General features: G+C 42.2%; 3 protein-coding genes and 1 pseudogene across 4 annotated transcripts in view; 1 reads left to right on the top strand and 3 right to left on the bottom strand.

Moving 5' to 3' along the window:
- LOC117526882 (high affinity choline transporter 1-like) overlaps positions 1–45,372 on the bottom strand; it is a 54,445-nt gene extending 9,073 nt beyond the window's left edge. The window contains exons 1-4 of one of the 2 annotated variants that reach the window (XM_034188956.1): positions 45,213–45,372; positions 32,553–32,761; positions 32,275–32,388; positions 13,036–13,191 (exon numbers count right to left, since the gene is read on the bottom strand). In XM_034188956.1, coding sequence (XP_034044847.1) covers positions 13,036–13,191; positions 32,275–32,388; positions 32,553–32,736 — 454 coding nt within the window. In that variant the 5' untranslated portion in view covers positions 32,737–32,761; positions 45,213–45,372. The remainder of the gene's footprint in view (positions 1–13,035; positions 13,192–32,274; positions 32,389–32,552; positions 32,762–45,212) is intronic. The other variant, XM_034188955.1, reaches the window with a different exon arrangement.
- Positions 45,373–52,770: 7,398 nt separating this feature from the next.
- Positions 52,771–69,439, bottom strand: LOC117526288 (annotated as a pseudogene).
- Positions 69,440–81,240: 11,801 nt separating this feature from the next.
- Positions 81,241–130,482, bottom strand: LOC117526663 (multidrug and toxin extrusion protein 1-like). Its single transcript, XM_034188716.1, has 14 exons — positions 130,408–130,482; positions 130,134–130,282; positions 122,962–123,004; positions 118,696–118,740; positions 118,523–118,620; positions 117,285–117,382; positions 104,983–105,164; positions 98,485–98,593; positions 93,496–93,568; positions 91,078–91,147; positions 90,843–90,975; positions 90,657–90,751; positions 81,577–81,640; positions 81,241–81,464 (listed from the first exon to the last, which is right to left on the bottom strand). The coding sequence occupies exons 1-14, from the start codon at positions 130,480–130,482 to the stop codon at positions 81,241–81,243; spliced, it is 1,458 nt and encodes a 485-aa protein (XP_034044607.1).
- Positions 130,483–136,833: 6,351 nt separating this feature from the next.
- Positions 136,834–138,354, top strand: LOC117526662 (glycine-rich cell wall structural protein 1.8-like). Its single transcript, XM_034188715.1, has 2 exons — positions 136,834–136,911; positions 137,071–138,354. Exons 1-2 carry the CDS (start codon positions 136,834–136,836, stop codon positions 138,352–138,354), a joined length of 1,362 nt encoding a protein of 453 aa, XP_034044606.1.
- The last annotated feature ends 5,825 nt before the right edge of the window (positions 138,355–144,179 follow it).

Here is a 144,179-nt window from a genome sequence, read left to right as displayed (position 1 = left end):
TTTGAAGAGTTTCAGTCAGGTTTTAGAATTCATCATAGTACAGAAACAGCATTAGTGAAGGTTACAAATGATCTTCTTATGGCCTCAGACAGTGGACTCATCTCTGTGCTTGTTCTGTTAGACCTCAGTGCTGCTTTTGATACTGTTGACCATAAAATTTTATTACAGAGATTAGAGCATGCCATAGGTATTAAAGGCACTGCGCTGCGGTGGTTTGAATCATATTTATCTAATAGATTACAATTTGTTCATGTAAATGGGGAATCTTCTTCACAGACTAAGGTTAATTATGGAGTTCCACAAGGTTCTGTGCTAGGACCAATTTTATTCACTTTATACATGCTTCCCTTAGGCAGTATTATTATACGGCATTGCTTAAATTTTCATTGTTACGCAGATGATACCCAGCTTTATCTATCCATGAAGTCAGAGGACACACACCAATTAGCTAAACTGCAGGATTGTCTTACAGACATAAAGACATGGATGACCTCTAATTTCCTGCTTTTAAACTCAGATAAAACTGAAGTTATTGTACTTGGCCGCACAAATCTTAGAAACATGGTGTCTAACCAGATCCTTACTCTGGATGGCATTACCCTGACCTCTAGTAATACTGTGAGAAATCTTGGAGTCATTTTTGATCAGGATATGTCATTCAATTTCAAATCACAACAAACAGTTGCCCCAAGGCGTAGTTAGAAAGGTCTTGTCTCAGAGTGATGCTGAAAAACTAATTCATGCATTTATTTCCTCTAGTCTGGACTGTTGTAATTCATTATTATCAGGTTGTCCTAAAAGTTCCCTGAAAAGCCTTCAGTTAATTCAAAATGCTGCAACTAGAGTACTAACGGGGACTAGAAGGAGAGAGCATATCTCACCCATATTGGCCTCTCTTTATTGGCTTCCTGTTAATTCTAGAATAGAATTTAAAATTCTTCTTCTTACTTATAAGGTTTTGAATAATCAGGTCCCATCTTATCTTAGGGACCTCATAGTACCATATCACCCCAATAGAGCACTTTGCTCTCAGACTGCAGGCTTACTTGTAGTTCCTAGGGTTTGTAAGAGTAGAATGGGAGGCAGAGCCTTCAGCTTTCAGGCTCCTCTCCTGTGGAACCAGCTCCCAATTCAGATCAGGGAGACAGACACCCTCTCTACTTTAAGATTAGGCTTAAAACTTTCCTTTTTGCTAAAGCTTATAGTTAGGGCTGGATCAGGTGACCCTGAACCATCCCTTAGTTATGTTGCTATAGACTTAGACTGCTGGGGGGGTTCCCATGATGAGTGTTTCTTTCTCTTTTTGTTCTGTATGCACCACTCTGCATTTAATCATTAGTGATTGATCTCTGCTCCCCTCCACAGCATGTCTTTTTCCTGGTTCTCTCCCTCAGCCCCAACCAGTCCCAGCAGAAGACTGCCCCTCCCTGAGCCTGGTTCTGCTGGAGGTTTCTTCCTGTTAAAAGGGAGTTTTTCCTTCCCACTGTTGCCAAGTGCTTGCTCACAGGGGGTCGTTTTGACCGTTGGGGTTTTTACGTAATTATTGTATGGCCTTGCCTTACAATATAAGGCGCCTTGGGGCAACTGTTTGTTGTGATTTGGTGCTATATAAATAAAATTGATTGAAAATTGATTGATTGATGTAATCGCACGTGATTCAAATCCATATAGTTTAAAAAAATAAATAAAAAGGTACGATACTTTTCTCACAGAGCTCGTATTCCTGATTGTGGGACAAATAAAAAGAGGCTATCTTAAAATATAAAGAAACACTAAACATTTAAAAATAATAAATAAAAAACAACAAAAAAAGAAAAGTTATTTAAAGTTGAGTTTTTATGTTCTCAGAATGAACAAAAATGCTGCAACTTTATTTGGTTAAAAAAAAAGGAATATTATTTACAAGTTAAAACTTTCACTCAGCTGACTGCGATTCTGCAGCTAAAAGGGGCAGCAGCTCAAGCAAAGCCGCCCAGATCTCCCAATCCACACACACCTCCCCCAGCTCCTCCGGGGGAACCCCAAGGCGTTCCCAAGCCAGCAGAGAGATGTAGTCCATTCAGCGTGTCCTGGGTCTTCCCCGGGGCCTCCTCCCGATGGGACATGCCCGGAACACCTCTCCAGCGAGGCATCCAGGGGGCATCTGGAAAAGACGCCTGAGCCACCTCACCTGGCTCCTTTCGACGTGGAGGAGCAGCGGCTCGACTCCAAGCTCCTCCCGAGTGACCAAGCTCCTCACCCTATCTCTAAGGGAGCGCCCAGCCACCCTGCAGAGGAAACTCATCTCGGCCGCTTGTACTCATGATCTCGTTCTTTCAGTCATGAGCCAAATCTCATGACCATAGGTGAGGATCTGAACGTAGATCGATCGGTAAATTTAGAGCTTTGCCCCCCTACTCAGCTCTCTCTTCACCACGACGGTCCAATACAGCGACTTCATTACTGCAGATGGTGCACTGATCCGTCTGTCGATCTCACGCTCCATCCATCCCTCACTCGTGAACAAGACCCTGAGATACTTAAACTCCTCCACTTGAGGCAAGAACACTCCACCGACCTGAAGAGGGCAAAGCACCTTTTTCCGGTCGAGAACCATGGCCTCGGATTTGGAGGTGCTGATTTTCATCCTGGATGCTTCACACTCGGCTGCAAACCACCCCAGTGCACGCTGAAGGTCCTGATTTGATGAAGCTAACAGAACCACATCATCCGCAAACAGCAGAGACGGGATTCTGTGGTTCCCAAACCAGACCCCCTCTACACCCTGGCTGCTCCTAGAAATTCTGTCCATCAAGGTAATGAACAGAACCGGTGACAAAGGGCAGCCCTGGTGGAGGCCAAAGTGCACTGGAAACAGGTTTGACTTACTACCGGCAATGCGAACCAAGCTCCTGCTGCGGTCGTACAGGGACCGGATAGCCCTTAGCAAAGGACCCTGGACCCCGTACTCCCGGAGCACCCCCCTCCCCACAGGGTGCCCCGAGGGACATGGTCGAACGCCTTCTCCAGATCCACAAAGCACATGTGGACTGGTTGGGCGAACTCCCATGAACCCTCAAGCACCCGATGGAGCGTGTAGAGCTGGTCCAGTGTGCTGTGACCAGGACGAAAACCACACTGCTCCTCCTGAATCCAAGGTTCGACTATCGGTCGAATTCTCCTCTCCAGTACTCTAGAATAGACCTTACCAGGGAGGCTGAGGAGTGTGATCTCCCTGTAGTTGGAACACACCCTCCGGTCCCCCTTCTTAAACAGAGGGACCACCACCCCAGTCTGCCAATCCAGAGGCACTGTCCCCGACCGCCACGCGATGTTGCAGAGGCGTGTCTGCCAAGACAGTCCCACAATATCCAGAGACTTAAGGTACTCAGGACAGATTTCATCCACCCCAGGAGCCTTGCCACCAAGGAGCTTTCTAACCACCTCGGTGACTTCGGCCTGGGTAATGGATGAGTCTGCCTCTGAGTCCCCAGTCTCTGCAGGTGTCGGACAGTTTGCCAGAATTTCTTCGAGGCCAACTGATAGTCCTCCTCCATGGACTCCATGAACTCCTCCCAGACCCAGGTTTTTGCCTCTGCGACCGCACGGGCTGCGGCATGCTTGGCCTGCCGGTATCTGTCAGCTGCCTCCGGGGTCCCACCTGCCAACAAAGACAAGTAGGACTCCTTCTTCAGCTTGACGGCATCCCTTACTTCCAGCGTCGACCACCGGGTTCGGGGATTGCCGCTGCGACAGGCCCCAGAGACCTTGTGACCACAGCTACGAGCGGCCGCATCGACAATGGAGGTGGAGAACATGGTCCACTCGGACTCCATGTCTCCAACCTCCCCCAGGATCTGGGAGAAGCTCTCCTGGAGATGGGATTTGAAGACTTCGCTGACAGAGGGTTCCGCCAGTTGTTCCCAGCAGTTCCTCACAATACATTTGGGCCTGCCAGGTCTGACTGGCTTCCTCCCCTCCCAGCGGATCTAACTCACCACCAGGTGGTGATTGGTCGACAGCTCAGCCCCTCTATTCACTCGAGTGTCCGAGACATGTGGCCGAGGTCAGATGATATGACTACAAAGTCAATCATCGACCTCCGACTCAGGGTGTCCTGGTGCCACGTGCACTTAATGGACACCCTTGTGCTCGAACATGGTGTTCATGATGGACAAACTGTGACTAGCACAGAAGTCCAACAACTGAACACCACTCAGGTTCAGATTGGGGAGGCCGTGCTTCCCGATCACCCCCCTCCAGGTCTCACTGTCGCCGCCCATGTGGGCATTGAAATCCCCCAGGAGAACAATGAAGTCCCCAGTCGGAGCGCTATCTAGTACCCCTCCCAGGGAGTCCAAGAAGGTTGGGTACTCTGTACTGCCACTCGGCCCATAGGTCGAGACAACAGAGAGAGACCTGTCCCCAACCCAAAGGCGTAGGGATGCGACCCTCTCATTCACCGGAGTGAACTCCAACACATGGCGACTGAGCTGGGGAGCAATAAGCAATGCGACCCCAGCTCTCCGCCTCTCCCCGTGGGCAACGCCAGAAAAGTGGAGTGTCCAGCCCCTCTCCAGGAGTTGGGTACCAGAGCCCAAGCTGTGAGTGGAGGTGAGCCCGACTATCTCTAGTCGGTATCTCTCAACCTTCCGCACAAGCTCAGGCTCCTTCCCCCCCAGCGAGATGACATTCCATGTCCCAACAGCCAGGGGCTGTGAATACGGACGGGCCGCCGGGCCACCCGCCCTCGACCGCCACCCAATCCTCTCTGCACCCGACCCCCATGGCCCCCTCTGCAGGTGGTGAACCCACAGGAAGGTTATATATGCATATATATATATATATATATATATATATATATATATATATATATATATATATATATATATATATATATATATATATATATATATATATATATATATATATATATATATATATATATAATTACTACCTCATTTTCTTATTTTATTGTATTGTTACAAGTATTATTGTTATTGCTTATCTCTGCACATGCTGTTTGATGCACATTTTCTTCTACTTGCACTCATCTTGTGTGTTTATTAAGATGCTGATGTAACGTGAATTTCTCCACTGTGAGATCAATAAAGTCTTATCTTTTTATATATCTTAAAGTAAGGAATTTTGGAATGAGTGGGTATGTTCCATCACCCTGGCTGCCTGCCTCAGTCTGCCCAGGGATGAGACCTGTGGGTTGGCCTGTTGCCGTGGTTTGATGGATATCCTACCAATTCGTCAATCCTCTCTCGGCTTGGCATCACTCTGCAAAGTAGCTGAAAAAAAGCTTCCCCCAGCAGAGTGATGGGAGAATCATTCAACTGCTGTTTTTTTAAAGCTTTTTCCTGGTTTTGCTGACACACATCCAACCTGGCAATCGCTCAGCTTTCTCAGCAAAAAATCAGAATGAAAATCTCGCCCCTTTGATGCATCTGACATGACGTCATGACGCATTGGGAGGTGTTGCCTGAAGCGTATAAAGCGTGTGGTGTGAAAGGCCCATAAGAAGCATTGCTTGCAGCACTGTTAAAGATAAGGTAAAAACTGTTCATGTCTGATTCTTCAGAACTGCGATATTCCACTCATTCATGGGATGACAGTTCAATACTGTCACTGATATTTAAAAAAAAATATTCCAGCAGCAGGCAAATCTTTCCCTCATTGATTTTGGCGTCCTGTCCAGAGTATACCCTGTCTTATGCCCTAAGACTGCTGGGATAGGCTCCAGCCACCCCTGCTCCCCCACCCCCGGTGACCCTTATTTGGAGTAGCTAGGCATAGAAAATAAATGAATGAATATTCATTTTTATTGTAAACCACATCTTTCATACTCACTTGGGAATTTTTGACAGATTGGTCAGGAATGTCTAAAAACAGTTTAATCTATAATAGTATCATGCAGAACATGGAGGTTTATTCTAATTGTGGCAAACACTCAGTTATCAAACTTAAAAAACTCTTGTTTCCTTTCCCTTCTTCACATCTTTTTTGGCTGGTGCTAGAGGGGGATGCACCCCCCTTTCCCCCTTGAATCCATCGCTGCCCAGACATACATGAAGAACGGGGCACAGGTGGTCTTGAACTGTGGGTCTTTTTTAGGGGAGGAGGCGGGGAAGCCTTCTCTGCTTGCACCACACACACTCACTGCGGTCTACTTCACTCTGCAAAATTTACTGTGTGGGTGTTCTGTTCTCCACACTCAGAACTTGAAATCGTATCTGTTCCTTGTTGAGCGTTGTTGTCAACCACCAAGTTAAATTTAGGAAGAGTACCATGCTTTAAGAATCAGGAGACTGTCAGCCTTTAATGAGCAAGACAGAGCTGCCTAAACCCCCCCAACCCCCCATATTGTTTTTAGAATCCCATGCAACTTTATAAGTCGTGCACACACAGGACTTCACAGATTTTCACTCCTCATAGAAACTTAAACATTAGTGCATAGTGTTAATTCTACAACTGACAGCAAGTGGGAAGTGCTTTTTAGGAGTTAGAACCTTTCCGGCCGTGAGCTCAGCAGATGCATTGAAGCAGACCAGGAACTCGATTTGAGATGCTCAATCACACACGGAAACAGTCTCCCAGCAACGGGCGTTTCTGCACATATGCGTGTGTGGCACCAAGTGCACACAGGGAATGTGCGTATGACTGAACTATAAGTGATATTAGATTTTACAGAGCGAGTATGACGTGTCCTGTTTCTGTACTGGTTTTACAGGTTTGGACACAAAGTCGGGTGTCAGCACATCTTACACTGGTGCATTGGTGACTGTCGTGAATTCCTTTGAAGTGTATTTTATTCACATATAGCATATAAAATAACAGATTACAAACCAACTCTGGACATTTTTTTTTAGACTGGATATAATTAATCACCTTTCACAATCAACAGGCTGCTCGATGTCTAACCCGCTTTTTTAAATAAAACACTGAAAAAGAGAAAAGCGTTAAAAACACAAGAAAACAACACACACACACACACACACACACACACACACACACACACACACACACACACACACACACACACACACACACACACACACACACACACACACACACACACACACACACACACACACACAACACAGGTATCACTTATAGAAATAACTACATATATGCAAAAAGTGTTTTCATTCCAAAGAATGTTTTTTTCAGCCAACTCCAAGACTCCTGGCAAACTTCATCTCTTCTCAATGATTTTGATGTGCTGCTTACATCTAAACTATTGCTGACAAGTGGATGTAAGCTCGCGGAAGCTTGTTTCTGCTTCAGCATTGTCATGGGGCTTTTGTGGCTTTCCTCACTCATCTCCTTTGTGCACATTAAATGGACTGCATTTATACAGCGCTTTTCCATCTGCATCAGATGCTCAAAGTGCTTTACAAGTAATGCCTCACAGGGTGCTGTCATATAATCTACTCACTACACCCCGGGAGCAACTAGGGGATTAAGGACCTTGCTCAAGGGCCTTTAGTGATTTTTCGGTCAGGCTGGGATTTGAACCTCAAGCCCAACGCTTAACCACTAGACCATCACCTCCATGTCATGGCCAGGTGTGTGTTATTTCAACGAAAAGTCAGCATATGATACAGGAAGTCCTGACATGATTCAGTTCTTTCAAGTAGTTGATGCAACTTTATGGCCTGGAGGACCCCCAGCCACAGCCTGCAGTAGAGGTGGGCGATACCGGGAATTTTGGTATTGATCCGATACCAAGTAAATACAGGCCCAGTGTCGCTGATATTGATACCCATACTTTTTCATATTTAAGCTTCATAGATCCAAAGGATCCAAAAGACCTAGGATAGAATTTCGCCAAACATTGTATGTGACAACATAATACATCATCACAATCAACATTTTTGTTTAAAAAATATCACTCAGCATAACTTAAAACAAAATCTCCTGAGGTACAGGGCTGACTCGAGGAGAGCGCTGAGTGGGCGGGCCAGGCTGAGCCTACCTGCATGGCTGTTGGCTGGTGCCGCTGAGCCACGTGACAGCGCAACAAAAGTCAGGGGGGGAGGGGGGGATGCGCTGCTCCTTGTTGTGTGACACAGCGCAGCGCTGCTCTTACAGACAGAGAGTAGACTTTGATGAATCTGCGTGTGCAGCAGTCGGTGCGTGCGAGAAAGTAAAAAGCTTGAGTATCGATCTTTTTACATGAGGATCATTCAATATCAATACCAGCGTTGGTATCGATATTATCGATATTAGGATCAATCTTGTTGAGGAAGTGTAATGACACAGACCCACAACAGGGGGTGCAAATGAACGGTCAAATAAATACAATTTATTGTGGCAAATGTGCACAACAGGTCGAATACTATTTTTAGACAGTCAGTTACAAATGTCAACAGGTGACGTGTGGGCAGGTCCGAGGGTAGGAGAAGATGAAGATGAGGATATCGTCTAGGTATACGAAGACAAACCGATGCAGGAAGTCCCGCAAGACATCATTTACTAATGCTTGGAACGTCGCGGGGGCATTAGTGAGGCCGAATGGCATGACCAGGTACTCAAAGTGACCTAAGGGGGTGTTAAATGCCGTCTTCCATTCGTTTCCCTTCCGGATCCGAACCAGGTGATACACATTCCTAAGATCCAATTTAGTGAATATTTTGGCTCCATGCAGGGGCGTGAACACTGAATCCAACAGGAGCAACGGGTATCGGTTGCGAACCGTGATCTCGTTCAGCCCTCTGTAATCAATGCACAGACGGAGTCCGCCGTCCTTCTTGCCCACAAAAAGGAAACCTGCACCCATCGGGGAGGTGGAGTTCCGGATCAACCCGGCAGCTAATGAGTCCCGGATGTAGGTCTCCATTGATTCTCACTCGGGGCGTGAGAGGTTGTACAGTTTACTGGACGGATGCTCAGCACCCGGGATTAAATCAATGGCACAATCGTACGGTCGATGCAGGGGTAGAGTGAGTGCCAGATCTTTGCTGAAAATGTCAGCAAGATCATGGTACTCAACAGGCACCGTCGTGAGATTGGGGGGGACTCGACCCTCCTCTTTAGCAGTCACACCGGGTGGAACCGAGGATCGTAAACACTCCTGGTGGCAGGTTTCGCTCCATTGAGCCACAACCCCAGATGGCCAATCGATCCAGGGATTGTGCTTACTAATCCATGGATAGCCCAAAATTACTCTGGAGGTAGAAGGTGTCATAAAAAACACAATCTCCTCCCTGTGATTGCCAGACACAATCAGTGTTAAGGGCTGTGTCTAGTGTGTGATTAATGGAAGAAGGGTGCCATCTAGTGCCCGTACCCTCACTGGTGAAGGAAGAGCCACTAGAGGGAGCCCTACTTCTGTAGCCCATCTGCTATCAAGCAGATTCCCTTCCGACCCCGTGTCAATCAGTGCTGGGGCTTGAAGGGTTAAATCCCCACAGAGGATCACAACTGGGATTCGTGCGGATTTTCGTGCAGTACCCGCGTGTGTGTTATGGCCCACCCTTAGCCCAGTTTCTAAGGGTGAGTGTTGGTGTTTGACCGCTTGGGGCATTGTTTCTGCTGATGCTTGTTAGAGCCGCAGAAAAAGCACTCTCCACGGGCCAGCCTCCTCTGTCTGTTTTCTAATTTTATCTTGGCCCTGCTCGTGTCCATAGCTTCGTCAGCAGGGGGAGCTGTTGTCACACAGAGCACTTGGGCTCTGGAGCGTGGGGAAGGTGGGGCTGCTTCAGAACGGGAAGGGAGAGGGGCGGCGCATGCCCGGCCACATCTTTCGTCTCGCTCCCGTCGATGTTCTTCCAATCGGTTGTCTAACCGTATAACCAGATCTATAAGCCCATCTAAATCCCGCGGCTCATCCTTAGCCACCAGATGCTCCTTCAGGACTGACGACAGTCCGTTTACGAAGGTGGCGCGGAGTGCAGTGGTATTCCAGCCGGACCTCGCATCCGCTATGCGGAAGTCGACCGCATACTCAGCTGCACTCTGACGCCCCTGTCTCATTGACAGCAGCGTCGTAGAAGCAGTCTTGCCTGTGTTTGGGTGATCAAAGACTGTTCTGAACTCCCTCACAAACCCAGTATAAGAGGTAAGGAGCCGTGAATTCTGCTCCCAGAACGCCGTAGCCCAGGCGCGTGCCTCGCCTCGAAGCAAATTAATTACATAAGCCACCCTGCTGGCATCCGACTCGTACATCACGGGACGCCGTGAAAAGACGAGCGAACACTGCATTAAAAAGTCTGCGCACGTCTCCACACAACCCCCGTACGGCTCTGGGGGACTTATGTATGCTTCAGGGGATGGTGGATGGGGTCGTTGAATGACCAGTGGAATGTCTATATTCGACACCGGGTCAGCAGGAGGAGGAGCTGCAGCAGCGCCCTGAGCGCGCGCTTCCACCTGCGCGGTGAGAGCCTCCATTCTACGATTGAGGATGACGTTCTGCTCAGTCATTAGATCCAACCGAGCAGTAAAGGCGGTGAGGATTTGCTGCAACTCACCAATCACGCCTCCTGCAGACGCCTGTGCACCCTGCTCTTCCATTGGCTGTTCAACTGGTGGTTGACGCCCCTCGGGATCCATGACGTTGGCCGAGATATCCTGTTGGGGAAGTGTAATGACACGGACCCACAATAGGGGGTGCAAATGAACGGTCAATGGGTAGTCAAATAAATACAATTTATTGTGGCAAATGTGCACAACAGGTCGAATACTATTTTTAGACAGTCAATTACAAATATCAACAGGTGACGTGTGGGCAGGTCCGAGGGTAGGAGACGCCTATCCAGAGAAGAGCCGGGGCCCACAAGATTCCGCCGCCAACGAAGACCTGCAGCAAACCGAAGCTGCCAAGTCCCGAGTCCCCAGGTGGCCTCTACTTCAGCTGTCAGATCCGGTACTGCTGGCAGGAACAGAAGACAGGTTAATGGCGGGTGTGTGCACACCCAGCAGAACAATCAGCAATTCAGTTCAGTTCCTTCTGTGGGAGAATATCCACCTCCGACACAAAAACACAGTAGTGCAGAGCCTGAGAGCTACTTATCCGTTTTGGCGTGAGGGGTGAAGAACGTCACTCCTACACGGACCACAAAACTCAGCACCAGCTGAAAGCAGTCACCAGGATCTCCTGCAAACACTCAGAAAAAGATCACGTGCGTACAGCACAGTCAAACGGCTGAGAGTTTACCTGAGTGGTAAACTGATATCTCGGCAGAGATGTGGTGTCTCCTCCAGTCTTATATGGGATGGGATGATGATGAGAGATTTCTGACAGCTGGTAGTCCTGGCTCCTGGGTGGTGATTGCGCCCTCTGGTGCCTGAAACCCGACTACAGGCAGGGCGCCCTCTGGCGTTGGCCAGCAGTACCTCCTCTTCGGGCGGCCCACATAACAGATCCGCCCACCTCTAGCCTGCAGCCAAACCACAACAACAACGATGAGGCCCGCCAGACTCCACAGGAGCTAAAACCGCTGTCACACCTTGACAATTTAGCCAGTGTATGCCGACCGTATTAAAAATGTTTGCATACACTGGCGTACGTCTAATAAGTTACGGGTAAGTTTTGTGTAAGTTAAGAGCACGTTGAAGCACGTCAATATACGCTGTAATATGGCGAGTACGTTGAAACACTTTGGGCATGCGCAATCATTGACGATCATCTCCGCCAAGTAATTCTACTGGTCCATGTACAGAGTAAATTTTGCAGAGTAAAACATACTCTACCAGGACTACATTTGGTCCAGTCCAAATAGAGTTAAATATACTCTATCACAGTGCTAAAATCAACTCTATCAGGCTGTGAATGACTCTTATTGGAGTTGAAAAACTTGATTTGACACGACAGTAGAGCTGATTTCACTCTATAATAGAGTGTATTAAACCCTATTTGAACTGAAACTACGTTGAGCTATTTTTCCTCCAGAAAACGTATGGTTTGCACAAATATGTTGCAATTTTGTTAAGAAATAGTGACTATAACATTTCAAATGCTACTTTGAAGGAACTGGTTCTGCACAACTGGTTTTAATTAGTTCAATAGCAACATCAACCAGCCCAAATTAAACATAAGTAGTGTAAATGCCAGCCCAGTCTCACGTTTTTTTTTTTCATGCTCCCGTCACGAAAAGAGACAAATTTTTGTGACAGGTTTTTTTTTTAAACTCACTATTACTAACCCTACTCCCACCCCAACCCTAACCATAACCAACTCTGCAAAATTTACTGTGTAGTATCCGACCAATGCACCTGTCCTCCAATGGTGAAAGTTGAACTATGTTCTATAGTGAGTCAGTAGACCATCGCCCTCCGCTGAGCTACATTGACCTGAATTGAAGACAGGAAATTTGGACTCATGGAGTGAGCCTTCTCCGGTGTTTCAGACATTTTTGAGTTGGGTGGTGTCAGCCACTTCACATCATCATGTGAATGGGGCCTAAAGGAGATTAAGATAAAAAGCATCACATTATTTTCTGTCTGCCCAGAGCAGACCGTCCTCAAAAGCAGAATAACCAGCATGGAATAAGACTTGTTAGAGAAGCCACTCGGAAACACCGATGGAAACTGAAGGAGTTACAAGCTTCAGTAGCTGTGAATAGAGAGACTGGGCATCCAATAAGCCATTTTTTTTGTTGTTGTTGGTTTAGCAGTCAACTGAGTGGAGTGAAACAGATAAAAAGTGTTAAAAAGAAGAAATATGAAATTTGTAAGTACTAACAACAAGGCACTCAGAGAGAGCGTCCCTCTGCCAAGGAAAATATGTTCCAGAACAAAGTCAAAATCCTTCATTTTCTCAGACATTATCAATCTGCTCACCAAATTTCATCAACACTCTCACAAGTTTTGATTTAACTGTCATTATCTGCCAAGCATTCTTCTGGATCTCAGTTCCAGAATATATTCCAGATCTCTTCCAAAACTCAATTACTCATTTCCAAACAAACAAACACAGATGTCATTGCCTCCTTGACAGAGGTAATAAACATCAACATGTTCTCTCAGAAGGTTTGCTAATCCTGGTTTGGTACACGTGTAGTGTATTCTGTAGTGCCTAATGCTTGCGTGTGTGAGCTGACCTACCCAGGCTGACGAGTGTACGTGCCACCCACAGGACATCAGCCACCAGCGCGGGAAGTATCAGTGCACTGCTCAGGACGTTCCCATACCTCTTCTGTAAGGGGTCCATCATGGTGACATACTTGTTTTCCCTCATGGGCCTGACAAAAAAACAAGCACCTGAAGAGGGAGGAAAAGGATTCATATCAGGTGATGAAGCAACCGGGTAAAAGAGGTCAGTTTTATTACTTGACAAAGCAAATGAGAGAGAAGGGGAGGAAAGAGTGGACGTTCTTACACTGCACTGACATGTTCCCTCCACATTTCTTGATATTTAAGTTTCCTTACACCACAGAAATGGAGAAGCCTTAATATTAATTTCTGGCAATGGAGAGTATAACCGGACACCTGTGTTTGAACAAATAATACACACTAATATAATATCTGCAGGCTGAGCCTGTTCATGACAGCAGCTCAGTGATTTGCTGTATGACTGAAGAGATGAACTGTATTTATATGTACCCATATGTAGACCTGGGTTCGATTCCAGCTCAGCTGTAAATGGGTAAAGACCTCGACTGGGGAAGTAACCTGCGTCTTGTCCAGGGGGAGTTGTAGACTCTTATTTGCTTCAAGCTAAGGCAGCAGCACCAGCAGGCCTCAGAGCCCACATCGGAACTACTTCCTACGACGGTATGTGTGTGTTCATGGTATAGAACAGGGGTGGCCAAGTTCGGTCCTGACACTCTTAGTTGTCTCCCTGCTCCAACACACCTGAATGCAATGAAAGGCTCATTAAAAGTCTGCTAACGAGTCTTTCATTGGATTCAGGTGTGTTGGAGCAGGGAGACAACTAAGAGTGTCAGGACCGAACTTGGCCACCCCTGGCATAGAATATGTACCATGGGTGCTTCCTCGCCTTACGTAATGAACACCTCCCATGGTATTTTCTCTTACATAACCCTACGTTCCAAGCTTGCCATTCTGATCAGATTTACTGAGTGCAGAACTATTTGTGTTTATAGACTGAAGCCTGACGTTGTCAGTGCAGTGATTTTAGAAGCAGGAAATGTGCCGCGGATAAAGACCTCGCTTTGCACCTGTTGCCTGGTGTTAAATCCGTGACCTGATTACCCACAACTCTATTTTTGTATACTTTTACTGGAGTCTGAGGGGAACAGGGAATACATGAGATGTGCCACAGATCTGCAACATGTCAAGTCAAAACATGAATCACTAAAGCTCATTTTGATTTCAGATTTAATATCTATAAAATTCTATGTGGATAAGTGAAAATTATCATTTGATAATTGTTAAACTTGATTTTAAAAAACCATACCAATAAAAGAGCGAGTGAAAGTGAGATATATCAGCTCAGTCTCACGTTTTTTTTTTCATGCTCCCGTCATGAAATGAGTCAAATTTTCGTGACAGGTTTTTTTTTTTAATTCACTAATTCTAACCCTACTCCTACCCCCAACCCTAACCACAACCCCCCCCCCCCCCCCCCACTTCACTTTTAATTTTGTGAAGCCATCACGGAATGAATGAGAATGAATTTGTGCTGCCATGATGAAACTGAGGCTCTTTTCGTCACAATATCACAAACCAATAGATTCATGTATATTTCATGCTGCTGAATCACGACTTGCCGTGAGACCAGGTTGGATATATCATTGATTGCTTCAGCCAAAGCGGTTGTGTTTTTGACTCTATAAACCAGTAGCCGTGATCTTACTGGCCGCTAGGCTGAGACTTTGGAAATGATAATCTAACAAAGAAGCTCATTTCAAGCTACAAGTTACTTCTAAACCACCCGTATGTTGAGACAGACTGATCCTTTCCACAGGGTTGTGTGGAGTGGTGACATATGTGAATTCTAGATCATAACTGTTGTGAAACAATCACAGACATTTATTTGGTAAACATTTATTTTATGTACGAGGGCTGTCAATAAAGTATAGGTCCTTTTTATTTTTTTCAAAAACTATATGGATTTCATTCATATGTTTTTACGTCAGACATGCATGAACCCTCGTGCGCATGCGTGAGTTTTTCCACGCCTGTCGGTGATGTCATTCACCTGTGAGCACTCCTTGTGGGAGGAGTCGTCCAGCCCCTCGTAGGAATTCCTTTGTCTGAGAAGTTGCTGAGAGACTGGCGCGTTGTTTGATCAAAATTTTTTCTAAACCTGTGAGACACATCGAAGTGGTGTAGAAGAATTTTTAGGTCCTTATTTGAACTATGATGAACTATCAAGTGTCCTGATCCGAACTGTATGTCCTCTGGTTGAACTAGCAGGTGTTCAACCCAAAAAAAAAGGGCTCTATTAGTCATTCAGTCTGTCAGGGGCTTTCCAAGGCCTTTTAGGTGCTTTCCCGCAGGCCACGTGCGAGGGGCCTCGGGCCAGCTGCACCTGTGGCTGAGGCCACGTGCGGGGGGCCTCAGGCCAGCTGCACCTGTGGCTGAAGGTCTTTTAAAAAAATCAGTTGTAAATCCTTCACGTTTTAATGGGAGCGTTTGTCACATTGAAATAATGGCCTAACACCTGCTTAGGGTTCACTAGAGGACGCTTCCAATAGAAAACCATGTCTTGGGAATGAAATAAATAAAAAAGTCGAAGGAGGAGCGATGCCCGCGGGTCTCCAATAAATAGATGAGCGCGGTTGTCATATAGTCAGTCTCTCTAGAGGACTCAGTTTGTCTAAGCTCTGTGTCGAAGGCTTAAATAAACTTAAAAACTCTGTGCATTTTATCTTGCTTAAGGCTGAATTATTCTAAAGTGTTGTGTCCTTTTCTAGCATATCACTTGCAATTAGTTTGTGTTATCTAAAAGACGACATCCCGAGAAGACTAAAGATGAACCACGACAGAACTTGGCGAGCCAGCCAGGAGGGTCCAGGGGCATTCCGGCAGCCTGGGGCAGTCCAGCTCATCCCTCCAGACCGTAAATAACAGTGATCATGACTAAAAGGTAAGCAGAAACCTTTTATAACTTCTGCACGATCTGGAGGAGTGAGTCGGGATTTCCGCCCAAGTTGACAGGTGATATTTTTAATTGCCTCTTACCCAAAAGAACCTGGACTAAGAAAATTGATAAGAAACTAAAAAAAGATATGATTGAAAATTATCAGGCCTTGTAGATAAAATGCTCAGAAGGTGTGTGTGTTCCCGGGAAAAAGAATGTCTGTGTGAGTGAAAGGTCAGGAATGTTCATGAACTCTGGGTGTGGAAAAGAGTGCATAGAGAACTAACCTGGATGCTTGGGGAATAATTGGTGTTGAAATTCGTTACTAACGTGCCGGCTGATAGCATGCGCTGTAGGGGTTAATTTAGGGGAGTATACTGACAAATAGATACAAGGTAATACAAGGTTATTTAAAGAGTTTAACAGAGACTGAAGTGAAATAAGTGAGAAAAAAGAGTTTAACAAGAGAATACGTGCAGAGAAAGCACAAGATAAGCGCCTGAGGGGGCGCAGTAGAAATACCGTACGTGATAAAGAGATTTAAAGAGAAAAGTGCAAAGTAGCACAGCTGACAGTAAGTAAAAGAGCTCAATAAAGGACGTCATTTTTTAAGAAAAGAGAAAAACTATTAAAAAAAATAAAATAAATAGAGAGTTAGTGCAGAATACATGAGAGTTAATGAAGCAGAAAATAGTGCAGTAAGGCACCAAATACACGCTTGTGGGGCGTGGGAGAAGAATAAGTAATTAAGTACACAGTAATATGAGTTTTTTATAAGAAAAGAAAAAGAGAATATTTTCAGTGCAAAGGCACATTAAGCTCACGAGGAGCTCAGTAAGTGAAAAAAAAAGTAGAAGAAAGTGCAGAAAGGCACAGGATACGCACGCGAGGCGCAGTAAGGCGTAGAAATAAATGAAATATTGTATGCTCAGAGAGGAGCTGGTGAAAAATAATATATTAAGCACAGGATACGCATGCGAGGCGCGGTAAGGCGTAGAAGTAAATGAAATATTGTACGCTCAAAGAGTAGCTTGTTAAGAAAAAAAAAAAATAATATATGAGTTGCTGGCAGCGCCGGAGAAGCTGTCTAACGTGAAGAAGAGATACATACTTAAACAGAACACATTGGTGTTAAGTGAATAAAAAGGTTGTTTAAAGCCGCGGAGTAAAGGGTGGCAGAAGTCTAGATAGAGATATATAGAAAGTTGTTTTTAATAATTTTTGTGTATAAAGCTTTTGAAAATTGGTGTGTGGGAGAGCAAAAGTAAGCGGGGAGTTGCAGGCAAAGCTGTGAGGGCTTGCAGGCTGGTTGACATACAAGATTAATGTAAAGAGTACGAGAAGGAGGAGGCGTTTAGACCCAATAGGAGGACTTGGGAGGTGCATGACAGGCAAAGAGAAAAAGTGAGAAACAGAGACAGTGGGGAAAAAAAAGACAGGAGAAGAGACTGCTATGTAAATACAGAGAAGGTAGATATTATTTCAAAGAAAGAAAACTAATAAACAAACATAGCAGAAAAAGACGAGAAGCAGAAAGTTAAAAAATTAGAAGGAAAATAGAAAGTCGGGAGCAAAGACATTAGGAAGTGTTAGGGTTGTAAGAGGAGTAAAGAAATAAAATTGGTTATAAATCAAAAGAGTTAAAGCTTAGATTATAGTGAAAAAGCTGACAGACTGATCAATGCTTGGGACAGTCATTGATGGGAGACTTAAGTGATAATGAAATAATACTCCCAGAACATTACTTGACTGACGGAGACATCGAAACCCAGGGAATCAGGACACATTTTTGGCTGGAAAGGACCTATTTTGACAGTGTAGGAGCAGAACATTGGCAGGACGAACAAGAGATCAATCAGAAATTATGGCAGATTACTAAGGTAATCAATCTGAAGCAAAAGAAAGAACAATTCCCTCTAATTAATTGGGAGCTGCTGATAAGACGTCTGTGGCATCAGGGTTTAACCCCGTGGCTGGAGCTGCTTTGTGCTGATCCTAATAAAGAAATTAGCATACCATCAAATCATTTAATAACACTACCAACCGATCCAGGTGAAGAACTGTTTCCTAGGTTGACTCTGACTGTGGTCCCAAGGAAGGTTCGGTGGGAAACAGGTAAATTTTCATATTTAGTTAAAGAAAAAGAAGACGGGCATAACAGTTGGAAATTTAATCCTTTTAAGGGTTTAAAATACAAAACAGGTGTTACAGCCGGCAAGTTATTGGTCTGGATCAGGACAGCCCCTGAGGGACTACCAGAACACCATAGAAACACCTCACATAGCGTTTGTCAGGGTTACATGGGTAACTCTCAAGGTCAAGGTCGGGAAAGTACCCCGCTAGACTTAGTACTAAGAAAATATCCAGGAAAACGCACTAAGGCCAACCAATGTATGAGAAAGTGGCACAAAAGGTCACATGGGGGAAGGCAATGGCCTTTGGAGGGATCATTTGATCCGGTGATGTGTGAAGCAGTTGCGGTAGAAATACAGAAAAAAGAAATTAAAGATCAGCAGAAGAACGTAAATAACAACAAAAAACGCACTGAAGAAAAATAAGTTTTGGCCTTGTTCAAGCAGGAAGCACAGAGGCTACAGCAGAAAAGAGAAAAAATGACAGAGGAAAGATCCAAAGAGACTAAAGCCAGTGCACCGAGCTGGGAAGCAGAGCCACCCCCATATAAACGTCATGATATGGGAAAGACAGCTGGACAATTTGTATTAGGAACTCGTGAAGAGGACCAAGGCATGGATGTGGAGGGCAAATTCACACTGACACTAAAAGCTCGAGAGCCACAAGGAGACAGGTCCTCAGTCTGTCAAATGGATCATACAAGGTCTCCAAGTCCGAAAGTAGGTGGTCGCTCACCACGACCAGCAGGGGGGGGCCACAAATAACAGTGACACGGAGGCAGACGAGGATAAAGAGAGAGACCTGAAGGCTCCGCCTGCACATCGAGGTCCACTGAAAACCGTTCCCTCCCACCATAAGTCAGCCGACTGGACCTTTGCAGGCTATAGAGGCTCCGAAGAGTGGCACAAGAGCTTCTGTGACACACTGGATCTGGCCAGAAGAGATAATGAAGAACTAGCTGAGCAGCTTCGGCTAGTGAAGGAAAGAATACAAAGACATAGGGACGCCGAGGAAAGAAGAATATTACAACAATCGACGCCCAATCAAGGGAATCACATTATAGAGCCACCCACCCGAAAGATTTCTGGTGAGATCATCATTGAGAGTGCAAAAGAGGCCCGACTCAGGCAAAGACAACAATGTGTAGCCAAAGACATAGCGGCTTTAGAACAGAATATAACCAACTGGATGGACTGCCTGGAACCAGTCAGTCGCACTCGATCTGGAAGACAGTATGGAGCCCCCACAGAAGAAGAGGAGGACGAAGACCTCATATGCCCATTGGTGGTTAGAAATGGTCATCATGTGTATACCCCATGGAGCTGGACAGACATGGTGGGGCTGGCCAACAGGCTGCCAGACATCACCCAAGGAGCTGGGAGATGGATAACTGCCTTAGAAGAAGGCACTGCAGGGGTAACCTTGTCTTTAGGTGACATAAAAGCCTTGCTAATGCATGTAATGGGAAAACATGACACTGAAGAATTAGCAGGAAAGGTTGGACTAACACAGATGATGGGCACTAATCAACATGATGAAGTCCCCTTTAATCGCTATAGAAACTCCATGTGGGAAGGACTGAGAAGAAAGTACCCTGAGGTCTTGGATCCCTCTAAATTGGATGATGAGGAGTGGACACCTGAAGAGTGCCCAAAGAAGTTCCTGCACCGATTCCAGAAGAGATGGGCGGAGGAAACAGGAAATGCATGGAACCATTCTCCAGCAACTGAAATCCTGTTTAAAATAACTGTAAAAAAGGCTCTACCAGATGAGGTTCAGAAAGCCCTAGATGGAGTCGTGGGACTATCGAAAATGAATTGGGCTTTATACTCTGAGCATATTTGTCACCATTTTGAAATCTACAAGAAAGAAAAACAAAAAGAAGAAGATGCAGCAAAATCCCTGACGAAAAAATTGGTGCAGATGCAGTTGGGAGAGCTAACCAAAGTCAAGAAAGAAAAAACAAAGACCCAGGCACCAATGATGACCCCTGTTCCTTCTGAGCCGGCAAGCACAGGCCCTACGGCAAACACTGCTGCCACCATACAGGCACCTGTGGTAACAGCCACACAGAGCCCCCAAGGAGCAGCAGGAAGCACTCCTACAGGAGAAGTCTCAGCACCAGTGGAGCATCACTATCACTACCATAGCACTGGCACACCTGGAAATGGACCCACCTACAGTCATGGGTGGAGAGGAGAGTCACGGAACTTTCCAGGTCAAAGAGGAGGGTGGCGAAGAGGATCTCGCCAACCTTCATTTGGAAGCAGATTCCAGAACTCAGCTCCCAGGAACAGTCAAGCGGGACCGCCTATGGGATCAACACCCCCAATAGGGGATCAACCCTCTAATGAGTGTTGGAGCTGTGGACAACCTGGATATCGAATGAGAAATTGTCCGGCCCGACCTTGGGTTGGACCCTCTGCCTATTGGCAATAGGGAGGCCTAGAGAAGACAGAGGGGGAAACGGTGGCATTGGCTATTTCGATGATACCTAAGGAAGAGCCAACCGTCACCGTTAATATACAAAACAGAGATTTCCCTTTCATGGTGGATACAGGGGCAACATACTCTTGCATAGGGAAAATGGGCGCTCATCTCCCCCTCTCTGGGTCTGTAATTAAGACCATCGGCTTCTCTGGGAAAACTCAAATAATACCTTTTACACGCCCACTTCCTGTAACGATTGCAGGAAAAACAATTGAAGCACCCCTGTTATACTCACAAAATACACCTGTGAATTTGCTGGGAAGAGACATTTTATGTAAGCTACAAACCCAGATAGTGTGTACCCATCAAGGACTGCAAATACACTTTCCTGACGAAGCACTCGCCAACATTATGGTGCTTATGGACATGGAAAACAAGGTCCGACCTGTGCAACCCATGGTATACTGGCTGAAGTTACAACCAGAAAATTCAAATCTTCAACTGGAATGGGAAAAATGGAAGCTCTGGGCAGAACAACACTATGAAGCAGTATATACACCTAGTTTACCTTTACATGTCACCCTGATGTTCGATGCCAAACAAGAACAAACTGACTATGCATGCTGCTGGGATGTATTGATGAATCAACGGCTGTTTCACATAACCACCACAGAAATTTATTTAGGCCCCCAAGGGGCCGCAGCTTCTGTCAAGCTAACTTCAGCTGAACAACAATGGTATCAAGTGCCGAATGCCACGCCTCATGTGACCCTTTTAGTCTCAGAAAAGTACGAATCCCATGACCTAGGTCCAATGGTAAAGACAGCCTCAGAAGTTGAAGAATGGCAAAACATGGAAAGTCCACAAGTACATCTGTCAAAAGACCAGCAGTTTATACGAATTAATTTAAAAGTAAATGATGAGGCTATAGCTCAAAAAGTGGAGCTCAATCCTAGACCAGAGGGACAGATGGTGTTATCGGCCCAACAAGAGAAATTGTTAGAGCAAATACCACCAGTGGTGTGGTCCAAAAGCAAAACAGATGTAGGACTAGTAAAAACAGCCTTACCAGTAAAAATAAAAGTAAAACCGGGAGCAAAACTGCCTCACCAAAGGCAGTATCCATTAAAACCTCAGGCTATTGAAGGCATAAAACCAGTAATTAAGGGACTAATGGCAGCTGGAGTTTTAATAAAAACTACAAGCCCATGCAATACTCCTATCTACCCTATCCCTAAAAACAATACCAAAGAGTATCGGCTGGTACATGATCTGCGTCCTATCAATGCAATAATAGAAATGGATGCACCTATAGTACCTGATCCGCATACTATACTATCAAGCATCCCTGCTGGAGCAAAATGGTACACAGTAATTGATCTGTGTTCAGCCTATTTCAGTGTGCCTGTGCACCCAGACTCACAACATTTGTTTGCATTCACATTTCTGGGACAACAGCTAACGTATACACGGCTACCTCAGGGACTGAACCTGTCCCCAGCCATCTTTAACAAAGTCCTGGCTGAAGATTTACAACACCTTGACATACCCAGTACATTGGTGCAATATATGGATGATCTCCTTATTGCATCAGAGACTCAAGAACAGTGTGAAAAAGATTCATTAATTGTATTGCATGCATTGGCAGAGGGAGGTCATAAAGTAAGTAAGGACAAATTGCAGTTCTGCAAACAACAAGTAGAATACTTGGGAAGACAGTTGTGTGGGACCACGCGATGTATAGCCCCAAGCCAAGTGGAGGCTATAATCAAGGCTCCCAAACCCCAAACAGTGGGACAGATGCTTTCATTCCTTGGGATGGCAGGGTACAGTCGGCCGTGGATTTGTGATTATGCTATAAAAACTGCACCTTTGCGTGCCATGATTAGAGCAGTGGGGCAAACAAGCAAGGCAGCTCTCCTCGTCTGGACAGATCAGGCAACGGGAGCTTTTGAGGCCCTAAAAACAGACATGCAATCTGCTCCCGCGTTAGGTAACCCAGATTATGGGAAACCTTTCCATTTGTATGTTACTGAAAAAGCTGGTTATGCTTGTGCTGTACTAATGCAGGAAACAAATGAAGGAAAACAACCATTGGCCTATTATAGTACAAAGCTTGACAACATTGAAACAGGATTGCCACCATGCTATCAGGGTCTAGCAGCAGCTGCCTTTGCATTTCAAAAAGCATCATCCATAATCATGGGACATGCAGTAACGTTGTACACGTCGCATCAGTTACATGCCCTGCTAACCAGTCAACGTTTTGTCTTAACACAAGCTAGACGCACTGGATATGAAGTTGTGTTGTCCGCTCCAGAAATAACAATACAACGTTGTCACACGGTGAATCCCGCCACCAAATTGACCACACCGTTAGATGGTACTCCACATAACTGTGTGGCAGAGACAGAGAAATTTTTGAGAGCCAGAGAACATTTGTATAATCACGCCATAGATGCAGATCTAACCCTGTTCGTGGACGGCTCATGCTTTCGGGATGCCGCGGGATTGCATGCGGGTATGGGGATTGTTAAACTAAACACGGATGGCGAGACCTTTGAATTACTGGAGTCCCAAGGAATTGATCAGCCTTGTTCAGCCCAACTGGCAGAAATCAAAGCCTTAACTATGACTTGCCAGATAGCTAAAGATCAACGTGTTAATATCTACACAGACTCAGCCTACGCTTATGGCGTATGTCATGTACATGCAAACATTTGGAAACAAAGGGGATTCCTGAGAGCAGATGGCACCCCTGTCACTCATGGAAAAGCGACTTCCCAACTGTTACAAGCTCTCCAATTACCGTCTGAGATAGCCATCATTAAATGTGCAGGTCATCAAAAGAATAATAACATCATAGCTCAAGGTAACAACCTAGCAGATGACGCAGCTCGCAAAGGAGCACAAGGGGAAAATATGTTTCCCCTGCTAACCATCCAAGATTGTGCCCCACTGGTTTCACTTGACGCACTGATAGTGGCTCAAAGTAGGGCCAGTGGAGAAGAAAAACGAATGTGGGTTAAACGAGGCGCTATTGAGACACGCAGTCAGGGGCCAGCGGACAAGCTGTGGCGCAGTAGTCATGGACATTTTGTGTTACCCACCAATTTATTACGACATGCAATCATTTGGGCCCACGGACCCGATCATTGTTCGCGAGTCCAAATTATGAACAAACTAAAAGCTGTCTGGTGGTCACCATATATGGCAGCTACAGTGGACCGTTTGTTGAATGAGTGTGAGGTATGTGCACAGTACAATGTCCGGAAATCATTCACAGCCCCTTTAGCCCACATTCCGGTCCCTGATGGGCCATTCAGACATCTTATGATGGATTTCATAGACATGGGAGCTGAAAATCGAGTTAAACGAATGAGATATGTTTTGGTAGTGATATGCAGATTCAGCCGATGGATTGAGGCAGTAGCCTCTGCAAATCAAGACCATAAAACGGTAGCCAAATTCTTGTGCCGAGATGTCTTTCCAAGATTTGGCGTTCCAGATACTATCTCATCTGACAACGGTAGGGCTTTTGTAGCCAAGGTTACACAAGAAACATTCAAACAATTGGGTATCAAACAGAAATTTGGGTGTGTTTATCACCCTCAATCAAATGGGGCGGTGGAACGGGCTAATGGCATTTTAAAGAACAAACTAGCAAAAATCATAGCAGACAGCAATGGCAAACTAACCTGGCTGGATGCGTTGCCGCTTGCTTTATTGTCAATGCGCTCACAAACTAACCGACTAACCCATTTGACACCATTTGAAGCTCTTACAGGTCGGCCGATGCCTATTCCATACCTGAGAGGACCCTACGAAGGACCATCGCTGGAGCAGCTACAAGACGAATGGCATAATTATCTGAGACAGTTAACCCAAATACACAAAACTATCTTTTTGCAGGTCAAAGGTGCTACAGAAGACAGAGAAGCAGAGATTCCACTCGAAAATCAGAGCATCCAGCCTGGTGATCTGGTTTACGTCAAAGTGTTCAAAAAGAAGTGGGACAGGCCCCCGCCGAGAAGGTCCTTTTAAAGTTATTCTTGCCTCACGTACAGCAGTCAAAGTAGACGGTAAGGACACTTGGTTTCATTTAAACCACTGCTGTAGGGTTGGTGGCCCAGGCCCCTGCGGCCTCGGCAAGCTCGTCTTGGCAGAGCCGCCGGGCCAAGGGGGGAAGCAAGAGAAGCCAGAGACCCTACAGCAGCACCGAGGGATGGCCACGCCTCCCTGCAGCCAGAAGAAGCACCGAGGGAAGGCCACGCCTCCCTGCAGCCAGGCGAACACCGGCCAAGGCGCTCACAGAGACTGATTGAACAAAGACGATGCACAGCTTCAGAGATTAGTGGATCCCTGCCAGATAGAGCAGTGACAGACTCAGATGCAGACTCAGAAACAACTGGAGACGCAGGCCAACAGACAGACAGAAATACAGACCGACAGATAGACAGGCCACAGGAGACATCAGACTCGGACAGCAACTTAGTAGATTCACCGACAGAAGAACCACAGGAAGTACAACCCAGACAAAGCACAGATACACCACACATCCCTAGTGACAGCTCATCTAGTGACGGCTCACTCAGTAGCACATCTAGTAGCACATCTCAACAGTCATCAGAGCAATGATTAAGGAATTATTCAAGGGATTGACAATACTACTGGTGGTCAGTATGGGAGAAAATAGACATCCAAAACATACAACAGACTGTGCCGTGGCCATGGCCGTAATAGCAGCTAAACAAGGCATTCTAAACACAGGAAAAACATATAATTTGGTATACATTAAATCAAAAGCCTACAAGAACATAGGAATACAGGGAAAACTGGGGGATTACATATTAGGCGAAGCCATTAGCATCAAATGTGAAGAGGAGGGAACACTCAACATAGAGGTAATTTGTGATAAAGGAGGATGCAGGGAAACCAAGCAAGACATAACTGTTACAGTACATGAAGCCACAAAATGGGTAAAAATCAAACCAAGGAAAAAGAGGACAATTAGAAGCCTAGAAACAAGCAGTCACTTAGGGAGATGGGATCCCAGTACAGACCTAGCCCGCACACAAGGGTTGAAGACCAATTTATTTTACCAATGGTTGAAATTTTCGGCTAGGCAGATCAGTGAAAAGCCTTGCATAGCCTGTCACCGGAAAGGTGTGATACCTCAGGCTAAACCCCTACCTGATGTCAACAACTGTTATAGGAGCCCCCAATATAACTCAGACCAAGCAGAGTGCTATACACAATGTGTTATGAAAATGGCAGTAGGTGATGAAAAATATGCTGCCGACAGTAAACTTTGTCCAGTGCCCCTAAGTACAGAAGGAACCGTTCCACCTATGATTAAAATAGAGAAAGGGATGATACACCCATTCTGTATAGCTAAAGGCTTAGTAGCACAATACATAAGCGATTGGCAGGTAGGGACGACCCAGTCAAAACACCACATACAGTGTATGCAAAAGCAGCAAGAATACAAACCGGCCAAAACAGCATGGAACATTACCGTCTGTCACACCCTGCCAGCAGCAGGCATACAGTGTGAACAAATAGTACCGGCCACAGGGGGGTCTGTAATTGGACTGAATCTCACCCATGCTTCATGGGTATCTACTCCAAATTTAGCTAAGGGAACGGTACCCTTAGCTGACATCTTTTGGATATGCGGACAAAGAAGGAAACTCCTGTCATCGCTGTCCCCTAATTGGAAAGGCCTTTGTGCTCCTGTGATGCTCACAGGAGCTATAACAGTAATTGAAATGCCAAATTCAATACAACCCATGCCACAGAAACTTCGTAAGAAAAGAGGAATAATGACACTTAAAACAGACTACAACGTCACAGTAAGAAACGGGATACCAGAAGGGATACCCCGACAGTTAGAAGCCATAGACAGTAGCAGAGTTAAAGCAGATGAAGACGCGGATAAATGGGGATGGGCATTGGCTCTGTTCGGGGTTACTCCAAAAATCCGTTCTAGGTTCCAGGAGGTGCAGTGGATTAATTACTTGTGGTATAATCAGCAAAGATACCTGAACTGGACATTGGCAGCAGTAGGAGCCTTAACCGAACAGCTGCACGCCACCTCGCTAATGACAATGCAAAATAGATTAGCTATCGAGATGATGATGGCTGATGAACAAGGAGTTTGTATTATGATCAAAGCCACCGAATGTTGCACAGCTATTCCCATGCGTACAGGGGAAGACGGAAATTTGACAGAGCTCTTAATCACACTTGAAGAGATGCAACAGGAACTGTTAAGTAACTCCATAGGAGGGAGAAATGAAACTGACGATTCTGGATACATTGTAGGGAATGGAATGAATATTGGCCCACTATTTTCACTGTTTGGGACTCTACGGAGAGGGTGGATATCATGGAAAGACTGGTTATACCAGATAGGTGTAGTCTTGGCACTAACAGGGGTGGCGGTCTTGCTGGTAATATGTTGTGGTATTCCCTTGATAAAATTTCTGGTCAATAAATTGATTTCATCCACAGTAGGACAGCTCCCACTGTTAGCCATCCGAGCCCTGGAAGAAAGCACAAACGAAACAGACAGAAAACCAGAATATATGGAAATGGATGAAATACCAATTATCCTCCCCGACAGCCCCCAGCTCCCTAATATTGTGGCGTATACCCCAGATAGGGAGGACTGGGATGGACCGTGCTTGGTGATATTGTAGACGAGGAAGAAGACATGCACGCACATTTACATTCCCACACATGCACCCACAAAAATGAGGGATAGGATAGACAATATCTGAAAGAATGACATGGAGCTGTAATAATGAACGTATATGTATATTACTAGGACACAGGAGTATGGCTGAGAGACCAGACTCCCCTGATCAGGGATCTATGCCTGATCTGCCTCTATCAAGTCTGATTGGACTCTCAGAACTGTTTGGAGAAGAGGATATACAGGAGGGATGGTCGAGCCATGATTGGTCGCCACAGCCGCCATCCATCCAGCAGCTAAACCAGTTGGCAACAGAAGGATCTTCATCGTTCCAGCACCTGGTGATGACGGCTTCACAGAATCTGCCTGCAGCAAGAGTCGGCCCAAGGACTCCACCATCACCTGAAGGACCCTTTGGACTCAGGAACACACCCCTTCCGCAGATGCCATGGAGACAGTCACATGTGCCAGTGGCAACGATACCCTCCAGGGGAGGCAGCCAAGGTCGGCCATATGCAGCAACTGCCCGAGTGCATCCTAGACCCAATTCACTGCTAGGACCTGTCCCCAGCTTTCCACCCCCAAGGCAGGAGAGATATTCCGATCAGCCCAGTACCTCTGGAGGAGGATCAGCAGGGGTGGACCTTAGTCGAACTCACCCACCAGGACAGAGGGGAGCTTTGTACAGGCTGCTAAATGCCCAGAGTGTCCCAACCACTTGCCTGTGCAACATCAACAATACTTCCCCCACACACGAAATGCCTTCCCCCTTGTACTTCCTGTCCCCTGGACTGCACAACCTTAATCTGGTCATGGTCACCCCACTGGACATGGCAATCTTGGTTCGAGAGCTTCGTCTTCCACAAGAGTCTGTTCCAAAAACCTTGGAGCAGCTCCTGCCCCTCACAAATCACATTCCCCATGGGCTATTTGAGGAAATCATGCCACAACTGAGTCAGACAGCTGCATACCTGCTAAGGATACACCGTGACAATGCCAACATCTCTTGTGCTCAAGAGGGCCTCCATACTCAACTGTGTGGTCTTCAGTCTAGTATGGACATGCTAGCCAGCATGATGGAGCATATGGAAAGGGAACAGCTAGGGCTGGCCACCACCACCCTGAATGTGGGCAAGAATTCTCTGGGGGCCCTGTACAACCTGGCCAAGCAGCACAAGGAGCTGGAAAGATCCATCAGAGAACTGCACGACTGTCTGAAAGCCAGAATTCCTGATCCTTCCCCCACTACCCCTGAAAGGCCAACCTCCCCATATTCCCCAACTTCTCCCAAAACTTCAGACGCTGAGTAAATGCTGAGGAGCGCGGAATGACGTAATGGCACTGAAAACGGACTATGATCTTGGTTCTTGAGTTTGAATTGCGGACTGGTTCCAGAAATCCGAGTGTAAATAAAAACAAAGAAGGATATATGTTAGTAACGAAGGTCGGGTAAATGTCTGTCCTTACCATCATCTGCGTAACACAGATAAAGCTAAATGCATACACATAGATATGACATTGCAAAGTTATAAAAAGGGGACCCTTACACGGCGTGTTTGTAGATTTAGTAGTAAAGATGCACCATAGGGACCCCTTTTTCTTAAATTATAGCATGCCTCAAGAGACATGCATCGCCTAAATTTGGCGTCTGGCCAAAAAGGGCATTAGAAAACAAGCTGAAAAAGAAGAAAAACAAAGTGGAGAATGTTGAGAAATGGCCTATAATGAAAACCATTATATGATTGACTAAGGCAAATGACTTAAGGACGGACATGAAGGGAAACCATTTATGGTGTTTATCATTTAACTAGACATAGCTGCGCTAACCTTAGAATAGTTTCTTGATTGGTTGACTAAATAGTGGTAACGTAGGGGTTATTTGATGCATTTAAATAATAAATGTGTGACGCTTTAACAAAATAATATGTAGAACCAAGTATAATGAGTTGAAGCCTCTGGTTGAGTGAGACAATAGATGACAGAAGATGATTGGTTGCACTGATGTCAATGTAAAGCCTTTACTTTGCCATGATTAAGAGGTTGCTGTAACTTGTTTTATGTGGCCATTTTAAGTGCCTTGAATTACACCAAAACTCAATGTTTGAATGTCACCTTGCGTTGATATAATCCAGCTAATTGATCACCTTGTGCCTTAGTATGTAGGTTCACCTACACTTCAATATATTTACCGTGTGAAGTATCACTTATATTCATATCCGCACCAGAGTTATCAGTAATTCGAGTGATGTGTTTTTCTTTTTTATTGCAATGCACAAATGAGGATGTCTTGTCAGTAAACAACCCAAGAGTATAGTTGATGTAATGGGACTCTTTCGAGTCCCAGAGGAGGGACTGTAGAAGAATTTTTAGGTCCTTATTTGAACTATAATGAACTATCAAGTGTCCTGATCCGAACTGTATGTCCTCTGGCTGAACTAGCAGGTGTTCAACCCAAAAAAAGGGCTCTATTAGTCATTCAGTCTGTCAGGGGCTTTCCAAGGCCTTTTAGGTGCTTTCCCGCAGGCCACGTGCGAGGGGCCTCGGGCCAGCTGCACCTGTGGCTGAGGCCATGTGCGGGGGGCCTCAGGCCAGCTGCACCTGTGGCTGAAGGTCTTTTAAAAAAATCAGTTGTAAATCCTTCACGTTTTAATGGGAGTGTTTGTCACATTGAAAAAATGGCCTAACACCTGCTTAGGGTTCACTAGAGGACGCTTCCAATAGAAAACCATGTCTTGGGAATTAAATAAATAAAAAAGTCGAAGGAGGAGCGATGCCCGCGGGTCTCCAATAAATAGATGAGCGCGGTTGTCATATAGTCAGTCTCTCTAGAGGACTCAGTTTGTCTAAGCTCTGTGTCGAAGGCTTAAATAAACTTAAAAACTCTGTGCATTTTATCTTGCTTAAGGCTGAATTATTCTAAAGTGTTGTGTCCTTTTCTAGCATATCACATGCAATTAGTTTGTGTTATCTAAAAGACGACATCCCGAGAAGACTAAAGACGAACCACGACAGTGGACACGGTTCAAAAAATTAAGCTGGTTTTCAGTGAAAATTTTAACGGCTGATGAGAGATTTTGAGGTGATTCTGTTGCTTTAAGGACTTTTCACAGTGCGAGACGTCGCGCAGCGCTCTCAGCCGCCGTCGTCAGACTGTTTCAAGCTTAAAACCTCCACATTTCAGGCTCTATTTTATCCGGATATTCCACTGTTAAAGGAGATTTTTTTACTGAAAGACGTGCGGACGGATCCGCGCGTCGGGACGCAGCCGACGCAGTGCGGCGGCACAGGAAAAACACCTCCGTGTTGATAACCATTTGTAAAATCCAGGCGGCTTTTGATGGCTTTCAGTGGAGTGAGTATATGAGAAATTGTTTAACAGGCAGGACATGTTCCAACTTGTCCTTAAGGCTTTCAACAGAGGTGTTTTTCCTGTGGCGGAGCGTCGCGGCGGCTGCGTCCCGACGCGCGGACCCGTCCGCACGTCTTTCATTAAAAAAATCTCCTTTAACAGTGGACTATCCGGATAAAATGCTGAAACCGACTTCTTCTGAAACTTCTCTGTTCTCTCACGACGTCCTGGATCAATAGAGCCTGAAATGTGGAGGTTTTCAGCTTGAACAGGCTGACGACGGCGCCTGAGAGCGCTGAGCGACGTCTCGCACTGTGGGAAGTCCTTAAAGTGACAGAATCACCTCAAAATCTCTCATCAGCCGTTAAAATTTTCACTGAAAACCAGCTTAATTTTTCGAACCGTGTCCACTTCAATGTGTCTCAGAGGTTTAGAAAAAATTTTGATCAAACAAAGCACCAGTCTCTCAGCAACTTCTCAGACAAAGGAATTCCGACGAGGGGCTGGATGACTCCTCCCACAAGGAGTGCTCACAGGCGAATGACGTCACCGACAGGCGTGGAAAAACTCATGCATGCGCACGAGGGTGCAAGCATGTCTGACGTAAAAACATATGAATGAAATCCATATAGTTTTTGAAAAAAATAAAAAGGACCGTTACTTTATTGACAGCCCTCGTATAACAAAAGATTAAAAAGTCAAGGCTTATCTCTGCTGGTGTGGTGGTGCCAAATTGATGACTTTCTTGCTAAATCTGGCGACTTTCCAAACTCTCTTGATGACTTATTTTCTCAAACGCGACAAGAAACAAATCTAGCTACTTTTCCTGGTGTCACTGGAGACTTTTCTGGTGTTTGGTGACTCAAACGTGAAAGACATATTGATCTAGTTTCTGTTCTCACAGAGCAGCAGCGGGTCCCCCAACTCTGCTCCAGCTGCAAAGCACTGAGCGGAGGGATATCTACAATCCTCTGCTTTTAAAGTGCAAATGAAACACTCATGCACGATGTCGCCGTGGCTGTTCCTACACTGAATGGCAAACCTCACTCAGCCTACTTAGCCCTGGCCTTGAGAAGTTATTTTATTTTGAGAGTTAACAATCCAAGAATCAAGTTTATTTGTAGTTCTAAATATTATTAAGGTGTTTTTACTCACTTTTTTGTCTCTCCCACAACTTTTTGTTTCCAAAACTTTATACCAACAAATAAATTAACAGCAAATGAACAAAAGACAAGGCCAAATAAATAAGTAAATAAGTATTATTATTATTATAAATAGAAAGCGACAGAAAAAAATAAATTGTACAATAACAAATTGTACAATAAAAAGAGTAAAGTGTTCTTTAATGTGAATTCTCTCAAAAAAAATTTCACATAGAGTGTGACAGTTTGACATTTGAGAGAGTCTAAAGCTTAATACTGCTTATATATTGTTCAAATTCAGCCAGAAGTCTGTAAATTCCTTTTCAATACTCTGCATTTATGAATATGGAATTTAACAATATTAAAAGGTTGATAATGTATTCAAGGGTCTCTCCCACGTTTTTTTTCCTATAGCATCTATTACGACATCATACTATGCAAATTAGATGATGATGTCATTTAGTGACTTCTAGTGACTTTTAGGACAGCCAATAGCTAATTTCTTACTGAGGAGTTGCTGGTATCAGTTGGGTCCACTCACCTACAAAGAAGGTCAGGACATATGGCACGGGCATTAGAGCCCAAACGGCGCCTAGTGTTGGGTTGTATGTTGCCTCAGCTATTCCCAGGATGAAGCCTCCACCCACCCATGTAGCTGCAGAGGTACAAATAGAGAGAGAAACATGCACATAAATTGTTTCTGCGGGTCACTTACATGGTATTTGGCGTACTTACTGGACAGTCATTGTTTTTGGCGTACATACACACAGCTGAAATAATTCTTAAGTGCATATATTTCAAACCCAAATGCTTCCTTACCTGTTAGAGTGAAGACGCCAACGAGCAGGTTGATCTTGCGTCCGGCCAGCAGTGTTATCTCCATGCCACCCCCTGTGCAATTTTTCTCTTCCTTCTTGGAACGCATTGAAGCCCAGATCCCTGTTCCCAAGATGACCAGGTAGAACACTGCCATAACCACTAGACCTGGCACGTTAAGAGCCATTCTGAACCTCTAATGTTTCAGGCTCCTGTTGGGATGAAAAAGAGTTTACGAAGTCATGACTAGTGCTGGAGTTGCAGAAGCCTTCGTGTTTTTTTTTTTACACAGGTTTCATCTCGAGATTACACCATCATAAAATGTCATGCTTGAGCTATTTTTCCTCCAGAAAACGTATGGTTTGCACAAATATGTTGCAATTTTGTTAAGAAATAGCGACTATAACATTTCAAATGCTACTTTGAAGGAACTGGTTCTGCACAACTGGTTTTAATTAGTTCAATAGCAACATCAACCAGCCCAAATTAAACGTAAGTACAACCCCTGGCAAAAATTATGGAATCACCGGCCTCAGAGGATGTTCATTCAGTTGTTTAATTTTGTAGAAAAAAAGCAGATCACAGACATGACACAAAACTAAAGTCATTTCAAATGGCAACTTTCTGGCTTTAAGAAACAAATTAGTAAATTTTCATCCTCAAAACTAACACCTGCATCATATCAGATCTGCTTGTTAGTCTGCCTATAAAAAGGAGTGATCACACCTTGGAGAGCTGTTGCACCAAGTGGACTGACATGAATCATGGCTCCAACACGAGAGATGTCAATTGAAACAAAGGAGAGGATTATCAAACTCTTAAAAGAGAGTAAATCATTACGCAATGTTGCAAAAGATGTTGGTTGTTCACAGTCAGCTGTGTCTAAACTCTGGACCAAATACAAACAACATGGGAAGGTTGTTAAAGGCAAACATACTGGTAGACCAAGGAAGACATCAAAGCATCAAGACAGAAAACTTAAAGCAATATGTCTCAAAAATCGAAAAATGTACAACAAAACAAATGAGGAACGAATGGGAGGAAACTGGAGTCAATGTCTGTGACCGAACTCTAAGAAACTGCCTAAAGGAAATGGGATTTACATACAGAAAAGCTAAACGAAAGGCATCATTAACACCTAAACAGAAAAAACAAGGTTACAATGGGCTAAGGAAAAGCAATTGTGGACTGTGGATGACTGGATGAAAGTCATATTCAGTGATGAATCTCGAATCTGCATTGGGCAAGGTGATGATGCTGGAACTTTTGTTTGGTGCCTTTCCAATGAGATTTATAAAGATGACTGCCTGAAGAGAACATGTAAATTTCCACAGTCATTGATGATATGGGGCTGCATGTCAGGTAAAGGCACTGGGGAGATGGCTGTCATTACATCATCAATAAATGCACAAGTTTATGTTGATATTTTGGACAATTGAAAGGATGTTTGGGGATGATGAAATCATTTTTCAAGATGATAATGCATCTTGCCATAGAGCAAAAACTGTGAAAACATTCCTTGCAAAAAGACACATAGGGTCAATGTCAATGAGCAGATCTGATTTGATGCAGGTGTTAATTTGGGGGATGAAAATTTACAGGGTGATTCCATAATTTTTTCCTCAGAATTGAGTGATTCCATAGTTTTTTCCTCTGCTTGGTCTAAAAAAGTAACCGTTACTGACTGCCACAATCTTTTTTTCTTGATTTCTTATAGTATTTCTTAAAGCCAGAAAGTTGCCATTTGAAATGACTTTAGTTTTGTGTCATGTCTGTGATCTGCTTTTTTTCTACAAAATTAAACAACTGAATGAACATCCTCAGAGGCCGGTGATTCCATAATTTTTGCCAGGGGTTGTAGTGTAAATGCCAGCCCAGTCTCATGTTTTTTTTTCATGCTCCCGTCACAAAATGAGACAAATTTTCGTGATGGGTTTTTTTTAAACTCACTATTACTAACCCTACTCCCACCCCAACCCTAACCATAACCAACCCAACCCCCTGCTTCACGTTTTATTTCGTGCAGCCATCACAGAATGAATTAGTGAGGAAAATGAGGTGCTTTTCATCAGAATATCACAAATCAATAAATTAATGTACACTCAACAAAAATATAAAAGCAACACTTGTGGTTTTGCTCCCATTTTGTATGAGACGAACTCAAAGATCTAAAACTTTTTCCACATACACAATATCACCATTTCCCTCAAATATTGTTCACAAACCAGTCTAAATCTGTGATACTGAGCACTTCTCCTTTGCTGAGATAATCCATCCCACCTCACAGGTGTGCCATATCAAGATGCTGATTAGACACCATGATTAGTGCACAGGTGTGCCTTAGACTGTCCACAATAAAAGGCCACTCTGAAAGGTGCAGTTTTGTCACACAGCACAATGCCACAGATGTCGTAAGATTTGAGGGAGCGTGCAATTGGCATGCTGACAGCAGGAATGTCAACCAGAGCTGTTGCTCGTGTATTGAATGTTCATTTCTCTACCATAAGCCATCTACAAAGGCGTTTCAGAGAATTTGGCAGTACATCCAACCAGCCTCACAACTGCAGACCACGTGTAACCACACCACCCCAGGACCTCCACATCTAGCATGTTCACCTCCAAGATCGTCTGAGACCAGCCACTCGGACAGCTGCTGGAACAATCGGTTTGCATAACCAAAGAATTTCTGCACAAACTGTCAGAAACCGTCTCAGGGAAGCTCATCTGCATGCTCGTCGTCCTCATCGGGGTCTCGACCTGACTCCAGTTCGTCGTCGTAACCGACTTGAGTGGGCAAATGCTCACATTCACTGGCGTTTGGCACGTTGGAGAGGTGTTCTCTTCACAGATGAATCCCGGTTCACACTGTTCAGGGCAGATGGCAGACAACGTGTGTGGCGTCGTGTGGGTGAGCGGTTTTCTGATGTCAATGTTGTGGATCGAGTAGAACATATTCCTGAACTGTCATTGCTGTTACTCTGTCAGTGATGTTACCACGTGCAACTTAACAGCACTGACAAAAAAAAATTACAAAATACACTTTCATTCATGAACCACAAGCTTACTGTGCTGATACTTTCGCCCTAGTTGCATTTCTCATCATGAAAGGCTCATTAAATGTCTGCTAACGAGTCTTTCATTGGATTCAGGTGTGTTGGAGCTGGGAAACAACTAAGAGTGTCAGGAATGTGGCTCTCGAGGACCAAACTTGGCCACCCCTGACTTACAGTGAGGAAAATAAGTATTTGAACACCCTGCGGTTTTGCAAGTTCTCCCACTTAGAAATCATGGAGGGGTCTGAAATTTTCATCTTAGGTGCATGTCCACTGTGAGAGACATAATCTAAAAAAAAAAATAAATAAATAAAAAATCTGGAAATCACATTGTATGATTTTTTTTATAATTTATTTGTATGTTACGGCTGCAAATAAGTATTTGAACACCTACCAACCAGCAAGAATTCTGGCTCTCACAGACCTGTTCATTTTTCTTTAAGAAACCCTCTTATTCTGCACTCTTTACCTGTATTAGTTGCACCAGTTTGAACTTGTTACCTGTATAAAAGACACCTGTTCACACACTCAATCAATCACACTCCAACCTGTCCACCATAGCCAAGACCAAAGAGCTGTCTAAGGACACCAGGGACAAAACTGTAGCACTGCACAAGGCTGGGATGGACTACAGGACAACAGGCAAGCAGCTTGGTAGAAGACAACAACTGTTATAATTATTTATTAGAAAGTGGAAGAAACACAAGATGACTGTCAATCTCCCTCGGTCTGGGATTCCATGCAAGATCTCACTTTATGGGGTAAGGATGATTCTGAGAAAGCTCAGAACTACACAGGAGGACCTGGTCAATGACCTGAAGAGAGCTGGGACCACAGTCACAAAGATTACATTAGTAACACATGATGCTGTCACGGTTTAAAATCCTGCAGGGCAGCAAGGTCCCCCTGCTCAAGCCAGCACATGTCCAGGCCCGTTTGAAGTTCTCCAGTGACCATCTGGATGATCCAGAGGAGGCATGGGAGAAGGTCATGTGGTCAGATGAGACCAGAATAGAGCTTTTTGGAATCAACTCCATTTACCATGTTTAGAGGGTGAGAACAACCCCAAGAAAACCATCCCAACCGTGAAGCATGGGGGTGGAAACATCATACTCTGTGGGTGCTCTTCTGCAAAGGGGACAGTACGACTGCACCGTATTGAAGGGAGGATGGATGGGGTCATGTATTGCGAGATTTTGGCAAACAACCTCCTTCCCTCAGTAAGAGCATTGAAGATGGGTCATGGCTGGGTCTTCCAGCATGACAATGATCCCAAACACACAACCAGGGCAACTAAGGAAGGGCTCCGTAAGAAGCATTTCAAGGTCCTGGAGTGGCCTGGCCAGTCTCCAGACCTGAACGCAATAGAAAATCTTTGGCGGGAGCTGAAACTCCAAACCTGAAAGATCTAGAGAAGAGCTGTACGGAGGAGTGGACCAAAATCCCTGCTGCAGTGTGTGAAAACCTGGTGAAAAACTACAGGAAGCATTTGACCTCTGTAATTGCAAACAAAGGCTACTGTACCAAATATTAACATTGATTTTCACAGGTGTTGAAGTACTTATGGACTCTGGTGTCCTAGATTAGGGTATGTACGCTCACTAACTAGACAACAGACTGTTACTGTCACTGCTTGTTCATGTGTGGTTGTTTGTCCTGGTATCTTATATTGTTGGGGTTCCATCTCCTTGGTGTCCCATTTTTAATCACTTCACAGTTATTACTGTTGCCACTTGTCTTTCGTTCTTGTCTGTCTTCATGTTTTGGTGGTCGGCCCTTCCTGATAGATGTTGTCTGTTGGCTTTGAGTAGGATGTTGTGTAGGCTGATCGGGAAGTGCGGATGGAGGGTCACACACGCACACCACGTTCACACATGCATTACATACTATCTGTCTTGCAAGAACAAACTGCATATATGTGTATTTCTGTATATAAATGGTTCTTCCAGTCTAGCATTTACCATTACTATATATGAAGATGGGGAGAAAAAAGAAAAAAAAAAATACAGTAAACACCTTGATCAGACTATGACCTCCTATTACCAGCACTTTTCTACACACAAGGCACTGGGGATGTAAAGCACCTGTGGGTCATTCATCAGACTCTGCTTTGTAATGTTCTTTCAACAACTAATGTAAACACCATAATCTAAGTATGGTCCTATTCAGAATATGTCAGTATTGGATTATTATGGTCCATGTGAACATAGTCACTAACAACTGTTATGACAGCCAACACACATACCGAAAACCACCTTAAGGAGATCTTATGCCTGCCTTTAGATCATTACCTTTAAGATTCTTTAGAGAAGGAGGAGCCTGATTAAGATTTAGTGTAATGAGTAAAAAAAGGTCTGTTTTTATTTGTGAAACATTATACACTTGTATCAACCATCTCAACTGCATTTGTAGGTCCCAACTACTTAAGAGTCTGCAGTTTCCTCATGTTCTTTGGCATCTATCATTCACTGCAAAACAAGCACATGTAAAAGAACAGCAGGCTGGTATTGTCCGAGAATCTGATGTACCCTGATGGGACTCATTTCGCAAAACTCGTCCTGTAGACACTTGTCCTGTTTCACCAAGATCACTCTCATTTTATGCATATTTCATGCACAGTAAACCCTGCCTCTTGTCACAGCTAAACAAAACCTGATATTTTCCACAGCCGTCAGTCAAATCCTCTGCTATGCTACAATCAAATTCCTTGAATTTATCTCAGGATTGCATTGTCATCATATGTCATGCTTGGGCTCACTGTACAACACAGGATGCAAACTTTCTACAAATATTCATACATTGCCCTTATTTTAATTTCTGAGAAATAGCAATGATAAAACATTGTGATTGCTACCTCCAGGGTTTTGGACCTGTCCCCTAGCTGCTCCTGTTGTACGTGGGTGACAATAAGAAGTCATTTTAATCATGCTTATCCGCCTCACTGTCCCACAGCGAGGTGACCTTTGTGTAGCTGTCATTCTCTGCGCGCCAATCGTGCTGAAACCGCACAACGATGGAGAGATGAGTGGTGGCAGTCGCTCAGCCAGAGTTACGTAAAGGATGTAACTAAGACAAGCAGCTGCTGGTTCAGTGACCTTTCACCCCACGACAAATGAAACTGACAGCAGTGATACAATGCCAGCAATATTTAAGGTGCAACTATAGACCTCGTGTCTGGGGCCCACTGCATTCTATTACAACCCCTGGCAAAAATTATGGAATCACCAGCCTCGGAGGATGTTCATTCAGTTGTTTAATTTTGTAGAAAAAAAGCAGATCACAGACATGACACAAAACTAAAGTCATTTCAAATGGCAACTTTCTGGCTTTAAGAAACACTATAAGAAATCAAGAAAAAAAGATTGTGGCAGTCAGTAACGGTTACTTTTTTAGACCAAGCAGAGGAAAAAAATATGGAATCACTCAATTCTGAGGAAAAAATTATGGAATCACCCTGTAAATTTCCATCCCCCAAATTAACACCTGCATCAAATCAGATCTGCTCATTGACATTAACCCTATGCCATGACATTGACCCTATGTGTCTTTTTGCAAGGAATGTTTTTGCAGTTTTTGCTCTATGGCAAGATGCATTATCATCTTGAAAAATGATTTCATCATCCCCAAACATCCTTTCAATTGTCCAAAATATCAACATAAACTTGTGCATTTATTGATGATGTAATGACAGCCATCTCCCCAGTGCCTTTACCTGACATGCAGCCCCATATCATCAATGACTGTGGAAATTTACATGTTCTCTTCAGGCAGTCATCTTTATAAATCTCAGTGGAAAGGCACCAAACAAAAGTTCCAGCATCATCACCTTGCCCAATGCAGATTCGAGATTCATCACTGAATATGACTTTCATCCAGTCATCCACAGTCCACAATTGCTTTTCCTTAGCCCATTGTAACCTTGTTTTTTTTTCTGTTTAGGTGTTAATGATGCCTTTCGTTTAGCTTTTCTGTATGTAAATCCCATTTCCTTTAGGCGGTTTCTTACAGTTCAGTCACAGACGTTGACTCCAGTTTCCTCCCATTCGTTCCTCATTTGTTTTGTTGTACATTTTTTGATTTTTGAGACATATTGCTTTAAGTTTTCTGTCTTGAAGCTTTGATGTCTTCCTTGGTCTACCAGTATGTTTGCCTTTAACAACCTTCCCATGTTGTTTGTATTTGGTCCAGAGTTTAGACACAGCTGACTGTGAACAACCAACATCTTTTGCAACATTGCGTGATGATTTACTCTCTTTTAAGAGTTTGATAATCCTCTCCTTTGTTTCAATTGACATCTCTCGTGTTGGAGCCATGATTCATGTTAGTCCACTTGGTGCAACAGCTCTCCAAGGTGTGTTTACTCCTTTTTAGATGCAGACTAACAAGCAGATCTGATATGATGCAGGTGTTAGTTTTGGGGATGAAAATTTACAGGGTGATTCCATAATTGTTTCCTCAGAATTGAGTGATTCCATATTTTTTTCCTCTGCTTGGTCTAAAAAAGTAACCGTTACTGACTGCCACAATCTTTTTTTCTTGATTTCTTATAGTGTTTCTTAAAGCCAGAAAGTTGCCATTTGAAATGACTTTAGTTTTGTGTCATGTCTGTGATCTGCTTTTTTTTCTACAAAATTAAACAACTGAATGAACATCCTCCGAGGCTGGTGATTCCATAATTTTTGCCAGGGGTTGTAGAAAGAAACTCAAGAGAAATGAAATAAAAGACGGCAGACAGATCTGCCTAAATATCTGCAAAAAGATCTTTTATGGATCAAAAGCATCACAAACCATGAGTGCTTTTTTTTTCTTTTCAAAACTTTCCACAGGTGCCGAGTTTAGCTTGGCAGAAGTGCAACTACAGTAACTTCCTCCTCCCTCCCTCGTGCTCAGTACTTTTCCACTCACACTAACTGTTTTGGCCAACTGTTCATTTGGATCCTCTCCCACTCCTCCTCCTCCCTCCCCATATCACTTTGTAATGTGGAATTTGTTTACCAATTACCATCTGTCTTTCAAAGTGGGAGCACTGAACTCACTAAGTCGCGTGTTCCAGATCAGCGATGCACTTTGCATGCTCCTGCACTTACTCTTCCAAACATGCGCTTTAAAACAGAAAGGTGAAATGTGACCTACCTCACCCTCAGACAAAACCATAACGTTACTCCAGAACATAGAGCGAAAACGAAACAAGATCACCTTCCTTATGCGCCGATCTGCCTCGTCTAAATATGAACTTCTACAAATTGTTTGGGCTCGTGCTACATTTCAGGTGCTGTTTCTCAGAAATAAACCCGGCCTTGATTTAGAACAACCCTGAGAAGTCACACAAACAGCAGAACAAGCTAACCAACAACCAGGACTGCAGTCAACTTAAACAGTGAATTCATTCCTGCAGGTCTTTGGGTTTACAGTTTCCTCAACTTAAAAGAACACACGGTCACTTTTTGGGAGCTTTAATGTCTCCATCAAAAATAACCTTCACACACACACACACACACACACACACACACACACACACACACACACACACACACACACACACACACACACACACACACACACACACACACACACACACACACACACAAAATAAATAAATAAATAAAAAAATTGCCAGCACTATGTATGCACTTACAAACATCTATATTATAATAACCAAGTGTGTATGGCTTCAATCACTGAGAAACTGGGGAGAGCTGACATAGAATAGAATAGAACCTTTATTGTCATTGTACATATACATACATAAAACAAAATTCATCCTCTGCATTTAACCCATCCAAATTACAGTTAGACACAATCCAACCACTAGGAGCAGTGGGCAGCCACAGTTTGGCACCCGGGGACCAGCACCAGATGTATCGACTCTGCCTTGGTCAGGGGCAGAGAAAGGAGAAGACCCTAAATTACCATGTTTTTGACATTTACCATTTGATATGCTTATGTATTTTGGGTCAAGGATGAATGCTGCAAAAACACAAAGTTGATAGGACTAATATTTTTTAAGAGGAATTAGCGATATTAGCTAACAACACTGAACAATAGACATTGTGCTGCAATACACCATGGGAGTTTGGGGTTTTGGGGTTTTAAATGCTGTTATTATGGTTCATGTTAGTTTTACAGTGTTATTGGTGGTGTTAATTTATTGTGTTTTTGTAGTTCAGTTGGTTTAGTTAGTTTATTTAAATGTCATGTTGCCATTAGAATGAGTGAGAAGGGTAGTGCATTTGATGTCTTCCGCCATCATCTTTGTTTATGGGTGTGTAAAAATAAAAGCACCTGCTTACGGCAGAATACAGAAAAGACAAAAAGCTCTGTGTGCCTGCATGCATGTGTATAACTTCAATCATGGACAAACTGGGGAGTTAAAACACTTATTTCCATTGTGGTCCATTTAAAAATCAAACAACAAAACAGAATTAATATTAAAATAAAATAATAATAATAATAATAATAATAATAATAATAATAATAATAATAGTGTGTATATGATAACAAGAACCTAAACAGTTTATAAATACATTTAGACAGTAAATTAACATTTAAAAAATATTTAATTAACAGGAAATAAAAGAGCTGAGTTCTTTTTCTAAAAACTGTTGAGGTCTAAGGTTCTAAAAACATTCTGGACTCACACACCATTCTAACTTATTACGGATACTTTGCCTAATTTATTACCACCCTTGAAAAATGTCAAGTTACCTATTTTATAAACACTACCCAATCTAGAGCCTGTGGATCTCCATGGGGAATGTGCTAGTGTATGTATAATTCTGTTTATTACAGTGCCATAACATGTTTTATGACCCAGAACAGCACCACAAGACAAAAATAAACTCTCAGTGGCTTAAATGCATCTCAATGATTTGCTTATTTACACAGAGGGATGTTCAGCAAATGCAGAACTGTCAACAGGCACATGAGATAACATTAGACACACCAGAACCCAAAGTCGTGTTAGAGATAAATCAGAGATAATGTCAGATTACTGCCATTATTTATTTTTATTTCTTCATGTATTTATTTATTTTTTGCTGCTGTTTGTTTGATGGTCAGCAAGTTATCTCAAAAGGACATGCATCCTTTGGTGATTGATGTTTGAGTGTCAGCTTTCAACTTTGACTTACATTCCTTGAACCTGATCTAGTCTTCTTTGGTCCTAATTAAGGTGTAGATTGTGCTATTGAATCTTGAAACCAATTTGTTTGATTCCAGCTACAGCAAAGTCAGCAAGGGACAGATCCTGATGAGTTTGTTCCTTTTCATTTCCTCATGACACTTTTATGAGGAGGTGTCAGGATGTGAAGGATGATCAGTGCAACACCATTTGTAATCAGAGTACCAAGAAATCTTTAAGGATATTGAAATAACCATCCACACAAACATCCACACACACAAGTTTGCATCCACACTGACAGGCATATAAAATCCTTTTGAGGAATTATTTTTTAAAAATAATGACATTGTCTAGTAGCAACATGAACAGTTCTTATAAATTATGCATGGGAACCAACAATTGGAACTTTAAATATTGACAAAGCTGTAAGACTGTACATTAGAGTGCAAATGGTGTGTGTTTATTTCATTAAATGTCTCAATTTATTTAAAAAAAAATAAAGAAAAGGATGCTACGTCTCTATGTCATAAATAAGTGAAATGTTGACCACTTTTCATATTTAAAAATAAACGATTTCTTTCAGATGGTGAAATTAACATGTTTTATGCAGTTTCATGAATTGTTTATTTCAGTTGTTCGCAATTATTTTTTATTACTGGGGTTTCCCTTAAAAATTATGGTTATAGCATGATAATTGGCTACTTTCTTTCAGGAAATAGGAAGAAAAATATCACATTTGATTTTTGTTGGAATACCTATGACTACGAGGGCTGTCCATAAAGTATAGGTCCTTTTTATTTTTTCAAAAACTATATAGATTTCATTCATATGTTTTTACGTCAGACATGCATGAACCCTCGTGCGCATGCGTGAGTTTTTCCACGCCTGTCGGTGACGTCATTCGCCTGTGAGCACTCCTTGTGGGAGGAGTCGTCCAGCCCCTCGTCGGAATTCCTTTGTCTGAGAAGTTGCTGAGAGACTGGCGCTTTGTTTGATCAAAATTTTTTCTAAACCTGTGAGACACATCGAAGTGGACATGGTTCAAAAAATTAAGCTGGTTTTCAGTGAAAATTTTAACGGCTGATGAGAGATTTTGAGGTGATACTGTCGCTTTAAGGACTTCCCACGCAGTGGGACGTCGCGCAGCGCTCTCAGGCGGCGTCATCAGCCTGTTTCAAGCTGAAAACCTTCACATTTCAGGTTCTATTGATCCAGGACGTCGTGAGAGAACAGAGAAGTTTCAGAAGAAGTCGGTTTCAGCATTTTATCCGGATATTCCACTGTTAAAGGAGATTTTTTTAATGAAAGACATGCGGACGGGTCCGCGCGTCGGGACGCAGCCGGCGCGGTGCGGCAGCACAGGAAAAACACCTCCGTGTTGATAACCATTTGTAAAATCCAGGCGGCTTTTGATGGCTTTCAGTGGAGTGAGTATATGAGAAATTGTTTAACAGCTGGGCATGTTCCAACTTGTCCATAAGGCTACCAACAGAGGTGTTTTTCCTGTGGCGGAGCGTCGCGGCGGCTGCGAGCCGACGCGCGGACCCGTCCGCACGTCTTTCATTAAAAAAATCTCCTTTAACAGTGGAATATCCGGATAAAATGCTGAAACCGACTTCTTCTGAAACTTCTCTGTTCTCTCACGACGTCCTGGATCAATAGAGCCTGAAATGTGGAGGTTTTCAGCTTGAAACAGGCTGATGACGCCGCCTGAGAGCGCTGCACGACATCTTGCACCGTGGGAAGTCCTTAAAGCGACAGTATCACCTCAAAATCTCTCATCAGCCGTTAAAATTTTCACTGAAAACCAGCTTAATTTTTCGAACCATGTCCACTTCGATGTGTCTCACAGGTTTAGAAAAAATTTTGATCAAACAAAGCGCCAGTCTCTCAGCAACTTCTCAGACAAAGGAATTCTGACGAGGGGCTGGACGACTCCTCCCACAAGGAGTGCTCACAGGCGAATGACGTCACCGACAGGCGTGGAAAAACTCACGCATGCGCACGAGGGTTCAAGCATGTCTGACGTAAAAACATATGAATGAAATCCATATAGTTTTTGAAAAAAATAAAAAGGACCTATACTTTATGGACAGACCTCGTATATGGGCATTTTTTATTTATTTAGATTCATAGATAAAGGAAAAAGCTGCAATTTTTAAAATTCTGGCGATATATGGCAATATATCCCAGCTACGTATTTTTTAAGTAAAGTGATGATTAATATATCAAACTGAAATGAGTAATAACAAGAGCCAATTTGGCTTTGTGGCATGAGCTGTCTATTTAGAGAACAGGCATGCAACTCTTAGTGAGTCCCAAAATGAGCAGGACCAATGGCCAACATGCACGAACATACAAGGAACCACTGATGCTTGTAGCCTTTGTGAGGAAAAAAAAAAACATCATTCAGGTGACATAAATGAACAATAATAATAATAATAATAATAATAATAATAATAATAATAATAATAAAAAATCAACACCTACCTACAGTTAACAGTATTTGTGAATTCTTACTGATGTGAACCTGATGATAGAGTCAGTCCAGCAGAACAATTTGAACAACACATATCCACAGAGGTACAAGCAGTAAAAAAATAATAAAGTAGCAATCTTCACCGTTTTGATGGGTACAAAAACAAAAAACAAAAAACCAATAAAAATAATTTCCCAAAACTAAACAAAACTAGTGCAAAAGTAATTTTAAAAGTTTGGAACTTTGAACTGGGCCACCAGATCTAGTGTTGAAATTGCCTGTTACTTGAGAAAAGCTGGAACAGTCTGGAATCAGCACTCCGTTTTACTCATCATATAACCTTCCCAGAGGGGGAGTGGTCAAAACAGACCCAAAAACAATAAATTTGTGACCCCTACCACCTGATTGGTTCTGCTGTGTGCGGCCAATTAGCTGTGGACAGATCCGGCTCATGCCTTGCTGTGGAAAATTATGTAGATAGCGAGTCCACATAACTATCTGGTCTATCCTTTCTCTGTCTACCCCTTTCCCCATTTCAATCCAAGAATGTTTACATCCGCCAGCAGCTGTGATGATATTTGGCAGAGAGACGATCCTTTAGACAGGAAGAAGCTGTGTCCATGTTATCTGAGACCCACACTTTCATCCAAATCTTTGATTACTGCCCAGTTCTCAGCTCCCTTGACAGCAGTGGAAGACAGTCATCCTCGCTGAGAGAAAAGATCTTTCAGGTGTCCACTTGCACAAGCTGCCTCAAGTCACTCTACAGAAACAAGATCCTTCATGCTGTGTGGGGGTTTCTTCTCCACCGATGAGGATCCAAACGGCTTTACCTCATCCCCTTCTTCATGTGTTATGCAGTCCAGTAGAAGGCAGCAGCAAAGTTACACCCATAGAGTGCAAAAATAACGTATGGTCTTTTCCAGTACGCACCCCCAAATATTCAACATGTTCTAGGATAAGTATCCATGATACAGTTGTATGCATAGGTTTGGGCACCCCTGATAATTTTCATGATTTTCCTTTATAAATCATTGGTTGTCTGGATCAGAAATTACTGTTAAATATATCATATAGCAGATGAACACACTGATATTTTGACAAAGTTTTTTTGACAAAGTTTTTTTAATTCGGCACACAAAATATTCAAATAGAAAAAAATGAACAATTCCACAAACAAACACAGACAAAACTAGTGAGTCCGAAAGGGTGTGGGCTGAAGCAAAGCTTATTAGCGCCCACCCCTGCTAGTACAAGTCCAACAATTCTAATCAGTCATATTTACATAAATATAAATTCACTACTACATGTCGACACACAGACATACACATCAATATACTATTCACTTATAATTATATTTATATAGTACCAGATCATAAGAAAGTCGAATCAAGGCACTTTACGCCAGTAAGGACTAACCTTACCAACCCCCAGAGCAAGCACTAGGCAACTGTGGTGAGGAAAAACTCCCTATAAGGAAGAAACCTCAAGCAGACCAGGCTCTTGGGGGTGACCCTCTGCTTGGGCTGTGCCACATATACCTATATACATACGTATATACTTTACAAACATAAATATATACATACATATACACAGTCACTTATATACATATACACCTACCCATATCTATATATCTACATACGCATATACATACCCACACATTCAAATATACAATAAGTCCCACTTATAAATTATAAATTATATTTGCTTCTTTATGATACTTAGACATAATGTTCTTTTTGAGTAGTTTCTTAAATCTCACTAAGGTACTACTCATTCTAACCTCTGTTGAACATTTGTTCCATTTCCTCACCCCAACCACAGACACACAAAAACCCTTTACATTTGTTCTTACTGGTGGTTTCATAAAAATTGCACAACCTCTTAAACTATATCTGGATTCCCTCAATCGGAACAGACTCTGGACATGTCTCGGTAAGGCTTGGTTTTTCGCTCGAAATAAAGTTTGAATTGTAATGTAATCGACCAAATCAATGAATTTTAATAAATTTAAAGACACAAATAGAGAATGAGTTGGTTCACGATATTGTTTATTGCAGATGATTCGTATGGCTCGTTTTTGCAAAAGGAATATTGGATTGGTATTTGATTTGTAAGTGTTTCCCCATGACTCAACACAATATGTCATATATGGTACCATCAGAGAATGATATAAAGTAAGTAACCCTTCTTGCGGCAGTAGGTCTTTGGCTTTATACAAAATGGCTATAGTTTTTGACAATTTTGATTTCACATAATTTATATGTGGTTTCCAGCTAAGTTTATTATCAATTATAACACCTAAAAATTTATTCTCTGTTACTAACTCAATTTCCTTATTGTTTATAGTTAAATTTTTACATTTGGGTGCCTGTTTATTTCCAAATATAATACATTTAGTTTTCCCAAGGTTGAGTGACAACTTATTAGCGTCAAACCAAACCTTAAATTTTTCCAGTTCTTTCTCCACTATGTCCAGAAGCTGTTCAAGATTTTCACCGCTACAGAACACAGTTGTATCATCCGCAAAAAGGACACATCTCAGTGAACTCGACACCCAACTTATATCATTTATATAGATTATAAACAACAAAGGACCCAGCACTGAGCCCTGCGGCACCCCACATGTGACATCCCTGAGTTCATAATTTGTGTTATTGAATTGAACATACTGAAATCTGCCTTGTAAATAACTAGCTATCCATTCATATGCCAGACCTCTGATTCCATATTTCTGCAGTTTACTTAATAGTATTCCATGGTTAATTGTGTCAAACGCTTTCTGTAAATAAAAAAAAACACCTATTATGTATTGTTTATTATCAATTACAGTTGCTATACTTTCCACAAAGTCCATCAAAGCATGTGATGTAGTTCGAGACCTTCTGAATCCATATTGTTCTTCACAAATGATGTTATGCTTCAGTAAATAATCATTTAATCTTTTAGCAAATATTTTTTCCAAAATTTTGGAAAATTGTGGCAGGAGTGATATAGGTCTATAATTAGAAAATGTGTGTTTGTCACCAGTTTTAAACAGAGGAATTACTTTGGCTATTTTCATTTGAGAAGGAAATTTACCAGTACTTAGTGACATATTGCAAATATAATTGAACGGTTTTACTATACAATCAATAACTTTTTTTTTTAATAAAGCCATATCCAAATTATTAAAATCAGTCGATTTCTTACTTTTTGAACCATGAACCAGATCAAGTATTTCCCTTTCATGAGTACCACCAATGAACATTGAAACAGATTTGTTAAACGTTGAATTATTTACCCAGAAGTTATTAGTTGATGAGTCAATCTTACTGGCAAGATTTTTACCCACATTAACGAAGTATTCATTAAAGTGTTCAGCAATAGACTCGTCGTTATCAATCGTGATGTAGTTGTTACTCTGAAAAAATGAAGGATAATCTCTAGTTACTCTATTCTTTTTTACTATTTCATTTAATATGTTCCATGTGTTTTTGATGTTATTTCTATTTTTGACAAGTAACTCATTATAATATGTTTTTTTTTACTGAGTCTCATGATATTGATTAACTTATTCTTATATGTTTTATACTTACTTTCAGCTTCCTTAGTTTGTAGTTTTATGAATTGTTTATATAGTACGTTTTTCTTTTTACATGCCCTCTGAAGTCCCGTAGTTATCCATGGTTTGTTGCTATATTGATTTCTATATATTTTGTCAACAAATGGACAGTGTTTATTATACAAACTGGAAAAAATGGAAATGAAAGCATCATATGACCTGTCAACATCATCAACAAAAACATCTGACCAATTCTGACTTGATAAATTCTCCCTTAAATTATCAATTGTTTCAGGTGTTACTTTTCTACTCATGAATTTGATATTGCTTCGATACATACAACAACCCTCCAATGCAAAGACTGAGAAAACTGGCAAGTGATCACTGATATCACTGACCAGTAGTCCCCCACTAAGATTACCGGATATAACGTTAGTTAAAATATTGTCAATGAGAGTTGTTGAGTCCATAGTTATTCTGCTAGGATGAATGATGGTTGGAAACAGTCCTAAACAGTACAAGGTGTTTATAAATGAGGTAATTTGTGGATGATTGTGAGGGTTTAAAAAATCTATATTGAAATCTCCACAGACAAATAAATGCTTATTTCTGTTGATTTTGTTGTACATTCCTAAGATAATGTCTTCAAAGGTGTCAATATTTGTCCCAGGAGCTCTGTAAATACAACTAACAACTATGTTTTTGGAGTTTATAAATGTCATTTCTATGGTAACACATTCCATGATGTTGTCCACTGTAAATGACATGTTGTTAATGAGTTTACAGTTATAATCTGACCTTACAAACAATGCAACGCCTCCGCCCCTTCTCGTCTGCCTATTAACCAGGAACAATTCATAACCATCAAGATATACCAGATCTTTATTATCCTCATTTAACCATGTTTCTGAAATTGCAATAACTGAAAAACGTTTTTTGGATGTTTTCAAACAATCATTAATAGTGGACAGATTACGAGAAAGACTTCTGCTGTTGAAATGTATAATTGAAAAAATTTCATCATTGATTTTATAATTTTTGAATTGTTCTTCTGTAAAATATTTGCACTGTCTCACAATATTCTCACTGAAAAAGGTATCAGGATCATTTTCAGATTCGAAGGGTGGTTAGCAGAGTTATTATAATTAAATGTATCTAGACAGAGCTCCTGGGCAGAAATAAACGGATCATTATTCTTAGTCATTATGTCTCTCTTGTCTCCGGGTGTAGATGATGTGGATGAGTGGGTTGCTCCAGTCTGCATCATGGTGCTGTGATGTGTTTGAGTCCTCATACCTATTGTTCATATTTGTCCAGCTCCTCGATGTTCCTTATTGCCATGACTTTTGCTTGTTCTGGTGATCCGTTCAGTTTGATGAATATTTTACAGTTTGAAGTCCATGTGTGCTGGATTTTTCCCTGTTTCTTTAAGAAGCGTGCTTTCCTGGCGATGTCGGCATTCCGTTTGGTGAGATGTTCATTGATGAATACGTTTGTCCCTTTCAGTTTTCTTCCTTGTTTTAACAGTGCTGTTTTGTGTTTTCTGTTGATGAATCTCATGATGACGGTTCGTTTATCACCGTCATTTCTCCGGGGCAGAAGGTGGCACGCTTCAATGTTATTTAAATCCATTTCTAGACCTTTAGATAGGAGGAAATCAGCAACCTGTTTTTCCACAGAGCAGACCTCCTGTTCACTGGGCTCCCCTCCGCTCTCATCTGTTACGCCCGTGCGTAGGACCGTGGTTTGATGTGAAGACCTGTGATGATGACGTCGTTAATTCTGGTGTACTGCTCCAATTCAGCCACTCTATTTTCCAGCTGCACCAGATGCCGGTCTTTCTCGGCGTACTGGAGCTGTAATGCCTTCACCTCCTCCACCAGATCCATGATTGATTTCTGTTGCTGCTTCACAACAGAAATCTCCTCTGATAGAAAGTCCAGAGATTTTTTAATATCGTCACCTTCCTCCGCTGTCAGAACCTTCTTAGGCCCCATGGTCGGCTTATGAGCAGCTTGACGATCGCCGATGTTAACAGCCTGCGTTGTTTGTCACCGGGATGGATCTGCACTGCGCTGGTGCCGCGCGGCCTCGGTGTTTCCGTGCTGATGGATCCGCGGTGGCTGCACGAGGCCTCGGGGAAGCGGCACTCGTGACGCGCGGCTCTAATGACGCAGCGCGCGGCCTCAGTGAATTCACCACGTTGGGCGGGCCTCGGACGTTGTTGCTGTCCAGTCGTGGGGCTAAGTTGCCGATTGAGGTGGTATTCCCACTGTCCGGGTTGGCAAACACCGGCGTGGCAGATGGCAACCACAAACACCACCTCTGAAAACTCGGGTACAAACTTTTTGCAGCTCGCTCTGACGACACGCAGCTCTGACTGACTGTGACTGACGCGGTGGGATATTCCACGAGGTGGGATCTTGCATGGAGCCCGAGAAGTGAAATGACGTTTCTAGTATTTACAGAAAGTGTGCAATAAGTATTTAAACAAAATTGGGCAGGTGCATAAATTTGGACACCCTTGTCATTTTAATGATTTGAATACATGTAGCACTAATTATTGGAACACAAAATTGGTTTGGTAAGCTCACTGACCCTTGACCTCCTTACACAGGTGAATCCAATCATGAGTAAGGGTATTTGAGAGACCATTTCTACTGATGCTCAGCTCCTCTGCTGTGGTGCTATGATGCTAACAGTGCTCACTGGGTTACTGAAGCACAAAGCGGGGTGATTGCTGGCAATATTCGGCATGTTTTCGCAGAAAAAACTCAAGTGGCTTATCTGCGTGATTGGGGTGTAATGTCTTTAAGTGATGCTTTAATTTATTTGGCTTCATGCTGTCCACTACACACAGCAGTCTTTCCTCATCTCCCACCGTAGTGTGAAAAAAACCCTACATAGAGCTGCATTCCATTGCACACACTCTGGCAATGAGATGTGCATTACACTTTTTTCTAGTACGGGGAAAAAAGCATGTTCCCGCAGTCACCCCCCCCCCCCCCCCCAGCATCCCACTATTTGAGAAGGACTGATTTAGGGGAAGGATACAAAAAGCTATCGCAGAGATTTCAGCTGTCAGTTTCCACTGTGAGGAACACAGTGAGGAAATGGAAGATCACAGGCACAGTACTAGTTAAGGCCCGAAGTGGCAGGCCAAGAAAAATCTCAGATAAGCTGAAGCAAAGGATGGTGAGAACAGTCATAGTCAACCCACAGACCTGCTCCAAAGACCTACAACATGATCTTGCTACAGATAGTGTCTCTGTGCATCATTCAACTATACAGCGCACTTTGCACAAGGATATGCTGTAATGCAGAGGAACCCTTTTCTGCATACACGCCACAAACAGAGTCACTTGCGCCGGGGTTGGATCTTTCAACAAGACAATGATACTAAACACTGCTCAAAATCTACTAAGGCATTCATGCAGAGGAACACGTACAATGCATTTTTTAATGTTATTATTTTTATTTTGCTGAAACATCTACAGTAAGCACTTAGAAAAATTGCTAAATAAAGATACTTGCATAGTTAAAAACAATGTATTGTAACATTTCTCATTCGTTTGCAGAATTAGACATGAACACAATATGTGGAACTCAAATATTTTTTTTGTCTTCATGACTTAAAAGGTGTGAAAAATCTCACCATTGTCTGTACTGTGGAGGTAAATGGACTGGATTTGTATAGTGCTTTTCCATCTGCATCAGACACTCACAGTGCTTAATTATGCTTCACCCAAACATGCTTACACACTGATGTCAGGCGCTTGCTACACACCAGGAGCAACTTGGAGCTTAAGGAGCTTGCCCAAGGGCCCTTAGTGATTTTCCGGTTAGGCTGGGGTTTGATCTTGATATACTGGACTCACACACCATTCCAAATCATTCTAGAAATTTAGCATAATGTATTACTAGCCTTGAAAAATGTCAGCTACCTATTTTATAAACACAACCCAATCTAGAGCCCATGGATCCCCACGGGCAACATGCTAGTAATTAGTAAGAGGATTTGGATCAAAGTCTCTAAAAAAAGTGACTCTAAGGCAGCTCAAAGTTGGTTCTCATCACACTCTGCATCAGTTTCTTTGAGGTTTTCTATGACTTCACCAGTTTCCACTGTAACAACACGTTTTACTTTGAAAAGATCCCACCTCTCAGGGAGTACGCCATGGTTGAACATGAACCAAGACAGCGACGAAAAAAGTAAAATGGTTGCAAACGTGATGAGCATGGAGATGGTCCTGACTGGTGACCTCTGGACATAGATGCCGTTTTCCAGCGTGGAACCAGGAAGATGAAGAACGACGGGAAGACCGACAGAATTTTCGCCCAGCAGAATCCTCACGGTCAGTCCAATGATGAAACCTGCTGCAGCACCGTACCCATTTGTCACTTTAAAGAAGAGCACTGCCACTAGGTGGGGCAATATGATTGTGTAGGAAACATCTGCCCCAAGGAGCCAGAGGAGCAGGGTGCTGCTCGTGTAGAATGTCATGGACGTTCCAACCAGACCGACCACCACAACTGTGATCCGAATCACCCATGCCATCTCAAGGTCCGAGGCCTAGGAAGATGGAATCATACAAAAGCAAACAATTATTCTTTACATCTCTGTGTTTTCCAAAAATGACTGAACATTTTATTTTTTGGCACATTTTTTAGTTTGCAACCACTTTAACAAGACTGAGGACCATTAAAGATACAATACACTTCAAAAGCATGACAATTTCCAGGACAAAAACATGCCTTAAAAACTGACTCATCGATTTCATGTTTTTTTATTTTTTTTATTTTTTTTTATTTGGGACCCAAAAAAGAACTTTGGCTTGTTTTTGATCCTTCTTCCATGAATGGCTGCATCAGTCACTGTTCCAGGCTGCTCCAGGCAACTGGAAAGCTTTGATGGTCTCAGATAAAGTCTACCAGGAAGACAAAAATGTTGCAATTCCTTAACTGGCCACTTGATGTCCGCTGATGTTCGCAGGCACATTACCCTAGATGCCCATGTTAAACTGCCCAAGATGAGAAATCACTCTGACACTCGCCGATTTGAGGAAAGTGGGGCTAGAGTAATTTTCCTGATTAAAAAAACCTGTTTTTTGTTTTTTATATTTTGGGATCATGTACATCTGGCAGAAAAGTGCGCAACTTTACAACACAAAGTCAGAAAAAGATGAAACTGTACATTCTACCTTTGGATTGGAGGTGACTGTAGAAAGAAAAGCTTGGTGAGGGTAAAGTTAATCCATAATAAAGTGTAATCCAGCGATGGAGAACTTCAAAACTGTCACGCACGTCATTGCATAAATCAAGCATAAATCAGGCTTTAAATAAATTTTTTAAATAATTAAAAAAATGTTGAAAACATAAATGGTGCCATGTTCCAGGGTGATGCTACTCTCTCAATTAAGGGACTCTACAGGGACCTAGCCCTACAATCAAGACCAGGGGTGCTCAAGTTCGGTCCTCGAGATCTACCTTCCTGACACTCTTATTTGTCTCCCTGCTCCAACACACCTGAATCCAATGAAAGGCTCATTAAAAGCCTGCTAATGAGTCTTTCATTGAATTTAGTTGTGTTGGAACAGGGAGACAACTAAGAGTGTCAGGAAGGTAGATCTCGAGGACCGAACTTGAGCACCCCTGATCTAGACATACATACAACACAAGATATGACAATCCCAATCCCTGCTCTCTGGATTGTTTCCGCTGCTCCCTCGCTGGTTGAATCTGTGTTCCCACCTTGTCCTTAATCATCTTCTACCTGAGACAGCCTCCTGGTGATTATGGTTTCTCTTCCAGCTATATTGACTGGGCAGACTGGGTGTCTTGAGTGGGGATTGGTCATGTTTGGTGGCATTAATTCAGTAATGGCTAAGTTGAAATAATTTTTAAAAGTTTATGCAAATTGTTACATCACATTTTCTCATTGAGACAGTGGTTCTTTTAACAGTCTGTGGCTCTAAGTGAAGAATTAAAGTATTTTTGCAGACTTGTACGTGAACATTCCTGCCCAACATTTCTCAGTTGTTACCCGTTTACGAAGGATGTTCTTGTAGATGTTTGAAGAGAAAACAGAAGTTGCAGAGAGCAGACCAGAGTCTGTAGATGACATAACAGCAGCAGCCACGGCTCCGATTCCGATGATTGAGATGTGAAGACTCTAAAGGACGATCAAACTCTCCTCACCACACTCATGAGGAGATGAACAACCGTACAGTGTTTGGTTCCAGTCTGTGGAAAAAAAGTAGTATTGGAAAATCTGACGAGAATAGATAGTCCTCAAAACCTGAGTAGCTGTAAAGTAAGATGAGGTCACATTGATGAGGTCACATCCAATGGAAAGGAGACCTCAGGGAAAACCCAGGACACACTGGAGGGATTATATTACCCAGCTGGCTGGGGATCACGTCAGGATCCCCCAGGAATAGTTTGAGGACTTGGCCAAGGATAGGGAAGCTACTTGGTGTGCTGCCACCATGACCATGCCCAACCTTCAGTAAAGCAAATACCCACCGGTGGAAGCCGAGGCAGCCCCGATTAAGACGGGAGGGATCCCCAGCACGGAGATGACAATGGCAGCAGCATAGCAGGTCACCTGGGCTTGTACTGATGTGGAGGCAGACAGTGTCCTCTGGTGGAAGCTTTGGAATGAAACACTGCCGAGAACCTTTAGAAGGCAGGGAGAGAAACAATGAGGCAAACAACAGATGTAGACAGAAAATTTAGACAGTCCAAAATGACACCATTACAATGTTTTTCATCAGCCAAATGGTATTAAAACGTTATCAGGAATCACATCTCTGCGTGTTCCACTCAAGTTTGTTGATTATGTTGTTTATAAGAAATCCTTTTTTAATAATTAGTTTAGGAAGGAATGCAATAGCACATTATGATATAAACACCATACATTTTCCATGATATTTTGTAATAACACCTGCATTTTGTAAAAAATCTGGTGCATTTTGTAATAAACAGTTAGAGCACAATATGTGATAAATTTCCCCACATTTTGTAGCAAATTATCACATATTAGAGTGGTTATTACAAAATGCTCAAGTTACTCTGTTTTCTGATAAAAATGTAATAATATAGCTCATTATGTAAGAACCAATCTAAATAGGTGTCTTATATGAACAACAGAATATGATAAGAAATTGATGCATAGACTATGCAGTTAAGGTAAACATATATAGACAATCCCCTTTCTGTTTACTGTTTCATTTGTCATCAACCTTCAGCAAACGTGGTCCCATTTCTTAATGACTTTAACCGAAGACTAAGAGATATTCACCAACTTGGAGGACTTCTTGCTGTCATCCCCTGACTTGTGCTTTTCAATATAACTTACCAGACTGATGAAGGCAAGCGAAAACTGGATGATGTCAGTGTAGGCCACTGAAAAGAGGCCTCCTAACAGTGTGTAGATGATGGCCACGGCTGATGAAATCCAGATAGAATAGGCATAGGGCAAATCCAGTATCACACTCATAGTGGATCCTGTTGATTCACAAACACAAATAAACACTTTTTAAATGCTTTAATTGCATTGTTGTGTATGTACTTGGAAAATACAGAGAGCGTACCTAAGCCAAGGAGGGTGCACGAAACCCACAGCAGGTCCACCAGCAGAGCAGGTATTATGAGAGCGGCACTCAGGATGTTCCCATACTTGATCTGGAATGGATCCATCATGGTGATGTACTTCTTATCTCTCATTGGCTTGGCAAAGAAAAGACCACCTTATGTAGTGGATAAATGTTAAATCATTCCTCTGTACAGCTAGACAGAGTTTACTTATAACATTCTCCTTTTTCCCAAAAAAGATCTGCGCATTATCTCTTTTTGAAAAATACGCTATCACGCAATGTTAATGAAAACAAAAATAAGTAAATAACTAAGTCCTGGGCCTGCCCCTTAATCAGATCCACTACAATACAGTTCATCCAGAAATTGTCACAGCACTTCACTCTTTCCACACGATGTTATAGTCTTATTCCAAATTGGATAACTTTGATTTTTCCTTCAAAATTCTACTCACAACACCCCATAAAATGAAACTTTTTTTCCATAAATTCTTGCAAATTTAAAAAACTAAGAAATCACATGTACTTAAGTATTCACACCCTTTGCTCAGTACTTTGCTGATGCACGTTTGGCAGCAATTACAGCCTCAAGTCTTCTTGACTATGATGCCACGAGCTTGGTGCACCTATCTATGGGCAGTTTTGCAGCACCTCTGAAGTTCCATCAGGTTGGAGGATGAGCGTCAGTGCACAGCGCATTTTCAGATCTCTCCAGAGATGTTCAATCAGATTCAGGTGTGGGCCACTCAAGGACATTCACAGAGTTGTCCTGAAGCCACTCCTTTGATATCTTGGCTATGTGCTTAGGGTCATTGTCCTGCTGAAAGATGAACCGTCACCACAGTCTGAGGTCCAGAGCGCTCTGGAGCAGGTTGTCTCTGTACATTGCTGCATTCATCTTTCCCTCAATCCCGACTAGTCTCCCAGTTCCTGCTGCTGAAAAACAACCCTGCCGCATGATGCTTCCACCACCATGCTTCACTGTAGGGATAGTACCTGGTTTCTACCCAGTGGTAGGCACAGCTTACCAAAAAGTTCACTGCGATAACAGATAATCAGCTAACTGAAAAGTTATCTTTTATAAAGCTAAACTGATATACCACCCAAAAATTTATTGGAAGCTACAGCTAAACAATAACTTCCAGTATTGTCTCTGGTACACTTGCAACTACTAACAAGCTGATTTTGAGTTTTAACACCACAATTACTGCTGGTAGTATCAAAGGAGACCACAGACCCAAACAATGAGTCAGGACTTCTGTCTTAATGCGCTTTGCCCATTGCTGGAAGTTCTTGTTTACTACATAGCTTACAGCAACAAACCAGTTTAGAGGAGCAGTGAAGGTCAACTATCTGCTCAATAGCAGTGTTGCCATGAGGAGGTCTTGGAAAATAAAGCAGTGCCGACTTATGGTTTTGACTTATAAATAAAATTAATACAGATAGAATAACTCCATTAATGTCAATTCTGTCATCTGTACAAAGTTAAAATATAACATATATTTTATTTTTAAATAATGCTCTAATTCTGAAGTTTTGTAACAAACACAGACAGATGCCAAAGGGATTATGGGTAAAATGTGCCTCCACTAACACTGATTGGTTGACTCATTCATTCTATGTAAAAACCAACATGTTAATGTGAAGTGTGTGTTAGTGTTTAGATATAAATGTGCTTTTGTAAAATATGCCATTTTTTATTTGCAAAAATAAAGGCATTTGCAAAACAAAGCCAAGTTGTAATTAGAAAACCATCTGATATAACCTGTGTCAAAATAAATAGAACACTGCCATCTACTGGTGCCCAGATGCTCAGTACTTAGGGTGACTGCAATGAACACTACTGGCCAGTAGAAAGCAGTAGAGACCATGAAAACTTGCCAACACAAAATTCCAGATAATGTGTCTGCTACGTTTAAGATGCATGGAATTTAATGAACGCAAACTGAATTTCAGACATCTTATGTCTATTACTCTGGAACAAAGATGACAGACAGTGTTTGACATAAGCAGGACTCTAAAGCGCAAACAGGAATTGATTACAATGATTCCAATTGAAAATAATGGAGAAGCAACCTGAGCTTCTTCTGGCATTTTTACATAAAACAAACACAATAACAATGTCTATAAACCCAGAGAATGGGGTGATCCGGATCTTTGTGGCTCGTTCCTTTCAAAGAGCCATTCAAAAAACTGGCTCATATGGCTGTTTTTTTTTTTTTTTTTAAGTATTTTAAGCTTAATTATCATTTTCCGCCATGTGCGCATTCATGGTGGTGCATGCTGCAGCGTGCATGTGCACTTTGCCATTACAAAGCATTCTGGTTAGAAATTTCTAGCGCCATTTGTGACATAAATTGATAATTAAGCCTAAAAATATTGAGAGAGAGAGAGAGAGAGAGAGAGAGAGAGAAATGAGCCATCTCAATGTCACTTTTCAAATTTGCTCACCTATTCTGTGTTTCTCTACCTTTTCTGCCAGCAGTGGACATCGACATGAATCCTTGGGGAGAACAGCACGCTCAGGCAAAAGATTGGTGTTGACTGACTGAAATCTCGTTCCAAACGAGAAGAGAACAGGGAATATAAAACTGACATTAAACCAAACCTGTTGTTGCTTAAAGTAGCCAGTAGATGGCGTTAACGCATTGTAAATAACCAAGGAAACCCATTCTGAGAAACACAAAAATGAATGAAAGGTCATTAAGACCAACACCATTTGTTTTTGTTCTTTCCATATATTTTTTGATTTTGAAAGTTTTTGTATTGCACATGTTCTTTTTTCTATTCACTTTAAATCTGATATCACAGTCATTATCAAATGGAAAATTGGAAATACTGATTATAACCCCATTATAATATGTTGAAAAGAATTTCGGTCTGAATTCATTGCCTTTCGCTTATTTTCGCGCCACAAGAACTCCCCTCCCCCCTGCAGGAGTACTCATGTGAAGGCACATGCTGCCTGTGCCCCTCCCCCCGTAGCTGCTCTCTTTTTATGCGGGGGGAGCCACAGCCCCAACCGCAACTGGATGTTCCTGGGAGCTGTGTGAAACAAACACGCATGAAAAAAAAAGAACGACAAAAAGAACGGCTCCCACCAAGCCGCGACTCGGCTCCCTTCGTTCATATTAAAGAGCCGTTCAAAAGAATCGGCTCTTCGAATTCGCGAACGTCACAACACTAATTAGTGGAACTGTACCCACCACTGTTTCTACCAAACATGATGCCTGGCATTCACACCAAAGAGTTCAATCTTTGTCTCATCAGACCAGAGAATTTTGTTCTCATGGTCTGAAAGTTCTTCAAGTGCAGGCCTGATTGGTGGTTTGCTGCAGAGATGGTTGTCCTTCTTGAAGGTTCTCCTCTCTCCACAGAGGAATGCTGGAGCTCTGACAGAGTGACCATTGGGTTCTTGGTCACATCCCTGACTAAGGCCCTTCTCCCCCGATCACTCAGTTTAGACGGGCGGCCAGCTCTAGGAAGAGTCCTGGTGGATCCAAATGTCCTTCCATTTATGGATGATGGAGGCCACTGTGCTCATTGGGACCTTCAAAGCAGCAGAAATGTTTCTCTACCCTGTCAGAGCACAAATTTCCAAATCATGTCCAATCAACTGAATTTACCCCAGGTGGTTTCCAGTTAAACTGTAGAAACATCTTAAGGATGATCAGTGGAAACAGGATGCACCTGACCTCAATTTTGTGTTTCATGGCAAAAGCTGCAAATACTTTTTTTTAAAATAAATTTTTTAAAAAACTCAAAAAATTCACATTGTCATTATGGGTATTGTGTGTAGAATTTTTAGTAGAAAAATAATTTCATTCATTTTGGAATAAGGCTGTAACATAACAAAATGTGGAAAAGGTGAAGCTCTGTGAATACTTTCCCGATGCACTGTAGTTAGTGGTTTCCTCCTTGACCCCTACCGCATCCGTATTCCAAGTTTCAAGAAAACTGATTGAGTAGTTTTTGTGTAATCCAGAAAAACAGCACTGAAAAAACAACCTTCTTGGCAAATCAAATAAATACAGTAGGTATGCGTAGAGCGTTAACATATATATAAAAAAATTGCCAGTTTTTTTTTTAAGGTTTGCGTGACAGTATACACCTTTTTTCTTTTTGTTACTGTGAATACCTTCACTCCAAAAAATTGTTTGCTCAGTGACCATAATAAAATTATGTCAGGTATAATATGTGTTAACTTAGCCAGAAACAATTTTGTTGCATGACCTAAGTGTAAATTTGGGCCAACGTGATGAATTTGTGTTACTGTTACTCAATTAATGGTTCAGGCCAGCTAGATTTGTAATGGTAAATGTAACAAAAATAAGAAGCAGTTCCCTTCAGCTGCTCCCTTGTTTGCACTCAGGTTCACCACAACAAATCTGAAGTGGATCTGGATGTTGAATTGGAACAGGTTTTACACCAGATGCACTTCCTGATGCAACTCCACATTGAGAAATGTGGCAGGGGTGAGGTTTGAACCAGGAACTTTCCATACTGAAACCAAGTGCACTAATCACTTGGCCACCGCCCCTGCCCTGTAAGGGTAAATGTAACACACTGATGTAATGTCCTTGGCCCATTCAAACCTGTTTGATATGATTATGTGTTACTTAATTTATTAGAGTAGTTACAACTACTTTTAAAATAGTACAGTTACATGTTAACTTACCTTTGCTTTGTTGGATCAGCACAGTTCATGCAGATTCACCTTGGATTTGCTGTGGCGGCCCCAAGCGCAAATAAGCGAGCAGCCAAAGGGACTTACTGTGTTTTTTTTTTGGTTACATTTACCCTTACAAATGTAGTTGGCCTGAAGCATGGTAATTAAGTAACAGTAACACAAATTCATCATGTTGACCCAACAAATTTCTATTTAGGTCACTCAGCAAAATAGTTTCTGGCTACATTAACAGATTTTATTTGGGTGGAAATACTTTCGAAAATTTTGTTATGTTCACTGAGCAAGTTAGATTTTAAGTTGTTGCATGTCATACTAAAACTACATCATTTGAATGTGTTCACCCATAAAACTTTATTTTATATCATAGAGGCTACATGTTAGACTTTTTAGGTTCATGTAACATAAAAACCTACAACACCCATGTTGGTTTTTTTGGGAGTGTTTGCAAATGGAAAAGCAGCATTTGAATTGTATTTGCTATTATGATTATTGTAGGTTCCACAGATGTACTGACACGACACAAGATGAGTGTGATTTTTCTTACCGATTATAAAGGACACAGAATACTGCAGTGGCATGAGAGCCCATATTAATCCCAAACGAGGAGAGTACACTGCCTCAGCTATACCCAGGATGAAGCCACCTCCAACCCACGTGGCTGCAGAAAGAAACACACATGTATGCACACAAACACTGGACCTTAATATGGATTTTTAAGTTAATTTCCAGGAATTTCTGTATCATGCCACATTTACTGATACCACAGAAAGTCCGGTCAAAGCCATGTAGAAAAATGTTCGATTTTCAGCAATGTTGCGCAGTTTCAGACAGAACATAATTGCTATATCAGAAACATGGATCAATGAAGATAAAGGAATGGATTTTGAACTGGATGGATATGAATTTAATTGTGTAAACAGAAAGAATAAGAGTGGAGGAGGAGTGGCTGTGTATGTGGATAAGAACATGGATTATAAAATAGTAGACAATATGACAACTGTGATTGATAACTTATTAGAATGTATAACTATTGAAATATGTGAAGAAAAAAGCAAAATGTATTAGTCAGCTGTATATATAGAGCACCAGGATCTAGTATTGAAACATTCACTGACTGTATGGGAAAAATGTTCTCAAAAACTAATAAAAAAACTGTGTTCATTTGTGGTGACTTAAATATTGATCTGCTCAATCCAAATAAGCATAAAATAACAGATGAATTTATCAGTATAATGTACAGTATGAGTTTATATCCAAAATCACCAGGCCAAGCAGAATTACATCCCATAGTGCCACCTTAATTGATAATATATTCAGCAATGATATTGAGAATAACACTGTGAGTGGATTATTAATCAATGACATTAGTGATCATCTACCAGTTTTCATCGTTTATAATAGAAACCATCGGCGGAATCAGCCAGAGGAGAAAATAAAATACAGGCGAGTGCGGACAGAGGAAAACATGAACACACTAAAGAAGGATTTACAGGAGCAAAACTGGGAAAAGGTATACAGTGAAAGTGATGTTGATAGTGCATATGAAACTTTTTTACAAATATTTACATCATTATATGATAAAAATTGTCCAATTAAACAAGACTACAGAAAACAAAAAATCCAAGCTCGACCATGGATGACGAAAGGGTTACGAAATGCATGTAATAAGAAAAATACACTGTATAGAGAATTCATAAAACTAAAGACTAAAGAGGCAGAAAATAGATATAAGAAATACAAAAATAGATTAACTAATATTATACGGGTATGTAGGAAGGAATATTATAGTAACATATTATATAATAACAAAAACAATATTAAAGGAATATGGGATATATTAAATAGCATTATCAAAAATGGTAATAAAAAACAGAGTTACCCTCAGTATTTCATTGATAATAATGTCAAGAAGGAAAATAAGGATGAGGTAGTCAACGGTTTTAATAATTTTTTTGTAAATATTGGACCAAGCTTGGCAGAAAAAATTCCCGATTCCCAACCTGAGGATTGGGATAATAATCTCATAGAAAGAAATCCCTGTTCAATGTTCCTCACAGCAGTGGATGGAAATGAAATTATAGACATTGTGAATAATTGTAAATATAAAACATCTACCGATTTAAATGAAATTGATATGGTGGTGGTAAAACAGGTCATTGAATGGATTGTAGAACCATTAACATACATCTGTAACTTATCATTTCAAACCGGTAAATTTCCCAATCAAATGAAAATAGCTAAGGTTGTGCCGCTGTATAAGACTGGGGATAGACACCACTTCACAAATTATAGACCTGTTTCTTTGCTTCCACAATTTTCCAAATTATTAGAAAAGTTATTCAATAATAGATTAGACAAATTCATAAATAAACATAAATTACTTACTGATAGTCAATATGGATTCAGAGCACATAGTTCAACATCACTTGCATTAATAGAATCAGTTGAGGAGATTACAAACGCCATAGACCACAAATTACATTCAGTTGGAATATTTATAGATCTTAAAAAGGCTTTTGATACAATTAATCATGACATATTAATCAATAAACTTGAACAGTATGGGATTAGGGGGTTGGTGTTGCACTGGGTGAGAAGCTACTTAAGTAACAGAAAACAGTTTGTGAAGTTGGGGGAATATACATCATCATGCTTGGACAATGCTTGTGGCGTCCCACAGGGGTCAGTATTGGGTCCAAAACTGTTTCTAATTTATATAAATGATATTGTCAATGTTTCCAAAATATTAAAATTAGTATTATTTGCAGATGACACAAGCATTTTTTGTTCAGGGGGGGATTTGCAGGAGTTACTGAGGAGGATCAGTATGGAAATGGGAAAATTGAAAATATGGTTTGACAGAAATAAATTATCATTAAACTTAAGTAAAACAAAATACATGTTATTTGGCTATTGTAATACAGATATACAGGTTCAGTTACAAGTCGAGGGGGTAGATATTGAAAGGGTACATGAAAATAAGTTTCTGGGGGTGATAATAGATGATAAGATAAACTGGAAGACTCATATAAAACATATACAAAGTAAACTGTCAAGAAGCATTTAATTTAAAGCATCAGTGGGCACGAACAACATTAAAAGGTTTCTGTATTTCTGTCTGTGGGGTGAGGATGTGGAACAGATTGGTTGTGGGGCTCAAGCAATGTCCAAGCATGAACCAGTTCAAACAGCGGTACAAAAATATGGTTTTTTCTGGGTATAGGGAGGAGGAAGGGTAATGAGGGTTAGGGTGTTTTTGTTGTTTGCTTCGGCTTGTAAATATATAGTATTTTGTATGTAAGTAGGTATGTGTAGGTGTATATTTATGTTTGTGTATATATATGTGTATATATGTATATGTGTATATATGTGTATGTTGATGTGTATATGTATGTGTGTGTATATATATGTATATATATATATATTGATATCGGTTTAGGTGTGTAGGAATTTATGTGTATATGTGGCAAAGGGTATTACTGGTTGTGGGGAAGAAGGGGTAGGGATAAATAAGCTGATGCTTCACCCTACCCCTTTTCGGACATGTTGGGTACACAGTAGGAACTTTTTTGTTGTTGTCTTTACTGAGCTATCTTGTAATTGTTGTTGTATCAAATGTTCGAAATAAACAGTTTTCATTCATTCATTCATTCAACACAGTCACTCAGAATAAACAAACCTGACCAGTGAACATACTCAAAACTCAATGTAAATATAAACCAGTTGGGCTCAATAATAGAACAGCAGCAGACCAGCTTTCTAATACTAATGTTGTCAAAGCTAAGACGTGCTGTAGATCTTTTTTTCTCTGACATAAAAATGTTTTCATCTCCAAAAAAATGTGTTAGAATCAACCACCTCACAAACAGGAATAATGTTACATTTTGTTATGGTTATTTCTTTGCATTACATTGCATGTGTTAATTGTAATAACATGTTAGTAATAGGGGAGTGCAGTCTCATTTGAACCCTGTGTGATTTGACCACTTATGGGGACACCTGTTCCCGTATACACACAGATAAATGGTGCACTGTTTTGTTTTCGGCTGTAATCACCAAAGCAGTTGCGAAAAGTGCAGGTTTTTTTTTTTTTTTGGTTCCCAGTGGATGAGGCAGATAGGAGATGTCAGGTCCATAAATGGTAGCCTACACAGCTAGCCAGAGTAGCTGCGTTCTCTCGCCTACAAAACCGTCTTGACACATTTGAGCTCGGAGTCATAAACAAACCGCAACACGTGTTGTAGTTAGAGGTCTGGACGGACCTGGACTGTTACAAGGAGATGGACTCAAATGCTAGGGAGCAAGAACCAGTACAGGCTTTAATTAGAAAAATAAATAACTGAGGTGTTGGAGGAAGCCTCTTGACCCGAGACCGGGCCCACATGTAGTGGTGGAAGTTCAGGAGCCGCAGAGCACACATGGACAGACGTGGGAGTCTGAGAACGAGCTGGAGTATATGAAGCTGGAAGCAGGCTAGGTGGGACACAGAGAGCCGAGGAACTAAGAGGATGGAGAACACAGGTGAGTGACTGCACCTGCCACCTTCGATGATCCAGACAGTCTCCGAGAGGATCAAACCTGAACGGCGCCCTGTGACCTTGACTGCGTCTTACAGCTGTGTGCTTAAGATGTCGAAGCATCCCACAGCAAACGCTCAGGTAACGCTGGCCTCCCCTCTAATTCCAGTATTAGGGCAAACTGTCTTTTCCTGATGTTCCAGACAATTCTGGGATGGCTCCCAAGCGGACCTGAATCCTGGCTCTGACAACCAGCACAGCAACGTCACTTTGGAACTCCTTGACTTGACTACACTCTAGTTAAGTTCCTCCCTTTTAGTGTGATCCTGTTCTCACTCATTCCTGTTTGTGACTGTGCTATGATAAAGAACTGTTTCAAGAACTCTTCCTAAGAACTGCATGACCTCTGATATCAAACAATTGAGAACCCAGCTGTATCAAGTCCTGCTTAATTGGAACTGTGTTACAACCTGCAGTATTTGACCTCTGACCTTTGGATTCAACTTATGAACTATGAACAATTCCTGAACCAAGAACTTTATTTCCTGACCTCTGAAACAACCTTTGTTAAACCTTTTATGAGCTGTGATTGTTTTGAGGCGCTAGCATTACAAGTGCACTCACCCTGTGTGTCTTTATTCCCCATAGTTCCTGGTCTTGGAGGCAAGCATTCCACTTGGTCCTGAACCCTGAGACCTTAGTTGATATTATCCTTCAAGACTGGCTCGGGATCCTGCAACTCCCTCATTTCACCACCAGGAGGCGGGCCATCTTTCCACACTGCAGGCACCCTAGTGCAGCTCCCTTACTTTTATTTTTATTTTAAATAAATACAGTGAGGAAAATAAGTATTTGAACACCCCGTGGTTTTGCAAGTTCTCCCACTTAGAAATCATGGAGGGGTCTGAAATTTTCATCTTAGGTGCATGTCCACCATTGACAGTCAACACAAGGTGACTGTCAATCTCCCTCAGTCTGGGATTCCACTCCATCTCACTTTGTGGGGTAAGGATGATTCTGAGAAAGCTCAGAACTACACAGGAGGACCTGGTCAATGACCTGAAGAAAGCTGGGACCACAGTCACAAAGATTACATTAGTAACACATGATGCTGTCATGGTTTAAAATCCTGCAGGGCAGCAAGGTCCCCCTGCTCAAGCCAGCACATGTCCAGGCCCGTTGAAGGTCACCAGTGACCATCTGGATGATCCAGAGAAGGCATGGGAGAAGGTCATGGTCAGATGAGACCAGAATAGAGCTTTTTTAGAATCAACTCCACTTACCATGCTTAGAGGATGAGAACAACTCCAAGAAAATCATCCCAACCGTGAAGCATGGGGGTGGAAACATCATACTCTGGGGGTGCTCTTCTGCAAAGAGGACAGGACAACTGCACCGTATTGAAGGGAGGATGGATGGGGTCATGTATTGCGAGATTTTGGCAAACAACCTCCTTTGCTCAGTAAGAGCATTGAAGATGGGTCATGGCTGGGTCTTCTAGCATGACAATGACCCCAAACACACAGCCAGGGCAACTAAGGAGGGGCTCCGTAAGAAGCATTTCAAGGTCCTGGAGTGGCGTGGCCAGTCTCCATACCTGAACTCAATAGAAAATCTTTGGAGGGAGCTGAGCTAGAGAAGATCTGTATGGAGGAGTGGACCAAAATCCCTGCTGCAGTGTGTGCAAACTGAACAGTGGTGAAAAACTACAGGAAATGTTTGACCTCTGTAATTGCACACAAAGGCTACTGTACCAAATATTAACATTGATTTTCACAGGTGTTCAAATACTTATTTGCAGCAGTAACACACAAATAAATCATTAAAAAATCATACATTGTGATTTCCAGATTTCTTTTTTTTAGATTATGTCTCTCACACTGGACATGCACCGAAGATGAACATTTCAGACCTCTCCATGATTTCTAAGTGGGAGAACTTGCAAAATCGCAGGGTGTTCAAATACTTATTTTCCTCACTGTATATTTTTCTTTGTACTCTTCTCCGTGTCCAGCTCCCTGCATTTGGGTCCATTGCCTGCAATGGGTTAGTGCCACCCAAACCTCTAACCAAAGCAGTTCACTGAAGGCTTAAACAGGAATGTTCTCAGGTCCTGGAATAAAGTTCACTGTCTAAGAAATAAGGTCCTCTGTTCAGGAATTGTTTACAGTTCATGAATTATATTCTTATGTCAGGTGCTGTGTGTCTTGTGTGTGATGCAGTTCCAGTTAAGCAGGACTTTACTTTAGAAACGACTTGGAAAGTTCTTAGATGTTATGCATCAGGGCTCATACAGTTCTTGGTACTAGTTCTTGGAAACAGTTCTCTTTCATGCACATTCATAATCAAGAGCAGCATGAAGAATGGGATCTCACAGAATATGAAGGAATTTAACTGAAGCATGACAGAGCTACGCGCTCTGCAGCTGAGAGCCCTGGTGCAGATAGTCATGGAGCCAGGAGCATATGTGACATGGAAGCCACACAGGAGAGTGTCTGGAATCACCAGAGAAAACAATGAGCTCTAATATGGAAATTAGTCAGCCAGGTTACCTTGGACTGAGCTGTGGAAAGCCCAGACGTCAGAGCGCATGGAAGTGGCAGGAATGACTACGTGTAAAATCTGGCATAGTCAAGGTCACGGATTCCTTATGGAAGGCTCATGGAAGAGCCGAATCCGTCCAGTCAGGGTCACGGAGTCACGGAAGACTCTCGCGGGTCAGGATCACAAAGACTCTGGCAAAGACTGAGCTCAGAGCTGCGGTTTAAGCACCCTGGCTCATACTCAGGAGCTCATGAACGTCAGGCGAGAGAAGATGATGAGCTACAGGTATTCTTTGGCTCAGAGGTGCGCGACCTAGAGGGAAACAGACAAACTACACACAAGATTAAAAAAGGGCAAAGGACCAGGGCAGACCATGACAACATATCCACTTTTCATCACATCATCATGTTTTCTTTGTATTTTCATTTTGTGTGTAATAAGAGACAGTTTATTTACAGCACCTCCTGGAACACCACGTTTCTTGTCTGTGCATTTGGTGCAATGAGGAAGACATTCTCAGGGGATACAGTTCATGAGGCTGCCATGTAGAACGTGCCAGAGAGATCCACTCCAATGGCATTGAGAGTCTGTCCCCAAGCCTTGTTGATAGTCATGGCAAAGCATGGCTTGACAAAGAAACTGAAGCCTGGAATCATTTGTATTTGAAGGAGGAGGATGACTTCACTTTTGTATGGTCTGCAGGAAATGGCTGCTTCAAAGTTGTTCTGGTGCAGCTGGTGGATGGCCCAACGGGACATCAATACCCTATGTCACTCCCCATATGTGTGCCAAGATTGGCTCAATTCCAAGGTGCCATTTTGACAGGAGAGGGACACACACACACACACACACACACACACACACACACACACACACACACACACACACACACACACACACACACACACACACACACACACACACACACACACACACACACACACACAGAGTTGTCTCTTATATCGGAATCACCAGAAACAAAGAGTGGACGGAGGCTGCAGAGTACGTTTACTTACTAAGAGTCACAACAGTACTGAGTCTCAGGAAGCGATATGCTCAATATCTGTGTTCTGTGATTCAGTAGTACTCAAAAAGATTCTTCAGCTGAAATTAGCTGATGCATGAAGCCACAAATTGATCTATTTGAATAACATGAAAATTTACCGGTCATGGTGAATATTCCAACCACCCAACTGATGTTTCTGTCTCCAAGAAGCACCACTTCCGTCCTGTCTCCATGGGGTTTTCTCTCAACTTTCTTGGACTTTTGAGCAGGCCAAATTCCTGTCCCAAGAATTAGGAGGTAGAACAGCACCACTGCAACCATGCCAGGGATGTTCAGCGCCATGATGGTTATCTCCTGTGGAGCACACTGGGAGAATGTCCAACAAATTACACTATTTTGGACTGATTACATAAGAACAAAGGTCAGAGAGCCATCAGCACTCAGCAACCTGAGGGAAAAGCTGAAATTTGCAACACATTAACTTACAGAATCCAAATTTACATTGCCTACTTTCATACAGATATTGTGCAATTTACTGATCAGCACACCAGAACAAAGGGCAACATATTTAAACATAAAGTGGTTCAAATCCGGCGACCAACACTTTTTTTTTTCAAAGTACAGGCCAATCTCTCTGCTACCTCAATTCTCAAAAATTCTGGAAAAAGTCTTGATCAAGAGGTTGGATGATTTTATATTTAAACTGTTGTGTGGGCCGCTGAAGAGGAGGTACTGCTGGCCCACCACCACCAGAGGGCGCCCTGCTTGGAGTGCGGGCTCCAAGCACGAGAGGGCGCCAGACCCAGAAGAAGTGACAGCTGTCACTCATCCTCTGCACCAGCTGTCACTCGTTATCATCACTACCATAAAAGCCGGACTGCAACTCCACCTCCCCGCCGAGAAATCGACTACCAGAACCAAGGTAATTTCTCTGCTGACTAATACGCTGTCTAACTTTGTTCTGTGTGCAGTCGCATTCCTGTGAAGACCCAGAAGAGGGACAAACAGGAGCTGCACGAGTGTGTGTGATTTGGAGGTGGAGGTGCTCCCTCCTAACGGTATCTGGACTATAGATTACTGAGTGTGCGGACACACACTCACACATCATATTTCTGCTTTCTGCCAGCAGTACCAGGGTCGACAGTCGAAGACAGAGGCCACCTGGGGACTCGGGACTTGGCGGCTCCGGTGTTCTTCAGGCCGTTGGTGGTGGAAGCCGTGTGGGACGCGGCTTCTCTCTCGTCGGGCGTCTTCTATCTTCGAGCCTGCCCACACTTCACCTGGTGTTTATTGACTGTGAAATTAAGACACGTTTCATTGTGTAATATCACAACATTAAATTGTTACCTTTTGGCTTACTCATTGTCCGTTCATTTGCGCCCCCTGTTGTGGGTCCGTGCTACGACACCTTCCCAACAGGATTTCTCGGCCATCGTCATGGACTCCGAGGGGCGTCAACTCCAGCTTGAATGGCCAATGGAAGAGCCAGGAGCGCAGGCGTCAGCGGGAGGCGGGTTGAGTGAGCTGCAGCAGATCTTAACCGCCTTCAAAGCCCGGTTAGAATTAGTGACCGAGCAGAGTGTCCTCCTTAATCAGAGGGTGGAGGCTCTCACCGCCAGGGTGGAAGTGCGCGATCAGGGCGCTGCTGCAGCCACTCCTCTGGCTGGTCCTGGGCCCGTATTAGACGTTCCACTGGTCGTTCAACGAACCCCCCCACCGTCCCCTGAAGCATACATAAGCCCTCCGGAACCGTACGGGGGCTGTGTCGAGACGTGCGCGGACTTCCTCATGCAGTGTTCGCTCATCTTTTCACAGCGCCCCGTCATGTACGCATCAGACGCTAGCCGGGTGGCTTATGTTATTAATTTGCTTCGAGGAGAGGCACGCACATGAGCTACGGCGCTTTGGGAGCAGAATTCACGGCTCCTAACGTCTTATACTGGGTTTGTACGGGAATTCAAACAAGTGTTTGATCATCCCAACAGAGGCGAGACCGCTTCGAACGTGCTGCAGTCGATGAGACAGGGGCGTCGTAGCGCAGCCGAGTATGCAGTCGGCTTCCGCATCGCGGCAGCGAGGTCCGGCTGGAATAACGTTGCGCTCCGCGCCGCCTTTGTAAATGGACTGTCCCCGGTACCAGTTCTGGTGCAGCCTGATCCTGATCACCAGTACATAGTAGAGGTGGACGCCTCTGACTCAGGGATAGGAGCCGTGCTGTCCCAGAGCGTGGAGGCTGATAAAGTCCTCCATCCTTGTGCCTTTTATTCCCGCAGGTTGACCCCAGCTGAACGGAACTATGACGTTGGCAATCGGGAACTTCTTGCGGTGAAGGAGGCTCTTGAAGAGTGGAGACACCTGCTGGAGGGGGCATCGTTGCCCTTCACGGTTTTCACTGACCATCGGAACCTGGAGTACATCCGGACCGCCAAGCGGCTGAACCCCAGGCAAGCCCGCTGGTCTCTGTTCTTCGGGCGCTTTGACTTCCAGATCACGTATCGCCCCGGGACCAAGAACCAAAAACCAGATGCATTGTCCCGGGTACACGAAGAAGAAGCCAAAGCGGGGCTGTCGAACCCCACCGAGACCATCATCCCCGAGTCCACTGTCGTGGCCACCCTCACCTGGGACGTGGAGAAGACCGTCCGGGAGGCCCTGACAAGGAGCCCGGACCCGGGGACTGGCCCCAAGAACAGACTGTACGTCCCACCAGAGGCAAGAGCTGCCGTATTGGACTTCTGTCACGGGTCCAGGCTCTCCTGTCATCCCGGAGTGCGTAGGACCGTGGCAGTAGTCCAGCAGCGCTTCTGGTGGGCATCCCTGGAAACCAACGTCCGGGACTACGTCCAGGCCTGTACCATCTGCGCCAGGGGCAAGGCAGACCATCGGAGGACGACGGGACTCCTCCAGCCCCTGCCGGTGCCTCATCGCCCCTGGTCTCACATCGGCCTGGACTTCATCACGGGCCTCCCGCCGTCCCAGGGCAACACCGTTATTCTCACGATAGTGGACCGGTTCTCCAAGGCGGCCCACTTCGTGGCCCTCCCGAAGCTCCCGACAGCCCAGGAGACGGCAGACCTTCTGGTCCACCACGTCATGCGGCTGCATGGGATACCATCGGACATCGTTTCAGATCGTGGTCCCCAGTTCTCTTCGCAGGTGTGGAAGAGTTTCTGTAAGGAGCTGGGGGCCACCGTGAGTCTCTCGTCCGGGTACCACCCCCAGACCAACAGCCAGGCAGAGCGGGCTAACCAGGAGTTGGAACAGGCCCTTCGCTGCGTCACCTCCGCGCACCCGGCGGCCTGGAGTCACCATCTGGCCTGGATCGAGTATGCCCATAACAGCCAAGTCTCGTCTGCTACCGGCCTCTCCCCTTTTGAGGCATGTTTGGGGTTCCAGCCCCCATTGTTCCCGCTGGTGGAGGGAGAGGTCGGTGTGCCCTCGGTCCAGACCCACCTCAGGAGGTGCCGCCGGGTGTGGCGGACCGCCCGCTCTGCCCTGTTAAAAGCCCGGACGAGGGCCAAGACCCATGCGGACCGCCGACGTTCCCCGGCCCCAACATACCAGCCCGGGCAGGAGGTGTGGCTCTCGACCAAGGACATCCCTTTGTGTGTCGACTCCCCAAAACTGAAGGACAGATTCATCGGACCCTTTCGTATCCTCAAGATCATCAACCCGGCCGCAGTGAAGCTTCAACTCCCGGCTTCACTGCGGATTCACCCTGTCTTTCATGTCTCCCGTCTCAAACCACACCACACCTCGCCCCTCTGTACTCCGGGACCTACGCCGCCTCCTGCCCGGCTCATTGACGGGGAGCCTGCCTGGACAGTCCGCAGGCTCCTGGACGTCCGTCGTAAGGGCCGGGGTTTCCAATATCTGGTGGACTGGGAGGGGTATGGACCTGAAGAACGCTCCTGGGTGAAGAGGAGCTTCATCCTGGACCCGGCCCTCCTGGCCGAATTCTACACAAGACATCCGGACAAGCCTGGTCGGGCGCCAGGAGGCGCCCGTTGAGGGGGGGGGGTCCTGTTGTGTGGGCCGCTGAAGAGGAGGTACTGCTGGCCCACCACCACCAGAGGGCGCCCTGCTTGGAGTGCGGGCTCCAAGCACGAGAGGGCGCCAGACTCAGAAGAAGTGACAGCTGTCACTCATCCTCTGCACCAGCTGTCACTCGTTATCATCACTACCATAAAAACCGGACTGCAACTCCACCTCCCCGCCGAGAAATCGACTACCAGAACCAAGGTAATTTCTCTGCTGACTAATACGCTGTCTAACTTTGTTCTGTGTGCAGTCGCATTCCTGTGAAGACCCAGAAGAGGGACAAACAGGAGCTGCACGAGTGTGTGTGATTTGGAGGTGGAGGTGCTCCCTCCTAACGGTATCTGGACTATAGATTACTGAGTGTGCGGACACACACTCACACATCATATTTCTGCTTTCTGCCAGCAGTACCAGGGTCGACAGTCGAAGACAGAGGCCACCTGGGGACTCGGGACTTGGCGGCTCCGGTGTTCTTCAGGCCGTTAGTGGTGGAAGCCGTGTGGGACGCGGCTTCTCTCTCGTCGGGCGTCTTCTATCTTCGAGCCTGCCCACACTTCACCTGGTGTTTATTGACTGTGAAATTAAGACACGTTTCGTTGTGTAATATCACAACATTAAATTGTTACCTTTTGGCTTACTCATTGTCCGTTCATTTGCGCCCCCTGTTGTGGGTCCGTGCTACGACACCTTCCCAACATAAACATCACATACTAAATGAGCAGCTATATGGATTTAGGAAAAATCGAACCACTTCACTGGCAGTAATTGATTTTGTGGAACATATTACAAATGGAATTGAAAATAAACAGTACATCGTAGTTTTTTTTTACTTACAGAAAGCTTTTGATACCATTGAGCATACCATATTATTGGATAAATTATGGAAGTATGGCATCAGAAGATTAGCACATGATTGGATAGCCAACTACTTGCACAATAGGTACCAGTATGTTCACTTGGGTGGGATAAATTCAGAATTTTTGAGGTGCACTTGTGGTATACCCCAAGGCTCAGTCCTTGGGCCCTTGCTGTTTCTTTTATATAGTAATGACATATGCTTGGTTTCTAAGTTTGTGAGTTGTATTTTATTTGCCAATGAGAAGACTGTGTTTTGTAGTGGGGATCATTTGGGACAGGTTCTAGACATGAAGGAGAGGGAACTACAGAAGTTTAAGGAATGGTTTGATTCTAACAAATTGTCGCTTCACTTTAGTAAAACAAAGTGCATCATATTTGGTGATAAGCCCAGGAGTGCATGTAGAAATTTACAAAAATGCAGTGTTGAAATTGAACTCGTGAATGAAAATAAATTTCTTAGGGTCTTTACTGATGATAATTTAAGTTGGAAAACACATATAAATTATGTTAAATCTAAAATGTCAAAGATCATTGCCATTTTGTATAAAGCACAAGACTTCCCCTTCTAACACTCATTAGTTACTTTATATCATTCATTACTTGTTCCATACATGACCTACTGTATTGAAGTTTGGGGAACCACACAAATATTTTTTACTTCAAAAGAAAGCGATAAGAATTTTCAGCAAGAAACCTTATCACAAGCCAACAAATCCTTTGTTTGTCCATTTGCATATTTTGAAATTTTGGCACTTGATCTATTACATTATAATACAAATATGTTCAAAGTGAAAAATAGACTTCTGCCACAACACGTCCAGGACCTATTTGAAATGAGGGACTCCAGGTGCAATTTGCGAGGAACATTATTAATTCGGAAACCAAAGATTCAAACTACCATAAAAAGTCATTGTATTTCTGTTAAAGGTGTAAATATTTGGAATAATTGCCCGAATAATATAAAATCACTCGGTAGTTTGGTTGGTTTCAAAAGGCTCTATAAAAATTATTTGATTACTTGCTATGGTATGTTAAATTAGGCTTATTGATTCTGTTGTGACATGATTGGTTGTGTTCTGATTCTGTTCTGCACTGCTGCTTGCACGTTTGTGTTTTGTTGTAATTCAGATTCATGGATCAATGTATACTTTGTAGCAGTTATGATGGGTATATGTATATTTTAATTTTATGTACATATGTATAATTCTTGATTTTGGTTATAGGGGTAGGAATTTACAAGCTTTTGCTTCTACCTACACCCTTTTGATCACATGGGTGCATTGTTGGACTATTTTATTTTTCTCTTTCGTGGCAAGTTTTTGTTGTTCTGGACCTGTGTGTGCCAAATAAAATTCATTCATTCATTCATTCAAACTTTGTAACAGTTCCTTTCATTGTTTTGTGTTTATAATCACAGTAATGTGCATGGTTTTTTATATTGTTTGACTACTTTGCTCACAAACAGAACCTCTGAGAGGTCCCTACCAGGTTTTCCTGTTTTTAACACTAATGCTCAGAGGAATACAGAAGTTGTTAGTGTTATTCAGCTGCACGTTTGAGTGTAATTTGCCGTTTTAACTACTGGACAGCTGTCATTTTAATGTTCATTCCATTTTAAGCTCAACAATTCTTTTTGTAAGATAAAACATTGCCATTCATAGAATGACAGTAATATTGTCACAGATATAGTTTTAAAAATAAATAATAATGATAAAAAAACAGTAAACTACAGCACTGCGCTTGTAAAGTGCAAACCTCCACCAATACTTGTTTCCACTTGCACAAATTTTTACCTTGGAAACAAATTTAAGGTCAAAGTCCTGTTACAAGTGGGATTTCATAAGCTAAAATATAGATCAAAAGGGCATTTCAATGTTCAGAACAATCAGAGTGCTAGTTTGCACCTCATTGTCACAAATGAGTGATTGAGGCAATTTTGATTGCGATATAATGCAAATTCTAATCTAGTTAGATTTCTTCTGCGAATCTGATTGGTTAAGCGTGTGAGATTTCAGACCGTATAATATCGGGGTAACGGTGGCAAAATATTCGACCGTTTCACATTTGGATGTATTACTCCACACCCTGATGAGATACCATTCCTGTCCTCCATGCAACTACACATGCGCAATATTGTCGGGAGGCGGAACTGTCGATTTGTCTGACGAGATGCACAATTCAACAGAACACCGGCTGCGTGGTGCTTGTTGTTAGCTGAGATCGAGATAAAGTTGCATGCCGCTGCCAAAATAATTTAAGCTACCATACAAAAGTACTGATGTGGATTCTGATACAGAATTACCGTTTCACATTTGATGGATTTTCACATTTGATTTATTACTCCGCGCTCTGACCGCTGTTGGAGCGATGCTGCCTCGGCTCAACAGTAAGCCTCGCCAACCGAATTACCTACAAATAATAAACCGTGCAAACGATGGAATTTAATTAGAATAGGAATAACCCCCTAATGTACAGCAAACACAGCGTACCCGTGTGGCCAGAAGGGTGTAGGCAGAAGCAAAATACCCACCTCCTATACAATAAAAATATAAAAGTATACACACACACACGCACACACACATACACACACACACATATATATATATACAAGGTCTATTAGAAAAGTATCAGACCTTATTATTTTTTCAAAAACAATATGGATTTGAGTCACGTGTGATTGCGTCAGACAAGCTTGAACCCTCGTGCACATGCATGAGTTTTTTTCACGCCTGTCGGTTGCGTCATTCGCCTGTGAGCAGGCTTTGAGTGAGGAGTGGTCCACCCCCCTCGGCGGATTTTCATTGTCAGGAAATGGCGGAATGATTTGGGCTTTTTTTCCAAACAGAATTTTTTCAGAAACTGTTAGAGACTGTCAGCTGGAAACCATTAGAAAAATTTATCTGGCTTTCGGTGAAAATGTTACGGGCTTGGTAGAGAATAAGGAGTGTTACTGTCACTTTAAGGACATTTGAAATGACCATTTCATTTCTAAACGGATGGCTGTCTGGATCCGTGACCATCGTGTGCCATTTCTCTGGTTATCACAAGAGCTGGACATAAACCATTTCCCGGCAGATTTCACTTTTAACAAGAGATTTTGTCATGGAAAGCCGAGCGGAGGCTTCGCGCGTCACGATGGATTCGCTACTGGAGCGAGACAAAACCACCTCCATTTTGGTCTCACAGGACGGCTTTGAGATGGCGTTCAGACAGCTGTCGGTGGTTTTTCCATCGAGTGATTATCCGAGAAATTGTGGATGTGCCCGGACATGCCAGAACATGTCCCGTGAGGCTTCATCACGGCGTTGCTGTGCGCCATGCGGCACCGCCGTGACGCGCGGAATTCCTCCGCACGTCTGTCTCAATGTGCCGAAAAAGTGCTGATGTCCACGTCTTTTCACAGTTCCTGTGCTAGTCAGACAACATCCCGGATAAAACACAGCGTCCAGTTTGGAAATGAACGGCACATTCCACAGGAGTTTTTGTCATGGAAAGAGGAGCAGAGAGGAAAATCCGATGAGGGGGCGGGACTACTCCTTCCCAAGGCGTGCTCACAGGTGAATGACGTCACCGACAGGCATGGAAAACTCACGCATGCGCACGAGGGTTCAAGCATGTCTGATGTAAAAACATATGAATGAAATCCATATAGTTTTTGAAAAAAAAAAAGAAAAAAAAAAAAAAATATATATATATATATATATAGTATGACAGTGTTTTAGGACCACATTGAATTTTTTTAGACTTTGAGAATAAAGTCGTAATATTACGAGAATAAAGTTGCAATATTACGAGAATAAAGTCGGAATTTTAAGAGTTCCAGAATAAATAAATAAATAAATATATAAATTTGGCACTTCGTGTTTCAGTCTCAACTTGCCACTGAATTCTCATGAGATCCCACTGTTTCACTGTGGGCGCAACATTTGGCACTTCCTGTTTCAGTGTGAACTTATCACTGAATTCCCACAAGATTCCATGAGATCTTGTGTACTGTCAATCCAGGAAGTGTTCAACATTTGCCATTTCTTGCTTCACTGTGGACTCAAAATTTGGCACTTTCTGTTTGGGACTCAGTGTACCATTAGAGAGTTTTGCACCGCTGCGTGGCGCTTCGCTTGTATAGCCTTGCTCTTAACTTATTTGTTTTGAATTGTTTGTTGTGTAGCATTTTGATGGAAAGCGCTTACATTTATTATTTTTATTATTGTTTGCACTCTTGTCAGCTGTCAACAGTTTAATTATCAGGTTCACTTAATACATGATTACTGAGAAAATGAACAGCACATGACTTAACTGTTAGGGGACCTGCCACACAGAACCAGAACATATGATGTAGTCACTGAACGGACAATGGCTAGTTCGGGCTCTGGGAGGGTAGTGTGTGCAGGCATCTTAAATGGCACACAGAGCCACCCATGCTTAACCCCTTCATGCTATAGCAGGCTCATCGTACCACTGCTGTCAATATGGGGACGCCCAGAACACTGCTCAAACACAGGCTTCATATCGCCCATTTCTATAGAGTCTACAGGTGATGTCAAGTCCTCCTTGTCTGCACTCTATGGTTATGCTGTTCCAACTTTACCATAGTGTCACTGTGCATGATTTTTGACATTTGCTTTCTTGCTGTAATTTGAAATATGATGGCAGTGTAGTTAGGGCCTGAGTAGGACAAAGTCCTATGAGGACCCTATTGTAATTGTGCTGTTTATGATTATTATTTTTCTATCCTGCTGTTGTGGCGCTGCCTCCTGGCCCTCTCCTTAATACGTCCACCTGTATCAGTACTGTCATGCTTCAAATGCAAGAACCTTATAGAACACAAACAGAAAGTTCAATTTTGTCATTCATTCTGTTTTCAGCCTTAGTTTCTCTGATCCAGTTCATAGCACCTGAGTTTGAAAAGCATCCTTGAGATGTAAATCATACACACTGTGATAACTCAGCAAACTGTTGCCACTCATAACAAAAGTTTATTTTTTCATCATTTCAGCTTTGTCCAGGAATCAGGCACTGGTAAATATAAAAAGTCGAAAATCCCCAAAGTGTGAAGCAGAATAGCCCCATCTAGTGGAGACAAGTTTCTGTTTTGACTGTGTCATTTGTGAACTGTGTAATTGTTATTGTAACATTTCTGAGAATGAGATGATCCTAGTGCAGAGAACAGCCAGAAGAATACAAAGTTCTTTTAATTATCAATCAGGGACAGTCCAAGGTCTTACATTAAGTGTCAATAAAAGAACAGATGTGTCTGTGAGGGATCAGGCAAAGACAGTTCCAATGTGCAGGCCAAAGGTCAAAGGTTATCAGATCAAAGCCTGGCAAGCAGTATCCAACACAAAAGACAGGGGATAGAAGATTAAAACTGGAACTCTGATGTCAAGAACAAAGAAAGTTTAGGAAATGAGAAAATGCATGAAGCCATAATGGAAATACATCAGGCATAGCAGCACAAGAGAACACAAAAGCAAGGTACACTGTGGGGGTGGGGGTGTTGGGGACAGGAAACATACGTGCAAGGACAAACAAAATCAAACTATAGAAGGCAATGGCTGGATCCCAATCCAGGATATGCATAATTCTGAAGGTGGTGTCTAGTGAAACTCTTCAGGCTTCAGGACTTAAATCTTACATGTTATTTGGTGTGATTTAGTGCAATTAATAAGCTAAATGAGAGATTTCTCATTCCACTTTTCTTACTCATTTTAGACAGAAAATCATGTTTTCCCATATTGGCAAATTGATGGCCTTATAGTACAGAGTCTATCTCATGGACTAGAATATGGTATTGTTACTATTTCATAAAACTACTATATATTTATACACTTACCCAAAGATTAGACTTCAGCATGTTCTGCATTAATAACACAACTGATAGGGTCCTAACATGAAAAAAAAAAAAAATAATAATAATATTTGACACAGGTAAAGCTTTATCTAATTCATTAATTGTCACCAATATCACTTTCAGTTCTAAATGACACTGATTTTTGTTTAAATTCCAATTTTAGTCACCTGTATGAATGGGAAAGGGAATAACAAGGATTTTTCCACATAGTCTTGATGTCAGCGTGTCTGGGCTACTTAGAATTTATGTGTAGAGGCAAAACGGCGCGTAAATGTTTTTTACATCAAAATAGTTTTTAGATCAATATTTGACTTCTACGAGCATGTTTAATGTTTATAATTTTTCTACATAAATATTTCACACCCATTTATCAGAAGAAACCATAAAATGCATATTTTGCACGCTCGCTGAAAACATAAATAAACACATTGTGTTACCATGAAGACAGTTTGAAGTAAATTCATCACAAACAGATTTTGATGGATTTGTGTGACATAATTTGTATCATGTCAACTGACAATGATACAAATAATTCATGGAGAATATTGCTGTCTGCCAAAAATACCAAATAATAAGATGTGCAATTGTAAAAGACTTACAGAGGGTAATGATTTTTCATATATATGATTATTAAAAGTGTCACTTTTTTGGGCCTTCTCCTCTAACCACGGCCACTTGAATTTATTCCCAATGGATTCGTCACACTTTAAACCATCTCCCTGGCACAGAACGACATTTCCATCCATGATTTATTTTGGAGTTTCAACACAACACAGTTGTATCCAGAATGTCACACACTTTGTGGTAAAATTTGTAACATCTCTCATTGGATGCGGCTCGTCCGATCAGTGAGATGAACAATTGCAAATGTGAGACCTCATGTCCTCTATGGCATTTCATCGGCGATGTTTCCAGTCAATTTTACAAACAGTATATTGTTCCTGCAAGTACATACCTCAAATCTGAAAAAAAGAAAAATAAACAAAAGTAGAAGTTTGCTATGGATGGAAAAACTATTTCCAAAAGAGTCACATAACTGTAAACACCCTCCTCAATAACACCTGGAGGTATAAAGTCCAGGAAAGAAGATCCACCAAGAGCATCATGTTCTTGGTGGATCTTGGTTTGCAAGATCCAGTCATTTGGTTTTCTGAAACGAAATGGTAGGTACTGCTACTGAGATACTAAAGAGATTTCTTTGAAAAAAGTTGTGAATTGTAGCACTGTTAGTGGTATTAATAATATAAGCCACACTTTTCACCTCCTGGAATCATTGGCATAGAGGTCTTCAACTTTTACATAAGATGATATTCATAATAACCTCCTGACCAACACTCTTCATTATCTGTTATTTTTTTCTACCTTGCTGGATTTTAAAGACTTCATTTTGCAGTTATAGTCTTGTGAGAAAGTGTTTGGTAACAAATCCCCCAGCGAGGATGAGGATCATAATCAGGACGGTCATGGAGCGGCGTACAAGCAGCTGTTTCCCTGACAGAACCTTTCCCACTGTCGTGATCGTGGATTTATTCTGGACTGGAAGTTGCACCTCCCGGTGTGTTCCGCAATTCTCTACATTCTCACAAATGGATGGAAGAGTCACGACCCGATCTGAGTCTGGAGGTTGAAAAGAAGTATATTACATTAACACTGGATGGTGACATACAGCAAGACATTAAAATGTCATGAAATGACAGGAAGATAAGAAGTGATCATGACTGTTAGGTACCTGGTGTTTTTCTCTGGTTCACTTGCTTTCCTTCTAAGGTTTGGATTCCGGCTCTCACAACAGCCTGATCAGAGACATGACGGAAGTATTTTTACAATACTCAATACCAGCTTCACCAGCATCCAAATATCAGTGATTTTTTTTAAGCTACAGTATGATTCTTTGTCACAGTGCCACCTGTGACCCAAAGGATGCCACAGGATGGGGATGGATCCAGTGGTTGGGTGGTGTGGTGGTTGGGGGGGGTTGCATCCTGCCACACCGGCCCCAATAAATAAATAAATTAATTAATTAATTAAAAATATGTGAAAAAGACTGTAATATTCAACTCTATGCGGATGATACTATTATTTATTGTCCCAAACCTAATATTGCTTACATTCAGCACTCGCTTCAACATGATTTTAACTCACTTCAATTATTGCTTCAAGCTAACAAATTGCTTCTTAACAATTAAAAATCTCATTCAGTGTTATTCAAACAAAGCTCTATATCAGTAGGTGAGCTTATTCTTACTTCTTTGGATAATATCCAATTGTACCTGTTGAGCAGTTTAAATCAAATCAAATCAAATCAATTTTATTTATATAGTGCCAAATCACAACAAACAGTTGCCCCAAGGCGCTTTATATTGTAAGGCAAGGCCATACAATAATTACGGAAAAACGTAGGTCTTTGGCTTGAACCTTCTCTTTCTTTTACAAACCATATTAAGTCTGTCACAAATAAAATTACATGTCAATTGAAACTACTTTATCAGTCAATTAATTGTTTTAATTTTTTTTGTAAGAAAGAGGTTGTCATGCAATTATTACTTCCCATTCTTGATTATAGTGATATAGTTTATCAAAATACTTCATCGTCTCATCTTAAACCACTTAATGTAGTTTACAACAGTTTGTGCAGGTTTATTCTCCACTGCCCCTTTATGACTCACCATTGTGACCTTTATAACCAGTTCTCCTGGCTCACTCCATCTTCCAGACTACAATTTCACTGGTTGATATTTATTTTTAAATGCATTAATCTCAGTGATCCAGAATATTTAAAACAATATTTGACTCCTTTTGGTTCTTCTTATAGTCTGAGACATGTATCTCAATCTTTTTTTGTTGTCCCACAAATTAATAAGGAAATTGGAAAATTTTCATTTAAACATAAAGCGCCCTATGATTGGAACAGCCTTCCATCCTCTATCCGCTCTACAGCCTCGTTGTCTGTATGAAAAAGTGCTCTTGTACAAGACCTTAAAAAACATTAACTGTTTTTGATTCCTCTTTTCCATAACAATTAATTTTTATTAATTTTGTGTGGTAGTACTAATGGGAGAGTGTTAGAGAGCTTTGTGTGTTTACGTGTGTGGTGTGATTGGTTGTGGGTGTGTGCATGTAGACATGTTTGTGTGTAATTAAGTGTTTGTAACTGTATTGTTGCCTCTTTTTATATATTTTGTTATGTATGTACTGCTGCATCTGTCTTGCCCATTGGATGTTTTTGTTGTTATTATTGCGGACCCCCTTGAAATCTCAAGGGGTTTATCCTTTCAAGTTAAATAAATAAAATATGAAGAAAAACAGAAAAGAAAGGAAATAAAAAGTTTTTGAGTTTGATAACATATTGTCACAATTTTTCATTATCATCTATCACTGAAAAAATCTGAACATATCCCACTGTTTAACAATATGAAATTATTTTTTCACTGTATCATCTGTCCATAGACATACGAAAAATAGCTATGATCTGCATGATTGCATTATAGATTCATGTGTTTTTGGGGAATTCTTGATTATTCTGCAATGGAAAGAGTTGCTTACGACTAGTATAAAAAAATTATTATTATTATTTTTAATATCAGTGACAATATTACACTGTCATTCCGTGAATGAGCAGATTGCACTATTGCACTGAATCAGACCCCTGGGATCCTGTCATGTGAGTATTGATGTGTGGGTTGTGAAGTGTGTGAGAATGCATGTGTGGGTCTTCTAGGTGTGTGTGTGTGTGTGTGTTTGCACGACGTTTGTTTGTCTTGCGTGGACGCGCTTCCTCTTCCCGTGTACTGTCGGTTGTGTGTGTATGTATGGGAATGAGAGATTTAGATCTTCGCGTCCGGGTTTATATGGTGCTGTTGTCGTGTTTACCCTTTAGTTCCTTGTTTACAGCTGTGTCTTATTGTCATCATGGTTACACTTAGTATCTGAGTGCAGCAATAAGGCAGCTGTCCTGTGCGACTAGTTTGATATTCGATATTCAGACATTCGGTGAGGGTACAGTGTTTTGGTATCTCTTATGGTTTTCGTATTGGAGTTATTTTAGTAGTTTCTGTCTTCTGATGTTTTCTGTATTAAATAGTTCCACATGTGCTCTTGCAGACTTTATTCTGTGGTTCACTGTTTCATGACCTGGGTTTATTTACCATGTTGATAATCTGTTTTCTTTTCCTGTGAGCTGGGTTTTAGTATTTTCTGTGTCCCCTCTGATGTCACCCTTGGTCCTCACGTGCTTTTGTTTCTCCTGATTGCTCACACCTGGTTGCAATTAACCGAAGTGTATTTAGTCACATCAGTTTGCTTCTTCTTTGCCGGCTGTTTGTATTTGTACTTGTCAGTTACTGCTTCGTTACGTTTGCCAGTCACCACCCATCACCACCTATTTGTATGTGTCTCCACTGTCTCCTTTTGGTCAGTAGTTTTACGATGTGGATTTTTGCACTCTGTCTATTTTTGTTTTTTTGTCAATTGAACAAATTTTGTTTCTGTCTTTAACGACACTAGTTATTTTTGGAGTTGTGATTTTGGAGCCTCTGTTTGTCACTGCCATTTTGGGAAGAATTAAAACCTTTAGTTTTTACATAAGACAGCCTCTCGTGTTTTGGCTAAACTGCATTTTGAGGTCCAACTCGGTTCCTGGTTTTTTAACCATAACAGAAACTGTGATTGTTCAATGTCTTCAAAAGTGTGTAAAACGGGTGCATTATGGCAAAGACAGCGAACTCAAGTGACAGGATTTGTGGCCACCAAAGCTCCCAGAGGTGAAACATTTCAGTGCTCCCACCTTGCAAAACCTCCTCCATCTCAGTACACCTGATGCAACAAAATGTGCAAAATTTACTGATATGTTTGACATATCAGTTTGACAAAATTAATTAGTCATCCCAGGAAGAAGTAGCCGAAATGTTTCTGAAGAGAGATGTTTCATGATGGTGCCATCGCGGAGGGCTGTTGTTTGTTTGTTTGTTTGTGTGTGTGTGTGTGTGTGTGTGTGTGGGGGGGGGGGGGGGGGGTAGCCTACGCATGTAAGCTAGCACGATGTCAGAAAGACAGAGAAATGATGATCGCCTATGGAATTAACAATGAAAATATTTTGGGATGTGTGGAATAACCAGCCCAATCTCATGTTTTTTTTGTCCTCCCATCATGAAATAATTCAAAATTTTGTGACTTTTTTTTAAAAACTCACTATTACTAACCCTACTCCTTCCCCCAACCCCAACCATAACTACCCTGATTCCCCACTTCACTTTTAATTTCATGCAGCCATCATGGAATGCATTAGAATGAATTTGTGCTGCCGTGACGAAAATGAGGCGCTTTTCGTGACAATATCACAAACCAATAGATTAATGTATATTTCGTGCTGCTGAATCATGACATGCCATGAAACTGGGTTGGGAATAACAATAATGATAATGAGTTAAAACAGAAGATTAATCAGAGACACATCACTAAATAGTGTATGGGGAAATTATAGACTAAAAAGTGTGCAAATGCTCAACACAGGAATTTATAGTAACACTCATTTTATTCAGTCAGACTTAAAACATGCGTAATAACATTAGCCTATAGAGTTTTGTGCACAACCTCATCCTTGCTGGTTTGGAGGTGGTCACCCTTGTGTGTGAATCTGCGTGTGTGAATTGCCTTTAGCCTTTGTTTGATGATGATGCTGTGAGTAGACTTGGACTTATTAGACTTATTTTAGCTGCCCTCATTCTACAAAAAGGCAGAAATTAGTAGTTGGCAGTAGAGACTGTGAAAACTTGCCAAAACAAAATTCCAGATAATCCATGTCTGCTACGTTTAAGATGCATGGAATTTAATAAACGCAAACTGAATTTCAGACATCTTATATATATATATATATTACTCTGGAGCAAAGATGACAGACAGTGTTTGACATAAGCAAAGCACAAACAGGAATCTATTGCAATGATTCCAATTGAAAATAATGGAGAAGCAACCTGAGCTTCTTCTGGCATTTTTACATAAAACAAACACAATAAGAATGTCTATAAACCCAGAGAATATATTCATGAGGTTTTCAGGCACGATATGCAAATAGTTTAATGCTGTTGTCCGTGTGGAGCCTGATCAGAGCATCTCAAATGCATTTCTTCTGTCATTAATGTACTGAGGGTACCCATAATGCACCTGGACACAGCATTTCCACACTAAAACCTTCAAAATTAGTGCATTACTTTAAAACTAAAACATATATCTGATATTTTCACTTTATTAAACTTCAGATGTGACGTTAATTTAAATAACTTGTTCAAAATTAGTTTGGTTAAAATTTTAGTTAAAACTGTTAGTTTTAATTGTTTTTAGTTAAAAAGTTAAAACTGTATGCCTCTGGATGACTTAGGTGATATTGCCAGCATATCAGTATGGGGTCAAAAGAAATGAGCTTTTTTTCTTTCCTGTGACCAGCTCTCCTTTGCCTGCAGAGGATAGAGCAGTGTCTTCTAGAACCAGCTCTCCTTTGCCTGCAGAGGATAGACCTGCACATCTACTACAAATGTTTATAACGTAAAGCTTTGTTCACCACATCTGCAAAAATATGTTAGTGGTCTAAAAATTATCAGACCAAAACTTATTGGAAGATAATTGGTCCGATGATGGTTTTCAAAGTTATCTGAAAAGCTAATCCAATAATGAAAACATGAGCTTCAATGGTTAGCGGATTAGCAGAACTGTGCCCACCACTAGTGTTGCAGCATATTTTTTAAGTGCTCCAGAGCAAACATTGGTCACCTCCTTGAGGGAATACAGCTGACAGTGAGTAGGCGGCATGGTGACTTAGTGGTTAGCACTGGTGCCTCACAGCAGGAAGGTTGTGGGATTGCTTCCCACCCTGTCTGTGTGGAGTTTACATGTTCTTTGGGTGTCTGTGTGGGTTTCCTGTGAGCACTCCAGTTTCCTCTCACAATCAAAAACATGCTTATTTAGGGTCTGCTCCTTTCTCTGCCTTTGACCAAGGCAGCGTCTCTACATCCGGAGTTGGTCCCCGGATGCTGGACTGTGGCTGCCCACTGCTCCTGGTGGTTAGATTGTGTCTAACTGTAATTAGGATGGATTAAATGCAGAGGACATCTTTTGTTGTATGTATGTATATATGTACAATGACAATAAAGGTTCTGTTTTAGCTTAAGAAGAGGTATTTTCACATTTGTAAGTTTACTATACTGTATACTTTTATGTGTTCTTGCTGACATCCACTTGGATGGTTATAAAGCCGACTACTTTTACACAGTGATTGTAATGGATGCAACCATCTATATTGCATTACACCAATACTGTTAATGTCAATTTTTCTAATACTCTCATTCTCAGTGTTCTCTTGACCCACCTGGCCTCTCTTTCTCTCCCCTTTGGGCTTATTTGTAGTGAAGGTTCACCTTTTCTTGATGGGGAGTTTACATGTGTTCTTTTTCTTTCATTGTGAGTTTACTAAATGGCTCTTATTGTAATTCTAGAAGGGACCGACTCAGATGACTTCAGCAAATCTGACCACAACTCTGCTTCTTGCATTATTTAAACTATACCATAACTGACTCTGCTCTCTTTCTTTCCTTTGTCTGCCTGTCTCTGCATCTCTCTCTCTCGATCTTTCTCTCTCTCATTGTCTGTCCGTTTTTCATACTTTAAGATGCCACTTTAATGAGCATCTCTTTATTTTACCTGGATATATGGTCTTACTGTGGGCATAATTGTATATTTGTATAAACAGTATATTTCATTAAACACTGAAAAGACATCTCTAGCAGTGTTTCTCTAACATCCACTTTCACTTCAAGATGGGAATTGTGACACTGTGGCCATCTCTCTCAAGATAAAGTCTCTGTGTGTAGAGAAAGAGTGTATGAGGTCTATTAGAAAAGTATCCGACCTTATTATTTTTTTCAAAAACCATATGGATTTGAATCACGTGTGATTACATCAGACATGCTTGAACCCTCGTTGGCATGCGAGAGTTTTTTCACGCCTGTCGGTTATGTCATTCGCCTGTGGGCAGTCTTTGAGTGAGGAGTCGCCCACCCTCTCGTCGATTTTTTCATTGTTTAGGAATGTCTCAGAGACTGCTGTTTTGTTTGATCAAAATTTTTTCAAAACTGTAAGGCACAACTGAGTGGACACCATTCGATAAATTCAGCTGGTTTTCGGTAAAAATTTTAACGGCTGATGAGAGATTTTGGTCTGGTAGTGTCGCCGTAAGCACGGCCCACGGCGGCTGACGGCGATCTGCGCTTCGAGGCGGCAGCATCTCGCCATTACAAGTTGAAAACTTCCACATTTCAGGCTCTGTTGACCCAGTAAGTCGTCAGAGAACAGAGAACTTTCAGAAGAAGTCGGCATGAGGAGTTTATTCGGACATTCCATTGTTAACGGACATTTTGTAATGAAAGAACGTGCGGGCAGATGTCGGGCCGGACCCGACCGCGGGGGGTCGTGACAGGAAAAACCTTAATGGGCAAGTTGGAACATGCCCAAGCTGTTAAACAATTTCTCAGTTACTCACTTGTTGAAAGCCATCAAAAGCCGCCTGAATTTTACAAATGGTTTTCAACACGGAGGTGTTTTTCCTGTCGCGGCGCACACAGAATTTGAGCGCACGTCTTTCATTAAAAAACGTCCTTAAACAGTGGAATGTCCGCATAAAGTCCTCATGCCAGCCTCTTCTGAATCTTCTTTGTTCTCTCACGACGTCCTGGGTGAATTAAGCCTTAAATTAGGATGTTTTCAGGTCTAAACAGGCCGACAACGGCGCATGGAAGCGCTGCACAACGTCCCGCTCCATGGGAAGTCCTTACACCGACAGAAACACCCCATAATCTCTCATCAGCCATTAAACTTTTCACCGAAAACCAGCTTAATTTCTTGAATAGCGTCCACTCGGGTATTCCTCACAGGTCCAGAAAAAATTTTGATAAAGCAACGCGCGCCGTCTCGAGCAGCGTGTGAAACAAAGGAATTCAGCCGAGAGGGCGGGACCACATCTCACTCAAGGCCTGCCCACAGGGAAATGACGTCACCGACACGTGTGAAAAAACTCACGCATGCGCACGAGGGTTCAAGCATGATTGGTGTAATCGCACATCATTCAAATCCATATAGTTAAAAAAAAAATAAAAGGGTCGGTTTATTATCTAATAGACCTCGTATACATTTTCTAACAAGGTTACTCTCTTCTATGTAGGCTGCTGTGCTTTATTGAAAGTTTAGAAACAATACAATGTGCACATATATCCTTTGGTATGTCGTGCACCTTCACATATTGCATAAATCATTATGGTGGGGCACCATGTCCAACAATGCCAAGGGCATTTTTGATCCAAGTCCACCCCTGACAGGGCATGTCAGAGCACAAATCGAGCAAGTCAGTGGAATTGTCTGTAGACCTCTGAGACAGGATCGTCTTAGGCACAAACCTGAGGAAGGCTACAGAAAAATTTCTACTGCTTTGAAGGTCCCAGTGAGCGCAGTGGCCTCCATCATCTGTAAATGAAAGAAGTTCGGAGACAGCAGGACTCTCCCAAGAGCTGGCCACCCGCCTAAACTGAGTATTAGAGGGAGAAGGGCCTTAGTCAGGGAGGTGACCAAGAACCCGATGGTCGCTCTGTAAGAGCTCCAGCATTCCTCTGTGGAGAGAGGTTGAAACTTCCAGAAGGACAACCATCTCTTCAGCAATCCACCGATCAGGCCTGTATGGTAGAGTGGCCAGAGGGAACCCACTCCTTAGTAAAAGGCACATGGCAGCCCACCTGGAGTTTGACAAAAGGCACCTGAAGGACTCTCACACCATGAGAAACAAAATTCTCTGGTTTGATGGGACAAAGACTGAACTTCTTTGGTGTGAATGCCAGGCATCGTTTGTAGGAAACCAGGCACCATCCCTACAGTGAAGCATGGTGGTGGAAGCATCATGCTGTGGGGATGTTTTTTGGCAGCAGGAACTAGGAAACTAGTCAGGATCGAAGGAAAGATGAATGCAGCAATGTACAGAGACATCCTGGATGAAAACCTGCTCCAGAGCGCTCTTGACCTTAGACTGGGGTGACAGTTCATCTTTTAGCAATACAAGGACCCTAAGCACACAGCCAAGATATTAAAGGAGTGGCTTCAGGACAACTGTGAATGTCCTTGAGTGGTCCAGCCAGAGACCAGACCTAAATCTGATTGAACATCTCTGGAGAAATCTGAAAATGGCTGTGTAGTGACACTCCCCATCCAACCTGATGGAGCTTGAGAGGTGCTGCAAAGAGGAATGGACAAAACTGCCCAAAGATAGGTGCACCGAGCTTGTGACATCATATTCAAGAAGACTTGAGGCTGTAATTGCTGCCAAAAATGCATCAACAAAGTATTGAGCAAAGGGTGTGAATACTTACGTATAGGTGATTTCTTAGTTTTTTTATTTGCAATAAATTTGCAAAAATTTCTAAAACCCTTTAAAAAAGAATTCACTGCATTTTGGAATAGGTCTGTAACAGAATAAAATGTGGAAAAGTGAAGTGCTGTGAATACTTCCTGGATGCACCGTAGGCCAACTGGTGGCTCTAAGCTGACTGTAGGTATATGACTGTGCATGCATGAATGTGTCTGTCCGTCTATATGTGGCCCTGCTGTAGACTGGCATCCTGTCTGGCCATGACCCTTGTTTAGTGTAAGCAGGTTGAGAAACTGACTCCGAGTGTGAAAATAATTGCGTCCGTTGGAAAGGAGCAGTGACGTGTGCTGGTTTGTGCCAGCTGTAAGGTTGGACAGTCAGCATTCTGAGTGTTCTTGGTTGTATTTACGCACCTCTTCAGCAGCTTTCTGCCAATTCAGCTTGGACAAAAATATGATTAAAAAGACTGTCTGTAGAGTCACTGAAACAGTCAGTCCAGTCCACAGACCTTATCCAGAGAGAGAGAAGAGAGTTCTGGTTATGGTGTTCTCTGATGTTTGCTGAAACATACCAGAGAAGACGACAACACCTGTGCTCACCTACAATACCCATATGAGCTGCAAACATCAGTGGCACTCCAACGGGGAGGCCGATGACGTAGTATCCCACCAGGTTACACGCAGCACCAATCAGCTGTTTCCCGACTCCTCTGACAACACCTCCAGCCACTCCCTGTGGACATCAAACAGATCAAATCACATTCGGTCTCCATCAGCATTACATCTGGGACATCGTGCTGATGATCAGAAAACTGGCTTTAAAATTGTTTCTCACCCCAACGGTGTCACCGATATGCATGAAGCCATAAATAAACATCACCTCACCAACCCTCTGGACAATGTCTCTAAAAAACATGGAGTCACACTGATCACCAACATATATTCAGACAAGGACAGCGACAAGAGAGGATTTGTTTTTTTAGTTCAGCTGCATCAACTCTCAAATGTTCTGTTTATTTTATTTTAACCTTTATGTAACCAGGTTAGTTTCACTGAGATAATCTCTTTTGCAAGGGAGACCTGGGCAATTATAAAGTTTCCAATTCACCTAACCTGCATGTCTTTAAATGTGGGAGGAAACCGGAGTACCCGGAGGAAACCCACAAGCAAACTCCACACAGAAAGGCCACAGGTGGGAGTTGAACCCATGACCTTCTTGTTATGAGGCAACAGTGTACTCTAAGAAATAAAATGTAGAAAGTTAAGGTAAGTGCAAAAACAATATTGGGATTTAAGTAATAATGTTTCATTTGATTTAATTAATTTCAACTACAATATTGTTTTGCACTTAATTGACAGTGCTATGTGGAAAATGTTACCTTAACTTTATCAATTAAATTCAACGTTTTATGCCTAAGAGTGTATGTTTCATTTCTTAGAGTGAACCACGAAGCCACGTGTTGCCCATTGTTGTGTGTGCCGCCGAAGAGGAGGTACTGCCGGTTCACCACCAGAGGGCGCCCTGCCTGTTGGCGGGTTTCAGGCACTAGAGGGCGCAGTGGCCTGGTGGGATCACGAGGTGCACCGGAGCTGTCAGCTGTCACTCATCATCATCACACCACCCATAAAAGCCTGGGAGAGACACCATAACTCTGCCGAGTTAGCTGCTTACCTTTCAGGTAAACCTACTCAGCCGTTTTGTGCCGTACGCACATTCATTGTACTGAAGTCTTTGCAATTGTGACTTATACTTGCAGCTTGTAGCCGAGTTTGTGGAAGTTGGAGGAGTTGGCGTCTCCACCCCTCACTTCTGACTTACTGAGTATAACCATTGACACTGCACGTTCTCCAGTTTTCCTCTGCACTCTGGGAGTATCTGGATTATTTCCTCCAGGAGGATTTCTGTGAGTTACTGACTGTTTGCTGGGTGTGCACACACCCACCTTAACCTGTGTTTGTTCCTGCCAGCAGTACCGGGTCTGACAGCTGGAGTGGTGACCACCTGGGGATTCAGGACTTGGCGGCTCTGGTGTGTTGTCCACGGGGCACTGTTTTGTAATTGACTGTCTAAAGCATATTTGGGTTTTTGTGCACATTTGCAGAATAAATTATTTATTCGGAAATCCTATTGGCCGTTCATTTACGTCCCCTGGCGTGATGATGTAATGATGACATGTGACCGAAAGCACCAAACCTAAAGAGGAAGAACTCCACCCACCTCGTGAGGGAAGTAGGTATTGATCCTGTTATCGATATGGTAATTACAATCATTTTAAAAATATATAATATTAGTAAAATAATTATAATTGATAGAGAATAATTACAATCTTGAACCCCACCTGGAGGATATTAGTCATCAGTCAGGAGAAATGCTGATCTCAGATTTTCAGCAGATCTTCAGTGTCTATGCAGCTGTACTCCTTGTTGTTGCAGAGTCTGGTGTCATGACGTCATGTCTGATGTCATGGTGCATGAAAATTCAGTAAGGTATATCTTATATATTATATTCCATTTCTAAGGTGGAACTATACTAGTATACTAAGGTATATCTAAATATCTAAAAAGGAAGAGTAAAATGGAAGAGTAGAAAAGAGTAGAGTCGAGCCACTTAGGTGTCTGGTCTTGAGAACCAGGGATGGTAGGTTGAAAAGCTTTTTTATCCCGTGGGAACTCTCCCTACCCACCCAAACAATTCAAGAAAATGACTTTAGACATATTTTGCAACACTAATCTGTCATAAAAACATGGCGGAACTGATCAGAGGAATTCATAATCTCGCAGTGACACGTGCCACCCTGTAGTTATGCGACTTAATATCCTACAAGCCAGTACAGGTGTTCCCGAGCTATGACTTGTGAGCACAGATATCTGACCAGCTGCACGTCGCAGGGGGACACGCTCACCTGTGTCTGAGGACCTCGGCAGGTCACAGAAAAAAAAGGCTCACTCTCTGTTGCTTTGTTCTGTGATTTTAATTTATTGTATGTATTATTATGTGTTTGTCCTGCGTCTGTCTGATGTCTGTGATTTTAATTTGACACCTTGTGTGCACAGTCATGTCCTGCTGACAGTCTGCGGTCAGCTGACAGGTGCCGTATTTCCACAGCAAAGCATATGAGTAAAACGATCACACAAGAATGAGTTCTTGCCTTCACCCTTATGTGTTTTATTTAATTTCCACTCTTTCTGTCTGTCATGTAAACTGCAATATACGTGGTGGAAGTGACATCAGCCGGCCGGGCCGGCTTCACACCGTGCGGCATGCTCAGACGCTGGCTGGTCCTCATGAGGGCGTGTGCATGTGCATGGTGTGGTGTCCAGCAGAGCTGCAGGACACAGCAGTCAGCTGGTCCAGCAGTGCACTGCGCTGGACAGTGACAAGCCATTTGTGTGTGTGTGTGTGTGTGTGTGTGGGGGTTGGCACAGTTACACCTATGTGTTTTGCTAGGTGATGCCACACTCGTGTAGCAATTAGACAGTTTTCACAGACAGGTTGAATATGATCACCTGCTCTCTACTATCATACCAGGTGTGCAAATAGCCTCACCTTTTCTAAGTGTACAGTGAGCGGTGTTAGATGTTCATGTACGACACCTGGAATTTGGACGACACCTGAGGAGAGGGGGATTAAATGAGCATGTGCAGGGCATTTGCTGTCTTTCGGCCACTTATGTGCATGAATGGTTGTGGCGACAGGTTTACGAGGTGTTTGAGGGGGCTCCGATTTTTCACAAATGGCATGCAATTCTTCCTTCGTGTGATAGTCGGCTTCAATCCCGAGCAGCTGGGAAAGCAGGCCGACTGGGTGACTGTGAGGAGGAAGCGTAGTTCTAAACAGAAGCCCCGTGTACACCGCCAACCCGTTCACATTTCTAACCGTTTTTCCCCACTCGGCAACACACCCGTCGAGGATCAAACTCTGGTTATTGGTGACTCTGTTTTGAGAAATGTGAAGTTAGTGACACCAGCAACCATAGTCAATTGTCTTCCAGGGGCCAGAGCAGGCGACATTGAAGGAAATTTGAAACTGCTGGCTAAGGCTAAGCGTAAATTTGGTAAGATTGTAATTCACGTCGGCAGTAATGACACCTGGCTACGCCAATCGGAGGTCACTAAAATTAACATTGAATCGGTGTGTAACTTTACAAAAACAATGTCGGACTCTGTAGTTTTCTCTGGGCCCCTCCCCAATCGAACTGGGAGTGACATGTTTAGCCGCATGTTCTCCTTGAATTGCTGGCTGTCTTGAGAGGTGTCCAAAAAATGAGGTGGGCTTCATAGATAATTGGCAAAGCTTCTGGGGAAAACCTGGTCTTGTTAGGAGAGACGGCATCCATCCCACTTTGGATGGAGCAGCTCTCATTTCTAGAAATCTGGCCAATTTTCTTAAATCCTCCCAACCGTGACTATCCAGGGTTGGGACTAGGAAGCAGAGTTGTAGTCTTACACACCTCTCTGCAGCTTCTCTCCCCCTGCCATCCCCTCATTACCCCATCCCCGTAGAGACGGTGCCTGCTCCCAGACCACCAACAACCAGCAAAAATCTATTTAAGCATAAAAATTCAAAAAGAAAAAATAATATAGCACCTTCAACTGCACCAGAGACTAAAACAGTTAAATGTGGTCTATTAAACATTAGGGATCTCTCTTCTAAGTCCCTGTTAGTAAATGATATAATAATTAATCAACATATTGATTTATTCTGCCTTACAGAAACCTGGTTACAGCAGGATGAATATGTTAGTTTAAATGAGTCAACACCCCCGAGTCACACTAACTGCCAGAACGCTCGTAGCACGGGCCGAGGCGGAGGATTAGCAGCAATCTTCCATTCCAGCTTATTAATTAATCCAAAACCCAGACAGAGCTTTAATTCATTTGAAAGCTTGACTCTTAGTCTTGTCCATCCAAATTGGAAGTCCCAAAAACCAGTTTTATTTGTTATTATCTATCGTCCACCTGGTCGTTACTGTGAGTTTCTCTGTGAATTTTCAGACCTTTTGTCTGACTTAGTGCTTAGCTCAGATAAGATAATTATAGTGGGCGATTTTAACATCCACACAGATGCTGAGAATGACAGCCTCAACACTGCATTTAATCTATTATTAGACTCAACTGGCTTCACTCAAAATGTAAATGAGTCCACCCACCACTTTAATCATATCTTAGATCTTGTTCTGACTTATGGTATGGAAATTGAAGACATAACAGTATTCCCTGAAAACTCCCTTCTGTCTGATCATTTCTTAATAACATTTACATTTACTCTGATGGACTACCCAGCAGTGGGGAATAAGTTTCATTACACTAGAAGTCTTTCAGAAAGCGCTATAACTAGGTTTAAGGATATGATTCCTTCTTCATGTTCTCCAATGCCATATACCAACACAGTGCAGAGTAGCTACCTAAACTCTGTGAGTGAGATAGAGTATCTCGTCAATAGTTTTACATCCTCATTGAAGACAACTTTGGATGCTGTAGCTCGTCTGAAAAAGAGAGCCTTAAATCAGAAGTGCCTGACTCCGTGGTATAACTCACAAACTCGCAGCTTAAAGCAGATAACCCGTAAGTTGGAGAGGAAATGGCGTCTCACTAATTTAGAAGATCTTCACTTAGCCTGGAAAAAGAGTCTGTTGCTCTATAAAAAAGCCCTCTGTAAAGCTAGGACATCTTACTACTCATCACTAATTGAACAAAATAAGAACAACCCCAGGTTTCTTTTCAGCACTGTAGCCAGGCTGACAAAGAGTCAGAGCTCTATTGAGCCGAGTATTCCTTTAACTTTAACTAGTAATGACTTCATGACTTTCTTTGCTAATAAAATTTTAACTATTAGAGAAAAAATTACTCATAACCATCCCAAAGACATATCGTTATCTTTGGCTGCTTTCAGTGATGCCGGCATTTGGTTAGACTCTTTCTCTCCGATTGTTCTGTCTGAGTTATTTTCATTAGTTACTTCCTCCAAACCATCAACATGTCTATTAGACCCCATTCCTACCAGGCTGCTCAAGGAAGCCCTACCATTAATTAATGCTTCGATCTTAAATATGATCAATCTATCTTTATTAGTTGGGTATGTACCACAGGCTTTTAAGGTGGCAGTAATTAAACCATTACTTAAAAAGCCATCACTTGACCCAGCTATCTTAGCTAATTATAGGCCAATCTCCAACCTTCCTTTTCTCTCAAAAATTCTTGAAAGGGTAGTTGTAAAACAGCTAACTGATCATCTGCAGAGGAATGGTCTATTTGAAGAGTTTCAGTCAGGTTTTAGAATTCATCATAGTACAGAAACAGCATTAGTGAAGGTTACAAATGATCTTCTTATGTCCTCAGACAGTGGACTCATCTCTGTGCTCGTCCAGTTAGACCTCAGTGCTGCTTTTGATGCTGTTGACCATAAAATTACAGAGATTAGAGCATGCCATAGGTATTAAAGGCACTGCACTGCGGTGGTTTGAATCATATTTATCTAATAGATTACAATTTGTTCATGTAAATGGGGAATCTTCTTCACAGACTAAGGTTAATTATGGAGTTCCACAAGGTTCTGTGCTAGGACCAATTTTATTCACTTTATACATGCTTCCCTTAGGCAGTATTATTCGAAAGCATTGCTTAAATTTTCATTGTTACGCAGATGATACCCAGCTTTATCTATCCATGAAGCCAGAGGACACACACCAATTAGCTAAACTGCAGGATTGTCTAACAGACATAAAGACATGGATGACCTCTAATTTCCTGCTTTTAAACTCAGATAAAACTGAAGTTATTGTACTTGGCCCCACAAATCTTAGAAACATGGTGTCTAACCAGATCCTTACTCTGGATGGCATTACCCTGACCTCTAGTAATACTGTGAGAAATCTTGGAGTCATTTTTGATCAGGATATGTCATTCAATGCGCATATTAAGCAAATATGTAGGACTGTTTTTTTGCATTTGCGCAATATCTCTAAAATTAGAAAGGTCTTGTCTCACAGTGATGCTGAAAAACTAATTCATGCATTTATTTCTTCTAGGCTGGACTATTGTAATTCATTATTATCAGGTTGTCCTAAAAGTTCCCTGAAAAGCCTTCAGTTAATTCAAAATGCTGCAGCTAGAGTACTGACAGGGACTAGAAGAAGAGAGCATATCTCACCCATATTGGCCTCTCTTCATTGGCTTCCTGTTAATTCTAGAATAGAATTTAAAATTCTTCTTCTTACTTATAAGGTTTTGAATAATCAGGTCCCATCTTATCTTATGGACCTCATAGTACCATATCACCCCAATAGAGCACTTCGCTCTCAGACTGCAGGCTTACTTGTAGTTCCTAGGGTTTGTAAGAGTAGAATGGGAGGCAGAGCCTTCAGCTTTCAGGCTCCTCTCCTCTGGAACCAGCTCCCAATTCAGATCAGGGAGACAGACACCCTCTCTACTTTTAAGATTAGGCTTAAAACTTTCCTTTTTGCTAAAGCTTATAGTTAGGGCTGGATCAGGTGACCCTGAACCATCCCTTAGTTATGCTGCTATAGACTTAGACTGCTGGGGGGTTCCCATGATGCACTGAGTGTTTCTTTCTCTTTTTGCTCTGTATGCACCACTCTGCATTTAATCATTAGTGATCGATCTCTGCTCCCCTCCACAGCATGTCTTTTTCCTGGTTCTCTCCCTCAGCCCCAACCAGTCCCAGCGGAGGACTGCCCCTCCCTGAGCCTGGTTCTGCTGGAGGTTTCTTCCTGTTAAAAGGGAGTTTTTCCTTCCCACTGTAGCCAAGTGCTTGCTCACAGGGGGTCGTTTTGACCGTTGGGGTTTTTCTGTAATTATTGTATGGCCTTGCCTTACAATATAAAGCGCCTTGGGGCAACTGTTTGTTGTGATTTGGCGCTATATAAATAAAATTGATTTGATTTGATTTGATTCAATCGTGTTATGTGTGAAGGGGCCCTAAAATTGGATTCATGGTTTTATAAAATTGGGAAGATTTTACTGGTGAAAAATCCTAATATTTGCCATAACCCTTCAGATGTGTGAGCATGGACTGGTGCCACATATCATAGCACATAGCATAAGCATACTACGCATACTGTCACTGTATGTTAAGGGTGTTTTTTGTTTGATTTCATGCCCCCGTGTACTTGGCTCAAATTAGAAAGACCTGCCTCTGTGTGTGTGTGTGTGTGTGCGTGCGTGCGTGTGTGTGTGTGTGATATAAAACAAATAAGCCACTCCTATGAATGCATTGGCTTACATATACAGACGATGGAGACTGTGGAAGACAGTTTGGCCTGCTCTATGTTTCCTGCACCAAGTGCATTTCCAACACGTACACTGGCAGCAGCAGAGAACCCCAATGGAATCTGTGGGAAAAAAATTGCATATGTAACATTATTTGTGCTCATCTTTGATGTATAAATATATATTAGCTGAGCAACCCTGGTCCACCACAACAGATCCAAAATTCAGTGAAGTCTTCCATGCCAAAATATCTATCTGTTGAATTCTTATTTATCAGTTTTTTGTTATTCCTGAGTCTGTGTGCCAAATAAATTCAGTCAATTCATTCATTCATTCTATCTGTGGTGCAAATTTGGTGAGAATCTATGAAGTAGTTTTGAAGTAATTGTTCAAATCCTACACAAAGTGAAATATTGATCCAGAATCCAGATCTAGATCACCTCCACAGTTTTAGTGGAGTCCTCCATGCCCTAATATCTATCTGTGGTGCAAATTTGGTGAGAATCCGTGAAGTAATTTTGACATAATCCTTCAAAGTGTATATAAAGTGAAATTTTGATCCAGAATCCGGATTTGAATCCAGATCACCTCCAAAATTTATGGGAGTCTTCTATGACCTAATATCTATCTGTGGTGAAAATTTCTCTGGATGGAGCTACACCTCAAACAGAGAGAGAGAGAGAGAGAGAGAGAGAGAGAAAACAGAACTAGGCATCAGAGAGACAACAAATACAGTATAATTTTTCAGCATGAAGCAACAAGAAAATCAAAAGAAATACAAAGGTGATCGCCGGCCACTAGCCCTAAGCTTCACAAAAAGACCCAGAATTTAGATAAAGTTGAGGCCATGGCACGCTCTGGTTCCTGATTAAATGAATTTAAGAGTAAAAAGCATAGTACCATACTATGCCAGTATGCTAGCCATATGAAAGGGAACAGTTTTATAGGCTAGTAGCAGAATGTTAATATCTGATCTCACAGGGACAGGAAGCTAGTGAAGAGATGCCAAAATGGGTGTAATATGCTTAAATGTTCTGCTTCATGTCTAAAGTTTGGTCCAGCATTTTGAACCAATTGGAGACCTCTAATGCTGGACTGAGGTAAACCAGAAAATAGAACATTGCGGTAGTCCAGTCTAGAAAAGACAAACGCATGAATCAGGGTCTCAGCATCAGCCATAGACAGGATAGGATGAATCTTAACTATATTTTGCAGGTGAAAGAAAGCAGTCCTCATAATATCTCTAATGTGGAGGTCAAAGGACAACGTAGGATTAGAAATTACACCAAGGTTCGTCACTTTGCCAGTGCAATGTATGACACACGAGCCTAGGCTAAGCATTAGCTGGTCAAATTGATTCCAATGTTTCACTGGACCAAGAACCATCATTTCAGTCTTATCGGAGTTTAAAAGTAGGAAGTTGCTAGACATCCAGCTTCTCACTGATGCAAGGCAATTTTCTAAGGATTTTATGTGGATGAGATCAGCAGTTATCAGCATATATAACTGAGTATCATCAGCATAGCAGTGAAAGGTAATCCCAAAATGCTGCAATATGTGCCCAAGGGATGCTATATAAAGGGAGAAAATTAGGGGGCCTAAGATAGACCCCTGTGGAACCTCAAATTTCATGTCACTAAGGTTAGAGGTAGTGCTGTTGGACAAAACACAGTGAGAATGACTGGTTAGGTATGACATCAACCACGCAAGGGCACTCCCAGTAATCCCAAAATGATTCTCCAGCCTTTCGAGTAGAATATGATGATCCACGGTATCAAACTCAGCACTGAGATCCAACAGCAGCAGAACCATAGTGGTGTCAGAATCCTTTGCAAGCAGAAGATCATTCACCATTTTTATGGAATGATATTTTCTAAAAGCAGACTGCAGTGGCTCAAAGAGATTATTCTCAGCAAGGTGGTCCACGAGCTGCCGTGAAACCACATTTTCCAGAATTTTAGAGCATAATGATAGATTTGAAATTGGCCTGTAGTTTTTCAATACACTTGGGGCAAGATTAGATTTTGTAAGTAAAGGTTTAATGACTGCAGATTTGAAACACTTAGGAACAGATCCAGAATTTAATGAGAGATTAATAATTTCCAGCACAGATGGCCCAAGAGTCGGACACAGATCCTTAAACACTTTTGTTGGTATAGGATCAGATAAGCAGGTTGTGCTTTAAGTAGACATTACGAGTTTCGTCAGCACGCTGACTGAGATACTATGAAATTCTGCAAATCTAAGTAATACCTCAGTGATGGCACCCACCTCAATAGCAGGGTGTAGTGGCTGATGTAATCCTTCAAAGTAGTTTTGACATAATCCTTCAAAACCTATGTGAAGCGAATCTTGATCCAGAATCCAGATCTGGATCTGGATCACCTCCAAAATTCAGTGGAGTTTTTCTTGCCCTAATATCTATCTGTTGTGCAAATTTGGTGAGACTCCATTTAGTAGTTTTGTCGTAATCTTTCAAAGCGTATATAAAGTGAAATCTTGATCCAGAATCGGGATTCGGATCACCTCCAAAATTCAGGGGAGTCTTCCCTGGCATAATATACTCAACAAAAATATATACGCAACACTTTTGGTTTTGCTCCCATTTTGTATGAGATGAACTCAAAGATCTAAAACTTTTTCCACATACACAATATCACCATTTCCCTCAAATATTGTTCACAAACCAGTCTAAATCCATGACAGTGAGCACTTCTCCATTGCTGAGATAATCCATCCCACCTCACAGGTGTGCCATATCAAAATACTGATTAGACACCATGATTAGTGCACAGGTGTGCCTTAGACTGCCCACAATAAAAAGCCACTCTGAAAGGTGCAGTTTTATCACACAGCACAATGCCACAGATGTCGCAAGATTTGAGGGAGCGTGCAATTGGCATGCTGACAGCAGGAATGTCAACCAGAGCTGTTGCTCGTGTATTGAATGTTCATGTCTCTACCATAAGCCGTGTCCAAAGGCGTTTCAGAGAATTTGGAAGTACATCCAACCAGCCTCACAACCGCAGACCACGTGTAACCACACCAGCCCAGGACCTCCACATCCAGCATGTTCACCTCCAAGATCGTCTGAGACCAGCCACTCGGACAGCTGCTGAAACAATCGGTTTGCATAACCAAAGAATTTCTGCACAAACTGTCAGAAACCGTCTCAGGGAAACTCATCTGCATGCTCGTCATCCTCATCGGGGTCTCGACCTGACTCCAGTTCGTCGTCGTAACTGACTTGAGTGGGCAAATGCTCACATTCGCTGGTGTCTGGCACGTTGGAGAGGTGTTCTCTTCAATTCTATGCGAAGGAGATGTGTTGCACTGCATGAGGCAAATGGTGGTCACACCAGATACTGACTGGTCCCCCCCCCCCCCCCAATAAAACAAAACTGCACCTTTCAGAGTGGCCTTTTATTGTGGACAGTCTAAGGCACACCTGTGCACTAATCATGGTGTCTAATCAGCATCTTGGTATGGCACACCTGTGAGGTGGGATGGATTATCTCAGCAAAGGAGAAGTGCTCACTATCACAGATTTAGACTGGTTTGTGAACAATATTTGAGGGAAATGGTGATATTGTGTATGTGGAATAAGTTTTAGGTCTTTGAGTTCATCTCATACAAAATGGGAGCAAAACCAAAAGTGTTGCGTTTATATTTTTGTTGAGTGTAAGTATTGGTGTTGAAAATTTGGTGAGAATCCGTGAAGTAGTTTTGACGTAATCCTTTAAAGCCTATATAAGGTTGACTATGCCCCCAGTCACCATGCCAAGTTTGGTGTTGATTGCTTTTTACTGTGGTAGTTCACCCCAAACACAAACTGTGCCACATACATGCAGTGTGTGTGTGTGTGTGTATGTATGTGTGTATTCTAATATCAAAATGGCCTCTGTGTGCATGTGTGCGGCTTTGAACACGCTGAAACTGCGACAAATTACTATTTGCTGTTTAGTATGCTTATGTATTTTGAAGTTACATATATGAGCTATCAACGCTGAAGAATATTTACATTCTGAACTCACACTGCAAAACAGCAGGGGGGCTGTTGTATATATATATATATATATATAGTGAGTGCACATGTGTGCGTGATTTTATTTCGAAAGTTCAATTTAAATACATAAAATAATTGCAAATACCTTAAAACACACGGATGACGAAAGAAAGTGAAAACACTTATTTCCATTCTGGTCCATTAAAACCAAATTGGGCAGCTGATGTTCCTTTTCGGGTGGGAGTTTTGCCTACTCTGCTGTGGGAGGGCTGGGGTCTGGTGCCTGGGCAGGGGGGTGCATGCCTCTCCCCGGGGCACGGTGCATGTGTGGCCTTCCATACCCCTGCCTTTCCCTCTGAGTATGTGGGGCCTGCCTGTCTCCCTCCTGCTCCTTGGTTGCCCCTGTCACTCTTGGGCCTCATCTCATGCCTTCTCTGGTCGGGGGACTGCCCTGCGGGGTGGCTCATCCTTCTCTGGCTTCTTTGCGCCCTGTATCCCCTGTTAGTTTGTTCTCCCCCTTCTGGTGCTCCTCCGGGACTGCCCACTGCCCCCCTGTCTCGTGGTTGACCTCGCACCTCCCTTGGGTCTGGGGGTGGGTCGTGGGGTTGTGTGGGGCCGGGGTGAGCAGCCCGCTCCCTTCCGTTGGCTGCTTGGGATTGGCCACATGTATCATACCATTTTAATGCACTTCATCAGCTTAGTACTTGCACGCACATTATATTGGGTTTTAAGTAGCACATTATAGGGTTCATTTAGGTGCGGGGTCAGGTGTTGGTGATGGGTTTGTGTGGCAGACTGTGGCGCAGCAGTGCACTGCAGCCTCCCATGGCAGCCACCATTTGCCCTGCCATTTTAATGCATACACTTTATTTCTACACATTTAGTAAACACATTCACAAATTTAGAGTTGGGGTCACTAGGCGGTGGTGGATTTGCAGGTCAGGCTGTGGTGCAGCAGTGTGCCTCGGCCTCCCACAGCAGTCTGCCACCTGCCATTCCTGCCCTGCTTTTAATGCAACGCTTTATTCTTGCTCACTTATGGGGTTGCACACACCAAGGGAGATTAATTATAACAAGGGTGGGTCTGTTATGTAGGGTCAGTGTAGCATGTGGGGTCAGCCCCAGATGGCTGAGGATGTCTGGCACATTGGTGTAGGGTGTGGGCCATCTGTCCTGTTCTGCTGTGGTCTTGGGGCCCTACTCTGGGGCTTGTGGGACCCAGTGTGCTGCGGCCTGTTGGGGAGGTGGGTGTTGTGGTGGGGCGCATGTGATGACACTGGGGGGTGCTTGAGGGAGGGGGCTGTGGTCTCTGCCGGGGTGGGGGGGGGGGGGTATTCTTCTCTCACTTGGGTTGTCTCTTGATCCTGGCTTTGATATTTGGTGTGGGGTCGGGGGGGAGGCTGAGGGCCTGGGGTGGGGTCATGGGGAGTCCTGCTGGCTGTGTTGGGGGAGTCTTGTGTGTTTCCCACTAACTAGACAACAGACTGTTGCTGTCACTGCTTGTTCATCTGTGGTCGTTTGTCCTGATATGTTATATTGTTGGGATTCCATCTCTTTGGTGTCTCACTTTTCTTCACAGTTATTACTGTCACCACTTGTCTTTTGTTATTATCTGTCTTCTTGTTGTTTTGGTGGTCACTTCTTTCTGATAGAAGTTATCTGTTAGCTTTAAATAAAATGTTGTAGGCTGATCAGGAAGGGCAAGTGAAGGTCACACACACACACCACATTCACTCAAGGGCAATTCTACGGTAACGTCATTACAATCTGAGCTAATCTGTCATGGTTAGATGCCATATGTCCAGATTTTGCTGCTGTTGTAATTCTGTTACCATAGAATTGCCCTCATGCACTACAGGTATGTGTATATATGTATATAAACGGTTCTGCCAGCATTTACCATTACTATATATGCAGACAGGGTAAATAAATAAATAAATAAATAAATAATAATAATAACAATAATAATAATAATAATAATAATAATAATAATAATAATTGTGTGTATATGATAACAAGAACCTAAACAATTGTATGTACATCAAGCCAGTAAATTAACATTAAAAATTAACAGGGAATAAAAGGGTTGAGTTCTCCTTCAAAAAAACTGTTGATGTTCTAAAAACATTCTGGACTCACATGCCATTACAAGTCATTATAGAAATTTTACACAACTTATTACCACCATTGTAAATGTCAGATAGCTGTTTTATAAACACTACCCAATCTCAAGCCCATGGATCCCCATGGCCAACACGCTAGTGTGTGTGTGTGTGTGTGTGTGTGTGTGTGTGTGTGTGTGTGTTGTCAGTGTATCGGGACTGTTTTAATCAAATTGACATTAAATGAATCAAATCACTTGATATATTTATCACTCCAATAGTTATTTCCAATATTTATATTTATTTTTATCAAATACATTTTAATCTCTTAAATTTTGTTGCTTCTGTCGTTCTTACCTTTCATCTGTAATTTGTCATTAAAGTGAGGAAACAGAGGAGTTACCATGTAGGTCATGATGGCAAGTTGGTATGATATGGACTGTGCTCCCAGTTCAGCTTCACTAATCAATCCAGACAGGAATCCTCCCACTTCAAACATCCACCACTCCAGACAAACCATAAACATGCTGGGAATGGCCAATTTCACGAAGAGACCCCACTCCTGCAGACAGTCCAGTGACCAACCTGTGGGTCAGAGGTCATACAGTGAGGCAAGTAAGTATTTCGTCCACTGTTGATTTTGCAAGTGTTCCCACCTATAAAGAATAGAGAGGTCTGTAATTTTTATCATAGGTACACTTCAACTGTGAGAGACAGAATCTAAAAAAATTCAGAAAATCACATTGTATGATTTTCATATTTATTATTTCATAATAAAATCATTGGTGTTTATTTATTTATTTGTCTGTCTGTCTGTTAGCAAGATTACATCAAAACTACTGCACGGATTTTTACAAAATTTTCACCATAGATAGATTGCTGCTAGATCATGAATACATCACTTTATTGCAACAATCCGTCAACTGTGGTGGAAATCTTCTGTTGAACCAATGACCGAACGAGAGGAATTATGCAACAGATCATAACACTTAGTGCACCTAACAGAATGATAACTGGGGTAAGTAGTTTCAACAGAATGTGATACCATGATCCAGAAAAGAGCCATGAGGTCCAGCCATTACCAGAAACAAAGTCCTTTCCTACTGTACTTCTCAATAATGTCAAATTCTGTATGGCCAGACTTATGGATCCTCCATCATTGTCTTTTTCAGGTCCAACTCTGTATAACTCTGACATCTTGGTCCTTCGGAGCCGGGTGCCAATAGATCGGAGAGCTGTCAGCCCATGACGGAGGACCCCATGGAGACCGCGGCTGCGGCCAGGACCAGTTCCCACAGACCCTTTTCCAGGGGACGGGTCTCCTCCCTGACGGGTCGGCGCTTACCGGGGTGAAGGCATTCGAATTTCATTGGCGGAGTTTGATCACGGGTGAGAACTGAATTTCTTTATGTGCACATGTGGCGTGTGGCTGAGAGTCAGTGTGAGAAAAAACCCCGTAATGTCTTTTTGGTTCATCTCTTGACTTAAACACTGTAAGGTGTGAAGCAAAAGCCTGACCCGCCATCTCCACCTCCATATTCTCACCAGTCACCAGAAGACAAACCACCCATGTTTCAGCACTATACTGAGGACCCCCCTACTCTAACCCCTCCAATGAAATTGAGGGATGGTAAAATTTTACCTCCCACTCTACTTGCTCAGAAAGCACCACAGAAGCAAAAGCAGAAACCACAAATGCATCATGTTGGGGCAGAGATGTGTCCCTTAATTGAGGTAGCAAATCTGCGGACAGGTGCTGATGATAATCCGACAATGATGGTATATCGCACCTGGACTCAGGAGGATGTGAGGAAAGCATGTGAAAGCCTGACCTGTCATATCATCTCAATGGTGTTGAAACACAGCAGGTTTTAATGACAGCCCTGCAAAAACATTGGGCAGTGGGGAGGGGAGATTGGACGCCCATGGACTCAAATGACCCCCCTCAGATCTTAGCACCAGGCAGTACAGATCTGAACACTAAGGTGACAGCTGTATGTGGACGAATCAGAACTAAATTCAAGAAGAGAGCAGATTACTGTGAGATTGGGAAAGCAAAACTAAAAGATGGTGAGCTGTTCGAAGATTACATCATAAGAATGACAAAAGTGTTTAAAGCAGACAGTAGGCTGCAGGAGGATAATGATGATAAGGGACCATACAGGCAGCAACTAAAAAATGCACTGCATGCAAATTCCAACACATTCATACATCAGTGGGTGAATAAGCATTATATTGGACTTGCCAGTGGAACATTGGCAGAATACATTAATCATGCTATGCATGCCAAAATAGTTACACAGACGAAAAAGAAGACTAAGACCTCAGGAGACATAATGATAACTGGCGGGACACAAGCAGGAGAAATTTTGCTTTCTGGACGAGGACGAGGGACCTTTAGTGGGAGGGGTAGAGGCCGGGGGTGGCCGAGACGTGGTGACTTTGGTGGATTCAGTAAGGATGAAGTGTGCTGGAGGTGTCATAAACCTGGCCATTTCGCGCGGCACACAGCCAGGTCCTCTGGACCACCCTCCCACTTCAGGGAAGGCATGACTGACCACCAGGGTGAATAATACTGATCAGTTTCAGCATGTAGATGAAGGACATGAGACAGCAGTGGAGGTGGACGAGTTGGAGTGTAGTGCAGATGACCTGTGTGCATTGAGGGATATATTGCTTTCAGATGACCCTACCAGACTTGTTGTGACCTTGCGGGTGAATGGAGTTGACACTGAATTTTTATGTGACTCTGGAGCATGTGTGACTGCCTGCAGGGATCATGGGTTGGGTCTCAGGAATAGGGGCCACTATTTGGAGGTGAGAACTGCTAGTGGAAGAGTTATATGTGTGCCAATGTCACAACCTGTTACAATTCTTGACCCTTAGGGGTAAAACCTGCAAAGTATCAGTTCTCATCCATCCATGCTGTCCCTCTAATCTCTTGGGACATGATGTCATGACAGCACTAGGACACAGCATCATTGCGACCCCAACAGGCCAAATGATGATCAAAAGGCAGGATGAGTTAATGGCAGGAAATCTTTACAGTAGTGTTCAGAATAATAGTAGTGCTATGTGACTAAAAAGATTAATCCAGGTTTTGAGTATATTTCTTATTGTTACATGGGAAACAAGGTACCAGTAGATTCAGTAGATTCTCACAAATCCAACAAGACCAAGCATTCATGATATGCACACTCTTAAGGCTATGAAATTGGGCTATTAGTTAAAAAAGTAGAAAAGGGGGTGTTCACAATAATAGTAGCATCTGCTGTTGACACTACAAACTCAAAACTATTATGTTCAAACTGCTTTTTTAGCAATCCTGTGAATCACTAAACTAGTATTTAGTTGTATAACCACAGTTTTTCATGATTTATTCACATCTACGAGGCATTAATTTTGTTGGTTTGGAACCAAGATTTTGCTTGTTTACTAATGTGCTTGGAGTCATTGTCTTGTTGAAACACCCATTTCAAGGGCATGTCCTCTTCAGCATAAGGCAACATGACCTCTTCAAGTATTTTGACATATCCAAACTGATCCATGATACCTTGTATGCGATATATAGGCCCAACACCATAGTAGGAGAAACATGCCCATATCAGGATGCTTGCACCACCATGCTTCACTGTCTTCACTCTGAACTTTTTTACTAATAGCCCAATTTCATAGCCTTAAGAGTGTGCATACCATGAATGCTTGGTCTTCTTAGATTTGTGAGAATCTACTGAATCTACTGGTACCTTGTTTCCCATGTAACAATAAGAAATATACTCAAAACCTGGATTAATCTTTTTAGTCACATAGCACTACTATTATTCTGAACACTACTGTATGTGACAGAAGCCCTGGGGTTCTCGCGTTATTATTGATCCTTTGATATATCCCCGGGGCCTCCACATTGTGTCCCAGACACATTACTAAGACAAGTTAAAGCACTTGCACATCCCAATTCTACTGAGTTTCTGCCAAATGACGGCCTGCATGTAACCATGCACTATAAACTGTCTCCTGGATTTGATCAAAAATATGATGAAAGATTACAAACATTTTCACCGGCCCTGCTGTCATTGTTGTACATGTTTTCAGATGGTCAGGGCATGAATGAGGTGGGGGTGTGTATTCCCAGAGACGATATGGCATGTTTTATTGGTTATTCTGACTCCCACATCTCCCTGGCAAAAACACCTGATGCTTCATGGTCTGACGTAGGATTGTTTGTGATGAGATGTATGGCCGCAAGAGACTGGACTGTGACAAAATACAGAGAAGAATACAGTTCAGGACTGGATGCTTACCGGTACAGACTAAACTGGATTGTCCCAGCACAGGCTGCAGTTCATATGCATGGAGATCCTGCACGGAGGTGAACCATGCAGTTGCTGTCAGAAATTGATTGATCTAGCCACTGTTCCTGAATGTTTGTGGTCTCAGGGACCTGCTGATGTGGGACTGATTACGGAATACAACTGATTCAGATACGACCTAAAACTGAATACAGACCTTGTATGCGACAGTACCCCCAAAACCTGATGCTGTTGAAGGCATAAGGCCTGTAATTGAAGCCTTGCTGTCTGCAGGAGTGTTGATTGAATGCCCAGATTCACCTTGCAATACACCAATATTTCCAGTGAAAAAAGCACCCCCCTCCGTAGGATGGAGAATGGTGCAAGACCTCCAAGCGGTTAATGCTGCTGTGGTCCAAAGGCCCCCATGTGTTCCAGATCCACACACGCTGCTGAACTCATTAAATCCACAAGCTAAATGCTTTTCAGTAGTAGATATAAGCAATGCGTTTTGGTTTGCATTCACATTTGAGGGAAAAAGATACACATATACCAGATTGCCTCAGGGCTTTGCTGAAAGCCCTACTATTTTTTCACAAGCCATGATGAGCAATTTGGCAAAATTTATTCCACCTTGTGGAAGCCAAATATTGTTATATGTTGATGACATTTTGGTCGCATGAGAGACAAAACAGGCTCAAGACACTTTAGCCTTACTGACCTTTTTGACACAAGGCGGTCACAAAGCCAGCAAGAATAAACTCCAGTATTGTCAATCACAGGTAAAATACTTGGGACATAATCTTAGTGCGGGAAGCCACACTATTCTCGAAGATAGAAAAACAACTATTTTGCAGGCTCCTAAACCACTGACAAAGACACAGATGATGTTCTTTCTAGGCCTGGCTAACTATTGCAGGCAGTGGATACCAAATTTTGCTGAGATAACTGGGCCTCTGTTAAACATGATTTATGGGGAAAATCTTCCCATGTCTGCAGTTTTGACATGGACAGAACAAGCTGAGCAGGCTTTCTGTGATGTTAAAAAGGCCTTAACTTCCAGCACGACAGTGGCCCGGCCAGATTATAGTAAACCTTTTGTTCAAATGGTTGATTGCAAAGGGGATTTCATGACATCAGTGCTCACACAGCAGCATGGCGGTAAGCTGAGACTGGTGGCTTTTTACTCCACCAGTTTGGACCCTGTGGCTAGGGCTCTACCACCTTGTGTCTGTGCGGTGGTTGCAGCTTCTCTGGCTGTCCAAGCTTCTGCCGGAGTAGTTTTGTTCCATTCATTGACATTGAAAGTGCCACATGCTGTGTCTGCACTCTTGTTACAGACAAATCTCCAGTCAGACATTTATCATGTATGACCACTTTGTTGTCTGAACCACATCTCATTGTGGAGAGATGTTCTGTTTTAAATCCAGCCACACTCCTCCCGGTTGAGGGTGAAGGCGAAGGCGAGCCACATGACTGTCTTGCTGACTCTGAGGAAATTCATAAGCCCCTTTCAGATTTGAGGGATGTCCCACTGCCACATTCTGAAATTATTTTTGTCGATGGGTCTTGCAAGAAAAACCCGAATGGTACTAATGCTACAGGCTATGCTGTTGTCTCGACCTACAAAATACTTATTGCACAACCTTTACCTAACCATTTGTCGGCCCAGGCTGCAGAGCTCATAGCCTTGATGGAGGCTTGCAAGTTAATGAAAGGAAAGAGAGTGACTATATACACCGATAGTCAGTATGCCTTCTCCATGGTCCATGTTTTTGTTCAATATTGAAAAAATAGAGGGATGATTACATCATCTGGGAAGCTGATTTTGCACAAAGATCTTTTGCTGTCATTGCTGAAAGCAGTCCAGCTGCCTGCAGCTGTTGCGATTTGTAAGTGTGCTGTGCACACTACTGGTCAGGACCCCGTCTCCTGTGGGAATCGTTTTGCAGCTGAGACTGCCAAAACTGCAGCCCAGTGTATGCTGACGGTTCTGTTTTCTGCAGCTGACAGCCTGGATTTACAGATTCTTAAGGACATGCAAAATCATGCTCCGGCATCAGAAAAAGCTCTTTGGGGGCGTCACAATGTCCACCAAAATGCTGATGGTGTGTATGCCTGATCCTCGAACAAACAAGTCCTGCCCCGCAGCCTTTTTAGGTGGGCCGCTGTTTTAAGTCATGGACTGTGCCATGTCTCCATGGCTGGGATGGTTGGACTGGTTGATAAACATTTTTTGATGTTTGGATTCCAGGCATATGCAAAACATTACTGCAGAGCATATCTAATTTGCGCAAAGCATAACCTGCAGGGGAATGAGAGGCCAAAACGAGGGAAATTTCCAACACCTCAATACCTGTTCCAAATAATCCATATGGATTTTATTGAACTGAACCAATGTGAAGGGAAAAATATTGCTTAGTATTGATTGATGCATAGAGTAAGTGGGTAGAGGTATTCCCTGTTAAACATGCAGATGCTCTGACAGTTGCAAAAATTCTTTGTAGAGATATAATCCCAAGACATGGGATACCTGAAACATTGTACAGTGATAATGGCACACATTTTGTAAGTAAAACCATCCAGCACTTAACGGATCTCCTGAAAATAAATGCAAAAACACACTGCGCTTATCATCCTCAAAGTGCAGGTTTAGTGAAAAGAACAAATGGGACCATTAAGAGTAGGCTTAGGAAATGCATGGAAGAAATGGGGAGAAATTGGGTTTATTGTTTAGATTTGGTGAAATTGTATATGCACATAACACCCACTGCAGAGACTGGCCTTACACCATTTGAAATTTTGTATGACAGGCCCTACAGAATACCAGACTTACAGAAAATAGCTGGGCCTGACAGTGAAGATGAGGAATTAGTTGATTATATGACACGTGTGTTGTCCCATAAGAATGTCATACATTTTAACACGATACTAGACTCTCCTGTTTCTGTGCAGGACCCTGGAAATCAGATCCAGATCAGTGATTGGGTGCTGATAAAGACCATTAAGAGAAAGAACTGGTCATATCCGAGGTGGGAGGGTCCATTCCGAGTGCTGCTAACCACCTCCACTGCAGTGAAAATTGCAGAGAGGTCATCTTGGGTGCACCTATCCCACTGCAAAAGACAAACATACCTGAAAGATTGTGACTCAGACAAGGAGAACGACGTGTAACAGTGTCGGCTGATGGCCTACGGGTCCAGCAACGGCTGGAAGCACGTCATAGCAGAGGGAGAGTGACCAGAGTGAACAAAGACAAAGACCAAAAGGTGAACCAGATATGACACCTAAGCCTATCCAGGGTCCTGAAGCAGACAAGAAACCAGCAACGGTCAGGGTGGATCAGAAGCAGACGGACTACAAGCTTGAAATAGGGCACTGATGCGACCCAGACAAAGAAGCAGACGAGTCCACTTCTTTGAGAACACACCATGAGAAAATCCTATTCTATTCCTGTGTACCTGTGATTAAAGAAACATCAAGAATAGGGCACAGGACAGAGTACATGACACATTATTTCACTTTCAATTGCAGCATGCTTTACACATACTGATGATAGTACAGATTCATGCACTACAGCTCAAGGGAAATAACATAAAAAGAGTTCCTGATTCCCTCAGTCCCTTGCTGACCTGAACTGAGACTGAACTGTCACCTTCAGCCCCTAAGCCCAGACAAACTGATCTTTTGAACTGTCACCAAAGAAAGAAGACATCTTTAAGACCAGAATTGTCTTCTCTCTCCCTAGAATAAAAGAAAAAAACAAAGAGAGAGCGAGAGAAATATCAACGGGTTGTTCAAAGACTGTGTTAGCTATGGAAAGATTTGCTGCTACTGCGGGTTGCAAAGTGCACACTCTGCTAATGATCTTGACAATTATTGCTGTGATCATGGCATTTACTGTGTGGTGGTATGAAAAAATATATGTACCTCGTTACAATTCAGACCAGAAGAAAGTGAAACCATGAAGTTTTGATACACCATGTAACCCATATCAAGTGAACATGTGGTACAGATATGCTATGTTTTTGGCTAATGAAGTGAATGTGAACAACTGTTATGTATGTTCTTTGATGCCTGTCTCTGCTGCACACTCATTTATAAAACCACTGCCGCTCCTGAACGTCAGCCTTTTGTTTCCACACGTGGTAGCATCAGCAGTCGATCCTATGGTACTCAGTCACTCAGTTCATGAACATAGAGGCTCTTACGTCACTATCAAGGCACCAAAAAACATATCATTTAAAAATATCCTAGCAGGGGAAGGGTCACTTGAAGCACCTGTGCACACTAATCGTTTCCTTGATCCCAGAGCTCAACTTATCTGTTATGCAAACAACCAGCCTTTGTTCTCTGTTCCAATTACCAATTTGGGCAAGGTAGCTAAGCCGTTCTGTAAAGTGATTTTGGGGCTGTGCACTCGCCTGTCGGATGGAAGCTTTAATCATACTCAAGCTCCCTATGGGGGTAAGTGTATAGATTACTTCCAAGCATTGGACCCGACAGGGACTTACGCTCAGGTGAACATGTACTGACTGTGTGGCCACAATGCCTTCATAGCCCTCCCCGCCGGATGGACAGGTGGATGTGCCCCAATAACCATGGCTCAGCACTCCTACGTCGTAGCCGCTCACCTCTCGACCAGTCATCACTTTAAGCATGATTTGGCTCCCCATGACCCTATATGGGGAACAGATGTGCCCCAGGATGCAAAGCTGTGGTCTACTGACCAGAAGGTCCTGTTGTCACTCTTCCCCTGGGTGGGCATGGGCAAGGTCATGCTACGAGTGGAGACACTAACATACTGATTTCGCTGTTTTGTGAACTCCACTGTTGAGGCTCTTAGAGGCATAAGGGCGGAGTTGTCAGCTCTGAGGATCATGGAAATGCGGGATCGAATGGTTTTGGATGAGTTAACTGTGGCCTCAGGAGGGGGTGTGTGCCATGGTAGGAGAGAGCTGTTGTACATTTGTCCCTGACAATGATGACGATGGAGGGTCCATAAGTCCGGCCATACAGAATTTGACATTATTGAGAAGTACTGGGGTGGTGGCCAAGTGGTTAATGCGCTTGGTTTCAGTTCAGAAGGTTCCGGGTTCAAATCCCACCCCTGCCACATTTCTCCATATAATGTGGAGTTGCGTCAGGAAGGGCATCCGGCGTAAAACTTGTGCCAATTCAACATGCAGATCCACCTTGGATTTGCTGTGGCGACCCCAAGTGCAAACAAGGGAGCAGCCGAAGGGACTTACTTACTTACTTACTGTAAGCAAGGACATTGTTTCTGGTAATGGCTGGACCTCATGGCTCTTTTCTGGATCAAGGTATCACATTCTGTTGAAACTACTTACCTCAATTATCATTCTGTTAGGTGCACTACGTGTTATGATCTGTTGCATAATTCCTCTCATTCGGTCATTGGTTCAACAGATGATTTCCACCACAGTTGACGATTTGTTGCTTGACCGTGATTACATCACTTTATTGCAAGCTGATGTTGGTTCATGTCACCCCATTTAGATGGGGAACAGAGGATGATTAAATGTATTATTTCCCCTGAGTGTAAGATTTTGATGTTACTGCAAAGATGACCGGGTCACTGAAAGTCCAACTTTTGAGGTGGTGGCTTTGTGATGTTGAGGATGTAGACATTAATTTTGATAAACAGGGGGTAATGATGGGGAATTTATCAATATGTTATCAATTGCTAATGTCTTTAATTTGATTTGGTGTCTTTGATTTTGTCTTTGATCTCATTATATACATCTATACATATACACATGTTTCATTTATGTAATGTGTTTAATTTAATATTACTACTTGTTAATCACTGAATTGCTAAAGTAATTATATTCACTGAACTGTTTGAGTAATCATTAAATTGCTCACACGGGAAGATGAACAGATGAACTTTGGCTCACATGGAAGGTGTGAGAGTGTAAACTGTTTTGCTAAAGACCATGTTTTTGCTGAGCAAAGATGTACATTTTAATTAACAGTCCAGCCTTGAGAAGAGAGTGGTGTGACATGCACGCCAGTTCAGGGTTGCAGGCTGTTATGAGAAGCCCCATGAGACTGGAGGTTTTAAAGCCATAACAATTTTCATATCGATGTGAGAATAGACTTTGTGGCGCTACTTGTTTGGTATTTTGTCTTTCCCATATGTGTGTATGCAAGTTATTCTAATAAATACAGGAAGCAAGTGGGCGGGGCCCTTCAGAGCTGATGAGATGGTCGGTGACGAGGGGTCATGCTCGTTTTGCTCTCTCCTGATTCAGGAAAAGAAATTCAGTGTCTCCTGCGTGATTATTTTCTGTGTTAACTGAGTTGTTCTTTGTCAGGTCCAACTCTGTACAACTCTGACAAGTGCAGAATGAGAGGGCTTTTGAAAGAAAAACTAACAGGTCTGTGAGAGCCAAGAAGGAGAAATACCATTTCAGTAAAACTTGGCATGCATTAAGTTCAACTCTTCTGATGACTAACTGTGTTTTTTTCTTCCAGGTTGTGAGGTAGTTTGTGGTTCATAGCCAAGTTTGAAAGTTCGTGGTAGAGGGAAATGGCAAAAATGGACAAAATCTGGCATCGCGGTGTGATTAAGTACCTGCATAAGAAGGGGTTAAAGCCCAAGGACATTCATGCGGATATGGTTGCTACATTAGGGGATGAAGCTCCCTCCATATCTACAGTGCAGAAGTAGGCAGCTGAATTTAAGAGGGGCAGAGAGAGCCTTAATGACGACCCAAGGTCTGGGCGGCCTGCAACAGCCACAACCCAGAAAAACATTGACCTTGTTCATGAAATGGTGATGGACGATAGACGATCAATGATTAATCAGCTAGCAAATGCTGTGGGAATATCCCGTGAGAGAATTGAACACATTCTGCATGAAGAACTTGGAATGTCAAAGGTGTCAGCGTGGTGGGTGCCACCGTGACGTTTCTGACGCCTGATCAGAAACGCACCAGGCTAGTCACGTCGAAGGCAAACTTGGTGCAATTTGAAGAGGATCCAGCCAATTACATGGAACGTTTTCTTACCCAGGATGAGTGTTGGGTTCACCACTTTGAACCAGAGACAAAAAACCAATCAATGCAGTGGAAACACCCAAGGTCACCACCTCCAAAGAAGGCCAAGGTTGTTTCTTCTGCGGGAAGGTCAAGGTTTCAGTTTTCTGGGATGCCAAGGGCATTGTGTTTGTGGACTATCTTGAAAAGGGACAAACCATAAATGGACAGTACTATTCTAACCTACTGAGACAGTTACGCGAGGCTATCAAAAAGAAGTGACCAGGAAAGCTGACAAAAGGGGTGCTGTTCCATCAAGACAATACCCCAGCTCACAAGTCAACAGTGGCCATGGTCACTATCCACGAGTGTGGATTCGAACTGGTAGACCATACTCCCCTGACTTGGTACCCTCGGACTTTCATCTGTTCCCAAACCTGAAAAAAAACTTGGCTGGGAAGCACTATCAGAGCAATGATGAGGTGATGGCTGCTATTGAGGACTATTTTGACTCTCAAGATGAAAGCTTCTATGCCAAGGGAATCGAAGCACTCAAGCACCGCTGGAAGAAGTGTGTGGAGTTACAGGGAGACTATGTAGAAAAATAACCCTGAATTTGTTCAATTCGACAACTGCATCATAGTCAGTCTTAGAACTTTTCAGCCTACCCTCGTAGGTGTTCAAATACTTATTTCATGCAATTAAAGGCAAATCTGTCTCCCTTACCATGTCTGAGGTGGTTCCTCATTCATGGAGCATCGCTCCATCTCCTTCCACTGCCTGTCTCTCTTCCTCCCTGATTCTCACACAACAGTGATCCTACTTCAGCTTCCACCATCTGACCTTTGGGTCAGTGTTCAATCTTTCCATTTTCATGTTATCCAACACACCACTGTCTGATGCTGAGCTTGCTGCACTCTCCCCTACCACTACTTTGTAATCTTGATTTAATGATCATAGTGGATGTTTGCAGTGATGCCTCCCACACACAACTCCCCCCCCACCCCATGTGCACAACCGCAGCACACACACAATACCCCAACACAGTATTTGCACAAAATGGAAATTTGCTTATAATAATCATTCATTCACTTATTTTCTATACCCGCTCAATCCAGTCAAAGGTCACAGTGGTACTGGAGCTTATCAAAGTAGTCATAGGACATGAGGTGAGGTACACCTTGAAGTTAGGGTCACATATAGACAAACAAAGCAGCCATACCCGTACTCACACCTATGGCCAATTTAAAGTTACTAATTCACTTAACCTGCATGTCCTTAGAAGTGGGAGGGAGCCGGAGCACCCACACAAACAGGGGGAGAACATGCAAACCTCTCACAGAAAGAATCACGAAGCCAATGTGCCATCCTGTGGAATAATACCATTAATAATAATAATAATAAAAACTGACCTCCCCATGAAGCTTTGTGCAGCTGCTTCCACCAGATGTACATGTACAAGAGCACCAACAGACTATATTGTGAGATCACACTGGCTGCTGCAGACCCACTTTAAGGAGAAAGACATGATAAAAATAACAGGTTTTAGAATTCCCCAAGGAAATAAAAGTAACCACATAATGCATTTTGTTGGAAAAACCCATAGCTGCTAATGACTGTAAAACATGACGTGTCCCCAAAGTCATTCATTTATGCATTAAAAGCCAAGTGGACTCTGTGTTCATGTTTAGCTTCGATCATGGAGAAAATGGGGAGAGGTCACATTTGCCATTTGATGTGCTTATGGGTCAAGGATGAACACCGCATAAATGGAAAGTTGATAGGACTAATATTTTTGGAGAAATTAGGGATATTATCTAACAACAGTGAACAATGGATTTTGATATCACCATTAATCAGTCCCTGGTAACCAGACAAGCTAGAAACAAAGGAAATATCTCACCCTTGCCAGTTGTAAAACATCAACTAAATGTGCCAAATAATAAATACAATTATTCACAAAACTTTCCCATTTTCCCTGCACTTTCAGTTAAAATCATTTTGGAAACTTTGCATAATTTATCACCACGCTTGAAAAACGTTTGTTAACTATTTTATGAACACTACTCAATGTTGATTCTTTGGATCCCTATAGGCAATGCAGGAGTATTGTTTAAAAAGTTACACTAAGCAATAAAAAAGAAACATATAAATTGTCCAAAAATAAAAAAGACAGCTTTAGCTAAAATACCAACAACTATAGTTGCCGTTATTTATTGTTAAAATATTAAATTCTGGAAAATGATTAAATTCGGGAAAATTATGAAAACAAAACAAAACAAAACATGATGAATAAACATTATGATTAAAATGTGAAACAAAATATAATGGATTGAACACAATTAAATATCACTTTATGGTAACTTAAAGTTGGACATAAAACAATTCATAAAAATTGTAAAAAGTCTCCCATAAATTATTATTTTACATGAATCATGTTGCCGCAAGACAAGGCACTATTTTTTCATGTTGATTACATTGTAAAAAGTGTTTCTAATTTTGTTTTCACTCTGTAGCTAAATTCTACGGTCAACATTTTAGCTCATCAACTTAAATCAGTTGTCAGTGAATCTGCCAATATAAGTAGTTGTTCAATAGTACAGTCATACTTTGGCGCTTAAAGACAAAATAATGAGGCCGGAATACTTACACCACTCCTAACTGCAGATAATAAAGAAGGACGGCATTGGTGACCATGTTAATTACATTTGCAGCAACTCCAGTTATAACCTGAGGCCATACAATCCCCTGTAAACAGCACCATCTGAGATTAACTTACATTTTAACAAATACATTTGATGTCTGATTGTGTCAGAACATCACCTGGTTTTGAAGATACCGCACTTGGAGATGGAACATAAATGCAGCCTGAAGAAGCAAAAACATAACCTTGCAACTTTTTCACAACACAAATGCACATGTGAAGTCCAGAAAAGGAATAAAACACTGACAACAAGTGATCAAAAATGAATATCAACAGTATTTATATTAACTACTAGCAAAGTACTTGTCCTTCAGATGGCGAAGAAAGAGTGTACTTATCGTGAGTCACTGACCCGGGAAAGTGTGCAGCAGTATACTGAGACAACGTATTAGCTTCCAAAAGAAAACCTTCAAAGCATTTTGAAGTTGCAGCTATAACAGACACACTGAGTAATTATTTAAGAAGGTTAAAATTCATCTTTTTTAAAGTCCTAATAATTATGAAATGACTCTGTAGTATAATGAAGATGTGTTATATGGCTGGGGGGGCCTGGCTGCCGGTTTTTAGTATTTTTATTTGTAAGCTCAAGTTTGGGTTGTTTTTCTTTTCTCCCCTTCCCTGGGGTTTGATGGGACGGTCCCCTGGGGAGGGGGGGGTGTTTTGGTTGTTTGTGTTTTGTTTTATGACTAATTACACATGTTTGGATAAAGGCTGACCGCACAGGTGTAAGAACTCCTGGCCACACCTGTGCTAAGAGACTGTCAGAAACAAGGGCAAAGATGCAGCCAGTTCCTCCAGTCTGGAGGATGAACGCAGACGCGGTTTCCAGCCATGGTCCCTGGAGGGGGGTGTTTCTCCTGGGCCAGGTGTGTGTGGTCGCCGGGAGGCTTCCCGTGAGGGTGGGGTACTGTTATATGGCTGGGGGGGCCTGGCTGCCGGTTTGTTTCTGTTTTTTGGTTTTCCTCCCAGGTGGCGTGCGTTTGGGACTGAGTGGCTGTGTTGCTGAGGCTGTCAGGACCTCACCCTGATCACCTGCGACTCATCAGGACTCACAGCTGTGGTGCATCTGGATGGATTGGAACATGTTGGCATTTAAGACTGGAGTGCACAGTGTGTATTTGCCAGAGACTCGACCTTGTGACCAGACGGGTGAGATCGTCGTCTTGGGAGCCATCTCATCAGCAGCGGATGCTGAGAACGTCCAGGTTTGATGCACAGTCTGTGAAAGAGGAGGGGGTGAGGTCTCACGCTCGTCAGCACACTTCCTGAGGTACGTTAGATTTTGTGACTAACAGTTATACAGTCAGTAAATGTGGTGTTAGTCATGTATCAGCTTTCACTGCAGTGGAGTTTTGTGAACTGGATGTTCCATGCCTGCAGGTTGGGAAGCTGATCAGTAATCAAGCCAGGAAGTGTTTGCTGTTTGTACACCTTTAAGTGTTCTGTGTGTAGAGTGTGGACTCACATAATGGTTCCTTCTTTCACAGACTCGGTTGTTGCGGCCACCTGGGGGGTGTCGGCGGGGTCCTTGGGTCCGAAACAACTTCTGGCTCCGGACCGTTAGCGCTGCTGGGAGCGCACCACGCCAGGCCGCACCTTTTTGTTATTATATTATCACTGTTATGTATTAAATTCAGTTAGCCTTTGTACCGTGCTCTGCTTATTTCATACTGGGTCCTTCAAACGCTGGTCGGTTCTCCAAGCTGCGTCCGACACATAACAAGATGGATGGAACTTTTATTTCTTTCTGATTATGTTCTGAAGTTGTCAATAAATTTATCTATCACAACACCAGGTAGCAGTAAAAGACATTTGCAGCAGTAACAGCGCCACCTAGTGTACACTGAAGTATGATGGGAATGACAGATTATAATAAATTATGAGAATGCACAAAACTGAAGGCAAGACTGGAAAGAAAGTGTAATAAAAACATGCTGACATTTGTTTACAACAGTGGTGGGCACAGATAACCAAAAAATTAACTTTGATAACAAATAATCAGATAACTGAAAAGTTATTTTTGATAAAGCTAAAACAATAAAGCACCCAAAAATGTATTGGAAGTTACAGATAACTGATAACTTCCAGTATTGTCTCCAATACACTTGCCAACTCTCTACCCACTCACAGTGCTGCCATCAGGCCGAGGTCTTGGAAAATAAAGCAGTGCTGATTTATGGTTTGGTATATAAATAAAATAAATACTGATAGAATAACTCTATTAATGTCAATTCTGTCATTTGTGCAAAGTTAAGATATAACATATATATTTTAATGTTGAATAATGCACTAATTCAGACGTTTTGTAACAAACACAGACAGATGGCATTCTGGGTAAAATGTGCCTCTGCTCACACTGATTGGTTGATTCATTGTATGTAAACCAACACGTTAATGTGAGGTGTGTTGTGTGGTGGTGTTTACAGATAAATGTGCTTTTGTAAAATATGCCATTTTTATTTGTAAAAAAAGAGGCATTTTCAAAAAAAAAAAAAAAAAAAAAAGCCAAGTTGTAATTAGATAACCGTCTGATATAACCAGTGTCAAAATAAATAGAACACTGCCATGATCTACTGGTGCCCGTGCAAGTTTTGGCCCTTTCTCAGCTGATTTTTCATTCGTGCGAGAATTTTTTGGATGGCACAGAATTTCAGGTTAATTGCGCATCCTGCATCGTTTAGTATACATGGAGAAATGAGCTGCGTTTATCATTTCACAACGACCTCCTGATCGCCGATCATATGGTCAGATGAATATCAAACCTGTTTGATATTCTGGTGAGCCGTTGTGAGGGTAACCCGCTGCTGAAGCACTACAAGCGTCAAACCACTCGCACTGTGCCTGTGCAAACACCGCAGACCTGTCTTGTAATGTTTTTTTGTTTTTTTATTTTTTTTTTACTTTGATGTCTCCCATTGAGTTTTTGTAAATTAAGTTTGAAAAAAAAGCTTCTGTTTATGTTTTGCTTCTGGAAACACGAGTCCGACGTGTGGTTTTTGAACGTACGTGTGTGAGAACATAAATCGTACACTCTGAACTTTTACACCGTGCGGTTCTGTGGTACAGTTTGAGCTGGAAGCAAGTACAGTGATTGAATATATCATAGTGTCAGCCCAGCTTCAGTCTAAATACTGCCATGAATACTACTGGCCAGTAGATGGCAGTAGAGACCTTGAAAACTTGCAAACACAAAATTCCAGATAATCTGTGTTGCTACTTGCTATGTTTAAGATGCGTGGAATTTAATAAAAGCAAACACAATAACAACGTCTATAAACCCAGAGAATATATTCACAAGAGTTTTAGGCACTAGAGTTTAATGCTGTTGTCCTGATCAGAGTTTCTCAAATGCATTCTCCTGTCGTGAATGTACTGAGATTACCCTATCACCCATAATGCACATGGACACAGCATGCCCACACTAAAACCTTAAAAATTAGCACATTACTTTAAAAATAAAACATATATCTGATATTTTCACTTTATAAAATTTCAGAAGTGATGTTAATTTAAATAACTTGTCCGAAATAAGTTTGGTTAAAATTTGAACCATAAGTTAAAAATGTATTCCTCTGGATGACTCTGGGTGATATTGGCCACATAGCAATATGGGGTTAAAAGAAATGTTTTTTTTGTGACTAGTTCTCCTTTGCCTACAGAGGATAGAGCAGTTTCTTTTAGAAACAGCTCTTCTCTGTTTGCAGAGAGTAGTACTACACATCTGTTCACCCTTGTTTACTACATTAATGGTCTAAAAATTATCGGACAAAAATTTATCGGAAGATAATTGGTCCAAAAATAGTTTTCAAAGTTATCTGAAAAGATAATGAAAACTTTACCTTTAATAATCATATTATTGGAACTGTGTCCACCACTGGTTTGCAATAATTCAAAAGCAATGCTTTCACAAAACTATACTGTTTCTATGCTTTTTTTGGGGGGTAACCGAGCGCTATTTTCGGCATCCAAAATGGGCCTGTCGCACCTGAACTATAATAGGTGGTGCAATTATGATGGCAGATTCAGATTTTCAGCTAATTTTCATTGGCCTACCTTGATGAAATACGGATAAAAAAGCAGTGTTCATTGACAATGCATTGAATGTCATACATGGAAGCTGGACAGATTCATACTCACGAGGCAAAAATGCCATCTGGCAGAAATTGGCGAAATATCACAGATGGGCAGTTCTAATTAAATGCAAAATGTGAGCAATTAAGGGGTGTTGTAAAAGAGACATGATGTGCGTCCGTAACTACAGGGGATGTGGGATGATCGAGAGTGTAGAGATGATATGTGAAGTGAGCAGATCCAGATAACATTGAGGATGAAAAATGGGACCTCCACGCTTAGTATATAGATGATTACGTGTAGGATGCACTCACAGGCAGAGCAGACATGATGATCTCCACATACAGCTGGGCTATACTTTATGTCAGAAAAAAATTGTACATATGAATTTACAGTTTTTGCCAACTGCTCACAGCCAAAAAGTGAATGCTCTTGTAACAATAGCTAAAACATAATGTGACAATACCTTAAACACATTTTCTGCTTTGCACATTACTTGAAATTCTTCACCATAGTTGTTGCAGAACATTACACACAGTTTCCTACAGTAGACACTGAATGCAAAGATAAAATACCTTATCATTGGGAAAACCCTTTTAATAAAAATGCAAAACACATCTGGTAACTGGAAATACTTATGCACATATCTGAAAACACACACAGAAAACTCACCACCAATCAGGAGAAATGTTTCAGATGAAATTCAAGCAACTTTGGTGGATCATCCATGGCTTCACACTGAGGGAAACTGCACTCTAAAAAACTTCTGTCTCAATGAGGAAAACTGATGTAACAATTTGCATATATTTTTTCTTTTGTTAATTTAATTTAGTTATTTCATAACGCCACAAGACTTCTCTAGTTACGTGAGTTGAAATAACTTTACATAGTGAAGTTACAGTAAAATAACTTACAGTTTTTTGCCAATTGCTTCCACACATTTTGCAAAATTTGGCTCACTGTGTCAAAACTCTACACACAAGACACAACACTTGTAAAACTGCTCACAGCTCCGTCAAAATGAAACCCTACAATCAAAACCTAACAATCCCTTCAAAAAATGTCATTCTAACAACTAAATGTCACGCACGTGCACCATTTTGAAACACTTTCAAATCAACAGCAACACACTGATGTGTTTTACACAAAACACTGAAGTCATATCATATTTTTTATTAAATTGTTCTCAAACAAGACCTGAAAGTTACAGTATTTAGCAACAAAGAGTGTTTTTTTTCCCTGCTTTGTTTGTTTGTTTGTTTGCTTACAAAGTAACAGAGATTTCTTACAAATACTGGAAGAAAGACAGAGTACTGTACAGCTCAAATTCAACTGACAAATCTAAACAATGAAAACAAGTATTTAAAGTACTGTAGTTTACATACATGGTACGGTAACATCAGAATGATATTGCACTTGACAGTACTATCCACTGTGTGGTGGCTGAGGTTTGGGTCAACCTTTTGTCCAGCTTCCCTTAGTGTGAGGCCGTGGTTGATCACATGGTTCACCAAAGTTTCTCAAATTTCATGTGATACATTTCTCCTTTTTGGTCTTCTTTGTCTTTGTCCTTGTCCACATACTTCTCCTTGTCTTCCTCTGACTCTCTTTCTCTGGGTCTTACAGCCTCCATGATTGCAGATTTGACAAAATGTCTGGCCTGAGATCTATTTGTAGAGCCAAATGTCAGACTGATTGGTGGTGAGTTTTCGGTGTGAGTCTTTTCAGATGTGTGCATAAGTATTTCCAATTACCAGATGTGCTTTGAAATTCTATTACAGTTTTACATTGCTGATTGCTTACACACATTTCGCAAAATTTGGCTCGCTGTGTCAAAACTCTACACACAAGCAAGATAAGACACAACACTTGTTGTAAAACTCCTCACAGCTCTGTCAAAATGAAACCCTACAGTGAAAACCTAACAATCTCTTCTAAAAATGTCATTCTAGCAACAAAATGATACACACATGCACCATTTTGAAACACTTTCAAATCAACAAATCAAATCAAATCAGCGTGTGTGAATGAGATGCACACCACCTAAGGGTGGTTAAAGGTACAGGATAAGTTAAATATAAAGATACTTTGTCATATGCACACTGCCATATTCAGATAAATTGGTGTACAGTGGCTATTGTCATTAACATGTTACTTGGCAGGTTAGCTTTGGTCATTTAATCGTACCTTTCTCAAAGTCCAACTGTATGAGGAGAACAGTGTTATTTAGATCCTCAGAAGCATGGACCCATTTGCCTGGGGCATACGGCAAATAAGCTGTAAATATTATTTTAAAAAAGATTTTAAAACAAAACTGTATTAATGAACAAAAAAAAAAAGCATCGACTTTGGACTGAGTTTAATGTTGTGAGAATCAGGAATTGAATCTGTTGAAATGTTGAAATGCTATTGTTGTATAAATGTTGTATTGTATATTGTATAAATGTTAATTGTTGAAGTGCAGTTGTATTGTGATTTAAAGTTTTTGGACCCAAGGAAGACTAGCAACCACTTTGTGGAAGCTAATGGGGTTCCAACTAAATAAATAAATAAATAAACAACACACTGATGTGTTTTACACAAAACACTGAAATCAGCATACAGTGAGGAAAATAAGTATTTGAACACCCTGCGATTTTGCAAGTTCTCTCACTTAGAAATCATGGAGGGGTCTGAAATTTTCATCTTATGTGCATGTCCACTGTGAGAGACAATCTAAAAAAAAAAAAAAAATCCAGAAATCATAATGTATGATTTTTTAATAATTTATTTGTATGTTACTGCTGCAAATAAGTAACACCTACCAACCAGCAAGAATTCTGGCTCACACAGACCTATTAATTTTTCTTTAAGAAGCCCTCTTATTCTGCATTCTTTACCTGTATTAACTGCACCTGTTTGAACTTGTTACCTGTATAAAAGACACCTGTTCACACAATCAATCAATCACACTCCAACCTGTCCACCATAGCCAAGACCAAAGAGCTGTCTAAGGACACCAGGGACAAAACTGTAGACCTGCACAAGGCTGGGATGGACTACAGGACAACAGGCAAGCAGCTTGGTAGAAAACAACAACTGTTATGATTATTTATTAGAAAGTGGAAGAAACACAAGATGACTGTCAATCTCCCTTGGTCTGGAATTCCATGCAAGATCTCACTTTGTGGGGTAAGGATGATTCTGAGAAAGCTCAGAACTACACAGGAGGACCTGGTCACGTGAAGTGAGCTGGGACCACAGTCACAAAGATTACATTAGTAACACATGATGCTGTGATGGTTTACAATCCTGCAGGGCAGCAAGGTCCCCCTGCTCAAGCCAGCACATGTCCAGGCCCGTTTGAAGTTCACCAGTAACCATCTGGATGATCCAGAGGAGGCATGGGAGAAGGTCATGTGGTTAGATGAGACCGGAATAGAGCTTTTTGGAATCAACTCCACTTACCATGTTTAGAGGATGAGAACAACCCCAAGAAAACCATTCCAACCATGAAGCATGGGGGTGGAAACGTCATACTCTGGGGGGTGCTCTTCTGCAAAGGGGACAGGATGACTGCACCATATTGAAGTGAGGATGGATGGGGTCGTGTATTGCGAGATTTTGGCAAACAACCTCCTTCCCTCAGTAAGAGCATTGAAGATGGGTCATGGCTGGGTCTTCCAGCATGACAATGACCCCAAACACACAGCCAGGGCAACTAAGGAGAGGCTCCGTAAGAAGTATTTCAAGGTCCTGGAGTGGCCTGGCCAGTGTTCAGACCTGAACTCAATAGAAAATCTTTGGAGGGAGCTGAAACTCCAAACCTGAAAGATCTAGAGAAGATCTGTATGGAAGAGTGGACCAAAATCCCTGCTGCAGTGTGTGAAAACCTGGTGAAAAACTACACCAAACGTTTGACCTCTGTAATTGCAAACAAAGGCTACTGTACCAAATATTAACATTAATTTTCCAGGTGCTGAAATACTTATTTGCAGCAGTAACATACAAATGAATTATTAAAAAATCATACATTGTGATTGTATTTTTTTTTTTTTTTTTAGATTATGTCTCTCACAGTGGACATGCACCTAAGATGAAAATTTCAGACCCCTCCATGATTTCTAAGTGGGAGAACTTGCAAAATCGCAGGGTGCTCAAATACTTATTTTCCTCACTGTATTTCTATTTACTTTTTCTCAAACAAGAGCTGAAAGTTACAGTATTTAGCAATCAAAGTGTCATTTCCCTGATTTTGTTGGTTTGTTTTTTGTTTTCCAAAGAAATAGAAATTAAATAAAAATAAAAATATATTGACTTCAGTGTTTTGTGTAAAACACATCAGTGTGTTGCTGTTGTTTTGAAGATTATTATTATTATTATTTATATTTTATAGCAGTGATTTATGTAAAGTCTTGGATGTGTTTAAATCAGTTCTCTTTGCAGATGACCCAAACTTATTTTGTTCAGGAGATCATTTGCAACAATTATTAGTTACTTTGGGATCTGAAATGATAATGTTCAAGAGTTGGTTCGATATGAACAAATTGTCATTAAATTGGTCTAAAACAAAAATAATGTTTTTTGGAAACCACAAAAAGATAAACCAATACAGTTAAACATACAGGGGGTAAACATAGTATGTGTCAAAGAGAGCAAGTTGTTAGGTGTGATCATTGTTGATGACATATTGAAAAGAAAGTATCAAAAAGTACTGCAATATTAAATAGGGCAAAGCACATTCTTGATGGTAAATCACTACATACTCTGTATTGCACATTGACTGCAACTTACTTGACTTACTGTGCTGAAGTATGGGGCAATAACTTTAAAACTACAGTGCAACCATTATTCATCCTTCAAAAAAGGGCATTAAGAATAATTCATAATGCAGGCTATCGGGATCATACCAATCCATTGATTATCAAATCAAAGATTTTAAAACTCTATGACATGATTTCATTTAAGACTGTTCAACTGATGTATAAAGTGAAAAATAAGCAAGTGCCATTTAGAATTCAAGGATATTTTCTGCAAAGAAACGGAATATATAATTTAAGGGGTTTGTATCATTTTAAAATTGCTGGCGCTAGGACGACCAGGAAATGCTTCTGTGTCTCTATATGTGGCCCCCAAAAAATGGAATAAGCTACCTGAGAAACTGAACGTGTATGAACTGGCACTTAGCTTGGGTTGACTTGACTGTACGGGTGGGTGTAGGCATTGATAAGCGTTGCTTCTGCCTACACCTTTTGGGCACCATGTACATTATTTTCTTGTTCTTTCTTTCCTGTAACTTTTGTTTTGTTTTTTTTTAGTTTTTTTTTTTGTATTGATTTTGTGGTCTGTAAATTAATGTTTTTTGTAAGCACTGGTGCCTAATAAATTCAAATTCAAATAAATAAAAAAACAAGATGTTTCAAAATGGTGCATATTTGTATCATTTTGTTGCTAGAATGATATTTTTAGAAGAGATTGTTAGGTTTTGATTGTAGGGTTTCATTTTGACAGAGCTGTGAGGAGTTTTACAAGTTTTGTGTCTTATCTTGCTTGTGTGTAGAGTTTTGACACAGTGAGCCAAATTTTACAAAATGTGTGTAACCAATCAGCAAAAAACTGTAAATGACAGAAATATTTGGCAACTTTGCAATTCCCAGATCAGGCGTCAGCCGGCAACTATTTGTTGGTTTGACAGCAAGATCACACTTAAACTACTGAACAAATTGTTAAGATATTTCAGAGTGCTTGATTGGTTGGTGTGTCCAACCAGAAAGAAGGAACAAGTGACAGTGTCATTAAAGAATGCTTTTCTGTGTAGAAATGCACAATCAAGGCAAAGATCAGATACACTGTGTACCGGAGATAGTAATCTTAAACTCAAAACCCATGACCAGCCCACATCTGATTAATATGCTGATTACAGCTGGCAAAACAAGTAGCTGAGTGGATACGGAGCTGGCCTGCTAATATGTGGACCTAGGCTTAAATCTTGCTGGTGCTTCCTGTCTGTGACCTTGGACAAGTCACTTAATCTGCATTGTCCCAGTTCATCAACCTGTAGATGGGTACTGGTCTCCACTGGGGAAATAACCTACATAGGACTGGTGTCCTATCATTAGGGGGACTTACAGACTCTCATCCATTTCACGCCACAGAATCCAGACATAACGACAAGCGTCCAATGACCTCAGTGTCTATACATTCAGATTTCTGACTACAGCAATCAGAATTACAATGGGCATGGCGTTGTTTAGGCCGTGTGCTGACAAAATATTAATTCTTCAACTCAGTATTTGGCAGTTAATTAGTTCACCTGTTAGTGGTTTCAGAGTAAACACACATTAGTGTCATCACTGTCAGACGTATTTCTTGAAGTGCACTGAAAAACAGTTAGTGTGAGCAGAAAATTGATCTTTGTGATCATTTGCACCTGTTGAAAAATTTGCACATTTTCAAACAGGTGCACAACAGTCTTACAAATTACAGTGAGGCATGCAGCATGTTTTTCCTTCTTTGTAAGATAACGAGATGGAGGGTCTTATCAGAAAAGTGGAATAAGAATTATCTGCCCTGTCTACGAAATGCAGCATTTCCCATTTCTTATTTCACAAAACTATTTTTGCTTAGTGAGCATGATAGCGAGAGCTAGCTATAGTAACTAAATTAAATGATTAGTGATCATAGTTTCTGGAATGTAAGTCGCAGAGAAGTATAAGTTACAGGTGTATAAAAAAGTCTCATGTGTGCCCCCCTCCTCACCAAAGTTTCACTAGAGAAGTGGTATCCAAACTATTCCAGAAAGGGCCAGGAGGGTGCAGGTTTTCTTTGCAGCCACTGACTTCAGCAGGTGATTTCACTGATTAACATCCCTTTGAACAGGTGGAAAATGAGTTCATCTAGTTCACTGCACTAGAGTATGTATGTAATCTTATTTTCCTTTGGATATGAGGACAGGGGCTCCCTGTAGCAAATGTGCACACCACGGGCTCTGCTCTTACTTAACGTGAAGCAAAGGGCTAGCTGTTCTATGACTTGCTAGCACTGGCTGATTGATTCTGCTCTTATGTTCTCTGCTTGAGGTTTGGTCTTCGCTGATGGTTGTGGTGGAGAGGAGCAACCTTCTAGGGGTCCCCTATCTGAGCAGGAGGTTTGACTGAATTTGCATGATGAAGATCTCCACCACTTGTGATGACTTCTGGACCTCCGACATTCTACAGACTTGCAATATAATCAGCTCTTATTTTATTTTAGTTTACATTTGCAGCAGCTATGCATAACTTCATGATGTTAGGTCCAGTTAGTCCATGATTACTGAGGGTCTTAATTATTCTACATGTGCACCAAAGCAAAACTGTTAATTTGTATGATACACTCATTTCCAGCTGCAAAATTATAGTGCCACTTATTTTATATCAGAAAAAAAGATTACTTGTATAAACAAAGACATTGTGCGAGGTTCTCCGAATAAGATGGTTATGGTTATTTAAGGAATTAATCAAAGACTGACCGGGCCACTTCTGGACTCTGTTTGACAGCAAGAAGAATAGGCTCAGTGTTGATGAGAAGAGCCCAGCAGGGGAAACAGGCCAGCAGCAGGATCAGGATCCCTCTCTGCAGAATCACACCAACACGCTTCAAGTTACCGCTCCCATATGTCTGCAAGAAATAGGTCAGTGGGGATGTAAATATGCTGAGTTTGAACAACTTCTATCACGAAATATATATATCTAAAAAAAACAAACAAACAAACAAAAAAACAACTCATTGTATAGTAACTCTACCTGACTGATGAGGGTATCACATGTTTGTGCCAAGCCAATGCCAATGGAAACACCAGTGACATTAAATACCTGCATTTTTGAAAGAAAGAAACATAAATACTGTCTTTAGAACAAATGTACAGAAATACGTACATTAGAATATAATGGCATACAATTGAAGGGTCCAGCCCCTCTCCAGGATTTGGGTACCAGAGCCCAAGCTGTGCGTGGAGGTGAGCCCGACTATCTCTAGTCGGTATCTTTCAACCTCCTGCACAAGCTCAGGCTCCTTCCCCCCTAGCGAGGTGACATTTTTCCTGGTTCTCTCCCTCAGCCCCAACCAGTCCCAGCAGAAGACTGCCCCTCCCTGAGCCTGGTTCTGCTGGAGGTTTCTTCCTGTTAAAAGGGAGTTTTTCCTTCCCACTGTAGCCAAGTGCTTGCTCACAGGGGGTCGTTTTGACTGTTGGGGTTTTACATAATTATTGTATGGCCTTGCCTTACAATATAAAGCACCTTGGGCAACTGTTTGTTGTGATTTAGCGCTATATAAAAAAATTGATTGATTGATTGATTGATTCCACGTCCCAACAGCCAGGGGCTGTGAGCATGGACCAGGCCACCCGCCCTCGACCGCCACCCAATCCTCTCTGCACCCGACCCCCATGGCCCCCTCTGCAGGTGGTGAACCCACAGGAGGGCGGGCCCACGTCACTCTTTCGGGCTGAGCCCCGCCGGGCCCCATGGGCTAAGGCCCAACCACCAGGCGCTCGCGCGTGAGTCCCAACCCCAGGCCTGGCTCCAGGGTGGGACCCCGGCTCCGCTATACCGGGCGACGTCTCTGTCCTTGATCTTTTACTGGTCATGGAGGTTCTGAACTGCCCTTAGTCTGACCCATCACCTAGGACCTGTTTGCCTTGGGGGACCCTACAGGGAGCACAAAGCCCCCGACAACATAGCTCCTAGGATCATCCGGGAGCACACAAACTCCCCCACCACGATAAGGTGGCAGCTAGAGGGGGAGAGCAAATCAGGACCTTCAGCGTGCACTGGGGCAGTTTGCAGCCGAGTGTGAAGCGTCTGGGATGAAAATCAGCACCTCCAAATCCGAGGCCATGGTTCTCGACCGGAAAAAGGTGCTTTGCCCTCTTCAGGTCGGTGGAGTGTCCTTGCCTCAAGTGGAGGAGTTTAAGTATCTCGGGGTCTTGTTCACGAGTGAGGGACGGATGGAGCGTGAGATCGATAGACGGATCGGTGCAGCATCTGCAGTGATGCGGTCGCTGTATTGGACCGTCGTGGTGAAGAGAGAGCTGAGTAGGGGGGCAAAGCTCTCGATTTACCGATCGATCTACATTCCGATCCTCACCTATGGTCATGAGATTTGGCTCATGACCGAAAGAACGAGATCGCGAGTACAAGCGGCCGAGATGAGTTTCCTCCGCAGGGTGGCTGGGCACTCCCTTAGAGATAGGGTGAGGAGCACGGTCACTCAGGAGGAGCTTGGAGTCGAGCCACTGCTCCTCCACGTCGAAAGGAGTCAGTTGAGGTGGCTCGGGCATCTTTTCCGGATGCCCCCTGGACGCCTCGCTGGAGAGGTGTTCCAGGCACGTCCCACTGGGAGGAGGCCCCGGGGAAGACCCAGGACACGCTGGAGGGATTACATGTCTCGGCTGAGTTGGGAACGCCTTGGGGTTCCCCCGGAGGAGCTGGGGGAGGTGTGTGTGGATCGGGAGGTCTGGGCGGCTTTGCTTGAGCTGCTGCTCCCACGACCCGACTCCGGATAAAGCTGAAGAAAATGGATGGATGGATGGATGGCATACAAGGCCAAAGACAACGTCTGGTTGTGTCACTTTGATTAATATCAAGTTGCCATATTCAAGACAACCCAAAAAATACCAACTTATCATTACAAAAACCGAATGACACTTAATGACAGCAGTCATAAACATTTATGACATTGCCATAATGTTTATGACACATTCATGACTGTCATGTAACACTTATCAATCAATCAATCAATTTTTTTATATAGCGCCAAATCACAAAAAACAGTTGCCCCAAGGCGCTTTATATTGTAAGGCAAGGCCATACAATAATTATGTAAAACCCCAACGGTCAAAAACGACCCCCTGTGAGCAAGCACTTGGCTACAGTGGGAAGGAAAAACTCCCTTTTAACAGGAAGAAACCTCCAGCAGAACCAGGCTCAGGGAGGGGCAGTCTTCTGCTGGGACTGGTTGGGGCTGAGGGAGAGAACCAGGAAAAAGACATGCTGTGGAGGGGAGCAGAGATCGATCACTAATGATTAAATGCAGAGTGGTGCATACAGAGCAAAAAGAGAAAGAAACAGTGCATCATGGGAACCCCCCAGCAGTCTACGTCTATAGCAGCATAACTAAGGGATGGTTCAGGGTCACCTGATCCAGCCCTAACTATAAGCTTTAGCAAAAAGGAAAGTTTTAAGCCTAATCTTAAAAGTAGAGAGGGTGTCTGTCTCCCTGATCTGAATTGGGAGCTGGTTCCACAGGAGAGGAGCCTGAAAGCTGAAGGCTCTGCCTCCCATTCTACTCTTACAAACCCTAGGAACTACAAGTAAGCCTGCAGTCTGAGAGCGAAGCGCTCTATTGGGGTGATATGGTACTACGAGGTCCCTAAGATAAGATGGGACCTGATTATTCAAAACCTTATAAGTAAGAAGAAGAATTTTAAATTCTATTCTAGAATTAACAGAAAGCCAATGAAGAGAGGCCAATATGGGACTTCATGACTTTCTTTGCTAACAAAATTTTAACTATTAGAGAAAAAATTACTCATAACCATCCCAAAGACGTATCGTTATCTTTGGCTGCTTTCAGTGATGCCGGTATTTGGTTAGACTCTTTCTCTCCGATTGTTCTGTCTGAGTTATTTTCATTAGGTACTTCATCCAAACCATCAACATGTTTATTAGACCCCATTCCTACCAGGCTGCTCAAGGAAGCCCTACCATTATTTAATGCTTCGATCTTAAATATGATCAATCTATCTTTGTTAGTTGGCTATGTACCACAGGCTTTTAAGGTGGCAGTAATTAAACCATTACTTAAAAAGCCATCACTTGACCCAGCTATCTTAGCTAATTATAGGCCAATCTCCAACCTTCCTTTTCTCTCAAAAATTCTTGAAAGGGTAGTTGTAAAACAGCTAACTGATCATCTGCAGAGGAATGGTCTATTTGAAGAGTTTCAGTCAGGTTTTAGAATTCATCATAGTACAGAAACAGCATTAGTGAAGGTTACAAATGATCTTCTTATGGCCTCGGACAGTGGACTCATCTCTGTGCTTGTTCTGTTAGACCTCAGTGCTGCTTTTGATACTGTTGACCATAAAATTTTATTACAGAGATTAGAGCATGCTATAGGTATTAAAGGCACTGCGCTGCGGTGGTTTGAATCATATTTGTCTAATAGATTACAGTTTGTTCATGTAAATGGGGAATCTTCTTCACAGACTAAAGTTAATTATGGAGTTCCACAAGGTTCTGTGCTAGGACCAATTTTATTCACTTTATACATGCTTCCCTTAGGCAGTATTATTAGACGGTATTGCTTAAATTTTCATTGTTACGCAGATGATACCCAGCTTTATCTATCCATGAAGCCAGAGGACACACACCAATTAGCTAAACTGCAGGATTGTCTTACAGATATAAAGACATGGATGACCTCTAATTTCCTGCTTTTAAACTCAGATAAAACTGAAGTTATTGTACTTGGCCCCACAAATCTTAGAAACATGGTGTCTAACCAGATCCTTACTCTGGATGGCATTACCCTGAGCTCTAGTAATACTGTGAGAAATCTTGGAGTCATTTTTGATCAGGATATGTCATTCAAAGTGCATATTAAACAAATATGTAGGACTGCTTTTTTGCATTTACGCAATATCGCTAAAATCAGAAAGATCTTGTCTCAGAGTGATGCTGAAAAACTAATTCATGCATTTATTTCCTCTAGGCTGGACTATTGTAATTCATTATTATCAGGTTGTCCTAAAAGTTCCCTAAAAAGCCTTCAGTTAATTCAAAATGCTGTAGCTAGAGTACTGACGGGGACTAGAAGGAGAGAGCATATCTCACCCATATTGGCCTCTCTTCATTGGCTTCCTGTTAATTCTAGAATAGAATTTAAAATTCTTCTTCTTACTTATAAGGTTTTGAATAATCAGGTCCCATCTTATCTTAGGGACCTCGTAGTACCATATCACCCCAATAGAGCGCTTCGCTCTCAGACTGCAGGCTTACTTGTGGTTCCTAGGGTTTGTAAGAGTAGAATGGGAGGCAGAGCCTTCAGCTTTCAGGCTCCTCTCCTGTGGAACCAGCTCCCAATTCAGATCAGGGAGACAGACACCCTCTCTACTTTTAAGATTAGGCTTAAAACTTTCCTTTTTGCTAAAGCTTATAGTTATGGCTGGATCAGGTGACCCTAAACCATCCCTTAGTTATGCTGCTGTAGACGTAGACTGCTGGGGGGTTCCCATGATGCACTGTTTCTTTCTCTTTTTGCTCTGTATGCACCACTCTGCATTTAATCATTAGTGATCGATCTCTGCTCCCCTCCACAGCATGTCTTTTTCCTGGTTCTCTCCCTCAGCCCCAACCAGTCCCAGCAGAAGACTGCCCCTCCCTGAGCCTGGTTCTGCTGGAGGTTTCTTCCTGTTAAAAGGGAGTTTTTCCTTCCCACTGTAGCCAAGTGCTTGCTCACAGGGAGTCGTTTTGACCGTTGGGGTTTTACATAATTATTGTATGGCCTTGCCTTACAATATAAAGCGCCTTGGGGCAACTGTTTGTTGTGATTTGGCGCTATATAAAAAAATTGATTGAATTGAATTGAATTAGGTGCACATGAGGAACAATCTAGAAAGGGGTCGTGGCTAGTGAACAAAGGCTAAGCACAGTGCAAGATAGTAAGGAAGAGAGTGCACCAAGTGGAGTGATGTAATAGACAATGACGCATGAGCAGGTGCAGAGAGCGTGAGTGAAGGAAAACACAAAGCAGACTGAATCAAAGTGCGAGACAGAGACACGAGGCAGGTGCAGTGGAATGAGAACATAATCAGAGGGACGTGAGGGAAACAGGACCGAGGACAGAATGAAATATAACAATGAACCGGGCATGAACATGAGAACTAATCAGAGAATACATGGAAAATAAATACTAAAGCTAAACTAAACAGGAACTAAGAAAACAAAGTGGTTAAACAAACTACAAGAAAAGCAATGACTAACAAATACAAAACCTGACATAACAGCAAAACTGATAACACAAATGAGATGAGCAAAATAAACAAGTGAAGAACAAAAGATCAATCATGAACACACAAACTGACAGATCAAAACTAGGATGGAATTGAACCATGGCTGAAGTACACAATGAGACAAAGAACCAAGGTGGCAAAGAAAAATAGAACATAGAATAACACATTATGAAAATAAACAACTAATAATTCAAAGCAGGAGCAGATGGTGGTAAACGAAAGAGGGCAAAAATAGGATCAAACCCCGATCACGGCAAAAATGTGACACATTTAAGGCACAGGTGGTGGAAAAGCAGTTACATGTGCTTGTTTCCAGTCTGGAAGGTACCCGGATCCCATTTTCTAACATGGAGTTGCGTTAGGAAGAGCATCCAGCATAAAACTTGAGACTCATTTTCAAAATGTACTTTTGTCCAACGTGATTCTACTTGTTTTTTAGAGAAATTATACAGAAGGTTGCCAAGGTCATGCTTATATATGGTTTGATGCATATCCCTGATGCTGTTGTGGTGAGAAGCCTTTTTTAAAGATCAGTCATCATAATATCCCAGACATGTTACTGACTGAGAAAGGAGGTAACTTAATCTGTGTGTGATGTCCACAGACAGCGATTGGAGGTTTTCTTAAAGGAGCAGGAAAACAGATGATTGGTGCTGCATGTAACCTAGTGGGATACTACATCATTGGCCTTCCCATTGGTGTGTCTTTGATGTTCGCAGCAAAGATGGGCATTTCAGGTGGGAACAAGCATTTTCTTCGCTGATGTTTTACAGCAAAGATTTATGAGAGCCATCGTGAAAATGTTCTTTTCTCTTCTCTGGAATAGGTCTGTGGACTGGACTGGCCACTTGTTTGGTCCTACAGTTAATTTTTTTAATCATATTTTTGCACCAATTTAATTGGCAGAAAGCTGCTGAGGAGGTGCGTACGTACAACTGAGAACCCTCAGAATGCTAAGTGATAGTTTTTACCCATTTTACCAAATTGGTCCTGAGAGCAGTTGTGAATAATTATCAGCATGTCAGTTTCAAATCATTCATATGTAAACATATTTGATAAAAATAGGATTCTAATGTAAAATTTTGAGTTTAAATGGGTACTTGTTTCCCTGCAGTATTTTGTCTTCAGATGGACTTTGAAGTTGAATATTGCCTTAATGTCTTTAATCAGGCTTTTGTTAGAGCAGGACTCCAAACGACAGAAAGAGAAGAAGTCAGTCAGAATGAAAATTCAGGTAATAAGACATCATTATTACCACTTTGCATTTTTCCCTGCAGTTATGACATATTGGTGTCTAATGTTATGGTTCAGTGTTTATATGAAAACCTTCACTTCCATCTGCAGATCTGCTCACGACTTCTCCAACTACTCGTGTGAGTGTTGAGGAGCGCAGTACACAGCAGGAGGAGAGAAGTACACAGCGGGAGGAGAGCAGTACACAGCGGGAGGAGAGAAGTACACAGCGGGAGGAGAGAAGTATACAGCGGGAGGAGAGCAGTACACAGCAGGAGGAGAGAAGTATACAGCGGGAGGAGAGAAGTATACAGCGGGAGGAGAGCAGTACACAGCAGGAGGAGAGAAGTATACAGCAGGAGGAGAGAAGTATACAGCGGGAGGAGAGAAGTATACAGCGGGAGGAGAGCAGTACACAGCAGGAGGAGAGAAGTATACAGCGGGAGGAGAGAAGTATACAGCGGGAGGAGAGCAGTACACAGCAGGAGGAGAGAAGTATACAGCGGGAGGAGAGCAGTACACAGCAGGAGGAGAGAAGTACACAGCGGGAGGAGAGAAGTATACAGCGGGAGGAGAGCAGTACACAGCAGGAGGAGAGAAGTACACAGCGGGAGGAGAGAAGTACACAGCAGGAGGAGAGAAGTACACAGCGGGAGGAGAGAAGTACACAGCAGGAGGAGAGAAGTACACAGCGGGAGGAGAGAAGTATACAGCGGGAGGAGAGCAGTACACAGCAGGAGGAGAGAAGTATACAGCGGGAGGAGAGAAGTATACAGCGGGAGGAGAGCAGTACACAGCAGGAGGAGAGAAGTATACAGCGGGAGGAGAGAAGTACACAGCAGGAGGAGAGAAGTATACAGCGGGAGGAGAGAAGTATACAGCGGGAGGAGAGCAGTACACAGCAGGAGGAGAGAAGTATACAGCGGGAGGAGAGAAGTATACAGCGGGAGGAGAGCAGTACACAGCAGGAGGAGAGAAGTATACAGCGGGAGGAGAGCAGTACACAGCAGGAGGAGAGAAGTATACAGCGGGAGGAGAGAAGTATACAGCGGGAGGAGAGCAGTACACAGCAGGAGGAGAGAAGTATACAGCGGGAGGAGAGAAGTACACAGCGGGAGGAGAGCAGTACACAGCAGGAGGAGAGAAGTACACAGCAGGAGGAGAGAAGTACACAGCAGGAGGAGAGAAGTACACAGCGGGAGGAGAGCAGTACACAGCAGGAGGAGAGAAGTATACAGCGGGAGGAGAGCAGTACACAGCGGGAGGAGAGAAGTACACAGCAGGAGGAGAGAAGTACACAGCGGGAGGAGAGCAGTACACAGCAGGAGGAGAGCAGTACACAGCAGGAGGAGAGCAGTACACAGCAGGAGGAGAGCAGTACACAGCGGGAGGAGAGAAGTACACAGCGGGAGGAGAGAAGTACACAGCAGGAGGAGAGCAGTAAATCCATGACCTCTACAGTGGGAAAGATCCTGTCAGGGAGACAACTGCTTATTCGCCGTCTCTTGACAGTCCTGCTCATGGTCCTCATCTTGGTCGCTGGAATTACTGCCAGTGATTTACTTATGAAACTGTTCAAATAAGTGCAGAAGCTCACACTGCTGCTGTCACATATTAATGGTTAAGATTTATTTCAATCTGTTACAATATTCCATGATTTCAGCAAGAAACAACAACAGCAACAAAAAAACAACAATGAAAAAATTAATCGATCAATAAATAAGTGTGTATTTTCATTTATTTACTGTCTATTCTATGAAGGGGATAAAAATGAAAGAATATTGATTTAAAGCTTCAATTTAGTTAAAAACCTAGGAAGGCCCACCATCCTGCCAGAAGAGGAGGAAAATAATAAGATCTATATTAATCTGTGTTTAATCTGAAGGTCATGAGTTCTGAATACAATTGATTAAACATCTGCTTTCAACTGGACACAAGACAAACAACTGGTGTAATGTTGAAACATTTATTTACATAGTTACAGCTACCAAACACGTGACTATAAGACTTTATGAAAATGGGTAATGATTCATACTTTTATTTCTAAGGTGTGATGATGTCATCCTGTCGTCTAGTTGTGGGGTTTGTTCATGTTTGCCCTCCAAGTCCAGGGTATGTTTGAGTTTCGACCATATGTTACGTCTTTGTCAGCTGTCAGGTGTTAGTGAGTATGCTTCTTCCTCCCTTGTCCCGTGTGTGATGCTGTGGCCTTGTTTGGTGTGAGTGTGTTTGTCTCGTCATTTAAAGGGATGATATTTATACCACTAGTGTTCATCTCTACAGTGACAACGAAAGTTTGGATTTTATTTTACCTTTTTGTACTGTTAGAAGAGTTTGTAAAAGTATTGCCAAGTTAGTTCTTAGGGCCCCTTCACACATAGTATGAATAAGTACAAATCAGCACGTATGAGTGAAACATGAAAACATCGAGCCGACGGGCAAACGTGAATGACAGTGTGAGTGGCTGGAGCATGTGTAAGAACATCGCCCAGCTGCTGTAAAAAAATAAAAAATACAATACATGCCACCCACAGGATTTGAACCTGCAATTTAAAAAGCTCTGATTGCCAGTCAGAAACTTTACCACTGTGCTACCATCGCTGGGCTGTAAATAGTGCGGAAAAATGCCTGAAATCAACAAGGACATGGATGAGGTGCGCTGTGTGCAGCCGCTGCAGCCTGGCGCAAAGGTGAAAGATGTTTTATGTATTTCTACATGAGGAGAGCAGGCAGAGAAACATGCCTCAGGAATGTTGTAAGTTCATGTCCTTCCAACCTCGGTACGTGTTCTCCAGCTGGGACATCCAGGAGCAGAGATCTCAACAGCAGCGACTGAAGGTGGACACACCCCCTGTCCATTCAGTGTCCAGACCAACGTGTCACTGTGTTATGCGGTCATTCATTTTCGTTATTTGTTATGTAATTGCATATGTAGGTTTTGTAGCAGTTATTTATATACCTGTCCTGGTGGTGGTTTCTGTGTTTTTAATGTGTGCACTGAGCCAGCTGTCAATGTGCTGCAATGAGTTGACAGGCACCTTCCTGTGCTGTGTGTGCTCAGACCTGGCTGTGACCCCATGTGATCAGATCTGTACATACATATAAGCATTTTATGCAAGTGTGCCCCCAGCACGCCACATGTGTTGTGGGGAGTGCGGGGAGGGAGGCACAACACATGTACACACGTGCGAGACACATGCACCACATTTGTGTTGCTTTTTGCAATGCCACACTCTTGGGGGTACTTACACAAATTTCACATCCAGCTCAAAAGTGATAGTCTGCTGACTGTTTCTGTGCTATAAGCGTGAATGGCCACACATTTTTTAAGTACCACGCGAGCTGTGTTAGATGTTTGTGTGTGTCACCTGGAATTTTGCCGATACCTGTTGTGAAAGGGATCATGTGGGCTCTTACAGCACACACTCTGTCTTTCAACCACTGGTGTGTGCAAATAGTTGTAGCAACAGGTGTACGAGGCGTTTGAGGCAGCTCCGATTTTACATGTATTGTGATACAATTCCTGCTTCATGCACATTCCTGCTTCATGCACATTTCGACCACCACATTCGTACCATGTGTGCAAGAGCCCTTATTGCTGTTGTGTAACATTTGGTGGAGTTACACTTTCAGCAGCAGTCCCATCCTGTCTGTTCTGAAGCAATGCTCATGGTTGTTCTCAGATTCTGGTTTATCGGTGTTGCAAGTCTGGTTGTTGTTCTATTATGCATCTTGTGTCTTTGGTTCCTTTGATTATTATATGTTGAGTGTCACAGTTATTTCCTGTGATTTTCTTTGATTATTCTTAATTAATCAAAGACCCAGACAGAGCTTTAATTCATTTGAAAGCTTGACTCTTAGTCTTGTCCATCCAAATTGGAAGTCTCAAAAAACAGTTTTATTTGTTATTATCTATCGTCCACCTGGTCATTACTGTGAGTTTCTTTGTGATTTTTCAGACCTTTTGTCTGACTTAGTGCTTAGCTCAGATAAGATAAATATAGTGGGTGATTTTAACATCCACAGAGATGCTGAGAATGACAGCCTCAACACTGCATTTAATCTATTATTAGACTCAGTTGGCTTCGCTCAAAATGTAAATGAGCCCACCCACAACTTTAACCACACTTTAGATCTTGTTCTGACATATGGCATTGAAGACTTAGTATTCCCTGAAAACCCCTTCTGTCTGATCATTTCTTAATAACATTTACATTTACTTTAATGGACTACCCAGCAGTGGGGATGTGTGGAGAAAAAATTATGTTGTTTTGCCCCTGTCTTAAAGTAACCCTAATGATGTACTTGTTATTATTACACTAATTGCACTGAATTTGTTTTTGTAGCCACTAACGACTGGGAGTGAAGCATGCTGGGGTCATTCTGAACTGGGAGTGAAGAGCTGGGGTCATTATGTTTTTTCAAGAGGAAATAACTTTCAGATGCCTGTTGATTAAAGGAATTATGTGCGCCTGGGAGTTTGAGATGGCCACTCACCCTCCCTTCGCGCACACACTAGAAAAGAGGGGGCAGAGCCATGCTCCGATAGAGTCTGCTGCGGGTTGCGTACGAACGCCCAGCCGGTTGACAAGCGCACTCTGCCGAAGGTGTTGGCTCTCCACCTTAAAGGCGTCACGGTAAGAGAGAAAGAGATATTTTATGCGCTGCAACCACTTGTGTTTGATGTAACTGCTTTTGTGGGGAATAAACATACGCCTGTTTGTTCTAGCAAAATGCAGTCTGTGTGATCATTTCTGTGTGCCGATCTGACTGAACCTTGTTTCAAAACAGGGGAATAAGTTTCATTACAGTACAAGTCTTTCTGAAAGTGCTGTAACTAGGTTTAAGGATATGATTCCTTCTTTGTTATGTTCTTCAATGTCATATACCAACACAGTGCAGAGTAGCTACCTAAACTCTGTGAGTGAGATAGAGTATCTCGTCAATAGCTTTACATCCTCATTGAGCACAACTTTGGATGCTGTAGCTCCTCTGAAAAAGGGAGCCTTAAATCAGAAGTGCCTGACTCCGTGGTATAACCCACAAACTCGCAGCTTAAAGCAGATAACCCGTAAGCTGGAGAGGAAATGGCGTCTCACTAATTTAGAAGATCTTCATTTAGCCTGGAAAAAGAGTCTGTTGCTCTATAAAAAAAGCCCTCTGTAAAGCTAGGACATCTTACTATTCATCACTAATTGAACAAAATAAGAACAACCCCAGGTTTCTTTTCAGTACTATAACCAGGCTGACAAAGAGTCAGAGCTCTATTGAGCCGAGTACTCCTTTAACTTTAACTAGTAATGACTTTATGACTTTCTTTGCAAATAAAATTTTAACTATTAGAGAAAAAATTATTCATAACCATCCCAAACACATATCTTTATGTTTGGCTGCTTTCAATTGTAAGATAAGAGTAAATAAACCATGGCTGACAAAGGGAATAAAAAATGCTTGTGCAAAGAAAAACTATTTATATAGGTGCTTTTTAAAATTGCAAACAAAGGAATCAGAACATAAATACAAAAAATATAAAAATAAATTATTAACAATAATTAGGAAACAAAAAAAAAAGATTATTACAGTGAACAATTAAATATGAGTAAAGATAATATGAGGGCAACATGGGGAATTATAAAAAGTGTGATTGATAGTGATGGAGCGAAAGCAACTATTCCAAATTACTTTGTTAAGGAAAATAAAGAGATGTATGACATAAAAGAAGTTGCAAATGGGTTTAATGATTATTTTTCAAATGTAGGATCAAGTCTGGTGGGAAATAAACTAATAATAGAAGATAAATTACATACACTTGTAAATACGGTCAATAGTATTTTCCTGGATAATGTGGAAGAAGATGAAATAAGAAATATTGTAAAAAACTGAGTAAGCAAAAGATCAACTGACCATGAAGATTAAGACATGATGACTGTAAAAAGTATAATAGAAACTGTTATTGAACCATTTACTTATATTTGTAATCTGTCTCTGTCAACTGGGATTTTTCCAGATGAAATGAAAATTGCTAAGGTAGTCCCATTATATAAAAATGGAGACAAACATAATTTTTCTAATTATAGGCCAGTATCACTGCTTCCACAGTTTTCTAAAATCATGGAAAAAGTTTTGTGACAAGATTGGATAAATTTATTGAGAAACATCATATTTTAAATAATGCTCAGTATGGATTTAGAACAAAACATTCGACAGCTATGGCAATTATGGAACTAATAGAGAAAATATCAACAACAATAGATAATAAGGATTATTTTGTAAGTATTGACCTGAAAAAGGCTTTTGATGTTATAGACCACTCAAGATTGCTTCACAAGTTACAACAATATGGAATAAGAGGTATTGCACATCAGTGGGTAAAAAGCTACTTAGAAAATAGAAAACAGTTTGTACAGATAAATAATACCAAATCAGAATTGTGTAACATTATTTATGGAGTACCACAAGGATCGGTACTTGGACCCAAACTGTTTATTTTGTATATCAATGATTTTGTGAATGTATCAAATGTGCTTGGCAGTATTTTATTTGCTGATGATACAACGCTGTTTTACTCTGGATCAGATATACAGGAAGTAGCACAAGTGATAAATACAGAATTGGAAAAAGTTAAACATTGGTTTGATATAAACAGATTGTCACTAAATATTAATAAGACAAATTTTATATTGTTTAATGATAGAGCGAAAAAAAATAATGTGTCATTACAAATAGATGGAATGGATATACAAAGGGTAAAAGAAACAAAATTTTTAGGAGTCATGATTGATGAAGATCTTACATGGAAGTCACACATAAATTACATAAAAGGAAAAATAGCGAAAGCCATTGCTGTTTTGCATAAAGTAAAATATTCATTAAATAGTTATGGTTCATTAACATTGTACAATTCATTGATTGTCCCATATTTAACATATTGTGTAGAAATCTGGGGATCAACATATACAACCTATATACAACCTTTATTTATTTTGCAGAAAAGAGCTTTAAAAGTGATTAGTAACAGTGATTTTAGAGATCCATCTAATCCATTGTTTATTAAGTATAGGGTACTTAAATTTTATGATTTAGTCGATTTGAAAATATTATAAACAATGTACCAAGTTATTAAAAATACTTTACCTACAAACATTCAAAATATGTTTGAAAAAAGAGTAAGTAGTTATAAATTGAAAGGAATAGAAGTCTTTAAAAAAAACCAAGATTTAGAACTAAAGTAAAATAAAGGAGTATTGCAGTAAATGGTGTAAAATTATG

The sequence above is a fragment of the Thalassophryne amazonica genome, chromosome 15, assembly GCF_902500255.1.
Source record: "Thalassophryne amazonica chromosome 15, fThaAma1.1, whole genome shotgun sequence".
NCBI classification, from domain to species: Eukaryota; Metazoa; Chordata; class Actinopteri; order Batrachoidiformes; family Batrachoididae; genus Thalassophryne; species Thalassophryne amazonica.
This window is presented reverse-complemented; position numbering and strand designations above follow the sequence as displayed.

What these genes read in the sequence shown, in the direction of transcription:
- LOC117526663 (XM_034188716.1), bottom strand. Translation starts at nt 130,482, where the DNA reads ATGCAGGTATTTAATGTCACTGGTGTTTCCATTGGCATTGGCTTGGCA. An exon ending in TCATCATGTCTGCTCTGCCT is followed by an intron (nt 118,741 to 122,961) that starts GTGAGTGCATCC and finishes TTGCTTCTTCAG; the next exon opens with GCTGCATTTATGTTCCATCT. An exon ending in TTGCCATCATGACCTACATG is followed by an intron (nt 98,594 to 104,982) that starts GTAACTCCTCTG and finishes TTTTTCCCACAG; the next exon opens with ATTCCATTGGGGTTCTCTGC.
- LOC117526662 (XM_034188715.1), top strand. Translation starts at nt 136,834, where the DNA reads ATGTCTTTAATCAGGCTTTTGTTAGAGCAGGACTCCAAACGACAGAAA. An exon ending in CAGTCAGAATGAAAATTCAG is followed by an intron (nt 136,912 to 137,070) that starts GTAATAAGACAT and finishes TGAGGAGCGCAG; the next exon opens with TACACAGCAGGAGGAGAGAA.